At 43.7% G+C, this 143,500-nt stretch overlaps 4 protein-coding genes and 1 non-coding gene across 10 annotated transcripts; 2 read left to right on the top strand and 3 right to left on the bottom strand.

Annotated features, from left to right (window-relative positions):
* Positions 1-16,785: 16,785 nt before the first annotated feature.
* On the bottom strand, positions 16,786-37,356 carry MCEE (methylmalonyl-CoA epimerase). The gene is made up of 3 exons (XM_060095382.1): positions 37,279-37,356; positions 27,773-28,110; positions 16,786-17,201 (listed from the first exon to the last, which is right to left on the bottom strand). The coding sequence occupies exons 1-3, from the start codon at positions 37,316-37,318 to the stop codon at positions 17,049-17,051; spliced, it is 531 nt and encodes a 176-aa protein (XP_059951365.1). The 5' UTR covers positions 37,319-37,356; the 3' UTR covers positions 16,786-17,048.
* Positions 37,357-37,841: 485 nt separating this feature from the next.
* On the top strand, positions 37,842-54,542 carry MPHOSPH10 (M-phase phosphoprotein 10). Its single transcript, XM_060095381.1, has 11 exons — positions 37,842-37,989; positions 40,214-40,892; positions 41,446-41,600; positions 42,122-42,293; positions 44,382-44,523; positions 45,369-45,436; positions 46,859-46,996; positions 49,767-49,877; positions 52,608-52,715; positions 53,738-53,968; positions 54,329-54,542. The coding sequence occupies exons 1-11, from the start codon at positions 37,901-37,903 to the stop codon at positions 54,476-54,478; spliced, it is 2,043 nt and encodes a 680-aa protein (XP_059951364.1). The 5' UTR covers positions 37,842-37,900; the 3' UTR covers positions 54,479-54,542.
* A 7,728-nt stretch (positions 54,543-62,270) lies between these two features.
* Positions 62,271-62,343, bottom strand: TRNAR-UCU (transfer RNA arginine (anticodon UCU)). Its single transcript has one exon. It is a non-coding gene; the product is annotated as a tRNA-Arg (tRNA).
* A 4,610-nt stretch (positions 62,344-66,953) lies between these two features.
* Positions 66,954-96,248, top strand: FAN1 (FANCD2 and FANCI associated nuclease 1). Of its 6 annotated transcripts, none has more exons than XM_060097503.1 (14): positions 66,955-67,118; positions 67,929-69,338; positions 71,844-71,984; positions 74,662-74,863; positions 76,393-76,626; positions 81,064-81,195; positions 82,617-82,725; positions 83,845-83,964; positions 87,299-87,463; positions 87,915-88,062; positions 91,712-91,815; positions 92,351-92,545; positions 93,177-93,305; positions 96,004-96,248. In XM_060097503.1, exons 2-14 carry the CDS (start codon positions 68,081-68,083, stop codon positions 96,139-96,141), a joined length of 3,075 nt encoding a protein of 1,024 aa, XP_059953486.1. In that variant the 5' UTR covers positions 66,955-67,118; positions 67,929-68,080; the 3' UTR covers positions 96,142-96,248. The 6 variants fall into 6 exon arrangements, with proteins under 6 accessions (XP_059953490.1, XP_059953486.1, XP_059953489.1 ...); XM_060097504.1 differs by lacking the exon at positions 66,955-67,118 and adding an exon at positions 67,175-67,249; XM_060097506.1 differs by lacking the exon at positions 87,915-88,062 and having other exon boundaries at positions 96,004-96,104.
* Positions 96,249-97,506: 1,258 nt separating this feature from the next.
* MTMR10 (myotubularin related protein 10) lies at positions 97,507-143,198 on the bottom strand. Its single transcript, XM_060097501.1, has 16 exons — positions 142,961-143,198; positions 142,360-142,420; positions 131,350-131,486; positions 129,710-129,782; positions 128,758-128,900; positions 121,840-121,930; positions 115,593-115,776; positions 113,545-113,632; positions 113,375-113,463; positions 110,881-111,011; positions 109,695-109,764; positions 109,025-109,095; positions 105,173-105,342; positions 103,434-103,604; positions 102,008-102,190; positions 97,507-100,911 (listed from the first exon to the last, which is right to left on the bottom strand). Exons 1-16 carry the CDS (start codon positions 143,018-143,020, stop codon positions 100,315-100,317), a joined length of 2,319 nt encoding a protein of 772 aa, XP_059953484.1. The 5' UTR covers positions 143,021-143,198; the 3' UTR covers positions 97,507-100,314.
* Positions 143,199-143,500: the final 302 nt, after the last annotated feature.

Genomic DNA, 143,500 nt, shown 5'->3' with positions numbered 1-143,500 from the left:
GGCGGAGGGGCCTGGGGCAGCAGCCTCGCAGAAATAAGTGAAATTTCTGCTCCCAGGGAGCAGGCCTGGGGAAGGCAGACGGTGCCCCCAGCTAGGGGCCCCGGGCCCAGGACAAACTGAGCTGAGACCTGGAGGTTGACCAGAGATCCAGGAATCACAGGCACCTCAGCAGATGCCAGCAGGGAGGGCTGAGCAGGCAGGAGAGGAGACCCTCATGGTGCTGCCAGCGTGAGACAGAGGACCGCCCCGCCCAAATGACGCCAGGATGCTGCTCCCACACCGCCATCCCCACAGCAGTCTGCAGCCAGGTTTGGCTCCTGGCCTCTGAAGTCTTACTATTTAGTGGTTTCAACGGACAAAAAGCTACTGTCAAGAGAGCAGCTTGACCACGTGCTGAAATCTTTCCGTTCTATGTAACATCTGTGTAGAAAATATTGTTAAAGCAAAGTAAAGCATGGCTTTGATCCCTGGTTGGGGAACTAAGATCCCACATGCTGTGCTACCAAAAAAAATAATAAAATAAAATAAAAAAGAAAGAAAGAAAGAAAAAGAAGAACCAGACAAGCTGCCAGAGAAAACAGATACATCACAAATTACTTATACATAAATAAAAGTTAGACTACGTCGGATTTCTTGTTAGCAGCCTTTGGTACACAAAGATAATGAATAAGAGCTTTAATGTGCTGAAGGAAAATACCTGTGTAATTTGAGCACTGAATTCCATACCCAGGAAAATTATCTTTTGAGAGAGAGAATGGAACAAAGAAATTTTCAGACACACTTAGAGAATTTTCCACCTTTGCAGAAAGAATTACTAAAGGATAATATAAGAAGGAAAGTGAATCCAGGAGGAAGTAATAAAATGCCAGAAACATTAATGAACATAAGTCAATAAAACACTTTAGTAGGGACTTCCCTGGTGGTGCAGTGGTTAAGAATCCGCCTGCCAATGCAGGGAACACGGGTTTGAGCCCTAGTCTGGGAAGATCCCACATGCTGTAGAGCAACTAAGCCCACGAGCCACAACTACTGAAGCCCGCACACCTAGAGCCCGTGCTCCACAACAAGAGAAGCCACCACAGTGAGAAGCCCACACACCGCAACCAAGAGTAACTCCTGCTCACCGCAACTATAGAAAGCCCGCGCACAGGAACGAAGACCTAACGCAGCCAAAAATAAAAAATAAATAAATTTATAAAGAAAAAAATTTTGGTAAATTTAAATAAGTTTTGATTTGGTGGAGTTGGTAGAGTGTCTGTGAACAGCAAGCTGGGATTAAAATCCTCTGGAAGGGGAACAACAGAACCTCTTCTGGCTACTTGAAGTAGAAAAGGAATCTATTAAATTACATAGGATAAATCGCAGAATCTGCAGGTGGGCCAGAGGCTCGTGCTTGAGGCTATATGGCAGAAACAGTGCACAGACTACACTGCAGGACCCCACACAGGAGAATTCCTGTTATGCCTGTTGCCACCTCTATTAGTCACGGGCATGTCAGCTCTCTGTATTTCAAGCTGGATGTCTACCACTACTGCGGCTGGAAGGGGTTTCATGGTGCTTACTTCTTGAGCTCCCTTCCCCGAATAAAATCTTATGGGGTCTGACTGATCACATGCATGTGCCCTGGATGCAAGGGAGGCTGAGAATGTGAGTTTCTGGTTTCTGCCTTGGGGAGACATGAGCTCAAAAGATAAGAAGTTCCTCCAAACTTAGGAACTTAGGAAAGGTGTTAAGAAGATGCTGAGTAGCCCCCCAAAAGATGAAAATGTTCTGCTATGGGCAGGAAAATAAACTTTAAAAAGAAAAACATTTATGATTTATTCAATGATAAAATACATTTATACAACTATTATATATCTGCTAGGAAGTTGATGACCCACTCAAACTGGGTAATTTGAAAAGAGTTTATTAACACTAATTATTTGAAAGGAAAATAAACCTTTTGTAATTATGATAAGAAAGATCAACATTAGAGACAAAAAGGGATGAGAGATTATGACTATATACACAGAAGATACTTTAAAAAATAGTAATACATAGAGATGCATTGCCAGTTTTAAGAGGATGGAGTTTAGATTTATTTGCCTCCTCCTATTATAAATCACCCTGAAAAAGTAAAACATCAGGAAACAGAAATATGAAATCTATTTCAAGTAAAGGAGACTTCGCTGATCCTCAGCCACAGTATGGGAAGATACATAAACATGTGTGTGTGTATGTGTGTGTGTCTGTGTGTGTGCACACATACTTTTCCAACTGAAAATTATTTTCAAATTGGACACAAAGAAAAAAACAAATTTAGTTATATTCTGCTTATAAAAGACACATGCTCAAAATGCTCGAATATACTATATATAAAATAGGTAAACAACAAGGTCCTACTGTATAGCACAGGGAACTATATTCAATACCTTGTAATAACCTAAAATGAAAAAGAATATATATGTATATGTATAACTGAATCACTTTGCTGTATGCCTGAAACTAACATAATATTGTAAATCAACTATACTTCAATAATAAGCAAACAAAAAACCAAACTGCTTGGAAACAAAAAATTGATAGTAAAAGGACTGACCAAGCAAAGACTAACTAAATGAAAACAAGTGTAACTATATTAATATCAAATAGACTTTAATGAAAGAGTAATAGAGAGAGAGTTTATCATAATGTTAAAGGGTGAAACCACTAGTAAGAAAAAGTACTTCTAAGTTTGTTTATACCTAATAACAGCCTTAAAATACACAGAGCAAACATTAATAGAACTAAAAGGAGTAAATTAACAACTTAATTTACTTGTTGTGGGGAATTTTAATATCTCTCAGTAACTGATAAAACAGACAAAAACATCAGTAAAGAAATAGAATCTTTGAACAATCCATTTAACAAACTTGGCCTAATTGAAATATGTGGTACACACTGAACATGCAGAACACATATTCTCTTTGAGTCCACATGCAACATTTATAAAAATTAGTCATCTTACATCATTAAGCAAATAACAGCAAATTCCAAAGAGTTGTGTTTTTTTTGTTTTTTTTTTTCTTTTCCCGGTACGCGGGCCTCTCACTGCCGTGGCCTCTCCCGTTGCGGAACACAGGCTCCGGACGCGCAGGCGCAGCGGCCATGGCTCACGGGCCCAGCTGTTCCGTGGCACGTGGGATCCTCCCAGACCGGGAACGAACCCGCGTCCCCCGCATCGGCAGGCGGACTCCCAACCACTAGCGCCCCCAGGGAAGCCCCCAGGGAAGCCCCCAGGGAAGCCCCCAAAGAGTTTTAATCATACACATATTTATTTACTCACAGAAGAATTAAATGTTTGGAAATTAATCAAATCATTTTTAATAACCTATCAGTCAAATAAGAAAATGCAAGGTAAATTATAATATATTTTGAAGCGAATGATACTGAAAATACAATACGTAAGAACTTGTGAGATGCAGCGAAAGCCATTTTTACAGTGAATTTTTCCGTCTTAATTGTATATGTTAGAAAAAAATGAAAGACTGAAAATCAGATAAAAAAGAATATAGGGCTTCCCTGGTGGCACGGTGGTTGGGAGTCCGTCTGCCGATGTGGCGGACACGGGTTCATGCCCCGGTCCGGGAGGATCCCACATGCCGCGGAGTGGCTGGGCCCGTGAGCCATGGCCGCTGAGCCTGCGAGTCCGGAGCCTGTGCTCCGCAACGGGAGAGGCCACAACAGTGAGAGGCCCGCGTACCACAAAAAAAAAAAAAAAAGAATATAGAAGAATTAAAAAGAATAAATGTGAGCATATTAATTAAATTAATGGCATAGAAAACACTATGGTATGGTAAATATGGTAAACAGATTTTTTAAAAGGCGGTACACCCCCTGGAAACACCTATTTATTGAATAGACTAAGTCCATTAGGCCTGCTGCAGTAAGGGAGAAAATTATTTTCACAGAAACTTAGTAATGTCTCAAAAATGGGGAAATCAGAGAAGGATATTTATCAGGTTTTAGGGCCTGAGCTGAGTGATTTTAAGGAGGGCCTTGCAAGATGGGAGGGTGATTGGGTGGGCAAAGTTCAAGACATAATGGCTTTGGATCATTGGGCACCATGAAGGAAGGTTCTTGGAAAGCCCTGATGAGCAAGTCATGAGTCCTGATAAATAAACTGTTTTAGTTGGTTCACTTAGAGCATGTACTTCCTGAAATAAGTAGTAAGTTAATTTGCCTGGTTTCAGGAACGTTTGGTAAAGGGATAAGAAAGTATTTTTGCTTTGGCTGAGTGCAGAGGACAACTCAACCATACTGGAACAGGTCAGAAGGCTTCAGGAGAGACATCTTAAAGAAGATGAAAGTGACAGCACCCTTTGAGAAGCATCTTAAAGATGTATCTTGGAGAGGATGTGGAGAAAAGGGAACCCTCTTGCACTGTTGGTGGGAATGTGAATTGATAGAGCCACTGTGGAGAACAGTATGGAGGTTCCTTAAAAAACTAAAAGTACAATTACCATATGACCCAGCAATCCCACTACTGGGCATATACCCTGAGAAAACCATAATTCAGAAAGAGTCATGTACCAAAATGTTCATTGCAGCTCTATTTAAAATAGCCCAGAGATGGAAACAACCTAAGTGTCCATCATCGGATGAATGGGTAAAGAAGATGTGGCACATATATACAATGGAATATTACTCAGCCATAAAAAGAAATGAAATTGAGTTATTTGTAGTGAGCTGGATGGACCCAGAGTCTGTCATACAGAGTGAAGTAAGTCAGAAAGAGAAAGACAAATACCGTATGCTAACACATATATATGGAATCTAAGGAAAAAAAAAAAAAAGGTCATGAAGAACCTAGGGGCAAGATGGGAATAAAGACACAGACCTACTAGAGAATGGACTTGAGGATATGGGGAGGGGGAAGGGTAAGCTGTGACAAAGTGACAGAGTGGCATGGACATATATACACTACCAAACGTAAAATAGATAGCTAGTGGGAAGCAGCCGCATAGCACAGGGAGATCAGCTTGGTGCTTTGTGACCACCTAGAGGGGTGGGATAGGGAGGGTGGGAGGGAGGGAGACGCAAGAGAGAAGAGATATGGAGACATATGTATATGTATAACTGATTCACTTTGTTATAAAGCAGAAACTAACACATCATTGTAAAGCAATTATACTCCAATAAATGACGTTAAAAAAAAAGATGTATCTAACATCTTGAGATATTAAGACAGTTGAAAGTTTTGGGTCACAAATAAGTAAGCAAGCAGACAGACAAAAGTCAATTATTTACTCAAAGGAAAACAAAGCATTTTGCAAGGAAGTAAATCACAGTACAATGTATGACTCTGCCTGGAGTGTAATAATATAAATACCTAATATTGTTCTAACCAAAATTATTATGTTTGCATATGAGAAGAGAATTGGGTGTGTGTGTGTGCGCGAAAGCACACTGGGGGCAAGGGATATATAGAAAGATAAATTTTTATCTTCCATAGTGAGTAGTCAGTAGAAAATACCAAGAACTAAAAAATTGAAAAATAGTAATAGAAGCATGTTATTCAGTGATATGAAGGTAAATACTAAAAAAATCAGCTCAGATATTTTAAAGAGCTTGTGTCTGGGGAGGGAAAATGGGAGAATAGGGTGTTGGCATTGGAGGATTCATGTTTTCCATTGAAAAATGTTTGATTTAAACTATGTGCCTAAAAATCTGTAATAAAAAATTTTTAAATGTTTTAAAACTGTAAGACAAAAAGCTGTCATCCATAGCCTGTGACTGAGTTTGGATCAGGACTGGCTTTTGTGGTCTAATCATTTTCCACCCACTTTAACTACACCTTCTGCTACAAATTTTCTTAGACAAATTGATCTTGAGCACATGTCAAAATTTATTAACTTGCTAGCAAGGTAATCAGTAAGGGGGTGAAAGAGTGCCTAGTGCCAGGTCCGAGAGGGTATGAAAATTGTGGGGTTATATATTTGGAAAACAGAATGCTTACATAAGCAGCTAGTTTTTTAAAGTAAGCAATTAAGAATGCAGTTTTATTTCACATGGTCATAGAAACACCGTGTTTGGGGCCTTCCCTGGTGGCACAGTGGTTGAGAATCCACCTGCCAATGCAGGGGACACGGGTTCGAGCCCTGGTCCGGGAAGATCCCACATGCCGCGGAGGAACTAAGCCCGTGTGCCACAACTACTGAACCTGCGCTCTAGAGTCCACGAGCCACAACTACTGAGTCTGCATGCCACAACTACTGAAGCCTGCGCACCTAGAGCCCGTGCTCTGCAACAAGAGAAACCATCGCAATGAGAAGCCCGTGCACTGCAATGAAGAGTAGCCCCCACTTACTGCAAATAGAGAAAGTCCACGTGAAGCAGTGAAGACCCAATGCAGTCAAAAATAAATAAATAAATTTATAAAACAAACAAACAAAAAAACCCCTGGGATCCCTCCTTGATTAACCACAGGTTAAGAAAAAGTTACAGTAATGGAAATCTTAAGGAAACCTGAGTTGGGCTCTGAAATTCAAGTCGTCTTTCCTCCAAAGAGCCGTTTTCCCATGCCTTTGAAATGCCTCTTTGGATTCCTCACTTCTTTAGATTTTGATTATCAAAATTCTGCAATTAGAAACCTGAATATATGAGTATCTAGATTTGGCTAAAGCAACTTGTGTTGGTTTATACACATTGTGAAAGCCATTTTAGCTAACTAATGTATCCCTTCATTTTTGGTTCTTAGGAATCTTTAACCCAGCTGGCTTTCTCTGAAGTCTAAACGCAGAAAAGCAAGGAAGATATGGAAATTGTTTTAGTATTTCTGGAACAAGAGATTTCAAACCTCCTTTGAAAAAAATGATACAAAAGTCTGATGCCTTTATGTATTTCCCTGGAGAGTGAAGCATTCTGATAGCCATCAAGCAAGTGTCAAGTGGAATCACTTACAAGGATTTGTCTTTTCTGGGGGCCTTACTTGGTCTGCAATCAGCAACCTTCACACCCTTAGGTTGGTGTCATCACCTTCATGTAGAGCAATAAATGTGTGCATCTGTTACACTAAGATGAGGCTCAAACAGGTCAAAGATGTGATTTAGTTGCCTTTATCTGCTGTAAGGAAACTTATCAAGACTAATAAGCTGTAATTTTACATTTTATTGAACTTCTTTGTAAAATTAATTTCAATTTATTCAACAAAATTAATTTATTCAACAAAATTAATGTTCAAAATTGGTTTATTCAACAAAAATTTACTGAGTACTGACTGGGTGCAAAGTGCTGTGTAAGGCACTGAAATACAGCCATGAACAAAACAACTTATACTTTAAAATGTACCCACAGGGTCAGACATGAACTCTGTTAATTAACTTTTTAAAGTAGTTTAAAAAGATAAAACATAGTATTTCAAACCTATGTGAATAAACTTCAAGAGTCCATTAGCTTTTTTCCTCAATGAAATACATTGCTGAGTTATTCTCGACGTGAGTTATGAACACTTGGTCTTTTTTTCTGTACTTATACTAATTAAAGCTTCTTCATGTAGTAGTGAGGGGTTTTGTTTGTTTCATTTTGATGGTCAATGGTACTTTATTAGGATGCTTTTGACACTGAATAACAGGAAACTCAAACTGGCTTAAAAACTACGGATATTAATTAGCTCATATAAAAGGCAGTGCAGAGGGAGAATGATTTTAGAACTGAATAATCCAGCAGTTTAAAGTGTCATTGAAAATGGTAGATTTCCAGTTTCTGGTCCAGCATGTAAGGACCTCAGAAGTCCCTACTCCACCTTAATGAAAAGCTGAACAAACTAAAAAATCAATAACTCTTCTCAGATCTGACAGAGAAATGAGGTCACAGGGCAAACTACAGCCCCCAAAATTGGAGAGACAGGAAGGAGGACACAGACAATCTCAACTTACCAGAGGAGAAAATACTAGTACCAGGGTAGAAAATGTGAGCTGTAACTGATGCACTGCAGGAGGCTCAGTGCAGACAAGCCTGTGGGTTAAAAGGGCTCCAGTGCAGGCAGCGTAATTCTGTGAGTTTTACCTCCAGAAGTTCTACCACAGTCTCTCACTGGATATAACAGAAAAAAGTCCCCTCAGCTTTCTGGCAGAGAGAGGGGGAAAGTAACCATTTTGAAATATGCCAGAGCATTCTGTCCTTTTTAACAAGGCCCGCCCTGGAGAGAAACATTTTTTCCAGAGCCTAAGCTCTTGGTATCTTGTTAGAGCCTAGCCAGCCTGGGGGCAGGGAAATACCCAAGTCCAGTGCCCTCCAGCCATCCTGTCCCATCTAAGGGGGAAGTGGGAGGTCTGAGAGGCACCTGTGAAGGTCACAGCCCAAGGGCACAGTCACTAAAGACCTAATATAGGACTATTGAATGCTTCCCCTCCTTCCACAAATTACCACCACATCCATAATAGATGGATTTATGGGAGTTCCTTTTACTCAGTACATCATAAGTGGCTTTCAATAACAATGACATAAAGAATTACAAGGCTTACTAAAAGGTAAAAAGCAGTTTGAAGAGAATGAGCAAGCATCAGAACCAGACTTAGGCAGGGAGGTTGGACTTATCAGACTGGGAATTTAAAATAACTATGATTAACATGCTAAGAGCTCTAATGGATAGACAGCATGCAAGAACAGATGGGCAATGTGAGAAGAGAGATGGAAATTCTAAGAACCAGAAAGAAATGCTTGAGATAAAAAACACTGCTACAGAAATGAAGAGACTGGACATGGCAAAGGAAAGAATCTCTTAGCTTCAGAATATGTCAAGAAAAACTTCCAAAACTGAAAAGTAAAGAAAAAAGACTGAAAAAAAATAACAGAACATATATATATTATATGTAGATAGATAGATAAAATGGAAATAACAGAAGAAAAATAGAAAGGAATAGAAGTAATATTTGAAGCAATAATGATAAGAATTATCCCATATTAATGTCAGATACCAAACCACAGATCTAGGAAGCTCAGAGAAAAACAGGTAAAATAACCACAAAAAATTTTATAATAACCACACCAAAGCATATCATATTCAAACTACAGACAGTCAGAAATTGAGAAGAAAAAAAAATCTTGAAAGAAGCCAGAGGAAAAATCACCTTACCTATAGAGGAGCAAAGATAAGAATTACATCTGCCTTTCCCTCAGAAACAATGAAAGCAAGGAAAGAGTGGAGTGAAATATATAAAATATTGAGAAAAAAGAAAAAAAAAACCTAACAACTTAGAATCCTATATCCTGCAAAATTATCTTGCAAGAGGGAAGGAAAAATAAAGGCTTTCTCAGACAAACAAAAATTGAGGGAATTTGTAGCCAGTAGACCTGCTTGCAAGAAACATAAAAGAAATTCTCTGGAGAGAAGGAAAATGGTAAAAGTCAGAAACTTAGAGCTATATAAAGAAAGAAAGTATTAGAGAAGGAATAAGAGAAGTAAATATAAAAACTTTGATTTTTCTTATTCTTAATTGATCTAACAGGTAACAGTTTGTTTAAAATAATAATAGTAACAATGTATTTGGTGATTAATGAAATGAATGACAGCAATGTTCCAAAGGAGGGAGGAACGAGAAATATTTTGTTATTATAAGGTACCTGCACTACCTGCTACATGGAATAGTGTTCTTTGAAAGTGGACTTTGATTAGTTGTAAATGTGTATTGTAAGCTCTAGGGCAATAACTAAGAAAAAGTAAAAAAAGAAGAAAGAAAGAAAAGAAAGAAAGAAAAGAAAGAAAAGAAAAGAAAGAAAGGAAGAGAGAGGGAGAGAAGGAGGGAGGGAGGAAGGAAGGAAGAGAAAGAAAGGAAGGAAGAAAGAAAGAAGGAAGGAAGGAAAAAAGAAAGGTAATTAATGTGCTAAGAAAAGAGAAAATGGAATCATATGAAATGTTCAATGAAAACCACAAATGATAGAAAAAATGTAGAAGAGAAAAATAGATGGAATAACAAGGGCAACAAATAGAAAATAGTAACAAATGTGGTAGATATTAATCCAACCATATCAATAATCATTTTAAATGTGAATGGTCCAAATACACCTACTAAAAGAGTTTAAAAATCACAATGAATCAAAAAACAAGACCTAACTATACATTGTCTATAAGAAATCCACTTTAAATATAAAGACACATATAGATGAAAAGTAAAGTGATGAATAAAACATGCTAACACCAGTCAAAAGAAAGCTAGAGTACTTATATTAATTTCAGACAGAGCAGAGTTCAGAGCAAGGAAAATTACCAGGGATAAGAGAGGCATTACATAATGATAAAGAGGTAAATTCTCCAAGAAGATATAACAATCCCTAATGTGTAAGTGCCTAACAACAAAGCATCAAAGTACATGAGGCAAAAACTTATGAACTTCAAGGAGAAATAGACGAATCCAATCTTACAGTTGCAGACTTTAATACGCCTCTATCAGGAATGGGCAGATCCAGCAGGCAAAAAATTAGTAAGTACATAGTTGAACTCAATAGCACCATCAATCAAATGGGTATAATCGAAATGGATAGGATGCTTCATCCAACAACAGCAGAACACACATTCTTCACAAGCTCACATGGAACATACACCGAGATAGATGACATTCTGTGCCATAAAATACATCTTAACAAATTTAAAATAATAGAAACCGATATATTCTCTTTGGCCACAGTGGAATTAAACTAGAAACCAGTAACAAAAAGATAGCTGAAAAATCCCCAAATACATTCAGATTAAACAACACACTTTGGGCTTCCCTGGTGGCGCAGTGGTTGAGAGTCTGTCTGCCGATGCAGGGGACACGGGTTCGTGCCCCGGTCCGGGAGGATCCCACATGCTGCGGAGCGGCTGGGTCCGTGAGCCATGGCCGCTGCGCCTGCGCGTCCGGAGCCTGTGCTCTGCAACGGGAGAGGCCCTTGTACCGCAAAAACAAAAACAAAAACAAACAAACAAAATGCACTTCTAACTAACACATGGTTCAAAGAAGAAATCTCAGAATAAATTTTAAAATAGTCCAGACTAAGTGAAAATTAAAATATAACTTATCAAAACTTGCAGGATATAGCAAAATCAATGATTAGAAGGAAATTTATAGCAATTTATTTGAAAAGAATAAAATCAGTAATCTAAGCTCCCACTTTAGGAAACTAGCAAAAGAGCAAATTAAATCCAAAGTAAGCAGAAGAAAAGAAACAGTAAGAATCAGAGCAGAAATCAATAAAATTGAAAATAGTAAACCAATAAAGAAAATCAACAAAACCAAAAGCTGTTTCTTTGCGAAGATCAACAAAATTGATAAGCCTCTATCCAGGCTAACTAAAAAAAAGAGAGAGATGAACAAATTACTAATATCAGAAATGAATGAGCAGATATCACTACAGAACCCATGGACATTAACATGATACTAAAGGAATGCTATGAACAATTCTATGCCCACAGACTTGATAATCTAGATGAAATGGAGCAAAATTCACAAAATTATCAAAATTCACAAAAGAAATAAGTCAATCTGAATAGGCCTATATTGTAAAGAAATTGAATCAATAATTAATAACCTTCCAAAACAGAAAGCACCAGACCTAAATGAGTTCACTGGTGAATTCTACCAGACATTTAAGGACGAAGTTACATCAATTTTCTACAATCTCTTTCAGAGGATAAAGAAGAGAGAATATTTCCTAACTCATGCTATGAGGCCAATATTACCCTAATACCAAAACTAGAGAGAAACACTACAAGAAAATTACAGACCAAAATCTCTCATGTACATGGATGAAAAAATTCTCAATATATTAGCAAATCGAATCCAAAAATGTATAAAAAGAATTATATACCATGACCAAGTGGGATTTACCCCCAGGTATTCAAGGCTGGTTCACCATTCAAAAATGAATTAATGTCATCCATCAGATCAACAGGCAAAAGAAGAAAAATCACATGATCATATCAATAGATGCAGAAAAAAGCATTTGACAAAATCCAGCACCCATTATGACAGCTAACTTTATGTGTCAACTTGACTGGGCTAAGGGATGCCCCAGTTAGCTGGTAAAACATTATTTCTGAGTGTGTCTGTGAGGGTGTTTCTGGAAGAGCTTAATATTTGCATTGGTGAACTGAGGAAAGTAGATGACCCTCTCCAGTGTGGGTGGGCATTATCAAATCCTTTGAGGGCCCAAATAGAACAAAAAGGTGGAGGGAGGAAAAATTCACTCTCTCTGCTTGAGCTGAGACATCCATCTTCTCCTGCCCTCAGATATCCACACTCCTGGTTCTTGAGCTTTTACACTCAGATTGGGACTTATAACACTAGCTTCCCAATTCTCAGGCCTTTGGACTTAGGCTGAATTATACCAGTGTTTCCTGGTTCTCCACCTTGCAGACAGAATATCTTGGTACTTCTTGGCCTCCATAACCATATATATGTATATATATATGGGTTCTGGGGAACCCTGACTAATTAATTCACTCATCCATGATTAAAAAAAAAAATCTTAGCAAGCAAAGTATAAAGCATAAGTTCCTCAACTTGATAAAAAAATTTACAAAATAATTTACCACTCACATCACACTTAATGGTTAGAAACCCAAAGCTTTCCTGCTAAGATCAGGAATGAGGCAAGGATGTCCCCTCTCACCACTTCTTTTAAACATTGTATTGGAAATTCCAATTATGCAATTATACAAGAAAAGGAAATAAAAGGAATACAGATTGGGAAGGAAAAAATACAACTGTCTTTGTTCACAGATGATATAATCATCTATGTAGAAAATCCAAAAGAATTGCCAAAAAAACCCTCCTGGACTACTAAATGATTATAGCAAGGCTGCCGTACACAAGGTTAATATTCAAAAGTCAATTGCTTTACTATAGCAGCAATAAACAAGTAGAATTTGAAAATAAAAACACATTAACATTTACATTAGCACCTCCCAAAATGAAATACTTAGGTATAAATCTAGCATAATATGTACAAGATGGATATGAAGAAAACTACAAAACTCTAGTGAAAGAAATCAAAGATGACCTAAATAAACAGAGAGATATTCCGTATTCATGGATAGGAAAAAATATTGTCAAGATGTCAGTTCTTCCCAACTTAATCTATACATTCAATACAATCCCAAACAAAATTCAAGAAAGTTATTTTGTGGAAATCAACAAAGGGATTTTAAAGTTTATACACTGAGGCAAAAGACTCAGAATAGAGAACTCAATATTGAAGGAAAACAAAATCAGAGGACTGACACTACCTGACTTTTAGACTTACTATGAAACTATAGTATTCAAGACAGTGTGATATTGGTGAAAGAACAGACAAATCAATGAAACAGAATAGAAAGCCTAGAAATAGACCCATATAAAGACAGTCAACTGATTTTTGACAAAAGAGGAAAGGCAATACAATGGAACAAAGATAATCTTTTCAACAAAGGGTGCTGGAACAATTGGACATTTACATGCAAAAAAATTAATCTAGACACAGACTCTGTACCCTTCACAAAAATTAACTCAAAATAGACTATAGACCTAAATGTAAAACGTAAAACTATAAAATTCCTAGAAGAGAACACCTAGGTGACACTGGTCATGGTGGTGGTTTTTAAAGTACAACACCAAAGGCATGATCCATGGGAAAAAAAAAAAAGAACTGATAAGCTGAAGAAAGAATTGATAAGTTTGACTTTATGAAAATTAAAAACGTCTGCTCTGTGAAAGAGAATGTCAAGAAAATGAGAAGACAAGCTGCAGACTGAAATATTAGCAAAAGACAAAAAGGATAAACAAAAAGACATAAAGGATTGTTGTTCAAAATATACAAAGAACATTTAAAACTCAACAATGACAAAAACTCAATTTAAAAATGGGAAAAAGGCATGACACACACACACAGATGGGAAATTAGCATATGAAAAGATGCTCCACATCCTATGTCCTCAGGGCAATGCAGATTAAAACAGCAAGATATCACTACACACCTATTAAAATGGCCAACATCCAGAACATGGACAACATCAAATACTGGCAAGGATGTAGAGTAATAGGAACTCTCTTTCATTGCTGGTGGGAATGCAAAATGGTGCAGCCACTTTGGAAGACAGTTTGGCGATTTCTTACAAAATGAAACAAATCCTTGGTATTTACCCAACTGAGCTGAAAAATATGTCCACACAAAAAAACTGCACACTGTGTTTATAGTAGCTTTACTTATAATTGCCAAAAAGTGGAAGCAACCAAGGTGTCCTTCAGTAGGTGAATGGATAAACTGTGGTACATCCAAATGATGGAATATTACTCAGCACTAAAAAGAAATGAGCTATCAAGTGAAATGAAGCCAATCTAAGAAGGCTAAGTACTATGTAATTCCAATTATATGACATTTTGGAAAAGGCAGAACTATGGAGACAGTAGAAAGATCAGTGGTTGCTGGGAAAGGTGAATATATAGAGAACAGAGGATTTGTGGGGTAGCAAAACTATTCCGTATAATATGTAATGATGGATACATGTCATTTTACATTTGCCAAAACCCAGAGAACGTATAACACCAAGAGTGAACCCTAAGGTAAACTATGAATGTTGGATGATAATGATGTCAGTCTAAATTCATCAACTGTAACAAACGTACCATGCTTGTGTGGGTGTTGATAGTGGGGGAGGCTATATATGCATTTGTGGGGCAGGGGTTATATGGGAACTCTGTGCTTTCTGCTCAATATTGCTGTGAACTTAAAGCTGTTCTAAAAAATAATAAAGACTATTTAAAAGGAAAAAACATAAATGTTCTACACAGAAGAGTCAATTGGATATGTCAACAATTTCTAATATATAAACTCTAAATTATAATTTTGATGAAAACTTAGGCAATCATGTATTTTAAAATATTATCATACTGAAAAAAATTGAATTTTTAAGAAAAATGCAGTAATGAGGTCTTGCAGATAGATATGGCTAAGGCATTTATTAAAATATCTGAATAAGTATTGTAATAAGAGTAATTAGTTTGCTTATTTATTTTTTTTATAGCATTTTCATGTTTAATCAGTATTTTTTTTTTTTTTTTTTTTTTTTTTTGCGGTATGTGGGCCTCTCACTGTTGTGGCCTCTCACTGTTGTGTCCTCTCCCGTTGCAGAGCACACCCTCGGACGCGCAGGCTCAGCAGCCATGGCTCACGGGCCCAGCCGCTCCACGGCATGTGGGATCCTCCTGGACCGGGGCACGAACCTGCGTCCCCTGCATTGGCAGGCAGACTCTCAACCACTGCGCCACCAGGGAATCCCTTATTTTGTTTTTAATGTTTGTAAAAGCCATATAAATGTTTTAAAATTATGTAGATGTAGTGGATAAGTATTTTTAGTTTTCAGAAATAACTTTTCAGTGAAAATAGTTTTTTTCTTAACTAAAAAAAAAAACCCCACCATTATAATAGATTCAACTTGTTACTCAATAATAATTTCTTTGAAAATGTCATTGAAAAGGTTTTTTTTGTTTTTCTGTTCTGCCAACCAGAGTCACCCTGACCTAACTGTTTTTTCCATAGTTCTGGTTCCTGTTTGCTTGTTCACATCTGGACAGACTCATCTCTCATGGCTCTCACTGAAAAGTGGGAAAGAACATTCCCAGAAGCCTCTAGAAACCTTTATTCACGCTCTTTGTGCAGATACAGATCACACACTGTGAACCCATCACTGGAAGGGTGATGGAATGTAAGTCCAACTTGGGGACTTTGGACATTCTTCAAGTGGGTTATTTGGACATTCTTCAATATTCCATTCTGAATTATCTATATTTATGAGTATATCTCTTTGTTTCATATTTTCAATGGTAACTCTAGGGATTGTAATACATATATGATGTTTATTACAGTCTACTAGTATTAGCATTTATCTCTTCAGGTGGAATGTTGAAACTTAACCACCATTTAAGTCCCTTTATCCCCGTCCCCCCATGATACAGTTATCTTAAATATTACCTCTACAAGCATTGAGAATGTCAGATAATGCTATAATTTTTTATTGTTAACTTCTAAACGACAAGTATAACTAGATGTTATACCTGTCTTCCATAACCACAAGCTCAGCATGTGCACACTACTCATCACTCAACATCTAATCATCCATGAATTTAAGACCAACCACTTTCCCATACATTGTGCATTCCATACATACCTTTGTGATCCCTGAAATTCATCTGATACTTGTTTCTCTTTGGGAGTCTGACCAAAAACCTGATATGCCTCTAACTAAGCACAATCTCTGAGATCTATATTCCCTTCCCTTTCCTTTCCTTTTCAACTCATTCATGTTGTTTTATAAGTACATTTAGTTCATGAAGTAGTTTTCCCAACTGGACCATAAATTTCAGGGCAGTGGGTTTCTATTCATTTTGTATATTCCTCTAGGACCTGTTGTGGTGTCCTAGTACTTGACAGATAACTACAAATTCACTGCCCTTTCCATGTTTACTGATTAAAAAAAAATTCATCTATCTATGCATCCACTAGATCAGGCACCAAATTTTCCACAGAACTTCTTGCTCATACATCTAGCACTAGCACCCAAAATACTGGCCCATAAGGAACTTGAGCTGTTCCAGAAGAGCAAAAATTCTGAGGTAAAAACTCCTTAACCTTAAACAGTTTGCTCTAAAAAACTCTCTATAACATCCTTAGGAATCACTTTGTCCCAGATATGTAGCCATGCACAGCTGTCAGGTGTCCTCTGTGCATCCATTCTTAAACACACACACACACATACACACACACACACACACACACACAGTACTCAATTACCCCATTTTAGAACAGGAATAATTTATTTCTATGAATATGATTTTAATAATATTCCATAAGTACTTAGTAATCAAAGGTTTCTCCAAATCAGGAAAAAAATCAAAGTAATTAGCAAATATTTTATGTGTGTGTATATATATACACACACACATATAATTTTAAAAAATCTCTTTCTCTGATTAGATTTAACTTTTAAGTGATGGAAGCAGTGAAGAACTCAATGCCAAAGCACATTTTGATAAGGCTTTTTCAGGGCAATTAATTTAGTTTCTTGAGAATGTAAGTCACACTTGCTCCAATTCCACAAGGACTCCACCACAGTCTTTAGGATGGAGAAAAATCACTGGTTTTCCATGTGCTCCTATTTTGGCCTCTTCACTTAGAATACGAATCTTCTTTTCTTTCAAATCCATCACAGCTGCATTTATATTATCCACCTTGAGAAAAGGAAATAAATAAGAACACATTTGAGAACATAAAAATACCAAATTATAATATCGTAAGGCTTAGAAGAAACTGCGAGCTCTCTGCCTTTGGGCAGAACCATTCTTAAACCATCACAAAAATAAGCTTAATACTTCTAGAGAAGGAAAAGAAGTTGCTAAATTTTCCTAGGTAAGCAAGCACAATGCTTAAGAATTTTCACCATTAGTAAACGTTTCTCCTTACAACCTAAATAATGTATGCTACACTTCATAGCATGTTCGTCTAGCAGTACTATTGACAATGCTGCATAAATTGTTTTTCCTAAGAGCCTTGGGTTCTTCATTTATAAGAGGGACATGAGGCCTGCCATATAAATGGCCAAGAGATTAAAATAACAGATAAGAAGCTTTGAGCACAGTTTATAGAAGGTACTCAGCAAATATGAGTGCTTCCCTGATCTCCAAACCTCTCACCTGACAAACTGTCTGGTTATTACTTTTGAGATTAGAACTTCGTATACATGAAAATCACTATTAAACTGTCACCAAAATGTTTTTCTCCATTCTAAAAAAATCCAAACATTTATAATTTTGCAAGTCTCTTCTAAAACATTTCTATTTTCTTCATACTTATTAGCAGTCTAGGAAAGGGGCAAATCTGTTTCTAAATATCTGATGGAAGAGTAATTCTCCTCTGTCTTGGAAAATCATCCTCTTACACTTGGAACCCAGTAAGTGGATAGAAAGGGATAGTAAGAATCCCTGCATTCCTAGGCAGTCATACATCACCCTGGAGTTTAATGATCTAATAGCATTACAAACAATAATAAAAAAAATCCAGAGAGAATAACACCCATGTACCCAAATATAGATTTAACAAATGTTCATATTTATACAATCTTACTTTCAAAGAGCCCAGGATTATATACTGGATTCTAAAACTGGTCAAACCACTGATAAGGATACTAAATGTTACTATAAATAAACTACAATTTCTTCAGAGTACATTCTACTTGTACATTCCTGACAATGTTTCTTTTTAAACCTGATAGCTACTTCAAAGTCATGCCCAGACTATGATGGTCATTACATGCTATTTTGAAATAGCTGGTCTAGTCTCATCTTTCTCAGAACAGTAGGATTCCTGATAGCTTCCCTTTTTGTATCTGCATATAAAGAATTTCATTCTACTGAATTTGACTTCTTTTTCCATTTTCCCAGTTAGTCTAAATTCAGTCTTTCCATTTAAAGATAATTTTAAAATTATACAGTACATGAAAATTTAAACATACAGGTAGAGCTAAGAACCCCTTGACTACCATTAATAATACTTCCTGCTCCAGAGGTAACTACTGTCCTCAGTTTGATGTATGCTCTTCCAAATCTTAAAATATATTTATAATCCTTACATATGTATGAAGTAGTAAAGAATCTGGTTTTGTGTACGAGGGATCTGGCCTTGACTTCTGGGAGATAATTTTTGTAACCTTGATAGGAGTGTCTTTGCCCTTGACTTGTGGGAGATAACATATAACCTGATAGGAGTGTCTCTGTTTGGGTAGAAGCTGACCAATCTGGATCTTCAAGTAGAGCTGCCATCATAGTCTTAGGGTAGGGGCTGGCCATGCCAGAAACCATGTGATTTAAGGTAGGAGCTGTGGGTCACATGATATCAGCAGATCTGGAGACTGAGTTGAACCATGTGGGCAATCAATCAATCGACCATGCCTAAGTAGTAAAGCCCCAAGAAAAACTCAACATTTCAGTTTATGTGAGCTTCCCTGGTTGGCAATACTCAATGCATACTGTCACACATCAATGCCAGAATGGTCACATGTCCTGAGGAAAATGGGAGCTTTGCATTTAGAGCCCTCCCAGATGCTGCCCTCTGTGTTTCTTCCTTTGGCTGTTTTGGTCTGTATCATTTCTCTGTAATAAACCATAAGAATGAGCGTAATAGCTTTCGGGGACCTCTGTGAGCATTTCTAGGGCGTTATTGAGCATGAGGGTGGTTTTGGAAAACCCTAAATTTTCAGATGATGTCGAGTAAGGGCGGTCTTCTGGAGGACCGTGTGTCCTCTAAACTTGATAGCTGGCTCTGAACTTTGCAGTCTGACTAACTAACATGTATATCAATTAAAGTGTATACACACACACACACACACACACATACACATACATTGTGTGTGTGTGCATGTGTGTACAGGGGTACATGATGCTTTCTGTATGCATTATTTGTATTTGCTTTTTTATGTAATATATCTTAGCAATTTTTTCATGTCAGTACATATAGGTCAACAACTTTTAACCTACTACATAGTGTCCTAACTAATTACTTTATAGAAATACGAAAGGTGACCTAATCATTCCCCTACTAATAAACATTTAGGTTATAAAAAGGGAAATCTGGACTCTTCTTAATGGTTAGACAATAACTTGTCCTTCTCTAGTGTTGCCTATTGAACAAAAGAGTATGGTGACAGTTCATGGACAAGATTCCACTGGCATTTGAAGGTATATGCACATAGCAGGGACTGGGGAAGATAGATAAAAATATGTTAAAGCAATATTAAAAGATATGGAAGACAGATTCAGATATTCTAGCAAAACTGAGCTAAAGAAAGAGACCAAATGGAGTGACAACAGCAATATTTGAATAGATCACTGATAATTTTCCATAATTGAAGAAAGACTTGAGTCCTCAAACTAAAAGTGCACCTGAGAATAAAGCAGGATAAATAAAGATAAACCAATACCTATACATATAATAGAGAAACTGAATAACATCAGTGATACAGAGAATATCTTAAGAGCTCTCAGGGAAAAACAACAACTCCCTACAATTGAACTGAACAAATTCTTACTAGTAGAAACAGAGACCAGAAGATACAGGAGTAATGTCAAAGTACTGAGGTAAAATTATGTCAATCTAGAATTTTAAACTAGCTAAGTTATCATTCAAGACCCCTGCTTACACACACACACACACACACACACACACACACACACACAAAGCTAAATGACAACAAAAAGGCTCAAAGGACATATACCAACCAGCAGCAATGTGTGCCCATTATTGGGATTTTAATTCAAACACACTATAAAAAGTTATAGAAGAACAAATCTGAATACCTACTAGGTATTTCATGATATTAGAGAATTACCATTAATTTTGTTTTAGGTGCCATTATGATTTTGTATAAATACATAAAAAATGCAATAAACACATACACACAACTAAAATATTTATGGATGAAATTACATGAGGTCTAGAAATGTCTTCACATTAACATAGGAAAAGGGAAGTGTGATAATGTGATGGAGGGAGTATATATGGAATAAGATTATCCATGAATTGATAACTGTTGAAATTGGGTTTAGGTACATGAGAGTTCATTATATGACTGTCATTTTTTGTGTTTGAAGTTTTCTGTAAGTTAAAAGAACTAAGGCTAACTACTAAACAAATCGAACTAGAATTTGTAATCTCTAAAATAGCAGAGGAAGAAAGAATTAAAAAAAAAAGTTTCTCAATTCAATAGAAGGCAAAAAGGAGAAAAATAAAAACCAAAAAAAGTTAAAAAGTTCAAGTACATTAGTAGTTATTATAAATGGAGACAGGTTAAATTTATGAATTATAAGATGAGATTATACGAATATAAACATTTTAAAATGTATTTGTTGATTGAGAGAGATATACTTAAACAACAAAAAAAATTTAGCTATATGCTCCTTTTTAGAATATAAATATCTTCTAGGAATAGACCTAAAGAAAATCACAGGGCTTCCCTGGTGGCGCAGTGGTTGAGAGTCCGCCTGCCGATGCAGGGGGACGCAGGTTTGTGCCCCAGTCCGGGAGGATCCCGCATGCCGCGGGGTGGCTCGGTCCGTGGGCCATGGCCGCTGAGCCTGCGCGTCCAGAGCCTGTGCTCCACAACGGGAGAGGCCACAGCAGTGAGAGGCCCGCGTACCGCAAAAAAAAAAACAACCCATAGTCAATAATAACCCATCTAAAAAAATCTGCTTTTATAGTCCTTTGTACAATTACAATTGTGTATCATATAGCTCTGTAAGACCTTAAATGTCATTGGTGAATATCTGGGCTATTCATTTCAACTTATCAGTTTTGGGGGGTATGGTAGGGTGGGGACAGGCAGCAGGGGGTATTGTATCTGTGTCTGGGAATTTATTTTGATTTTCTCCTGTAATTTGGAAATTAAGAGTGACAGTACTCCAAATAAAAAAATGTTTGGATTGTCACAGTCAGAATTCAGAACCTTCAGGTAAATCTTATACTCTCTTTGGTCCTCAGCTGCCTCATCTGAAAATGGCAATGCAATCTTGTTTGTTGAAAGACAAGAAGTAAGACTAAATAATATCTTTTTAAAAACCTTAAGGTATGTAATTCACAGTGACCAAAATTTATGAACAAGTAATAATGTGCTACTTTTAATGGTGCATATTTTGATTAATCTTAAAAATATAGGCTTTTTATTTTATATAAAATTATAATAGTGCTTATTGATACCAATAATGAATGAATTTAATCTTCAAACTGACATAAATCCATGGAAGTTAAAATTAAAAGTCTGAATAAAATATTTCTGTTTCAACTGTCTTTTCCCAAAAAACAAAAAACTAAGTGAATTAGGCAAACCTAACACTGTTCTCACTTTGTATCGTGTTTAGAAGGTTCCTGTGTAGTCTTGGGGATTATTTCAGAAGGGCACACATTAGCTTCCATACTTGCTATGTGGTCTGGTGGTGGCTATATAGAAAGTTTCCCAAATGCTGCTCTGAAGTTTTCACCAGTTGATAATAAAACATTAAAAAAACTAAATATCTTAACTGACAGAACTCTTTTATTCCATGAGGATTTCTCCTTTTTCTTCTCCTCTGTTTTTTCTTGGTAATAAAATGCCCTTTCTTTTCCAAAATGATGTTAGCAAGAGACAGAATTTTAAAAATGTTTCCTTATTGAATAACAGAGAAAGTTAAAAAAGCTGATCAAACTGCCCACTTCTTTTCTTCTCTGGAAATGTTATCATTCTACAAAAGCCCCACGCCTGGGAACCCGTGATACACAGATCACTTGTAGAGCTTAGCAATTCCCTAGGGTTTACTGTAAAGCCAAAATGAGAATGGAGTTTTTCAAAAGTAGAATTTTCTCTCTTCTTCATTGAAGAACAGACATTTCCCAGCATGCAGGAAATGTTACCTTGCTAGTCTCTCACCTTAAAGTTTTTTTCTTTCATAATCTAACATCCTTTGTGTATTTGTACCACCATCTCCGACACTGGGGAGCTATACCCACTCACCTGATACGCCTCCCCCGTAACCAGTCCTTACCCTGCCCCTCCCTCAGCAACGCTCGCTTCACCCCACGTGTCCTCCCCTTACCCCATCTGGCTGCTTTCTCACCCCACCTAAGCTCCCATTCCCTGGGCCTGGCCCCCTGCATCAGGGCCTCCCACCCCACTCCCCGTACTCAAGTCCTCGCCACCTTGCTTGGGTCCCCCCCTCCTGCACAGAGTGGCCCCAACGTGCGTACACCTTCCTCACCCTGCTCAGGCCCTGACTGCCCAGAGCGGCCACCCCAGGCAAGGACATCCGCAAGCCCGCTTGGCTTCACCTCCCCATGAGTCATCGTCTCCCCCGGCATTGACACACTCCACACACAGCTCAGGCCCCGCCTCCCCACGCCAGGTGCCCCCTGCACGTGCGTGCACACGTTCTGCTCAGGCTCTCACACCCTATGCTCCCAACATGCTTGGGACCCCACTCCCTGCACTGGGCTGGCCCCCGGCACTGCTGCCTTTCTCACTCTGACGCCCCAAGCCTGGCGGCATCCTCTGCTCAGACCCGGACACCCTGCACGGGAGGCTCCCTACGCGTGGGTACCCTACTCGGCCTCCAGCTTTCCCACAGCAGGCAGCTCTGCTCGCGGGGGCCCCTCATCCCACGTGGCCCCGCACCCCGCTCTGGGCTCCCCCGCTCTCCCCAGCAGCGTGCACTAGTGTTTGGCTCTGCTCTACCTAAAGTCTCCAGGCACGAAGGGAAGGGGCCACGACTGTTTTTTTATTTTTAAATTTTTTTGCGGTACGCAGGCCTCTCACTGCTGTGGCCTCTTCCGTTTCGGAGCACAGGCTCCGGACGCGCAGGCTCAGCGGCCATGGCTCACGGGCCCAGCCGCTCCGCGGCATGTGGGATCTTCCCGGACCGGGGCACGAACCCGTGTCCCCTGCATCGGCAGGCGGACTCCCAACCACTGCGCCACCAGGGAAGCCCTGTTTTTAGTAGTATTTATTTTCCCTTTTGTTTTGGCAGCTAGAAGGAAATATCTGACAGAACGAGTGGGTACACTAATCTTACCTTGAGTTTTCTCTTGATTCATTTTCCTCTTTGTTCTAACTTGCACTGTTACTTAGGTTTATCCTTTGGTGTCTCATAGGCTGTATTTTGGCCAGTCACCTCTAATCCTCTGTGGGAAGTGCAGGGCACACATAAAAACGTGCAGCAGCGGGCAATGCTGAGAGGACTGGGACTTTTTTGTTTAGCTACACATCCCGGCACCTAATGCAGTGAAAGTCACAGTGACTCTGAAAATGCTTAACAACCAGGAACATAAAAGACAAAGACACCAACCAAACAGAACAGAAGGGACCTTATCTGGGGGCAGAGTCCTGGAGGACCCCCGCTGTACTGCGTAGTAAGCCTTCAGTTGCTGAATTGTGCGTGTGTGGTGGGGGGAGATGTCTGAGGGGTCTCAGAGAAGGGTCCTTCTGGAAGGAGGATGTTACTCAGAAGGTTTAGAGCAGCAGCTATTTACCGACCAGCATGGAAGCACTTGAATATTTTTAAACAGTACTAATTTGTTGAATAAGTGAATATTTTCAGTGGCCTTTAAGGTTTTCACTGTGACATACCTTGCTGTCTAAGTTATTTAGTGAAAGCAGGGGTAGTTCTATTCGATACCAGAAACTTCTCCTCAGGGAGAGGCCTGCGGAAGGTCAGAAGCACACATGCACGTCAGCACAGCTGTGCCAGACAATTGAGGCTGCTCGGTCCGCACGTCAGCAAGAAAAAGATGGAACAAGATGACCTCCAAACTTCCTCTAGGGAAAGCCAAACACACGTGTATTTATCACCTTCCACGTTTCAAGTACCCCTCTCTCGAGTCTCCTTCTATTCACAAAGGCTAGACAGGTTGCCTCCTCTTGCAGAGGGAATGCTCCTGGTTCCCATTTCTGGCTATTTGAAAATAAAATCGTTCTAGAGCTTCTAGAAGTTTCACACACATTCCTTCTGTTTAGAACACATCACTACATGGATGGCTGTAGCACTTGTAAGACACGGCCATAGCTTCTCGGCTTCTCCTCTCCCCCTGCATCTGGGCAGCCTCGAGGACTTGTTTATGACCAACAGACAGCGGAAGTGCTGCTGTGGGACTTCCGAGGCCAGGACGGAAATGCCACACAGTCCCACCTGGCCTTCTTGGACATTCACTCTGGCCAGTAAGGAGTCAGCAAGTCCATTGCCTGGTAAGAAGTCCGACTGTCCTGAGAAGTGCCCTCAGCTTGTGGAGCTGCAGGGATCACACACATGTGCTCTGCTGGGAGGCCCAGCTGCACACCCGGCGTCCAGCCAGCAGCAGACACCAGCACGCGCGTGGGACACCCGGCCCGGCGGAGCCTCACTTCCATGTTTGACCGCAGCTGCAGGACAGACCCCAAGCAAGAACTGCCCAGCAGAACCCTCCCCCAAACTCCCAACCCACAAAATCTCCAGAAACATACAATAGTTGTCATCACACCCCAAAGTGTAGGGATAATGTATTATGTGGCCACAGAAACTGGAACGACCAAAGAAATATTTTCTGACGAGTTCTATCACCTTTGTACTTCCAGTGGGAGACAATTTCAGACCTAAGTTGTATTAGCAGGAGAGACTAGGTTACACTACAGTAAAATAATTAACTCTGAAATCTCTGCAGGTTCATTCAACAAAAATGTTTTTCCTGTTCAAGAATCGGTGAGGAATTCTGCTCTCTCTGGTGAGTTAGGGAACCAAGCCCCTGCATGTGGTAACAACTTCATTTCACAGGTTTCCACAGCAGGTGACAACGATTCTCAAATGACTCCACCTTAAAGCATACCTTCATTCAGAAAAAAGTGTCATGCTATCCCTGCAATACCACTTTAAAAAATTACCAACTAGCATAAACTGGTGGCCTCCAGTACCCACTTTCCATTTCCTCCTTTGAATTATACCAGGCCCCAGGTTTTAGCAGGGCATGTAAGTGCCTGACTACAGACTACACGTGAGGTCGAGTGTGCCATGTGACCAAACCAACGACAGGAACAGGAGTGATATGTTTGGTTTCTAGATCACCCCCTGAAGATACCTGCCCTGTATTCTCTCTCTGCCTTTGGTGAGGCCTGGAGCTACCCTGTAAGTCATATGTTACTGACAGCAGAGCTATGCCGTCAGCCTGGGACAGCTCATGTTAGACTGAGAATAGAAAAATAAAATCTACCCAGTCAAGACGTTTTATTTTTTACAGAGAGACTAATAATAGGGTGTGTGGCATACTAATGCAGTAGCTAACTAACCACTCTTCACAACTTCTCCTATCACCTACCTTCATTTCATACTGACAAACATTTTCATTTCCCCCCTTTAATCTGGACTTTTGAATTCACTTTTACATTACTCAACTTCCACTATTTTTTACTTAACTGAACTTCTAACTCACAGTGGCTTCCTTTGAAGGCCTGGGTTCTCTGATGTAGAACACAGACAGTATAGTGTAGGAGAGAGATGAGTGTGTTCAAGGGCTGATGATCCTGCTTCTCATCCTGCGGAGTCTTAGACAAGCCCTCAAGTCCACTGAAATAAAGACTTGCAGCCAAAATTAACCTCCTAGAAAAGTGATAAAGGTTAAATATTGGGCCTTGTTTAGCTCCTTTGTCTACCATCTTATGGCTTCCCCACCTGAAATTTTAAACTCAGCTAATCCAATGAAGGCAATCTGGCGCCATGGCTAACACTGCAGATTCTGGAATCAGAACAAACCTGGGTTTGAACCCCACCTTTGCCATGTCCTACATATGTGACTGCAGGCAAGTTAACTATTCTAACTACTCGCCTGTCAAATGGGGTTAATATAGCCCTCAAGGGTAGCTACGAGAAATAAATAAGCCACGTCTAGTATTTCGTAGCCTGCCAGAGGACACAATGCTGGTAGTTATGATAACCCGATGCCTTTCTATGTGCTTTCCTTCTGCCTAGAATACCTTCCTCCCTTTGTCCACCTGGGGATTCCTTCACATTCACTGTAACTCATGCCCTGCAATACCTTACCACCTCCTTGGCCTGCCAGGAGCAATCAATCTTTCCTTCATTGCACAACTAAGAAGACACATTAATTCTGCTTATCCCAGTGCACTATAAGCAGCTGTCCCTCCTGACCGCAGGCACGGCCATGCCTTTCTTACTCACTGCTGAATCCAAGCCCTCAGTGGAGTACACTTGGTAGGTTCTCAAATATATTTGCAATGTAAACTGAATAAATCCTTGGGTTCATGCTGGAACCAAACCCCCCCCTCTCCTGGATTGGGAATGAGGCCTAACTATGAATTATGTCATTCCTTCTATCAAGAGACTTGTGCTACCAAAATAATTTAAATTGAAGCATAATTGGTAATGCTGATACTCCAAAAGCAGTTATCTGAACATGAACATCTACAGATAAAGGCTCTCTAATGAGAATGTTCTTGTCTAACACTTCATGTTGTTTTTCAGGAATTGTTAGCAGATGCAACTGAGAAGATCTGAGAAATCACAGTCAGTAATTGAAAATGTATTGCCTTTGTAATAAGGAACAAGTTATTAGAATTTTAAAGATAGAAAATAATTATAATACTTAGCATGTATATGGAAATTCTTACTTTATAAAGTCTTGTCACTTGTTTCTTCTAATTGCCTTGTGACAGCGAAAGCAGTGTGTTCCTATCGCATGGAAGGTTGTATGTGGTCAATAAATACTACAGCAAAGACGCAAATCTGTTTTGGCCAGCTTCAGTGGCCTTTGTATAGTTGAACCCAGACTTCAATAAAACATATTTTCATTATTATTTGCAGTTTTCTAGAGGGAAAGAGAATATATCTATAGATCCATCCTTGAAGAGAACCAATTTTACCATTTCCCTGAAAGAACTTAATGGAAGTTTCTGATGACAGCGGCAATATGTAGCCTTCAAAAGTAAAAGACATTTTAGGGCCTCCCTGGTGGCGCAAGTGGTTGAGAGTCCGCCTGCCGATGCAGGGGATACGGGTTCGTGCCCCGGTCTGGGAGGATCCCATATGCCGCGGAGCGGCTGGGCCCGTGAGCCGTGGCCGCTGGGCCTGCGCGTCCGGAGCCTGCGTGTCCGGAGCCTGTGCTCCGCAACGGGGGAGGCCACAACAGTGAGAGGCCCGCATACCGCAAAAAAAAAAAAAAAAAAAAAAAAAAAAAAAAAAAAAAGTAAAAGACATTTTAAAAGAGAAATTTACAATACCAAGGATTAAAACAATTAAAATACCTCAATGCAGATGTGATGCATTCCTCCAGCCTTGTTTTTCTGCAGAAAACCTGCAATTGGACTGTCATTTCCCAGTGGATGAAGCAGCTCCATCTTGGTATTTCCCAGGTTGACAAAAACAACGGATACTCCATGCTCAGGAAGAGGGACCGTCTCACCTACCTGGGCCCCGAGAACGTTCTTATAAAATGCCTTGGCCTTTTCCAAGTCTGGCACTGCTACTGCGACATGATTGAGTCGACCGAGGTTCCATACAGGACCAGCCACTTGATGCGAGGACAGGGACATGGAAAAAGTTCTTACTGTTGGAACTGGAGTTTGAAGTCTGGGAAAAAGCCCTGAAAAATGGAGCAGGCATTGAGATCCTTCTTCTGAGAATTGATGCCCTTCTAAAATTAATTTTTGAAAAAACAAAATATACTCATATATGTAAAAATTATTTACATGCCTTTTCTTTTTAATTACTGAAATTAAATCAGAGTACATAAATGAAAAAACTTATGTCAGAATTACTCACTCCGCTCTGAAATAACTGTCTGGAATTTAAAAAGCTAATTCTGAGCTTTCTAAATTCAGGGCAAAGGATGACATTTTTCATAATAATTTATATTTACCAATAACACTTAAAGGATAGCTGCATATCATTACGGATTATTTGCTATTCTCTGCATTTTTTAAAGGGTAAGTTTGAATGTCATAGTGAAACGACATACATTTAATGATGAGAGCAAGCAATTTTCTTCTCTACCTACAACCAATTTTTTGTCTTACGTTCTGCAGTAAGTTCATTGAAGTTAGAACTATAAATACCTTTTTTTTTTTTTTTTTTTGGCGATACGCGGGCCTCTCACTGTTGTGGCCTCTCCCGTTGCGGAGCACAGGCTCCGGACGCACAGGCTCAGCGGCCATGGCTCACAGGCCCAGCCGCTTCGCGGCATGTGGGATCTTCCCAGACTGGGACACGAACCCGTGTCCCCTGCATCGGCAGGCAGACTCTCAACCGCTGCGCCACCAGGGAAGCCCCTAAATACCTTTTAATGTGTACTTTATTTGGATGATTACCAACGAAGGAAAATATCTCATTATTGGGGGAAAAACAAGCAAAGATCAAGAGGGTACTTAAACTTACGAGAGTTTCCTCTGAGCGATTTTTTAAATGTTCTTATAATTCTGCAGGAGTAGAAGCAGAACTGCTTCTAATGGGAAGAAACCTTTCATCTGGAAACTGAAGCAGCCTGCAATGTGTTCTCCCCATGTACTACTAGTTCTTCAGTCCCCAAAATACTGGACTTTAAGAGCCAGATTCTCCCCAGAATGAAAACTATACACATGTACGAGGTCTAATATAATCCGGCAAAACTACATCACTTAATAAAAAAGTATGAAACAGCAAATTGAAGAATACATATTTTAAACAAAGGGTTATTAGCTCTTAAGGAAATAACACTTTAAATAGTACCTAGTATTACAGAGCTTCTGCTAACATAAAATTAATTCCCCTTTACTAACATTTTTGATACCAGGGAAATTAAAGTGGCACTATTTTACCTGATTTAAGACCATATACCTTGTCGGGAAGGCAGTCTCCTCAGCCGCAGGGGGCCTGGAATGCTTCCTCACCAAGAGATAAAGAGCCCACAGCCTGAGTGGCTCTTATCACCTTGTGGGGACTCTCCCTCTTTCAGAATCAATAAGTGCTCCTTTGTCTCTGCTTAAAGCATGACTGTCACAAGGCCAACTCCACTGTCACACCTGTCCTCCACAGGGAGGGGACAGGGTTCCTTGGACTGTGGCAAAGGGGAGCGTGTACAGGCAAATTGTCCTGCTCTGGCCACTGGGAGAGGCCCGCTGGCAGGGGGGGACTGACACCCAATACTGAGGTCATCCAGCTCTGTCTCTTCTCTACGCACTGTCCCACCCGGTCTTGTGTTCTCCTTGGTGACTCCGGTCCTTTGGACTCATTGTGTCATCATGAAATTCAAGTGTACTCCAAACCAGTACACACATACATAAATGTACCACTGAAATCAAATTTTATAAAAAGAATACCTAATCCTTACTAGATGTGATGTGCTCTAATATTTTCTGTTCTATTGTATTTTATTTTAGCTTTTTTAAAAATACTGGTACTACCCACTAAATATCTACCTTGCTGGTTTGTTGTGAAAATTAGATACTTGATGTAAAAAATATAATACTACAGAGCAAGACATTTGTAACAGGTGTACAGTAAATTCAGCCATCCTTATTGTTAATGACACACAGCGACTGTTTGCTGGTTGAGTGGCATGCAGGGTTCTGTGGAGACCAAGAAACCATCTGAAGGGCACAGTGCTAACAACCAACAAAACCATCAGTCAGACTGCTCTTCCCTTCCTTCCTTGCATCTCTACTATGTGTGCAATTTGCAATGCAAGTTCAATATAGAACGTATCTGTATTAAAAAAAAAAACAACTGGAGATACAGTCAACGAGCTGTAGAGTAATACATACGCTAGTGTTGTTTGCTCTGTGAAGCTTTTTTTTTTTTTTTTTTTTTGCGGTACGCGGGCCTCTCACTGCTGTGGCCTCTCCCGTTGCGGAGCGCAGGCTCCGCGGCATGTGGGATCTTCCCGGACTGGGGCGCGAACCCGTGTACCCTGCATCGGCAGGCGGACTCCCAACCACTGCACCACCAGGGAAGCTCCCTGCTCTGTGAAGCTTTAAGAGTATGTCAAACAGTGAGTCTGGGTATTTCTGAATTCTCCTTACCAGTGATAACTTTACAAGAAATGGGGCAGCGGGAGGTTCTCTGGCAGGCATTCTATCGCCAGCAATGGAACATACTGCAATGTCAAGCAGTAAATTACAATACGTCCAAGTGAAGGTGAAGCTTTATATCCTATGCCAGTTTGCTTTAGGGACATTCCAAAAACTCTGGCACTGAAAAGGAAGCCCAAGCAACTCATGCTATTAGAAGCCTCACTACAGTCTTTCTCCATAACTTCCCTATCATTTGGAAATGAGAGGAGGGAACAGTTGACAAGAATGACTGATACTTTTTCCTTTTAACAGAACACAAAATCTTCTTTGTGTGTTAGGAAAATAGAAAGATAATAACATCTTTATATAATGTAAAAATCAAGATTTTATGGCCATGTTTTAGTTGATCTTATTTCTAGAAGTGTAAACTAGTTTGTGAAAGGAAACATCACTTTATTGGTTTTATTTGGTCCCTAAAGCATATATTCTAGGAATAGGACAAAAATAAATATGGTGATACTGGTGAGAATTCAATAATTCCACTTCTTTAAAATGAAGGGTAGGGGACTTCCCTGGTGGCGCAGTGGTTAAGAATCCACCTGCCAATGCAGGGGACACGGGTTTGAGCCCTGGTCCGGGAAGACCCTACATGCCATGGAGCAACTAAGCCTGTATACCACAGCTACTGAGCCTGCGCTCTAGAGCCCGTGAGCCACAACTGCTGAAGCCCGCAGGCCTAGAGCCCGTGCTCCACAACAAGAGAAGCCACTGTGATGAGAAGCCCGCGCACCGCAACGAAGAGTAGCACCCCCCCCACCACAACTAGAGAAAGCCCGTGCGCACCAACGAAGACCCAACACAGCCAAAAATAAATAAATAAATTATAAAAAGAAGGGTAAAGGATTTAAAAATGGCCAAAAAGCACGTAAGATATTCAACATCATTCGCCATTAGTGAAAAGCAAATCAAAACAATTAGATATTACTTTACACACACAAAAAAAAGTGTTAATGAGGAGTCTATGAGTGAAATGTGAAATCCTACAGACGAAGCAAATTGGGGTAAGAGGGCTTCCCTGGTGGCGCAGTGGTTGAGAGTCCGCCTGCCGATGCAGGGGACACGGGTTCGTGCCCCGATCCCGGAAGATCCCACATGCCGCGGAGCGGCTGGGCCCGCGAGCCATGGCCGCGGAGCCTGTGTGTCCGGAGCCTGTGCTCCGCAACGGGAGAGGCCACAGCAGTGAGAGGCCCGTGTACAGCAAAAAAAAAAAAAAAAAAAAAAAAAAAAAATTGGGGTAAGAAACAGAATAAAGGGGTTACAGTGATATAGATTCTTATACTTTAAAAATTGTGTTGCTGAAGAATTTGTTGTGAACTGAACTTTAAAAATATTAGTTTCTCCTTTGACTTTTGCCAACTTTTAAAAGATATTTTTATTTCAGATTGCACCCCAACTATAGGAATCCACAGCTTTTAGTTTTAGGCTTCTCTCAGAAAGTACAATAGAACTACATTACTTTGAATTCCATAATGTGTAATTCGTGACTATTCCAAAAAGGATTACTTCCCATGAATAAACTACAATGTATACATATGTGTGAATAAAGGTATGAGATACATAAAAATTGGAGTGTTAAAAAAAACAAACAACAGGATTGTAAAGATGAACAACTGACTTTCACTCACGTCAGGAATCTGATGTACAAGAAATGGATATGTTACCAAATCTGGTATGTAGATTAACTCTAATTTCAAATTTTTAAATATTGTTTCTTGCTAAATACTTTTAGTGCCTTGACTTAAAAATAACATTGCATTTCTTTCCATTCAGATTGTTTTTATTTCAGACCAGGCTTTCTCGACATCGACTCCAAGTAAGAAAGGTTTAGCTGCAAGGGTCTATACTCAAACACATTAAGGGTACTTACTATTTAAAGAAACTATATGTTAAATTTGTAGATAAAGTGTCATAGAATGTGAATAATCATTTGAAATAAGGTTTTCTTAACAGAAATATTGAGATATTATATTGAGATATAATTTATATACTATAAAGTTTACCCATTTGAAGTGTCCAATTCTGTTTTTTGTATATTTGCAAAGTTGTACAGACTTCACATAATCTAATTTTAGAACATGTAATAAGTGTTTTTTAAAAATTAATTAATTTATTTATTTATCGCTGCGTGGGGTCTTCCTTGCTGCACGTGGGCTTCTTTAGTTGCAGCGGGCGGGGGGTGCGCGGGCTTCTCATTGCGGAGGCTTCTCTTGTTGCGGAGTATGGGCTCTAGGCGCACGGGCTTCAGTAGCTGTGGCTCACGGACTCTAGAGCGCAGGCTCAGTAGTTGTGGCGCACGGGCTTAGCTGCTCCGCGGCATGTGGGATCTTCCCAGACCAGGACTCAAACCCGCGTCCCCTACGTCTGCAGGTGGATTCTTAACCACTGCGCCACCAGGGAGGCCCCTGTAATAAGTTTTTAAGTTTGAATTTTTGCACATCTGGTTTGAGGAGACAGACATACTTAGAAAGTTGTTCATTACAAGTGCCTTCAAGTTAGTTTGGTAAGAAACCCATTCATTTTCAGCATTCAACCAGAGGCACCATACACGTATTTTCATCCTGTTTAAAACTATGATTAGGAATAATTTTTTACTCATTGCAGTTAGTAAATAGACAACAGTTCTGTTACCCTACTTCCATGTGACTCCATCATAGATCTATCCTCACAGTCATGTAACTTGGCCACTCTTGTCTTTAACAGGTTCAGCTTCCATTTTCAAAACTAGCTTTTTCACAAAGCCAATCCTTTGCAAGCCAAATTGGAATCAATTGTGTGTGTTTAACCTGATTTTGTTTTCTGAGCTTCTCTTGTTTTTCTGCTAGTTTCATGTTCCTTAAAAGTGGGGTCATACGATTTGTTGAAACAAGGTAATACTAAAAAAACTCACAGGCACCAAATAGGCTGCTTAAAATGGTCTGTTAAAGACTTTTTTTGTAATGGAGTATAACTAAGGAAAGTTTTGCACATGTGTAAGTTAAGGGGAAAAACAATGTCAACATTGGGGAGTGGACAGGATTCATTTAAGGAGTCGTGTATTGATAATTTGGGGAGGAACATTTGGTGGCATGCTGTTAAGAATCTCCTTGGGGCGTCATGTTGCAGGGATTCTCCACTGCTCTGCGACTTCCAAACCAGTTTGAGTCATACAAATGTTTTCTAAACTATTATTGTATTATTGCAATAAATCTTTTAACAGTTAAAAAAAAAAAAAAAAAAAAAAAAAAGTGGGGTCATAACATAAAATTACCATTTGACCCAGCAACCCACCTCTGGATATATACCCAAAAGAACTGAGAGCAGGAATTTGAAGAGGTATTTATATACCCATTTCCAAAGTGTATATTCACAAAAGCCAAAAGGTGGAAATAACCCGTATCCATCAACAGATGAAAAGATAACTAAAATGTGGTCTACACATACAATGGAATATTAGCCAACCTTAAAAAGGAATGAAGTTCTGACATATAACAACATGGTTGAACCTTGAAAACATTAAGCTAAGGGAAACAAGCCAGTCACAAAAGGATACACACTGTATATAAATTGTATACACATTCCACCTATAACAGGCACCTAGGGTAGTCACACTCAGAGAGAGAAAGTAGAATAGTGGTTACCAGGGGCTAGGGTTTGGGATAATGGGAGAGTTATTGTTGAATGGGTACAGAGAGGTTCAACTTGGAATGATGAAAAAGTTCTGGAGATGATGATGGTTGCACAATATGAAGGTACTTGATGCCACTGACCTGTATACCTAAATATGGTTAAAACTGTAAATTTTAAGTTAGATATATTCAACCACAATGAAATAAAAAGTGGAGTCATCTAAGGTTCAAGCCTCTAAAATAGGATAGATCAAAGCCAGCCTTTGGAATACACTATTTTCATTTTGCTTTCCCTTTATGCAAAGATGTGCATATAAGTTACAAAAGAAACATGCATCTTTATTAGTATTCAGTTCTTGCAATAAATATATGACTTGGAAGTTATATTCCCTTCCCCTTAATTTCCCCCCAACAATTACTGAATAAAAATATTTCTAAAAATACATATATAAAAATGCCTCTTCTCTAATATTCAAATTATTATTTATATGTTCACCTTCAGGTTTTGTGTGTAAGTATCATATAAGAGGTAGCACGCTTTATGGTTAAGAATGTGGGCTCTTGTGCTAGACTGCTCTGGTTCAAATCTTGACGCTACCATTGGTGCGTACCTTGGGCTAGTTACTTACCCTCTCTGTGCCTTTGTTTCTCATATAGGAAGATAATACCTACCTCATAATATTGTCATGAGACTAAAACGAATATTACATACAAAAGGTTTAGAAAAGTGCCCCGCACAAAGTACATTATAAATTCCAAGGATTATCATTACTGTCACTTTTAGAAAGGTTACATCAATAACTAGCTTATAAATGTAAGCATCTCTGACTTCTAATGCATTTTATGTTTTTAAAGGAAAAAGTTGACAGTGCACCTACCCTATACACAGTACTGCGCTTACATTCAAACTCTTATTTAATAACTAAAGATTGTTTATATTTGGAGAATGTTTCAGCACACATAGTGCTCCTGTAGTCACTGTTTCATTTCATCAATCCACAACTTACTACTTTTTATGACAAGGAGATTACTCTTCTTTCACTCTTGAAAATCTACTCGTATGGACTCTGATTTTAGAACATTGTTGACAGTATTTCAGTATTTAGTGACTACTGACATCCTCATGGAATAATGCTGCTGGAAGCTATTATAAGCATAGTATTCTTTTCACTTTTTGATACAGGAATACTGATTTACAATTTTTCCAAGTTGAAATCAGTTGCTTTAGTAACCCTCTAATTTGCCCACACTGCTCATGACTGTTGTTTCATCTTGGGAACTCTTTTTAATATCTTATAGAACCTATTAACCCCAATGCAGATATGGCCCAGTCTCTAGGCATTCTCCATACTGCTGGGAACTTTCATCGGTGTAGGACAGATCCCATGGCATAACATCTCGCTGATCTGACCTCTCCCAATAAAGACACACAGGTTTATTTTGTCATTACTTTTACGCAACAATGCTACCACACAATCTTGCCTATGCAAACTGTGATCACAAATTCTGAAGCAGGAGTGTATCATGGGGTGGCCCAGCTCTGCCTATTAGTCTCAATGGCCATAAATTACAGAGAATAGTAATAGTTCAGTGAGTACTTCAGATTTTTCCCACTTAGAGAAAAAAAATAGACCTGATTAATTTCCTTGGAGGTCATACTGAGTGGCAAAGCTGGGCCTTAAGCCTAGGTCTGTCTGACAACAAAGGTGATGTTGTGCAACCATGATATTTAATTTTCTCATCCCTCTGACATTCTTTACCATTCTTTGAAAGTTCTCAGTTTTTAATATCTTCAGTGTATGTTCTATGAGCAATGTCTATTTTCTAAGAGACAGCTTTCTAAGAGATGAGATGACTGTTTTATGAGTTCTTTTGAAAAGGGCTATTGCAACGGTATGTGAGCTCAGATGCTGCCTTGTATTTTACCAAGGAGAGGAAAGAGGGGCCAGGAGGGCATGTTATTATCAAAACTTGAGTATCACCTATTAATTAGAGATTAATTTTTAATAAGTTGTGCTCAGCCTATTGTTATATTTTTTCCTGTATACATATCACCTCTTTAAATGGATCCACAGCTGAGACAGCTACAATAATTATGGCACATTTTGTGTGGTTCTCATCACTTAGCCCCGGTGACTTGCAATGATAGATGCATAAGACATTTTGTGCCTGGTAAGAAAGACTACAGAGATCAATAAATAAAGAACTTGTTCAGTTTGAGACGGGACTTCGAAGGACGACTTGAACTGTCAGTTTGAATAGGTGGAACATACAGCATTTTCTAGGAGAGAAACCTAACATTATTGAAAGTTCATCCCCTTAAACACTTTCTTAAGGTGCTCAGCTGAAGGATTTGTCACGAACGTTGAGGAGTAACTCTGAGACGTCACCACTCGGCACTTCTTTCCTAACAGGAAACTTCAGATTAAGGGAAATGGTTGCCCCCCTGATGAAGGATGAAGAAAAGAAAAAGAGAAAGAGGAGAAAGTAGATGGGCTGGGGTGACAGAAAACTTGAGGCTTCTTTTTTTTAATGGTGGTGTAGAGAACTCTCAAGGCACCTTCCAATCAGTCTACTGCTTTCTTCCCTGATTTTATACAAAATAAGGAATATCTTAGGCCATGTGGTTAAAAACGCTCCTTCCGTATTCTTTACACAACTGACCTTCCAGAGTTCTCAGCAGGATGCTGGCGGAGCCCAGAGTTCAGCCTGCGTTTTCACAGGACTTGTCCTTCCTCTGGTTTCTCCCCCGTCTCTCACGGGGCGCGGTAAACACAACCTCACTGTCCCTCTGCCATTTACTGCATTTGCTTCTGGTCCAGCCTTGCTGCCCCTTAGCCGGGTGCCCTCGCCTCCGGGGCCACTCAGAGAAGTGGTGACTGTGACACGCAAACACACAAGGAAAACCTCACGCTAACCCAGTCGTCCCTGGAAGGCTGGCTCTCTCTGTCTAAAGGTGCTGACAGCGGCCAAGGAACGCATCTCGAGGACAGAGCGCAGCAGACCAAGGAGCGCTGGCCACGGCGCGGCCTCCTCTGGCCCTGGCGTCCCGTCCCGCACACCCCCCGCCTTGGACAGCCCCAAGCCCGGAGTATTCACCTACGGCGCTCGCAGCAGCCGCCTTCAGCACACGCGCCATCTTGGTAAGCGTTAGCTAATTCCCGACGTACACATGCGTCGGAAGGGCGAAGGCGCGGCGGGGGGCGGGACAAGAGCCCGAAGGGACGGGACAGACAAGACTAGGGGGGCGGGGCGAGATCCTGGGGGCGGGGCAGACGAGGCTAGGGGAAGTGACAAGTGGTGCTGCGTTTCCGTGGGTGTTGGGAGCGGGTCCTCTCTTTTACTACACAACGTATTGAAGTCACCGAGTGCATCTAAAGCAGAAACTTAAAAGGAGGACGCGACACCTCCTGTGGGCTCCTCAGAAATACAAAACAAAAAGTTTGGAGAAAGTTCATCGAGCTGACCAATGGCGATTTTCGGTTTCCCGCCCCGCCCCCCCGAGCCCCCCCCCAGCCCCCCCCACCAAGGCCACCCCCCGCACCCCTTGGTGAAAGTTCTCGGGCTGCCATTGGCTGTGGCTAGGGGTGGATCCGGAACCTGTTCGCCGCGGAACCTTCGGCTAGCGGCTGCAGTTGGGCGGGGGTGCGTCTTTGTGGCGTGGTTTCCGGGCGGCTCTCCTCCTTTGCATGCGGCTCTGTGTTCTGAGCGGCAGTCAGCCATGGCCCCGCGGGTGTGGCGTCGGCGGACCCTGGAGCGGTGCCTGAGGGAGGTCGGTAAAGCCACCGACAGCCCGGAATGCTTCCTCACGTAAGTGCTCGGAGTCCGGGCTCTGGTGCAGCTCAGGACTCGCATGGGCGCGGACTGCGGGCCCCCGGCAAGTGCCAGAGTAGGGGGAAGGCAAAGGGAAGGGGAGCTCCCTTTTCCTTAGATTTCAGGTAGTTTACGCTCTCCTAGCCTATCACACTTTTTTAGATGGTTAAGAGCTGTGTAGTGTGGATCTCCCAGTCGTGTGCTGTTGAAATCAAACTAACTGGGTTATTCCTGTTTCGAGGCCTCAGTTGCCGCACCCCCCCCCCCGCAAGATGCACCGGGTGGATTGCTCTTTTTTCCATGTGCTCCCAGAGCACCCAGTGCTTACTTACTCATCAGACGTAATTGAAAGTATTAACTTGTCGCTTATCTATCCACCCCACGACTTGAGCTTCTCGAGAGTTAAGGCTGTCTTTCGTCTCCCTTCCCGGCACGAGCTCGTGGTATTTTGTTCAAAGACTGTGAAAAGATCTAGGAAATTATGGCTCTCAGATTTATATTTGAAACCCGACCTTGAAGCTCACAGCAACTACAGCCATACACTCTCAGCATCTCAGATTTAGTATATCCAAAATGAACTGTTGGTTCTGTTTGCTCCCTGTCCTCTGCCCTCCCTGAGATCCTTTCCCCATGCTCACCACCTGCCTTCCCTATTACAGTGAGCAGCACCTCTGTCTTTCCAGTCCTTCAGACACGAAACTAAGCTACTTCCTTGATGTCTTCCTTTTTTCTCAATTCTACATCCAGTTATTAGCAAATCCTGTCAGTTAGTTCTCTGAACTATGCTATCCTGAATTTGATTATTTCTCACCGTATTCACAGCTGTAATCCCAGCGCAGTTCTGCATCCTTTGCCCGGATGACTGCATCAGCCTCCTGATCACCCTAATTTCATTCCTTTTCCTCAACAGGCCTTCTTTCCAAAGCATAAATTTAAATCATTTTGCGTCTCTGCTTAAAAACCTTCACTTCTAAAATGACAAACTCTTATGTCTGAGACCTTCACGATCTGTCTCCCACCCACCTCTCTAACCTTCCCTTCTGTCTCCTTCACCGCACTTCAGCCAAGCTGGGCTTTCTGCTCCTCAAACTCAACCAGTGCGTTTCTGTCTTAGGAAATTTGTTCTTGCTGTTTCCTCTGCCTGGAGTACATGTTTCCACAGCTTTGTAAGACTGTCTCCTTATAAATAGGTATCATCTCAGATGTCACATCCTCAGAGAGGTATTCTCTGACCACTCTTATTAAAGCAAGTATTGACCATGGGCTGACTGAATGGAGTGGCCTGTAATATAGCAGAGTTGAGAATTTAAGGTTAAGATTCACTCTCTATCTTTAGGCAAATAGATCTGTCACGGTTTCCCTGTCTAAAATCCAGATAGCAGATTCACAGATACTTGGTTGACACCTTTTATATACTAATGTGGTTCTTTGGCAAGATAATACACTGTTGGGGGCCAGAATCTATACATACTTAAAATTAACATTTCATGTGCAGCAACCTGGATGGACCTAGAGAATATTATGCTTGGTGAAGTCAATCAGACAGACAGAGGAAGACAAATACTGTGTTATCACTTACATGTGGGATCTAAAAAGTAATACAAATGAATGTATATAACAGAACAGAAACAGACTCACAGATATAGAAAACAAAATGGTAGTTACCAGTTGTACGGGGGAGCAAGTTAGGGGTGTTGGATTAAGAAATACCAACTACTGGGCCTCCCTGGTGGCGCAAGTGGTTGAGAGTCCGCCTGCCGATGCAGGGGGTGCGGGTTCGTGCCCCGGTCTGGGAGGATCCCGTGTGCCGCGGAGCGGCTGGGCCCGTGAGCCATGGCCGCTGGGCCTGCGCGTCCGGAGCCTGCGCGTCCGGAGCCTGTGCTCCGCAGCGGGGGAGGCCACAGCAGTGAGAGGCCCGCATACCGCAAAAAAAAAAAAAAGAAATACCAACTACTATGCATAAAATAGATAAGCAACAAGAATATACTGTATAGCAATGGAATTGTCTTGGCCATTATCTTGAAATAACTTTTAATGGAGTATAATCAGTAAAAATACTGAGTCACTGAAACTAATATAATATTGTAAATCAGCCATACTTCAGTTTTTTTTAAATTTGATTTTGCCCAAGAGTTGGGCTTTTAAAAAAAAATTCTGAGTGCTGTGAAATTGTTACCTATAATTATAAATCTAATTTAACTTCTCCCTGCCCCCTTAATAGCATTCAAGATGAACTGGCATCAAAGTTTACTTCTTTAACAAAAGTACTTTATGACTTTAATAAAATACTAGAGAATGACAGGAAACGTGGAAGTCCTTTACAAAGACTGATGATAAATAATTTTGATGATGAGCAGATTTGGCAACAACTGGAATTGCAGAATGAACCAATTTTACAGTACTTCCAGAATGCAGTTAGTGAAGCCATTAAAGATGAAGACATCAGTCTTCTCTCAGAGATTGAGGTGCAAGAGTGTGAAGAGGATGCCTCAGAGATGGAGGCCAGTGGCGAGGAGGACCTAGAACAAGATTTGGAAGAGGAGGAAGAGAAAGTGTCAGACCTGAGTGGTGATGATCCTGAAGAGGATGAGAGAGCTATAAACTCAAGCAAATTGGATCTGAGGAAAAGCCCAGATTTCAGTGATGAGGACTCTGACCTTGACTTTGATATCAGCAAATTGGAACAGCAGAGCAAGGTGCAAAACAAAGTGCCTAGGAAACCAACGGAAAAGTCCATAGTAGATGATAAATTCTTCAAACTCTCTGAAATGGAGAGCTTTTTAGAAAACATAGAAAAGGAAGAGGAACAAAAAGATGATGAAGAAGAGGAGGATATTGATTTTTTTGAAGATGTCGATTCCGATGAAGACAGAGGACTGTTTGGAAGTCAGGATCTTAAGGTAAAGTTTTGGGAGAGGACAGAGCATTCGTTTTGCCTCCTCAAATTAGATGGGGTTCTGTTTCTCCAGAAGAGGTTTAAAATACTTCAAAACTCACCAGGGCATAAGTGAAATATTTAGATCAGTTGAAAAAAAAAAGACTGGAAAAATTAAACCAAAGCCATTGTTTCCTTATCACAGAATACTTGTTTTGTAGCTTCAGAACCACAGTCACACATGTTAGAGAGGTTCAGAATTTTCCCTCAGACATGGATTTTCATCAAGCACTAGAAATAAGAGTGAAAGGAAGGCATTTGTGTACTTTATTTAGGCAGGGATATTTTGGAAATAATTGTAGTTAGAAGATTTAGAGAGAAGAATATCATGCTCTATCTAATCAGTCATAAATCAATCTATACTGCCATTCAGTTTGTTGTGGTCTAATAGTTCTTAGGGTTTTATGGTAGTGTTTTTAGTTGCCAATTTCTCCTGTACAGTATGCATACACATTTATGCATGATTTAATGTATTTTCCTATCCTTGATTTAAGGTGTTAAAAGTATTTATGTTTTAGTCAGGTAAAAGTTCCAGAAACCTGAAATACAAAGATTTCTTTGATCCAGTTGAAAGTGATGAAGACATAGCAAGTGTCCATGATGATGGTGATGAACTGGCTTCAAGTGAAGAGGAAGAAATTGCTGAAGAAGGAGAAGAAAGCTTTTCTGAGATGTGAGTATTTTGAATCCTTTACACTGTAAGCTGGAGGTACCCCATCCTATTTGTGTACTCCTGGGTGTCAGCTGTGATTGTCCTAAGAATTGGGATTCTCTAAGATCAGAGAGTAGATTCTCTAAGATCAGAGAACCTCAGGATAGCCAGAGGAAAGTCTCCAAATTTGAAGGGACGTCAGAGATGATCTAGTGCAGGTAAGCATCACTGGCACTAGCACGCAAACCCTTCTTACGAGGAGCTCTGATTTGTTTTTTTGTGTCAGTAAAAATACGCTGTTGTTACTTGGTGAGATAAGTTTGTATTATAGATAGATGAAAAATTTGTTTTCTATGTATTGGACACTTTGTTCTGTTTCACCTAAATCCTTCTGTTCCTTAGTAACTGAATGACTTTAGAAGTTCTAAATATTTAATTGCGTTAAGTCTACAAAAGAAGAACTTTAATTACTAAGTTTGTTTCTTTTTGTTTTTCTATCGGAAAGTGGTGTGTTTCCTTTCATAAGTGTTTTGGTCTTACAGGGATGAAGATAATGACCTTGAAGAAAGTGGAGACAGTAAACAACATAAAGAAACCTTGAAAAGAGTGACCTTTGCTTTGCCAGATGATGAGGAAACTGAAGATACAAATGTCTTAAATGTACAGAAAGACTCTGATGAAGTCAAATCCTCTTTTGAAATAAGACAGGAAAAGGTAATAATTAGGAATTTTAAGGGATTTTTTCATATGCTTGACATGACTGTGGAAATCACAGACTACTAACTAATCTATCCAGTTTTGTTTTTTGTGTTTTTTTGGTGGAACACTTAACTGTCCTTAAAAAAAAACCAAAACAAAAATCTTGCAGCTGCTTTCTGTAGCACACTGTATAGAGATAACCATGTGGGAAGCAACTAATTTGCAAAAATCAATGCTGCATTTCCCAACCTGTGGCTTTCAATCTGGGGCCCATCTGTAAAACTTGTTTCTTTTCTTTCTCCGTGCTGTCTTTATATCTGGGGCATGTTTTTCCTAAGTAGCTGTCCTGTGAGCCTCTCCTGGTAACTGTTTCACTTGCTCTTAAGGATACTGCCTATCTCAGATGGCTTCTGCGAGTTGCCAAGTAGCCAGAATTTTAACTAATACCATCTCAAACACATCTTCCAAAGTCGATAAAAATTATTTCCTTGTGACAATTTCAGATGAACAAAATGTTATTTGAAAACAATAGATACAGCCTGGGTCCAAATATTTGGCTTTTATCATTTAACTATCTTAAAATTAGATCACACAGTTCGAAGTGAGACTAGGCAAATAACTAAAGATACCAAGGATATCAAAAGAATCATTTTAAAAAGAGAATCTGGGGGGACTTCCGTGGTGGTTCAGCAGTTGAGACTCCACAGTTCCACTGCAGGGGTTGCGGGTTTGATCCCTGGTTGGGGAACTAAGATCCCACATGCTGCATGGTGCGGCCAAAAAGAAAGAGAATCTGAGTTAAATACATGATTGTCAGATTGTTTCCAGAAGAAAAAGTCTTAAGAAAAAAAAAAATTGAAAGAAAATATGAACTTTGTTCTTGAGTTAGTGTCCTTCCCTCCCCACACCCCTGCAAAAAAAAAAAAAAGAGAAGCAGGTTTAGTTTTACTGGGGAACTATATCAAACCTTCAAGAAGTAGATAATTTAGTTCTGTTTGATCAGTTCCTACATATAAAGAGTAAAGCTTCCAAACTTTTCTTGTGAAGCTGTTGTAACATGAATACCCAAACCTGACAAAGGTAACATTAAAACACACACAGTCTCACTTATGAATATTGATGCAAAAATCCAAAATAGCTCAATGAAAGAATAATGCTACCACAATCAGGTGGGCCTCATCCTCTTGATTCAGGATTAGGAAATCTATTAATTTAATACTTGTTATAATAGGTTAAGGAGAAAAACCATATGGTCACCTCCATATATATCAGAAATGACATTTAATAAAATTCAATATCCATTCCTAATTTTTTTTTTAACTTCTAGTGAAATATAAACACATCTAGCCAAAAGGTGCCATCATGTTTAATGGTAGAATTCTAGAAACATCCCTTTAAAATCAAGAATAAGACTATTCCCATTACCACTATTACTATTTCCACTGTTACTTAAGATTCTTATATAAGTGTTATTTAGCCAGGACAACTACAAAAGAAGATGATAAGAAGTGAGAAAAACTGAAGTGAAAGCATTAATATTTGCAGAGAATACTAGAAAAACCAAACAGATGAATTGAAAAGCTATTAGGAAAAATAATTCAGTAGGTAGCTGAAAAGGCTGGCATTTTATACACTGTGAAGCCATTATAGATGCCACGTTTTTAGAGGTAAGAGATAATTTGGATTGTGGGTGTGGAGTCAGGAGGGTCAGGCTCCATCAAATATTGATGTTCTAATAAAAAATTACTTAGTCTTGGAATGCTCTAATAATTAAAATTGATAGTGGCTTGTGAATAAATAGGTCGTTTGACTAGAACAGAGCCCAGAAATATACCCAAATGCTGCTGGGAGAAGTAAGTAAATTATAAACCTGGCATTCCAAATCAGTGGGGGAAGGAGGTTATCCACAGCTCCTCATCCCACCTCAGGGGACGGGAATAGGTCACTACTGACATCATTAAAAATGGCAAGGGCAAAACAGAATTGTGTTCAGGAACAGTACATTTCTTGCTCTCCCACTGTTAAAAATATTAGTTGCTTTTAGTCAACTATAAGTCTAGTTTTCTTCCCTAAACATGTAGTAACTCTTTTTCTGTCTCTTAGATGAATGAAAAAATTGCATCTTTGGAAAAACAGTTGTTGGAAAAGAAACCTTGGCAACTTCAAGGGGAAGTGACGGCACAGAAGCGGCCCGAGAACAGCCTCCTAGAAGAGACCCTGCACTTTGACCACGCCATCCGTATGGGTGCGTGTGGCCACCGGGCTCCTGCAACTGTTCGTGTCTGTGCCTTTTCTATGGTTCTCATAGATTTGGAGTAATATTTCTTTTCCCCAAACTTTATTTTAAAAACTTGTAAACATATAGAAAAGTTGAAAAAATAGTACAGTGGACATATGTATGCCATTCAGCTGGATTCACCAGTTGTTAAGTTTTGGCCATAATTGCTTTCTCCCCCCATTTATGTGTGTGGCTGTGTGTGTGCACTTTTTTTCCCGAGTCATTTGAAAGTAAGTAGCCAACATCATGACACTTTAGTCCTGAGTACTTTTATTTTTTTCTAAGAACTAAGACATTCCCCTGTACGGCCACAATACCGTTAATCCACCCAACAATTACTAATATACTAGTGATGCCTAATGTATAGTCCATAATCAGTCCTGCTAGTGATCTGCTTACAGTGCCTACTGTCATTGTCCAGTGATTAAATTATGATTCCAGCCAGAACCCTGATTATCTCATTGAATTCTTTCTTGTACCCGTTAAGTCAAAATGAATTTCTATTTTATTCAGTGCTAGAGAATGGAAAAGAGGGGGCAAGTCCCCAGGTGCATGGGTTAAAAGTGTTAGCATTTGCTACCGTATGTATTTTGTAGTTTTGTGGTTCTCAAATTTCAGGGAGCATCAGAAAGGCTAGTTAAAACACACAGAGGTATCCCTTTTTCTTCCTCACTTTCTGATTTAGGAGATGTGGGGTGGGCCCAAGAATTTGCATTCCCAGATGGGGGTGATGCTGAGGTTCAAGGACCACCCTTTTCATACCACTGCTTAGTTTCTATATACCTAATGAGTACATGTCCTGTTTCCTTTAGCACCTGTGATCACAGAGGAAACCACTGTTCAACTAGAAGATATCATTAAGCAGAGGATAAAAGATCAGGTCAGTAAGAATGAAATTTAACTTAATTCAAAATTCACTGAAATGTTTAGAAATATGTAAGAATATTCTGGGAGTAGGAATAACACTCTTTATTTTCATAGAGTATTTGTTCTATCAGTTCTTCATTTAAAACCCCTAAGTCTACACCAGAAGTGTCCTTGGCCTTTGTTGTGTGAGGCACTGCCGTCACACAACAAAGATGGGTGTCGTGCCTGAGGAGAGTGGGGTGACCAAAGAGTTTTTGTTTAAAACTTGATCTTATTTTGTAAACTTAGAGTAAAACTTGGGTACATGACACGTGCACCAAGAGATGGCTTTTTTTTTTTTTTAATATTTATTTATTTATTTGGCTGCGTTGGGTCTTAGTTGTGGCATGCAGGATCTAGTTCCCTACACAAGGATTGAACCCGGGCCCCCTGCATTGGGAGCAAGAAGTCTTAACCACTGGACCACGAGGGAAGTCCCGAGATGGCTTTATAACATGTTTGTTTAAAATAGGAAGGGTTTGAAGGATGGGGACTGTATGCAGAAAATCTTTAAATTTGAAATGGAGCAAACTCTTGTCTTGACTGTTGAGCAAACCACAATGAGGAATTGTGGAGTTCAAGTTGGTAACCAGGAGAGAGACGTATTTAAAACAAAAAAGGGTACTTGAGTGATGCCCTTTCTGCATAATACTTACTGTGACTTGAGTAGTCATTTCAAATGGTGAAAATGAGTTCCTTTTTGCTGCAGTTTGCTTTTGCTTACTCTGGAAAGATTATATTCCAGCAGAGGATTCTTTTTTTTTTTTTTTTAATTTATTTATTTTTGGCTGCATTGGGTCTTTGTTGCAGCGCACGGGCTTCTCACTGCGGTGGCTTCTCTTGTTGCGGAGCACGGGCTCTAGGTGTGCGGGCTTAAGTACTTGCGGTGCACGGGCTTAGTTGCTCTGTGGCATGTGGGTTCTTCCCAGACCAGGGATCGAACCCATGTCCCCTGCATTGGCAGGCGTATTCTTTTTTATTTATTTATTTATTTATTTATTTATTTATTTATTTTTAGCTGTGTTGGGTCTTCGTTGCTGCACGCGGGTTTTCTCTAGTTGCGGCGAGCTGGGGCTACTCTTCATTGCGGTGGCTTCTCTTGTTGTGGAGCACAGGCTCTAAGCCCGCGGGCTTCAGTAGTTTGGGCGCGTGGGCTCAGTAGTTGTGGCTTGCGGGCTCTAGAGTGTGGGCTCAGTAGTTGTGGCACACGGGCTTAGTTGATCTGCAGCATGTGGGATCTTCCCTGACCAGGGGTTGAACCTGTGTCCTGGCAGGCGGATTCTTAACCACTGTACCACCAGGGAAGTCCCTCCAGAGGAAGATTCTTAAGGGAGCCTAGAAAGACGTTACAGATTTTATCTGTCAATTTGTGTTCTGTGTGTCTTTCATATTTTAGGCTTGGGATGATGTCGTACGTAAAGAAAAACCTAAAGAGGATGCATATGAGTATAAAAAGCGTTTAACACTGGACCATGAGAAGAGTAAATTGAGCCTTGCTGAAATTTATGAACAGGAGTACATCAAACTCAACCAGGTAAGGACACTGCTAAGGCGAAGCCGTTGTCATTCAGGGAGGAGAGGTGGAGAACCACCTCTGCAGGTTCTACCTGCTCTTCGAAATGTGTGAAATACCGAAGTCTTGACCTTTGGGGTCACCCTGTGTAGTGTGAGAGAGCATGCTAGGAGTAGAGGGGCTGCAGTGTTCCCACTGAGTGTCGGGGGCAGAGGGGGTTTGGTTTGCAGTTACTCATTGGTCACCTGCTACTTTCACAGCTAATTATGAACTTTCCAGCAATTATGCTACAATTTAAAAACCATTTCTCATTTGTACTTTAGAAGTTGTTGATAAATTTTATAAGATTATTTGTGAATTCCTTCATGTATTTGGGTCTGGTGAGTTTTTGGTGGTTGTTTCTTTTTACTTAAGAGTGTTAAAAAGTACTTTTAGTCAAATAGGACAAAGTCATATTTCCAAAAATGTTGAATTCCCAATATAACAAATTGAATTATTCCTCACATTTGATTTGCTGGGAATGTGGTCAGTATGTGCCTGGGGATGAGGTGGCATTTTTATCCTGCAAGAGCATTTAAGATTCCATCCAGATTTTGTTAATTAATGCCACTTAGGCAGCAACAGCAGATAGGGCCCTAATGCCACTGTGAAGCTGAAGAACTGGAAGGATTTGAACTAAAATTTTTCCCGGCTGCCTTGCCACCCAAGGTGGTAGTTGAAGGGAGATGTGTACAACCTCAGTCAATGCTTAGTGAAAATCCACCTACTATGAGGCGATTCAGTAAATACAGGAAGTATCTGGTAACCATGAGAGGTAAAAATGAAATTATGTAGCTCGTATCAGGTCTTTAAGTGATAGTTTTATTTCTCTCTTGGACATCAGCAGCCAGTTCACAAGTTTCTGAGTGTGGACTCAATTTAGGCTAATCCTAGACTCATTCATTCCATTAAGAGTTAGTCTGTCAAGGATGATCTGAATTTCCTGAAGAGTGGCAGCTGCCCTGGAGGGAATAAGCAGAGTGCTGATAAACAGCGTGTGAATGAACGTTAACCCTTAGATCTGTGTGTGTCAGGAAGATGCTGGATGTCAGATGCATTGTTTCACAGATATAACCTGGGATGAGGGCAAAGGACGTGGCTAGGATTTTAAAACGTGTTAAGTTTAAGGAGTAAAAAGCAGTAGTATGTGCTTAGACATGGCTGGAAGGGGGCACTGACGGACACTGGACACACAGACCTGGGTGTGTCTCTGGCATTAGGGTAACCGGGGTAAAGAGCCAGTTGCTTCCCAGTGGTGAGTGGTAGTGGTGGTAGTGGTTTTTCATGGGTTCATCAATAAGTAACCAAACAAAAAATTTTGGCCTCTTAGAATGGCATTTTGGTCATGGGGAAAGAGAAGTGTGAAATTTACCTTTTCTTAGTGAAATGAAAACTGCTGTCAATTTTTCCAATGTGATTTAATGAGAAAAATCTTTAACAAATTACATATACGTTTGTCCCTGCAATCCAAATGAATATTTGGATAATTTTACAAAATCTTCATTAACTCCTTAGTTTTATTTTTTGCTTTGTTTCTTGTTTTTAATTGAGTTGAGATTCACATAACAAATTAACCATTTTAAAGAGAGCAGTTCAGGGGCATTCATGGTGTCGTGCAACCACTACCTGTATCTAATTCAAAAACATTTTTGTCGCCCCGAAATGAAACCCCACACCCACTAAGCAGTTACTCCCAGTTACTCAGCCACCCCTCCCCTGACAGCCACCAATCTGCATTGTATCTGTGGATTTACTTACTCTAGATATTTCATGTAAATGGAGTCATACAACCTGTGACCTTTTATGTCTGATGCCTTTTATTTAGCTTAATGTTTCAGGTTGGTGACGTGTCCGTAATTTATCCCCTTTTTTATAGCTGAATAGTATTCTGTTGTGTGTGTACCACAATTTACTGATCCAGTCACCGGTTGATGAGCATTTGGGCTGTTTCTGCCTTTTGTGAATAATGCAGCCAGGGACATGTGTGTCCATGTACTTGTTTGAGTACCTGCTTTAATTCCCTTGGGCATATACCTAAAAGTGGAATTGCTGCTCCTATGGTGATTCTCTGTTTAACTTTTGGAGGCACTGCCTGACTCGTCTCCACTGTGCCTGCACCATTTTACGTTCCCAACAACACTGCCTAAGGGTTCCGGTCCTTCCACAACCTGGCCAATACTTGTTATTTTCTGTTTTGTTTCTTTTTTTTTTTTTTTTTTTTTTCTTTGCGGTATGCGGGCCTCTCACTGTTGTGGCCTCCCCCGTTGCGGAGCACAGGCTCCGGACGCGCAGGCTCCGGACGCACAGGCTCAGCGGCCATGGCTCACGGGCCCAGCCGCTCCGCGGCATATGGGATCCTCCCAGACCGGGGCACGAACCCGTATCCCCTGCATCGGCAGGCGGACTCTCAACCACTTGCGCCACCAGGGAGGCCCTGTTTTGTTTCTTTTTAAATAGCCATCCTAGTGGGAGTAGTTTAGTTACTGACAGAAGTAGACATCAAGGGAACTAAATTGTATGTTCTAAATGTTAGTGGTGTAGTTGCGACAGCTTCTCAAGTGCACGTCATGTTTCTTCTTGGGTGGGTGCTAGCGCCGCCCTGGTATTGGTGACTTTTATCTTGCCTTGGAATGTTTCTTTGGAGCTGAAGCCTGGCAACGAGAAACTGGTGATACCCTATCAGCCTTGAGTGTTTTCTCCTGTGATGCCTGTGACTCTGCTTAGTCTGATAACGTTCAACTTATTTCCTAAGCAAAAAACAGCAGAGGAAGAAAATCCAGAGCACGTAGAAATTCAGAAGATGATGGATTCCCTCTTCTTAAAATTGGATGCCCTCTCAAACTTCCATTTCATCCCTAAGCCGGTAAGTGTGTTTACATCTCAGTGAACAGACAGAGCAGATGTGATTGTAATTCCTCTTTGAGCTTTTGTGAGACTCGTGCTTTATTTGGTTTCAGGATACAAACCTGCAGGAAGTCCCCATAAATTACAGGCAGGGCCTCCCATGAGGAAGGCTCGTGTCTGGTCCCATGACAGTTCTGGCTCCGCCCTGCTGGTCCCTGCCAGACCCTTGGCCTTAGCCACGGGGTCTCCTCAGTTCCCACCCTTCTTCCTTGTCTGGTCTCTGGTTGCTTGTGTGATGGTCTTGGGAGCATGTGTGGTGTCTGTACCTGGCATTTATTGAGCACCTGCCACCTGTCAGATTAGGTCCGTCATGTCCACTAACTCTTAACCCACAGAACCTGAGGCAAATACTACTCCTTCCACTTTGCAGGTGAGGACAGCAAGGCTTCGGGGTGGGAGGTGAGCCCTAACTCCTGGGCCCTTGCTCTCCCCACTGCGTGCTGTTCCCCCTCTGCCTCTGCGACTCCCGCCCAGACAGCTCAGTGCTCATCTGTTCTGCAGCTCCCTCCTGCTCACCAACTTCTGTGAGCCTGCAAAACATGCTGCACCAGCCTTCTGGTACTTGCTCGCCTGGTGCCCCCTGGGGTCACTTGTGTCGTCTGGAAGTGGGATGTCGAGCATCAAGGGCTAGTCCAGAGTCAGAGACCCGAGTCTGTCTGCCCCTCAGTGGCTTCGTGATGTAGGCAAATTGCCTAAGGTTCTGTCTGTACAGAGGAGGTGGTAACCTCCGAGGTCCTTTCCGATCCTTTGATGGTCGGGTAACTTTTCCTGTGTGAGTATTTGGTCATCACCTGCTTCTTTGTTTTTGTTTAATCCTGGTGTCCTTTACATGATGGTACGTTTTTGGTGGTGGGGCCCATCTTGAGAGTCTCAGAGTGCTTGGTCTGATGACCGTGTATAGTGAGCAGGTGAAGAGAGGAGAGGGATGTCTCCACCTTCTCGGCCAGCAGGTCCTGCTGTGGAAAGGTCTTACTCATGTGGAAAATGCGATCCCTTCCCTCCTTAAAAGACCCCGCGGGACGTGACTCCTTCCCATCCCTCTGGTCCTTGTGGTTTGCTCCCCGGCCACCCTGGTCTCCTTCCTTCCCTCCGGGCTCCTCCATCTGTAGGGTCTCAGGTTTGACACCTCCTCTTCCCGCGTCTGTCTCTGCCCTTCTCCCTCGTAGCCCCGTGGCACAGGTGCGCTCATTGGTGGATGGTTCATTGCTCACTACTTGTCTTCAAGCCCCACAGTTGTGTGTTTTTTTTTGTTTTTTGTTTTTCCGGTATGCGGGCCTCTCACTGTTGTGGCCTCTCCTGTTGCGGAGCACAGGCTCTGGACGCGCAGGCTCAGCGGCCATGGCTCAAGGGCCCAGCCGCTCTGCAGCACGTGGGATCCTCCCGGACCAGGGCACGAACCCGTGTCCCCTGCATCGGCAGGCGGACTCTCAACCACTGCGCCACCAGGGAAGCCCACAGTTGTGTTTTTTTTTGCGGCTGTGTTTGTCACACCAGCCTGGAGCCGGCTATGGGGAAGTCCTCAGACATCCCTTGGAATCTTGGGCCACAGTATAAGAGCCTTTCTTATTTCCTTGTCAGAAATGTCATTTCTGGTCTAGCTTCCTCTTGATATTGCTTGTTTCGTATTCAGGTTGGTATTTCACAAGTCATCTCCATGACTGTTAACCAGTCATCAGTTTCTGTTATTTTTTGGGTCGTCTCCATTTTCTCCATATTTATCTTTAAATTGTAGAATGGAACACAGTGCTCCTAATAAATAAATGAACAGTGGTCCAGGGGAAGAGATGATTTCTTTCACACTCTGACATTCTTCTCTTATTTAGAGTCCAGGACCCTCTTGTCTTCAGGGCTTGTTTTTCTTCCTTATGAAGGATCCTGGGGTGCATATCTGCCTAGTTAACTGGAACGTGGGCAGGACTGTGATAGGAAATGCGCTTGTGAGGTGGATAGCGCTGTGCTTTGGGACAGAGCCCTGTCTCCTGGGGCTCAGTCTCGTGTTCGCTCAGGACACCTACTCTTTCCCACTTTATCCTTTACTCCACTGCGGACCCCGTTGCCCCTGCATCAAGATGAACAGGACTAGTGTACAGAGCAGTAGTGTAAGTCTTCATGACCATTGTCCTTTTACTACCGTGAGTGGGATGCAACCATTGTAATTTCTGAATCCCTTGGGCAGTTCTTTCAAGAATAAAAAAAAAAAACCTAAACGACAAACAAATGGCCCTTCAGTTAGTGTTGCGTTCTTTCCTCCTGTTTTTATAATTTGTAGGTTGTGTTTATTTCAGTACTGTCTTCATTTTCCAAAACAACTTAGTATCATTTCATATTTCTCTTTGTAACATCTGTTTTTAGTTGCTGGAACATGTTGTTCCAATAAGCACCTTTCCTTGCAGCTTTTTCCATGTATTTCTTATAGTGAGCTTTTTTCCTATACCCAAAGGCAAGATAACACTTACAGACACTGTTAAACGGTGGATAGGATTGTTTGAGAATATACACCTACATGGCAGGTGGAATTTACTAACAGATGAAAGACCGTGTGTTTGAATATGGCAGACATGTCCTTCGAAAGTATAGAAATAATCTCCATGAAGTATTGTATGTATTGTACTTCAGTAGGTTCACAATTTAAATATTTTATGTGAGGACCACTTCTGACTTCCTGTTAAGTGTGTTGTCTCTTTTCTAGCCTGTTCCAGAGATTAAAGTTGTGTCGAATCTGCCAGCCGTCACCATGGAGGAGGTCGCCCCAGTGAGTGTCAGCGATGCAGCCCTCCTGGCCCCAGAGGAAGTCAAGGTGAGAAGCCAGTGTTGAAGCTTTAAATATCTGTTTATAAGTTGGTCGTTTATAGTCAGATCTCCATTTAAGCTTGTTTTCCTTGAGCTTGTAGTCTTTATTCTAACATATCTCAGCAGTTTCCAAGTATAATCAAATTAATAATATAGAATATTCAAATACGAGTCTTCTGTAATCAGGTATTATTATGAGATACAGATTGAGAAATATTATAAAAGCTAATTGTAAATATCCAACATCAGTATCTCGTTATAATTCAGTTTGAATATTAGAAGTTTGGGGTTAATTAGATGTTAGCTTAGGTGTTAGGTTTAAAACAAACTGCATATATTTAGCAATCCTTTGATATTAATCAGCATTTCCCCCTTTGTGTTGTATCCATGTAATGCTTATCAGTAATAGCATTTGGATCTTGGAAGGAGTTGGACATACCACATGCAGGCTGTTCCGGCCTCGTGAGCATGGGAGCTCTTGCCTTGCACAGTAATGGTGGCTTCTGCCGGGGCCTCGGCCTCCTGGCGCCTGGCAGCACGGCCCTCCTTTTTTGTGCTCATTTGCTTTGCTCCACCCACACTCACCCCTTCAGAGCCCCTGCCACCTCTGCTAGGCTGGGCTGGCAGCAGAAGAGAAAAGGGAGGAAATGGACCCTCACCAGCTAGGTTTCCTGCTGTCAGCCCCCCATGGCTGCCAGCAGCTCAGAGCTGGGCTGCTGCGGGCAGGTCACTGCAGGCCCCGGCTGGGGTCTCCGTGCTTCTCCAGGAGGGGCAGCCTGACGCCCCTGCTCTCCAGGATGCCTTTGTGAAGGAGTGTTGGGACTGAACAGTCGCCGTCAGAGAACGCATCCCGGGTCTTAGAGAGCTGAGTGACCAGAGCCCTTCAGGGTGTAGGCGGGGATGCTCTGCTTCTCACACTTGGCCGTCGGTGTACAGCCCATCAGCCACATTCCATGGAGCTGCTTCTCTTCTAATTTCCTGAGTTGTTAGTTTAGATTAATGTGTGTGTTTGTGGTTGTTTTTCACTAGGAGAAAAATAAAGCTGGAGATACAAAAACAGCTGCTGAGAAAACAGCTACAGACAAGAAACGAGAAAGGAGGAAAAAGAAATATCAAAAGCATTTGAAAATAAAGGAGAAAGAAAAGCGGAGAAGACTTCTTGAAAAGAGCAACCCAGACCGAGCAGGGAAATACACCAAAGCAGTAGCTTCCGAGAAGTTAAAACAGCTAACCAAGACAGGCAGAGCTTCACTGTTAAAGGTGAGGATGGGGCAGGAAAGCTGCTGGAGGGGGAAGGGGAGTGGATGGCAAGCTTTAGGTGATCTGGGTGGCGGAGTAACCGAGCCAGCCACCGCTGCACACCTGCAGAGGGGAGGGGACGGGAGAGGCCGTGGGGACTGGCCGGGTTTCTAATGCAGGGTCCTCACGGTCACCTGACATTGTGAGACCATTGTTGCAGTGTAAAATGTATATAATATCTCTGCACTAACTGATGTAAGTTTTCATAATCTTGTCTAGTTCTTTTTCATATTTATACTTTGATGCCCAGTTCTAATCCTTTGGTTTTTTTCATCTTTAAGCACATCTTACAACATGAACTTGTATTATTTTTAATTGCAGGATGAAGGTAAAGACAAAGCCTTAAAATCATCACAAGCATTCTTTTCTAAATTACAAGATCAAGTAAAAATGCAAATAAATGATGCAAAGAGAACGGAGAAGAAAAAGGAGAAAAAACAGGATATTTCTGTTCATAAATTAAAGCTGTAATGGATTTTGCATATAATGTAAATAGTAGCATGTAAGCTTATATTCTGTCATTGTTCTGTTTTGTAATAAAATTTTTGAGAACTTTTCTTTGCATGGATGGCAGATGTTTGAGAAGAGCAAGCCTTCATCTGGGTATGTGGCGGGACCTCTCTTCCCAGACCCTCCCCACAGTGTGCCCGCCCCAGGCCCAGCTGGTGAGGGGGCGGGCCTGCATGCTGGGAACCCCATCACAGCCAGCTGTCCACAGCAGAGGTCCTCACGTGTCTTCAAGAGGCCTTGATTTTCTTCTCCCACTGCCCTGTCATCCTTTCACAGAACAGTGGGATTTCCATGCGTGTGCCTTACATTCTTCCCCTTAAGAAGTGATCTCACGTCATGTGAGCAGAGGCTCGCAGAGGCTGGGGAGGCTTGTCCCCGTCAGATGCAGGAGGATGGGGGTGATTTGGCCATGAGAGGAGGTGAGCTTGCTGGGAGGACAGACTGGCGGTCCTCGGAGCCTTCCACGACCACCGGGTGCTCCCTGTCTCCACCTCCCACCCAGGGAAGACCACCTTTTGTCTGATAGGGTCTCACATTATGCTTTTTTAAAAAATTTATTTTATTTATTTATTGTTTCTGGCTGCATTGGGTCTTTGTTGCTGCACGCAGGCTTTTTCTCTGGTTGCGGCGAGCGGGGGCTACTCTTTGTTGCGGTGCACAGGCTTCTCATTGTGGCTTCTCTTGTTGTGGAGCACGGGCTCTAGGCGCGCAGGCTTCAGTAGTTGTGGCACGTGGGCTCAGTAGTTGTGGCTCATGGGCTCTGGAGTGCAGGCTCAGTAGTTGTGGTGCACGGGCTTAGTTGCTCCGCGGCATGTGGGATCTTCCCGGACCAGGGATCGAACCCGTGTCCCCTCCACTGGCAGGCGGGTTCTCAACCACTGCACCACCAGGGAAGCCCTCACATTATGCTTTTGGTAGAAATGCCTTAAGCCTTATGTGGGTAGAGGTTGAGAACAAAGCTGAAGCTGAAGCAATAGCGAAAACCCTTCTCTTTCATCATCAGCGGGACAGTCACTGTCAGGAGCCTGGAGGTTTGTGGTCTGCGGTCCTGCTGACACAGAAGCTGGCCCCTCAGGGTGCCCCAGTCAGTACTGAACTGTCATTTGTTTCAGGTCTTATTCAGGACACAGTTCTCTACCCTCCTGTGCCTTTGTCTTCTAAACAAAACAGTTGGAGTAACCACCTGGTCTCCCTCTAGCCCTAGTGAAAGTGTCAGGATTTTTAGTGGTGATTGGAGTGGCCCTAGGAGTTGCTATTTTCTTCCTAAAAACAGTTTGGGGACTTCCTGGTGGTCCAGTGGCTAAGGCTCCGCACTCCCTACAGGGGACCCGGGTTTGATCCCCAGTCAGGGAACTAGATCCCACATGCTGCAGCCAAAGATCCTGCATGCCAACGAAGATCCCGTGTGCTCACATCTAAGACCTGACGCAGCCATATAAATAAATATTTAAACAAAACAAAACACAGTTTTCCAGTTCCCACTCATGGCTAGCTTAGTTCTCTTTCCCTTGATTATTATTTTTTTAACTTATTGGAATATATTTTATTTACAGTGTTGTGGTAGTTTCAGATGTACAGCAAAGTGATTCAGTTACATATATTTGTATATATACTTTTTTTACATTCTCTTCCATTATAGGTTATTACAAAAGAGTATAGTTCCCTGTGCTATAGAGTAGGTCCTTGTTGGTTATCTATTTTATATATAGTAGTGTGTATATTTTAATCCCAAACTCATAATGATTATTTGTTTCATAATTTGTCAGGATCAGGATGTTTGATCCTGGAGCAGTGATTCATTTTTATCTGTCCAAGTTTGATACTTGCAGAGTAAAGTCACTTCACATTTTCCCCCCACATCTGGGTGAGATATATCAATCCATTTGCTTCTTTAACATCACATTTGATATAAAGATTATATTCATTCTAAATATTTGATTTGTGCCAGGCACTATTGTAGGTACCAGGGTTATAACTGAACGAAACAGATAACAATTCCTAACCTTATGAAGTGTGTATTCTGGTAGAATATTTACATACATTTCATTTTCTATATAAATTAGAAGCACAATAGAACATCTGTGAAATCACCTTTTACCTAAAAACAAAACAGTGCACTATCTGCTTCACTCATCTGTGTAAAGAGGTAAACAATGACCACAGTTCTGAATTTCACATTTATCATTCCTTTGCATTTTTTATATTTTACCATACATTCACATATCCATAGTCAATGCATTGTTTAATTTTCCTAATATGTGAATTTTATGAAAATAGAACATTATATCGATGGGTTGCTTTTTCTCTGTTGACATCCCTCAAATTTATCCATAATCCTATTCATTCGTTTTCACTGCTGCATAGTATTGTATGAACATACTACAGTTTTATTTAACCATTCTCTTGAAGACATTTGTTTCCAGTTTTACACTATTATGAATAATCCCATTTGGACATCACAGTGCTACTGTAGGCTCTAGCCTCTAAGGTACTTTAGAATTGCTGGGTAGGAAGTCCAAAAGATAACGGGGCATTGTTTCTCGAAGTCGTACAAATTTGCACTTATTCATATCTTTGTCAGCACTTGGGGGGAATTAAAATTTTTTTTTTTGCTATTCTGGTAGGTATAATATGAATCTGTGTAGTTTTAATTTATGTTTCTCTACTAATGGGATTGAGCATTTTGTTATGTGTTTATTTTCTGTATTGTTTTTAATTAGCTTTTTTCTTTTTTTAATTAATTTTTTTGGCTGCGTTGGGTCTTTGTTGCTGTGTGCGGGCTTTCTCTAGTTGCGGCAAGCAGGGGCTACTCTTCGTTGCGGTGTGCGGGCTTCTCATTGCTGTAGCTTCTCTTGTGGAGCACGGGCTCTAGGAGCGCGGGCTTCAGTAGTTGTGACACGCGGGCTCAGTAGTTGTGGCTTGTGGGCTCTAGAGCGCAGGCTCAGTACTTGTGGCGCACAGGCTTAGCTGCTCTGTAGCATGTGGGATCTTCCTGGACCTGGGCTCAAACCCATGTCCCCTGCATTGTCAGGCAGATTCTTAACCACTGCGCCGCCAGGGAAGTCCCTTAATTAGCTTTTAATTTTGATATTTTAAAGTTCCCGGAAAATTCCAATAAATTTAGCCCCACTGGCTTTATTATTCTTTCTTTTTCTGAACAATTTGAGAGTAAGTTGAAGACATCATGGACCTTTACCCCTAAATACATCATTATGTATTTCCTAAGAATAAGAATAATCACTTATGGGCTTCCCTGGTGGCGCAGTGGTTGAGAGTCCGCCTGCCGATGCAGGGGACACGGGTTCGTGCCCCGGTGTGGGAAGATCCCACATGCCGCAGAGCGGCTGGGCCCGTGAGCCATGGCCGTTGAGCCTGCGCGTCCGAAGCCTGTGCTCCGCAACGGGGAGAGGCCACAACAGTGAGAGGCCCATGTACCGCAAAAAAAAAAAAAAAAAAAAAAAAAAGAATAATCACTTATATATAACCACCAAAATCAGGAAATTTAACATTGACACAGTGCAGTTATCCAATCCACAGTCCATATTCAAATTTGTCAGTTGTCCCAATAACGTCCTTTATAGCGCTTTTCCCCAGTGCAGGGTCATTCCAAGGTCACTCGTATTTAGTTGTTACATCTCTAGCTTCTAGTAATCTGGAACAGTTTCTGAGCCTTTGTCTTTCTTAACTGTAACATTTTTCAAGTATACAGGCCAGTTATTTTTTTTTTTTTCCAAAGATATTCTCCGCTTTAATGAAAAAGATGAATCCCTCAAGGAACGCCCAATTCATTCCTTTTACACGGAGACTGACTCTCTGGAAAGCACTGGGTTAGTTTCTGGTGATAAAAAGGTGAACAAGACATGGTTTTGACCTTAAGAAACTTAAGAGTCTAGTGAGGAGACAGAATTAATTAAATAAATAATGCAAACTGCAATAAGTGTCAGATAGGAAGGTACATAGCACATAGTGCTGTTAAGAGGATCTGATAGAAAAGACTAAAACAAGATAAAATTTGGAAGTGAATGATACTTTAACAGGGTAATGAATGTTCAGCAGCTCTCTTTTTTAAGATACCAACGTTCCTACAGCATTGCTAGGATGGTACAGAAACATCCTGTTATGTCCACTCGCAAGGAGTAAGCTGCGATATTCATCCCTTAAGACCGGGAATGAACGGGGAAATTACTTTTACATTTTATATCTTTGATTTCCCCAATACAACTCTACTTTTGAAAGTTTATAATATCCTCTGTCTTCCTCCCAGGTCTTATAAGTATTAAAGAAAAGTATTGAACTGGTTTAAAAAATATTATGATACTGTCTATTCTGTTTATTTTCTTCAACTTCATATATTTAGAATTTCTAGCGCTAAAACGCTTCTTTGAAATAGGAAATATAAATAGGAAAATATACTAATAATTTGAATGTTTATAAACGAACAGCCACATAAAACGTTGACTTAAAAAAATTACCTAACAGCATGTTGTTCCAATAAATAATGCGTCACTTCTGATTCCGTCTCATTTCAGGTTCGTCAGAAACTTTCTTTAACCTGAGCAAAATATACATCGCTCATTTTGCTACGCGGCCTCGCCACCCAGTCCGGTCAGGTCGCATCACTAAACTGTAGATAAGAGCTACCAGCCGGAAAGCTACGTTAGATTGATCTGTGTCCCTTCCCTCCTCAGTTAACTTTAACTTTCCATCTGGTACAGGCCGCTCCTACATGCTTTCCCATAAACGGGCTTAAGTCAGCCACATTCATCACTTCTTAGGAGAACGTGAAGCTCCGCAGACAGAACAGCTTGAGCTTTCTCCGGGTCCTCTCAAAAACGCGGTGGCAGCCGCCGGCTCCCGGAGCTTCTGACGGCTCAGAGGAGGAGCTCCACTCTCCAGTCACCGCCCAACGCGGTGGGACTCGACGCCGACCCAGCTCCTCCGCAGGGGGCGTGAGGGGAACCACCCAGGCCAGTTATTTTATAGAATGTCCCTCAAAATTGGATTTGTCTGTTTTCTGATGATTAGATTCAGGTTAGCATTTTTGGCAAGAAAACCATAGCAGTGATGTGTCTTTAGTATCTCATCAACAGAGGTTTGATATCCATTTGTCCCAGTGAAGCTGGTGAGGAAAATGATTAGTTTGTTAAAGTGACGTCAGGTTTTCCCACTATAAAGTTATCTTTTCTTTTTAATAATTAGTAGTTTATGACGGAGATACTTTGATACTGTAAATACCCTGCTCCTCACCAAACTTTCACAAATTTGAGTGTCCACTGATGATTTTCTAACTCCCATCATTTCTTCTGTATCTATTGACATTCTACTGCAAGGAAGAGCTTTCCCTTCTCATTTATTTATATCAGTATAGACTCAGGTTTCTATATTATTTAATGTTTATAATCCTTTCTTATCACTTTCGATGTTCCAGTTGTCCCTGACTTTACAGTGGAAGGCCTTCAAGGTGATTCCTGAGTCATGATAGGTCCCCATCATTCTTTGAGCACTTCCTTACTTTGTGGTGCTACAAAACATCCCAGGCTTTATCCTGTATTTTTACTGGATTTGGCCATTTTTCCAAGGAACCCTGGCTCCTCTTAGTGGAGAATGGTATTTTGAAACAAAAGGTCTAGGTGCTAGGTATGCTCACTGCTACTGTTGCTACTAGGTCCAATCAAAAGACAGAGCTGGGAAACTGTGTGTGTGATATATTTCATGCATGGGTTCATATCAATACCTCCAATTCTAATCCAGTACCACAGCACATTATATTCTAGTTTCATTCTTTCCGTACTTGTAACACCTCTTCCAACAGTAAGAAATCTTACTCCCATTGTCTTCAGTATATTTATTCATTTGCTTCTAGATGATATAAGTAGCAGTTTCAGAATTATTAAACCTATACCACTGGGAAAAGGAAAAAAAAATGTGCTCTACAGGTACGCATAGAGCTCTGTATTTCAATTAGTCCAGAGCTTTGATAGTTCTGTTCAGTTATTCTATATCCTTACTTACTTTTGGGGGGGAAGGGGGGTCTAACTCTACCAATTAGAGAAAGATATTAAAATCTCTATGATTGTGCATGTCTGTTCCTTTGATGTGTCAGTTTTTGCTTCATGTATTTTGAAGGCCTGTTATTAGAAACATAATGATTTATGATTTTTATGTCTTCCTCATGACTGACCCTTTTAACTTTATAAAATGACCTCTTTCTCTGGTAATACTCCCTGTCTTTTCTTTTCCCCCGAGGACATGGCTTCTTCAGCAGCTTTTTCAAATGGTGGCAGTTTTCTGTTTTGTTTTTCCCCCAGTCTTCACTTGGCCTGGAGGTGGAGGGATTAGATGCCCTTGCTTCTCATTGCCCCTTCCAGACCATTCTCTCTCTCTGCCTCCCTACACCCCTCCACTCCTGTCTTTGGTATTCTCTTTTCCTTTCTTCTATTCTATTTTATTTTTTTTATTGAAGTATAGTTGATTTCCAATGCTGTGCCAATCTCTGCTGTACAGCAAAGTGACGCAGTTATACACATACAGACTTTTTTTTTTTTTTTTTTTGCAGTACGCGGGCCTCTCACTGTTGCGGCCTCTCCCGTTGCGGAGCACAGGCTCCGGACGCGCAGGCTCAGTGGCCATGGCTCACGGGCCCAGCCACTCCGCGGCATGTAGGATCTTCCCGGACTGGGGCATGGACCCGTGTCCCCTGCATTGGCAGGCAGACTCTCAACCACTGCGCCACCAGGGAAGCCCTAGACATTCTTTTTTTATATTCTTTTCTATTATGGTTTATCACAGGATATTGATTATAGTTCCCTGTGCTATAGAGTAGGAACTTGCTATTTATCCATCCTATATATAGTAGTTTGTATCTGCTAATCGCACACTCCCAGTCCTTCCCTCCCCCACCCATATCGCACTAGGCAACCACAAGTCTGTTCCCTATATCTGTGAGTCTGTTTCTGTTTCTTAGATAAGTTCATTTGTGCCACATTTTAGATTCTACATATAAGTGATTTCATACAGTATTTGTCTTTCTGACTTACTTCACTTAGTATGATAATCTTTAGACTCATCCATGTTGCTGCAAATGGCATTATTTCATTCTTTTTTTATGGCTGAGTAGTATTCCATTGTATATATGTACCACATCTTCCATTCATCCATCCATGGACTGTTAGGTTGTTTCCATATCTTGGCTGTTGTGAACGTTGGGGTGCATGTATCTTTTCAAATTATGGTTTTCTTTGGATATACCCCTAGGAGTGGGATTGCTGGATCATATGGTAATTCTAGTTTTTTTTAATAAATTTATTTATTTATTTATTTTTGGCTGCATTGGGTCCTCGTTGCTGCGCACGGGCTTTCTTTAGTTGCGTCGAGTGGGGGCTACTCTTTGTTGTGGTGCATGGGCTTCTCATTGCGGTGGCATCTCTTGTTGCAGAACATGGGCTAGGCACGTGGGCTTCAGTAGCTGTGGCACGTGAGCTCAGTAGTTGTGGCTCGCAGGCTCTAGAGCTCAGGCTCAGTAGTTGTGGCACACAGGCTTAGTTGCTCTGTGGCATGTGAGATCTTCCTGGACCAGGGCTCGAACCCGTGTCCCCTGCATTGGCAGGCAGATTCTTAACCACTGTGCCACCAGGGAAGTTCCAATATTTAGTTTGTTTTTTGTTTTTTGGGGTTTGTTTTTGTGGTTTTTTTTTGGCTGCCCCATGCAGCTTATGGGATTTTTGACCATGCTGCAGGGCATGCAGGATCTTAGTTCCCAGACCAGGGATCAAACCCGGGCCCCCTGCAGTAGAAATGCGGAGTCCTAACCACTGGACCACCAAGGAATTCCCATAACTCTAGTTTTTTAAGGAACCTCCACACTGTTTTCCATAATGGTTGCACCAACTTACATTCCCACCAACAGTGTAGGAGGGTTCCCTTCTCTCCACACCCTTTCCAGAATTTGTTAAATAACAGCACTCTTAACCCCCGCTTCCCCCTTTAGTTCTGCCCTACCTGTCTGTTCTCCTTCACTGCTAAACCTCTTGAAAGAGTCATCTATACTTTCCGTCGTTGGAGAGGAAAAACTTTTCCTCTACCCTCTTAGGTTGAGTCCCCAGGGGCCTGTGAATTAAACTGACAAAAGACAGATTAACAGGAGAAATTATTCATATACGTATTGTAGTTTACAAAAGAAGCAGCTAGGTAAGTGGTTAAAGTTAGAGATTTATACACCTAATTTAGCAGGGAAAAGAAAGGGGGTAGAAATGTCTGTTAGGGAAAAGCAAATGGGTTTCTAGAAGAGCAAATGGGAGATAAGAAAGTCTGTGATGGGCTTCCCTGGTGGCACTGTGGTTGAGAGTCCGCCTGCTGATGCAGGCAACACGGGTTTGTGCCCCGGTCCGGGAAGATCCCACATGCCGCGGAGCGGCTAGGCCTGTGGGCCATGGCCGCTGAGCCTGCGCGTCCGGAGCCTGTGCTCCGCAACGGGAGAGGCCACAACGGTGAGAGGCCTGCGTACCGCAAAAAAAAAAAAAAAAAAAAAACAAAGAAAGTCTGTGATAATGATTGCAAATTCAGGCGCAAGGGGTCTTTCCATCTTCTTGGCCATAAAATTCCCCCAGAGAGGGAATTTACTCTTGGTTTCCTTCCTGGTAATAAAAGCCACCCTGAAGAGGGAATTCACAGCAGCCTCATTTCCCAGAAGTCTCTGCTTTCCATCAGGAAAGAGAAGCTCTTAGAAGGCTTCTCTCTGCCTCTGTTGAATCCCAATGTCTTCAGCTTAAAATGATCTTCACACAAACTCCAGGGTACTGAATGGGTCCCCACATTGTCTCCAATTCCTGTCTCCCCATTCTTTCTTGAATCTTCTGCAATCACCATTCCACAGCTTTGGCTTCTGTCAGGTAACAGTGCCATCTACACTGCTGGATCTATGGCTGCTTGCAGACCTCACCTCACTTTCCTTCTAGCTGCATCCGACACCCCCTGATCCTCAGCACATACCACACACCTGTTTTCTGGATGCAGCTCTGACTCCTTTGCTGCCTCATCCTCACCTTCCCTCCTTTTCTTATCAGAGTGTTCAGCCTTCTGACCTTTCAATTCTCTATCCACAGTCATTCCTTGGTGCCATATATTAATACCATATAGACCCTGATGACTCCCCAATTTATATTTCCTGGCCTGATTTAGTTAATAAATTTAAGTATCTTTTAGCCACAAGAATGTCTAACTGGCATTTCAAACTTACATGTGGCTGTGGTCTGAATGTTTGTGTTCTCCCCTTCCCCAAATTTATATGTTGAAATCCTACTGCCCATTGGGATTGTGTGAGGAGATGGAGCTTTTGGGAGCTGCTTAGGCCATGAGGCTGGGGCCCTCATGAATGGGATTAGTGTCCTTAGACCCCCCCCCACCCCCACCAGAGCTCCCTAGCTCCTTCCACTACACCATGTCAGGACATGGTGAAAAGTCTGGATCCAGAAGAGGGCCTTTACCCAACCATTGCTGATACCATGTCTCAGACTTCTAGCCTCCAGAACTGTGGCACATAAAATTCCATTGTTTATAAGCCACTCAATCTGTGGTATTTTGTCATAGCAGCCTGAATGGACAAAGACACACATCTAAAACTGAACTCTAAACCTTTCCCCTTCATCCTCCCAGGTGATAGGCCAAAGACCTAAGAGCAGTCCTTGAATTTTCTCATACCTTACACTGTCTACCATGAGCAAATTCTGTTGGTTATACCTTCTAAATGTATCCAGAATCTGACTGCTTCTTTTTTTTTAATTTTTTATTGAAGTATAGTTGATATACAATGTTAGTTTCAGGTGAACAGCAAAGTGATTCAGTTATACATATATATATATTTTTCAGATTCTTTTCCCTTATAGATTATTACAAAATATTGAATATAGTTACCTGTGCTATACAGTAGGTCCTTGTTGGTTATCTATTTTGTATACAGTAGTGTGTATCTGCTAATCCCAAACTCCTAATTTATTCCTCTCCCTCTTTCCCCTTTGGTAGCCATAAGTTTGTTTTCTTTGTCTGTGAGTCTGTTCTGTTTTATATATAAGTTCATTTATATAATTTTTTTTAGATTCGACATACAAGTGATATCCTGTGATATTTGTCTTTGTCTGGCTTAGTTCACTTAGTATGATCATCTCTAGGTCCACCCATGTTGCTGCAAATGTCATTAATTCATTCTTCTTCATGGCTGAGTAATACTCCTAACTACTTTTTATGAGCTAACCCCAGGCACCACCGTCCTTGGATTACTCCATTCGCCTTTTGTTTTCCCTGCCTCTCCTACCCCAACCATATGTTGCTGAACACACGCAAAGCAGATGCTAAAATCCATATAATGATGCACAAGGCCTTATATCAGGTGTCAGCAAACTACAGCCAGAGACCAAATCTGGTCAGCTGACTCTATTTGTAAATAAAGTTTTATTGGCACACAGCCACACTATTTTGTTACATACTATTTATGGCTGCTTTCACACTGCACACTGCAGACTTTGACCAGAGACCCTATGGCTGGCAGAGCCTAAAATATTGACTACCTGGCCCTTTACAGAAAAAAAGTTCACTACCATTGCCCTACAAGACCTGTCCTCTGCTATCTCTCTTCCTTCACTTCTGCTCCAGTCTTCCTGGCCTTCTGGGTGTCCTTAGACTTGCTAGGCAAGCTTCTACCTTGGGGCACCCTCTCTGTTACACTCCCTGAGGTTGTTTCTTCTGACTACAACTCTCTTCTCTGGAACATCCACTGCCTTCCCTCCTTCAAGTCTGCTTAGATGGTACTTTCTCAGTGAGGCCTTTCCTTACCGCTCTTTCAAACTATAACGCCCCTCCCTTCCCCCACCATGATGTTTCTGCTTGATTTCTCTTCAAAGCACCATTGACAAAAAAATTAATCAGTCGATCTAAAAAAGAAATAGAAAATTTTATCCGAGCCAAATTGAGGATTATAACCCGGGAATAGCCTCTCAGAAAGCTCCGAGAACTGTTCTGCCTGTTAGAGGTCAAGGCACAGTTATATAAGTTTTTGAGACACAGGTCTGTACCTTAAATGACGTATTACTGACAATGTACACAATCCAGATCTATACAGATTGAGTAGTGGTCATGGGTCATTGTGGCCCCTTACAAGATTAAGAAGGAAAGTTATCTCCTAAGGAGTTGTGACCCTTGATGAGATTAAAAAGGAATGTTATCTCCTAAGGAGGTCTGATTAATGCAGATGCAGAATACACAATATTAATGCAGAGGCCCAAACGGGCAAAGGAAACATTTATGTTTAAATTTTTCTCATCTTGCCATAAAATTGGAATTTTATTTAATCAGTACTTGCCTTTTAAACTCTCTACATAATTTACGTATATTTTGTTTTTTCTCTACCTTCCTCCATCAGAATGTATTCTCCATGAAGGCAGGATTTCCCCCCCATTCCTCATTCTGTTCACGGCCATATTTTCGGAGCCAAGGACATTACCTGGCACGAGGGAGGCACTCAATACATATTTGTCGATGAATTCCCTGTTCACGTCCATTTTCTCTTTGGTTTGCTCATTTATTCATGCATTCATTTGACACATATTTATGGAGTAATCACACAGTGCTGGCCGCTGCTGCAGGCGGTGGGAAAGGACTATAGACAGGCGCCCCGCGTTCAGGAAGCTTCCATCCGGGTCACGGTCAGGGGGTGCTGGAACCAGCTGGCATCAGCACTCAAGCGCTGACTGATAAACTTTCAGTAAATTTGCCGTTGTTAAACATAGCCCTTGTTTAATTTAATTTAATTTAATTTAATTTAATTTATTTTTGCGGTACGCGGGCCTCTCACTGCTGTGGCCTCTCCCGTTGCGGAGCACAGGCTCCAGACGCACAGGCTCAGCGGCCATGGCTCATGGGCCCAGCCGCTCCGCGGTATGTGGGATCTTCCCGGACCGGGGCACGAACCCGTGTCCCCTGCATCGGCAGGCGGACTCTCAACCACTGTGCCACCAGGGAAGCCCCATAGCCCTTATTCTAAATTATGTAACCTGGCTATATTAAATTAAACTATATTAACCCAAAGAAAACAAACTATATTAAAACAAACTAAACTACATTTTAATGTAAGCAATATCCAAACTCACCACTCCCTAATTACCTGACTACATTTTATCATTCTTTTATTTTTATTTTTTAATTGAAGTATGGTTGATTTACAATTTTTCAGGTGTACAGCAAAGTGATTATATATATATATATATATTATATATATAATATAAGTATGTATAAAGGTATATATACTTTTTCAGATTCTTTCCCATTATAGGTTATTTCAAGATATTTAATATAGTTCCCTCTGCTACACAGTAGGTCCTTGTTCTTGTACTATTTCTTTGCTCTTGAGGTTATGGGCATCTATTGCATCAGGCGGCGAACGGCATCTCCTCCGGGAACCCCAGCACGCGCTTGCTGGCTAAGTCGAGTCCACGCCTGTGTCTCCTCCCAGGAGGCCGGTTTCCTCGGACACCAAATGCTCCCCGACCAGCAACCTGCCCACCTTCCCGGCGGCCCGCCTCCCCCAGGCAGAGTCTTGGTTGACCTCCTCTGGGTAAGCCTCCCTGGACCCGGGATGCCTTTAAGGTGGGAGGGAGGGGCGATCGATCGCTCGAGCCTCCTCTGACTGAGCCTGTGGAGGTCGAGCCGCGGGGATCGGCTGGGAATGCCTGGCGCGAGGAGCAGGTTGGAAGCCTGGGGCGGCCGGGCTGGGGTCGCGGGCGCTGGGCGGGAAGGGGGAGAGCTGGTGGCTCGGGGCGGTGAGGCCGGGAGCGGGTGGAGGCGGGGACAGAAAGGGGGGCAAGGAGGGAGGAAGGGAGGGAGGGAGGGGGTGGGAGGAGGGCAGCCGAACCGGCGGCGGAGGCCCAGGTGCGCATCCCAGGTGTGCGGTCACGGCCCCGCGGGGAGGGCGGGCGTGGCTGAGTCCGAGCCTTAGGTTCGGCGGCCAGAGCTGCGGTGGGCACGGCGGGGGCGGTGGGCATCCAAGCATGTGGACAGATGCCCGAGACTTTGGGCGATTCTCTCTGCAGGCCTGTGAGGGCGGGATAGGCATTCTCTCTCCCGGAAAAAGTTAATGATTCAGTGCTTTTAAAAAAGGACCTGGCATAGTCAGGTGTTCCCTTTTTAAAACGGCTGATTTTCGATCTTAAAGAGAAGTCTTAGAACTTAGCCCCATGTCATTTCTCGGCTAAGGGACACACTGAGGTCGCGTGGACAGCTGAGAGTAGGCCTTGGTCTTATGTTTCAAGCGCAGGGTTTTTCTCATCCCATGAGATACTGCCATTGGACGTTTTAGAGCTTACTTACCCCCTCTGTTGTGGAATTCATAAAAATGCTATTAATCCACATGCGTTTTATTTTGTAGGGAGAAGAAACTGACTAAATGAATAACATGAAGTCCAATAGAATCCCACTTTTTATTATTTCAATTCAGGAGAGTAAAAGTAAACCATTGCTATCTTTCCCTGGTGATTTCTTGAGTTTTACTACTTGAAACACCCAGCTTTTCTAATACTCATGATGTCTGTAGGGAAATCCTCAAAAAAAAGACCTCGTAGAAGTTTATCAAGCAGCAAAACTAAAAAAAATGAATCTAACTCTATTATTGCGTTTTTTAACAACGTACCGCCTGTTAAACTTGCCTGCCCCATTTGTAGTAAAATGGTGCCAAGATACGACCTAAACCGTCACCTTGATGAAATGTGTGCTAACAACGGTAACATCACTCCAGCTGACCCTGGGCAAGTTGGCTTAAGTTCAAATGTGTCCACAGTAGATTTGACCAATATTGCCTTAGAAGATGTAACGCCAGAGAAGTCGTCACCATCAAAGATCAATTTAACCCCTGGCCAAAGTGATTCAGCAAAAATGGGCATAGAACAGCAGACCAGCCCCTATTTTAAGAGTAATAATGACGCAGTGTGCAGAAATCAAGATGGGCTGAGACATCATAACATGAAAGTCATCCCTCTGGGAAGCCTGTCATCTAAATTGTCCAGAAGATACATAAAGGCTAAAAGATCAATAGATAAGAATGAGAGATTCGCCAATCAGAGTCCGCAGAGTTCCTCGTCCACAGGGGTTAGGAGCCTCGTTGATCAGTGTTCAGAGATGGAAGGCCAGGATCAGCTTTTGGAGAATAGTTCTCAAAAGGAAAACATGTTTGCCTGTAATTCTCTGGAGGACACAAGCACTCCCGAACATATTGTGGGAGGCTCTAAAATAATGGAAGCTGAAGGCGAAACGGCTGCCCAGGAATGTGGGAGATCAACTCTCACCCCCACCTTCTCAGATAATGCTCCCGTGTTACTTTCACCAGATTTAACTCTTGGGCATAAATTAAAGTCTGCTTCAGAGGACCATCTTGCGAAGCAGGAGAGTATCAAAGGAACAGGTGATAAAGGTGTTGAAAACTGTGAAGCAGGTGGTTGTGAAGAGGTAAAAATGACTTTTGTTTCACAAGCTCCAACCCAGTCATCACATTGGGAGGCAAAATCTCATAATTCTACACATGATGCTTCTATATGGAGTGACAGCCAAGCACTTCCTCCAGAAGGTGACAGTGGCTTAAAGAATGAAATCACTGACCGAATTCCTTTGGAGCAGGAGTCAAGCTGTGATGTTTCCCATGTAACAAGTCCAGCGCCACCGGACCATCCTTACTACCTTCGGAGCTTCCTCGTGGTGCTGAAAGCTGTGTTTGAGAATGAAGAAGACAGGATGCTCTTTGATGAACACGAGAAGGGCATTATAACTAAATTTCATCAATTATCAGGTATCTTGAACCTGTTTGCTTTCGAGGCTTTGTTTCCCCTTTGCTGCCCTGATTTGGTCTGAGATGTGATGGGCAGAACTCTGATGACCACAAGCAGTCAGTGTGGTTTTGGGAGTCCCCCTGGGAGTACTCATGGGAATCACAGCCAATGAGAGTTCATCTAGAGAAATATACGCCTGTAAAAGAGACAAGATTTTGGGGCCTGGTGACGTCTGCTTCTGCAGTATCATCCTTACAAGCTGTACTTTGGTTGTATTGGAAGCAGTTGTTTGTCCTATTTCTGTATATTTGATGGTTGTAAAACAACCTTTCCCAGATTAGAAAAAAAAAATACAGTGTGATTTAGGAAAGTGTACTTTGCATTTCGGGCATGTAATCAAGCTGACTGTTAGGTTTTGTTGTTTTTGCAGGCCATTTCCTCAAAAATGAAAATAAAATACAGGAAAAAACAAACCAAGATATACTCAGGCATATTTTTTTCCTCCAACAATATTTTAGTTGCCTGGACTCTGCCTTTGAAAGTCAGGGTGTGCAGGAAGTGGAAACTTTCAAGCTAAATTGGTACATTAAAAACTTTTTTGGTCTTTGTTTTTTTTTTCTTTTTATATTTTGTAAATTCGTACGTTTAAAAACACGCCTCAGTTCCTTGGCAGCCGGCGGTGGCTCTGAGCCAATAGTGCAGGTTTGGAGCAAGAGCCCCCCCGCTTGATGGCTGCTTATCCAAAGGGCCTTGATGGCTCTGTGCAACTGAGTCCCTCCCGAGTAGGAAAGCTTACTTGGGGGCCAAGCTGACCTCTAGTAATAGTAGCAGGTCTGAGTCCCAGTAGAGTAAAAAAAAGAAATCTTGAGTGTTACCAATAATGGTTAAGAGAAAGGCTTCGGTTTTACATTCACACAAGGAAACTATGGCTCTGCTTGTGTTACTTTTTAACACGTGGGTCATACTTCTCTGCACAGCTCTATTTTTTTTAACATTAAAAATTTTTTTTTCTTTTTTATAAATTTATTTTTGGTTGCATTGGGTCTTCGTTGCTTTGCGTGGGCTTTCTCTAGTTGCGGCGAACGGGGATTACTCTTCATTGCAGTGTGCGGGCTTCTCATTGCGGTGGCTTCTCTTGCTGCGGAGCACGGGCTCCAGGCGCGCGGGCTTCAGCAGTTGTGGCGCACGAGCTTAGTTGCTCCGCGGCATGTGGGATCCTCCCGGACCAGGGCTTGAACCCATGTCCCCTGCGTTAGCAGGTGGATCCTTAAGCACTGTGCCACCAGGGATGCCCTTTGCACAGTTTTATAAAGTGTCCACACAGCTTCCATCTCTACTTGCACTGGCCTCCCCCGACGTGGGTGTGAATGACCCCCACTGACTGTCATATCCGGGGTGGTCACAGATCTTTGGTTGGGTGCTGCTTGCATTTATGTGAGCATTTGTTTGAATAGCTGGTGGCCCGTGGCTTCAGTATGACTGAGAAGTAGGAGCAGTTTCCTAGTGTAAGTTCTGCAGATTCTTGTGGCTTGCTCTCCACAGAGAATCATCTACAGTGTCTCTGTTGTAAAAATAACTACTGCAAGTCGATTTTGCCTCTTTAAAGAAAAAAGGGAAATAAATGTTGAAGATGTAACAAATACAGTCACACCATTTTATTTTATTTTTAAAAATTTTCAGCTGCGCCATGCAGCATACAGGATCTTAGTTCCCCGACCAGGGATCGAACCCATGCCCCCTGCAATGGAAGTGTGGAGTCTTAACCACTGGACCGCCAGGGAAGTCCCCATACCATTTTAGAGTTAGAAATTTAAAGATAATTTGGGTAATAGGAAAACTTGAGACCAGATTAATTAAATAGCTTGGTGGAGATCACTGCCTTAGAGATGGCCACCCCACCAAAGCTAGACTTTTTTTGGAAAATTCTTTTCAGATGATTTTCAGCCAAAAATAGAATAATGCATATTAAACCGAAAGGAGAGAACAAAATAATGGGAACTCTGGGGAGTTTCTCTTGAGGGAGTAGAAATGTTCGCTAGAAAGTGGGGAACCCGGGTCTTACGTTTTTAAATGGCCAATAATCATTACCAACTTTGGAACTTTTTTTATGGTTTATACACTAATTATTGAATACCTCATCGAGCTTAATCTTTTCACCAACTTTGGGAAGATGGTGTTACTGCCCACCCCCCCCCCCTTCCTTTTTATAATAGAAGAGAAAAGGGAGTCTCAGTTCTAAAGACTTGCACAACTCGGGGGGCAGGGCTGGCTTTGCGTCCTCATGCTTCTCCTGTCCTGCGGTGACAGGCATACAGGCCAAGGAGGCATCCCCACGGGACTCTGTATTTGAAATAAGTTACGTCTTCCTAAGGAAGAAAATGATTTTCTTGGAAGATCCGTTGAGCCAGCCTCTGTGTATTTCTAACAGCCTGTTTTACTCACCTCAGTTTACAAAAGTAAATTATAGTATATGTTTAAGAGAAGAAATAGAAGGTTTTTCACTATTTTTCTTAACTTTGTTGCAGCTAGCGGTCAGAAGTTATATGTCAGACTTTTTCAACGTAAATTCGGCTGGATTAAGATGAACAAACTGGAATATGAAGAGATCTCCGCTGACTTAACCCCGGTGGTTAGGGAGTTGACGCATGCAGGCTTCCTGCAGACGGGTACGGTTTGTCCAGGGGAACCAAAGTGAAAATCCGACGCAGGGAATCCAGTTTCTGCAAAATGAGGGTGATGTTAGTTTGGTGTCATCTCCTGACTGGTGCCTGATAAATAGTAATTGTGTATGTCTTTTTAAATTGAGTTTTGAATCTTCTTAGGACAACAAATTATTCATGTGTTTTTAAAGCCATCCTCAGCCTGAGTTAAGACTCCTAGGATAACAAAAGATTGCCTGCTGCTGCGTTCTGATGGTCCCAGGCTTAGTCCCGTAAAGTCACCTAGGGATAGGTGGGTGGCTGGGTCCACAGGGTAAACTCATCCCTCCTGGCTCTCCTTCCAGCAAGAGCTTGACTCATCTTACCCAGTTTTCTCGTCTTTATGATGGAACAAAGCTGGTTTGTTTGAAGCTAGTATCGCCTCTAAAACCTTAATTTGCCCCCCATGCACATACAGACAGCTCTTATAATTTGTAGGTTGATTGTCTCAGGAATTGTTTCACTGATTTAAGCCCATGTGAGTGAATATGAGGTAACCTTGGTTGTCTCATCAGTAGCTTTCATTAGGTACCTACATGTGTTGAGTACAATATTGTACTGGAAACGTGGGTATAAGGAGCATGAAAGATGTGAGTCCTGGGTTCAAGTTGTTCACAGTTTAGACTGAAATAGGGGAATCAAGCCAAAGCCAGACGGTTTCTGTGCGGCAGAGTTTGTAGTGCAGAGCAGTAAGTAAGTGCAGTTAGGGTGACGTGGTGGGCCTGGCTGGGGGGCGTGGGAGCCTTGGGGGAGAGGCCTGGAGGCTCCGTGGATGTGAGGGCTTGTGAGAGATCAGGCAGCGGCACCCCGGGTTCCCTCACATCAGGCCATCAGGGGCACTGGAGAGCTTGTGTCCCCACCTGACCCGGAAGATTAGGTGCAGGTTCCAGAAATCTACAGGTGTAACAGGCAAGCCAGCTGAGCCTTGACTTACCTTTATTTATTTTTTAATAAATTTATTTATTTATTTACTTCTGGCCGCATTGGGTCTTCGTTGCTGCATGTGGGCTTTCTCTAGTTGCGGCGAGCGGGGTCTACTCTTTGTTGGCTCGTGGGCTCTGGAGCACAGACTCAGTAGTTGTGGCTCGTGGGCTTAGTTGCTCCACGGCATGTGGGATCTTCCCGGACCAGGGCTCGAACCCGTGTTCCCTGCATGGGCAGGTGGATTCTTAACCACTGCGCCACCAGGGAAGCCCTGAGCCTTGACTTACCTTTAAATGACAGTTAAGCAACAAAAGCAGAACCCCAGTGGCCTAACGCTGCCCTCAGTCCCGCCCAGGTCCCACCGGGTCTGCACAGCCCCGTGGGGTGTAGCCCTGGCCATCCCCTCACTCTGCTCCCTGATGGCTCTGGCTGAGTGCACCCCTCTTTCAGAGCCTGTGCCTGCTCCCTCTTGGCTCACCCCCTCATGTCATCCAGCTCTACTCTGTGTCACCTTGTCAGGGACTTGCATGACCACCTAGTGTCAGATACGGCCACCTCCCACCAGTCCAGTTTGCCTTGCCCAGCTTTGCTTTTCTTTCTTCTTTTTTCCTAGTTCATTCTTCCTCCTTTTATTTATTTAAAAAAATTTTATTGAAGTATAGTTGATTTACAGTGTTGTGTTAATTTCTGCTGTACAGCAAAGTGATTGTTATACATATATGTATTCTTTTTATATTCTTCTCCTTATGGTTTATCACAGGATATGGAATATAGTTCCCTGTGCTATACAGTAGGACCTTGTTATTTATCCATTATATATAATAGTTTGCATCTGCTAATCCCAGACTCCCAATCCATCCCTCCCACCCGCCTCCCCCTTGGCAACCACAAATCTGTTCTCTATGTCTGTGATTCTGTTTCTGTTTCATAGATATGTTCATTTGTGTCATATTTTAGATTCCACATATAAGTGATAGATGGTAATCGTCTTTCTCTTTCTGACTTACTTCGCTTAATATGATCATCTCTAGGTCCATCCATGTTGCTGCCAGCTTTGTTTTTCTTTGTAGCAGTTGTCACCCCTGACATATTTATTATGCTAGGAGATAAGCTCCCTGTGGGCACAGATGCAGTTTGTTCACTGTATGCCCTGGGCAGGTGCTACCTGGCAGGCAGTGTACACCCAGTGAGGACTTGCTGACTGGAGGAAGATGGCCCTGCCCTAAGCTGTGGATGCTGTGAAGGCAGAGACCAGCCAGCTCTGATTCAGCTGCATCCCGGGGGTCAAGCTTGCTGTCTGGGTCCCCTAATAGTGTAATGTACACATGTGTGCCGAGCAAGTGACCCCATGAAAGTCTTCTCAGCCCCAGGCCTGTGTGGAGAGAGGACAACTGATGAACAGTTGACTCTGACCTGCTCTGGAGAGGCCCAGCTGTAGGTTTTGTTGTGAGCGATATACCAGTGGCTATCCATGTGGGTCTTTATTTTATTCAGATTTTCTTTTACTTCTTAGTGAGAAGTTCTGTTGTTTTATAACCTTTGTGAAATATCTGTTTTCCATAATTTTTAACAATCAGTTTGGCAAACTAAAATTTCTACAGTAGCATTTCTACAGTGAACCATTTTATTTGCATGTGAGTTTTCTTCTTAAAGTAAATAAAGCTAGAAAACAGTAAGCTTATTTAAAACTACTTTAAAATTTTTTTTTTAAATGTTTCAGAATCTGAGTTGCAAGAACTGTCTGAGGTGCTTGAGCTCCTTTCTGCTCCGGAACTGAAAGCCCTGGCAAAGACCTTCCACTTGGCGAATCCCAATGGGCAGAAGCAGCAGCTGGTGGATGCGTTTCTCAAATTGGCCAAACAGCCTTCAGTCTGTACTTGGCGCAAGAATCAGCCTGGCATTGGTGCAGTGATTTTGAAAAGGTTTTGTGGCTATTGTTATAGTAAAAACATTTGAAATGTTGATAGCACGTATTTAATTTATTTTTATTAATTTATTTTTAGGCTGCTTTGGGTCTTTGTTGCTGCGCATGGGCTTTCTTTAGTTGTGGAGAGCGGGGACTGCACTTTGTTGTGGTGCGCGGGCTTCAGTAGTTGTGGCATGAGGGCTCAGCAGTTGTGGCTCATGGGCTCTGGAGTGCAGGCTCAGTAGTTATGGCGCACGGGCTTAGCTGCTCCACGGCATGTGGGATCTTCCTGGACCAGGGCTTGAACCCATGTCCCCTGCATTGGCAGGTGGATTCTTAACCACCGTGCCACCAGGAAAGTCCCGATAGCACATATTAACTCTTATGATAGGTGGTACGTGTTTTCAGATTGTAATTGTTTTTTTCAATTGCAGTTAGGTTGAGAAGGCAGTGAACCATTATAAAGACTGGATTCTTTCTTGGTTTATTATTCCTAATTCTTAAGATACCACACTGATTTCTAGGACCAAGAAAAATCAGGAGGCAAGAGATTAGAGGCACTAGGCCCTTGGCAATTCTAATATTTTGTTATTCAAGAAAAATGCAGTTTTAACTAGTATTCTTAAAGGAGTTTGGAATGTCGGTCCACTGGACCTCCTTGGGACTCTGCATGGAGATGGAGGAGGAGGGTGTTTTCTGGCAGTCTCTGTAGGTGAATGGTCCTCAAGTAAATGGTGGTGTGATGGGAATCCCACCCCTGTGTCCTCTTGGCTCTGGTGGTGGCACTGATCTCTGCACACCCCAGGGGTGCAATTCTGCTTTTGGCTTAATAGCTTTTGGGCTGGTAGGAAAGTGTGAGGTCCTCCACTAGACCAGTGGCTCTCAACTGGGGGCGACTGTGCCCTCCAGGGGACACCTGGCTGCGTCCAGGTGGAGGCGTTTTCATTGTCATGACTAAGGTGGGTAGTGGGTGCTACTGGCATTTAGTGAACGGAGGCCAGGGATGCAGCTGAGCATCCTCTAATTCACAGCCTGGGCATCCCACCCCCAGGAAGGAGTTACACGGCCTGGATGTCAATAGCGAAACCCTGCCGTGTGTGGTGTTGCAGTTGTTGGAGCCGGAGGGCCCTGGACTTAACATGCCGCCTTAGCAAGAGCCTTTGGTAGTGACGTTTTACATAAATACCTATTATTTCATCTCAAGTGTCACTGGAGTCAAGATTTGAGAATTGCTAATGTCAAATAGATAACACTTTTATGAGTTTTCCTGGTATTTCACGTGTTCAACCCTATCCTGCTCTTTTATTGAGGCAAACAGTGCGTGAAATCGTTTGCAGATACAGTTTCATCTAATCCTCACTGTGTTCCTAGGTGGGGCTCTGAGCCCCAGAGAAGTTAAGAAATGCTTTAAGTCACGCAGTTGGAGGTGGGAGATTTGCTTCAGGCTTAGAATAATGCATGCTGTTTAGCTTGAAATAATTTGTGAAATCTGACATCCAAATGCTTAAAAGCCAGAAAGTTATTTCCACATCGTGTATTTTTCAGAGCTAAAGACTGGGCGGGACAGTCTCTGAGAGTGTGTAGAGACCCCCGGGCAGTGTTCTCCCGGGTCCTGCTGCTGTTTTCACTGACCCACGAGGTGGAAGAGGAGGAGGCGGCCTGTGGTGGGCAGGGCCAGCTTTCTACCGTGCTGCTGGTCAACCTTGGCCGCATGGAGTTTCCTAGGTATACCGTCAGTCGGAAAACCCAGATCTTCCAGGATAGAGAGGATCTCATCAGGTAAGGGCGTGTTTGCTCTCTATGAAATCTGTGTATTTTAAAATTTATGTAGAAGGCTTTGTTATTATTTTTTGCCATCCACAACAGAAACATGAGTTCATAGCCAAAATGGGTTTTTTAAAAATTTATTTATTTTTTAATTTTTGGCTGTGTTGGGTCTTTGTTGCTGTGCGTGGGCTTTCTCTAGTTGCGGCGAGCGGGGGCTACTGTTCGTTGTGGTGCGTGGGCTTCTCATTGCGGTGGCTTCTCTTGTTGCAGAGCACAGGCTCTAGGCGCACGGGCTTCAGTAATTGTGGCTCACGGGCTCTAGAGCGCAGGCTCAGTAGTTGTGGTGCACGGGCTTTGTTGCTCTGCGGCATGTGGGAATCTTCCTGGACCAGGGCTCGAACCTGTGTCCCCTGCATTGGCAGGCAGATTCTTAAGCACTGTGCCACCAGGGAAGTCCTCACTTTTGATTCTTGATTTAAGGTTTATGACTCAAATTTAGCAGAAATTGATTCTGATATTTGATTTTAGGAAAGTTGTTTAAGTGTTGTCTAGTATGTGCTTTAAAAAATAAACTATTGAGATTATTATATCAAAACAGGGTCAGTATAAACTGATTTTAGCCCATTTTGCCATAGTTATCAGGAAGTTCAATATCCTATTTGTGTTCAGTTAGAATAACTTTTTTAGTCAAATCTTCTACTAAGAATATTTCTTCTGACTGTGTTTTCTTTTGTCTCACGTCCTTTTACGTCTTTGTTTTTAGTGACTTGGTGCTGTTCTCTTTGGTGAGAACTCTGAAGCCAGGTTCCAGTCTCTCTAAGGAACCATGAATCTACTCTGTGCCTCAGTTTCCTCATCTGCAAAATGGGGAGATAATAGTACATTCCCACAGATCTCTGCTGATATGTGTAGCGTGCTTAGAGCCTGGCCTGTGGGGATTGCTCAGTGCGTCTTAGTGGTATAATTGTCATCATTACTGCATATCTAAGGGAGGTTGCTTTTCAGTTCTATGGTTGACAAAACCATGGTTGACAAGTTCAAAAGTGGGGAGGCTAGGGAGAAAAAATAAACCATCACGTCTTTTTTTTAGAAAGTAGTTATCCTATAAATGTTAAAAATAAGTCAAAATTCTTTTGTTATGCAGAGGGCTATAGCACGTAAATGAAATCTGGCTGAAGTGAGTTCAGGAAGGGTGATTATACAACACCAGTAGCGTGACACCTGGCCTGAGGAACCTTTCCCACCACCTTGGTACTTGAAATAATTGATCGTTTCTTTTCTTTTCTCATTTATTCAGTGCCCATGTGTTGAGTGTTGAGTACCTATTACGTGCCAGGTGGTGGAGTTGCAGTGTGAACAGATAGGGTCTTTGCCGCCATAGGGTTATGTTTTACTGGGGAAGACGGGAAAGAAAACAGAATAATACGATAACTGCAGGGCAGGCTGGAGAAGTCCTGTGTAGATAGTGTGAGGCAGAGAGTGTCCCCGAAAGGTTGGGATTGAGGCTTGAGAATGAGGAGGACCCGGTCCTGCAGGGGTCTGGGTGCCCGCGTCCAGGCTCCGTGGGCAGGAGAGAGCTTGCTGACCTCTGGCCGGAACCTCAGGGGCCGTGTGAAGGGGAGGTTGGGCAGGACCGCAGGTCAGGGGACGCTGGGCCTCAGAGCCCTGGTGAGCCGACTGGGTCATATCCGCTGGATGGAGAGCTGGGGAAGGGGTTTAGGCAGGCGAGGGATCTGATGCACGTTTTACAAAAGCGTCCCGTGGAGTGGCAGCTGGGGGGCGGCAGGAGACTAATTGAGCCTTGGTGGTCCGGATGGAGGTCTTGGCTGGGCTGGCAGTGGCGGGCATTGTAGAGAAGTGAACGTGTGAGATGTTTTGGGGCAGAAAAGACGAGACTTGATTCTGATTACATTGTGATTGTGATAGTGATTAGATTTGTGGGGAGGAAAGGAGTGAGTCAGGGATGACTCTGGAGTTTTGGCGTGGGTGGTGGTGCCATCAGATGAGATGGGGGACTTGGAGGGAGGGCTGGGATGCCGGGTGGGGATGCCCCCAGCCCCATGACTGAAGCTGCCCCGTGTGGTACTGGGTGTGCCGTCAGGAGCCCAGGAAGGAGCTCGGCCTGGAGAGGAATTGGAGTCACCAGCACGCGGCCGGGGATGAGGGCCCCGAGAGAGAAGAGGAGGAAGGAGCTTGGCAGCCATCGCCGAGGGGTTGGGCAGCACGGAGGAGCCGCCGGGAGGGCGGCAGGGAACCAGGGGTGTGTGTGGTGGGCGGACCCGGAGAAGAAGGTGTGTCAGGATGGGGCTCGATTGAACGCCAGAGGAAGGGCAGTGAGGTCGAGTGGGATGGCCCGTGGGGGTGGGCGGTGGACGGCAGGAAGGGGAAGGTCGGTTCCAATGGGCTTCGGAGAAGCAGCCCCTGCTGTGGCAGCCTGCAATGGCAGGGCAGTCTAGTTCCCTGGTGTCTTAAGGGTGGGAGATACTCGGGTGTGTGTGTGTGTGTTTGTGCACGTGCACGTGCAGATAAACCCATAGAAAGGGAGAGGCAGACGGTGGAGGAGGAGGAGGGGACCCCCGGCCCCCGGAGTACCTGCGGGAGGACCGGGGTGTGGGCAGGGCTGAGGCTGCCGTGGTGGAGGCTGGGGACCCCTCGAGCAGGGCTGGGCCGAGGTGTGTGAGCACGTGCCGAAACCAGCCGGCCTGGCTCTGCGATTGTCTTCAGCATGATTCGGGGAGTTGGTGCAGGCCCAGAGGAGTGAGCGGCCAGGGCACCCCGACCAGGGTGGGGCTGTGGCCGGTGTGTGTTCTTCCCCGGGTGGGGGGCCGCTTGCCCGGGCGTGGTCCGTGGGCCTGCAGGATGGGAGGTGCTATGGCTGGGACAGGGGCCGTGCTGGAGGTGGGGCCTTGGTGAAGGTGGGGAGTTGCTGTCAGCAGTGAACGAGCTGGAAGGATTGGGGACGGGGACCAGTGGAGGAGATGCTCGAAGTCAGCATCTTGAGGGTGACTTGGTCCATCGGGGACAGAAGGTCTCAGTGGCCACGGGCACGTGGGTGGCTGAGAAGAGGTTGGAGAATCGTGTTATCGGGGAGGAAGGAGGTGGAGAATTCCGAAGTCGTGGCCATCGTGGCGGGAGACCCAGGGAGACCAAGGCAGAGGGGACGGGGACAGGGGTGGGGGGTGCTGGCAGGTGCCCGCAATGAGGAGGCGTGGGCTTCGGAGGTGGGGGCTTTCAAGGAGGGAAGGAGGATTTGGAGGCGGAGGTGGGAGGGAGGAGGATGCTTCCATCCGTCTGGGCCCTGAGTGAGGAGAGCCGTCCCTGCTTGAGGACGGCTTCCCCTGCGGGGAAGCCGTGCTCTCAGCCAGGTGTAGGGAGGGCAGGAGACAGAGATCGGGGTGCAGAAGGGATGCTGTTCTCAGCAGCGCGGGGGTAGGGGGGAGGTTTGGGAGACGAGCGGGAGGGCTGGTGACCGTGCAGGTGGCGATGGCGGCACTGTGGGGCTGGCGCTGGGCTGGATGGGCTAGTGAAGAGGGGGCTTGGCTCAGGTGGGCGGGAGGGCACTCCTGCCGGGCGGGCCAACCTCCGGGCACCCTCTCCCTGTTTCTCTTTCCTTATCGACCTTAGAATTGTCCCGTTGCACCTTATAAGAGAGTTAGATCGAAGAGTTCATGAGCAAATTTTTATATTTAGAGGCCATTTCTTTTACTCTTTTTTAAAAAAAATTTATTTTATTCAAGTATAGTTGATTTACAATGTTAATTTTTGCTGTACAGCAAAGTGATTCAGTTCTACATGTATCTTTTACTCTTATGTGATAGTATTTGCACATATTGCTCGTGCATGCTTTTTCTTTTAAGTGTGAGTCAACACAATGACTGTGCCGTCGAAGTGTTAGAGAACTGATTGGGCAAATGTCTCAGGTGCACTGAGAAGTTGTCTTTCTTCACTTAAGTGTGTTCATAACACTTCAGCATTGCCGTCTCCCAAAGACTGTCCCTGAAGTTATTTTTGAAAATCCCAAATAGTTCTCTTAGTTCGGGCAGCATCCCTCTGGCTACCTCTGGCTCAATGATTAAATTACCAAATCTATGCTTGTGTGTAATTCTGAAGTCAGTTACCTGTTTACAAGGTTGCTAGATTGCTGAATGAATGAATGAATGGATGAGCATCAAAAGTCAGAAAGGAAGCACGGATCAGTATTACATGCATATAATGGGATGTGTCATGTAATAGTGCGGTGTGAATGTTTTCATCTTTCTGGCTGGGTAGCCTGTCTGAGTTGTTCTAGGCCACTCCCGTGGGGTAATAAGTCAGATTATTACTGAGGTAAAACGTAACGCTCGTATTTTCAAAAGCAGAGTTAGATGTGGTGGGCAGGATGTGGAATTTTGTGTGTCAGTGCTCGTTCACCCCTGAAGCTTGGATGGCCTGGTCCCCCCCACCCTGCAGGTACGCAGCAGCCGCGCACATGCTGAATGACATCTCCACTGCGATGGCCAGCGGGGCCTGGGAGGAAGCCAGGGAGCTCGCTCGGTGTGCAAAGCAGGATTGGGACGGACTGAAAGACCACCCGTCCCTGAGGTAAAGTGGTTCTCGGGTCCCTGTCAAAGTTTACTGACTAGCCGAGTTGTTCGAACTGCTTAAGGTCTTTCTTTTCATGAAGAGCACACTCCTTTCGTTCTGTGGTGAAACCAACATGTGCAGTTGAATTTCCTCCTTGCTTTGCATGGAGTCAAAGTGCTGGGTGAATAGGAGGGCATGTCTGGAGGTTTGGATTGAACTTAAACACTTGGTCCCTTTGTGGCAGACAGTAGCTTGCCGCCTTTGGGTGGGCTGGCCTCTCTGGGGGTTGGTTAGCTGAATTTAACCATGGGGGAAGCCCAGCCGCAGGACAGAAGCTGTGGGAACTGTGCCAGGTGTCTTCTTTCTGAAGGAAATTCCAGCAGCTGTAAAATTCTGAAAAATAAAATGAACATTTACTTCGAAAGTTCAAGTACACAGCACGTGATCCTTCATTTTGTTTGGTTTAATAAATGTTAAACATATTCCATATGGTTAAGAGATTTTTTCCTTTCTTTGTTACATAGTGATGAGGAAAATTAGTATTATTAAATATCTTTTTCAAAAAAACATTTGGAACTGAAGTCTGTGCAGAAATAATATGGACTTAAAAACCATAGCCAGGAAAATGGCGTTTACTGTTAAGAAAAAATAACTGAATATTTTGTCCATATTTTGTTTGGGAGTAACTCAGACAAAACTGAGCCATTTACTTAAAGGCCTTTCTAGAAAGGAGATGACCAATCGACTTCTTACCCAGTGATGTGCTCGTACATTGGAGGATTTTCTTAAGATAATTCAGGAAAATTGTTAACATTTCTCAGACCAAACAGAAGAAAAATGTTTAAAACAAGTTAAGAGGTGATTTTCTTTGTTTAAAAAAAAGAAAAGACCTCGTGGCCAGGAAGTTGGGTTCCCGTCGGACAGAGGTTGGTAGCCTCTTCCGTGGAGGGCCAGCTGGGCAGTGGTCAGGCTCTGCCAGCCACATGCTCACTGGCCTCTGCTGTCCTGCTGTGAATGCCCCCCCCACCCCAGCGAGTGGGCGGGGCTGTCCCAATGCAGGTGTGTTTGCAGACATCGAAATGTGAGTTTCATGTAATTTTCACAGGCCACAGACTATTTTTCTCCTTTCGACTTATTTTAACCATTTAGAAACGTGGAAATCACGCTGGGTTTGTATAAAATCAGGTGGGGGCCCTGTGTCTGGCCCGAGGGCAGGTGTTTGCTGACCTCCAGCTCTCATTTCACGCTGCTGTCTGGGGGACCTTGGAAGGGTGGCCGTGAGAGCGTAGATTTGTGGTGTAGAAAACTGCACATGACAGGCAGTGTTCCGAATATATCTTCTTAAAAGGTAGGAATTCAGTCTGCTTTGTCACTTCTTGTGATTGTCTTACAGTACATAAACTAAAGCACTAAACTGCTGGTGTATATCTTTGCTCTAGATACCACGAGAAATTACCACTCTTTCTCCGGTGTTTTACCGTTGGTTGGGTTTATACAAGGATTTTGTCCCGAACCGTTGAAATACTGCAGAGACTTCACATGTACAAGGTGAGTGCACAAGCCCCCGCCCCCGGCTCTTACTGAGGGGGGCCTGCCTGGCTCTTGACTTCTTCCAAGTACTTGGTCAGCACATGGCGATGCGACGAGGGCCTGCTTCCTGTGGGCACCTGCCATCTCCTGGTCAGTAGGAAGACGGCCAAGGGCGGCCTGCTGTTCCGCCAGCTGTGAGCTGATGCCTGTGTGCCAGGATGGCCAGGTGATGGTCAGAGCCCCGCGGGGAGCCACTGATGGTCTCTGCAGCCGGAGCGTAGCCGCCGTCAGAACCCGCTGTGTGACAGGGAGGGTCTCCCCAAACCCCTGAGGCAGAAACCTCACCTCTGCTTGTGTTTCCCTGGTAGCAGTAGTGGATGGTCTGGAAATAATTTATAATCACAAATGAGAAGTTCGGTCGTATCCCTCCTCGTATTAAACATTGTGAGATTGCTGGAGTTAGCTTCTGTTGTATTGACACTTGTGTAATTGAAACATGGTGTTTTACAAAGAGAATGTGCTAGGGCTGGGCCAGTGGGTCCCCCAAGAGGAGTCTGTGGACCTGCCCCAGAGGCTCTGTGGGGTTGGCTTTGGGGAATCTGCGAGTGTGTCTATGGGGTTTGTGCCTTTTTCTCAGGAGATGCGTTAGATCCTTCAAAGAGATCCGGGAACCACCAAAGATGAACATGAAGCGTGACCAGTAAACCTAGACCAGAAAGTCCCCCTGTTGAGGTGGGGTGTTTGGGTGAAGACCCCCTCATTCCTGTCCTGCCCCCTGCCCGTCACAACCTCGGCCCTGTGACCGGCTGGGTTCCCAGAAGCACGTGGGCCTGCAGCCCAGCCACTGCTCCTGCCCAGAGTCTGACCACATCCGGCCCGTGCTGCCGACCTGGTTTGCAGAGAGTGCCGAGCTGCACAAGGTGGCGGGGGGCCTGCTGAGAAGCAGGGGGCGCCTCCGGAGCTCAGGCCACTCCCGAGGGACGTCCCAGGGCCCCTCTTGGCAATCTGGGTCCTGAGCCTTACTTTAGAATGGAGAGGGATGCTGTATAGATATACTTTGACAATTTTCCTGACTAAGTATAATGGCAGACTCTTGGTGTGTAGGTGTCTAATGCGTGTCCCTTGTTGTTGCCACAGGAAGCCGTCAAGGAACTTGAAAACCTTTTGTCCCAGAAAGTGTACTGTCCTGACAGCAGAGGCCGGTGGTGGGACCGGCTGGCTCTCAACTTGCACCAGCACCTGAAGCGCCTGGAGCCGGTACTCAGCCGCGGGAGCCGCCCAGCCTTTGTTCAGTTTGGCATACATTTAAAAATATAGCAAACTGTTAATACCTTAAAAATCTAAATGTAATTAGAATGTTGATTTCTTTTTTTTTAACTTTTATTTTATATTGGACTATGGTTGATTTAGAACATTGGTTTCTTTTTTTAAATTAATTAATTAATTTTAAAATTTTGGGCTGTGTTGGGTCTTCGTTGCTATGCGTGGGCTTTCTCTAGTTACGGTGAGCGGGGGCTACTCTTCCTTGCGGTGCGTGGGCTTCTCATTGCAGTGGCTTCTCTTGTTGCAGAGCACAGGCTCTAGGCGCGCGGGCTTAGTAGCTGTGGCTTGTGAGCTCTAGAGCGCAGGCTCAGTAGTTGTGGCGCACGGGCTTAGTTGCTCCGCGGCCTGAGGGATCTTCCCAGACCAGGGCTCGAACCTGTGTCCCCTGCATTGGCAGGTGGATTCCTTTTTTTTTTAGATGAGAGTGAGTTTATTGAGAACGAAGAGCAGAGCTAGTGAGGGGCGCTGCAAATGCAGCCGGCCGACGTCCTGATAGACCAGGGAGAACCGACCAGCAGGCGGATTCTTAACCACTGTGCCACCAGGGAAGCCCCTGGTTTCTTTTTTTTTTTAATTTTTATTTTATATTGGACTATGGTTGATTTAGAACAGTGATTTCTTAAACATCCTTCTTTGTCCGTGTTCTTCCAACCCCAGAAGAAGTAGCAGGGGTGCGAACATGGGGGCGACAGTGGGGTTGGTTGGTGTGTTGGTAGCGGGATCGTGTCGGGATTCAGGGATGAGGTTCTAGGGGTGGAGGGAGCTGGAGGGTTAGATGTGTCCGCCTTCACACAGTTTTGGAAATGGTGGTTTTGGAAACGGTGGTTGTGTTCACTCGTTGCCCGGGGCCTCCTGGGAGAAAGATGGATGGAAGGCGTTCCTCCCACTGTGAGACATGGTGTCTGACTCAGCAGGGCGGGCGCCTTGCCTTCCAGTCACTGCCTTCTCTGTGGCGGGGACCTTGTGAGTCCGGGGACACCGTTGGGTGCCAGCTGCTGCAGCCAGCAGGGCGGGGCCTCCCGAGGCGGCGACAGTGGCCCTCTGTGTGGCCACCTGCGGTCCCCTGTCCCTACCAACCTCGTGTTTGCATTGAACAGAGGGCACTACGGCTCTGGGAGCTTTAGTTTTTCCAGGGGCAGGTCAAGTGAATCAGGATGATGGAGGGCTGGAAAATTTGAACACGGGGGTGGACCATGACATACTATTTTTACTGCCTTAACCTGAAAAGGTGCCTTGTTACCTCAAGTGCTTCCAGCCGGGAGAGCTGTTTCCTCTCCCGGAGGCGGGTGTGGTGCCCCCGCCTGGCGCTGATTCGGGCTGACAGGGCAGGAGAGGCCTCTGGTGGCCCCTCACCCGGCGTGGACAGAGGGTGTTTGCGCGCTGCCTGTCTCTTTCATTGAAATAAAGGTTCCAAAGAGTTGATAGACTTTCCCCTTGCTCAGATCTGCTGATAGGAGCGTTCACTCCTACTCCGAGGTTATCTTTGAGACAGATGGAAAACCCTGGTTCCTGTTCACCTTTTCCCAAGAATCTTCCCGGCCACGCTCATAACCCCTGTTATTTTGTCACCGTTCCTTCCCTTCTCTACTTCAGTCTCCAGGGAGGGCACCTGCCAGCCCAGCAGAGGCTCATGCCTGCAGGTGCCCAGCAGCCGGCCAGGCTGAGCCCGAGGCCGCCCCTCCCTGCGGCCAGCCCGGCTCCCACGGGGCTACAGAGCTGGCGGCAGGGCCTCATTCTCTGCTTGATTCCTCTGGACCACCCCACTCTGATGGCCTGATGATCTTCACTGATTTTCAGGGCTTTTTAAAAACTTTTTATTCTTTTATTGTAGTAAATATATATAACAAAGAAAACTTGCAGTTTAACCATTTCTAGGTATATGGTTCAGTGGCGTTAATTATACAGCTGATCCTTCAACAACTCGGGGATTGGGGCGCCGATCCCCTCTGCCCCCGCACAGTCAGGAATCCACGGATAACTTTGTAGTTGGCCCTCCATTTCTGAGGTCCTGTGTCTGCACATCCAACCAACGGTGGACCGTGCAGTGCTGTAGTCTTTATTGGAAGAAATCTGTGCATATGTGGACCTGAGCAGTTCAAAACCGTGTGGTTCAAACATCATCACTGTCTGTTCCCAAAATTTTTCATCTGACAAACAGAAACTCTGCTCCTGTGAAACAGTTACTCCTGTTCCCTCCTGCCCCGGTTCCTGGTTACCTCTAATCTGCTTCTGTCTCTAGGAATCAATCTGCCTGTTCTGGGTATTTCCATGAAATACCCAGAAGTGGAATCATGGAATCTTTGTCCTTTTGTGCCTGGCTTATTTCAGTCAGCATAATGTCCTCAAGGCTCATCCATGTTGTAGCAGGTGTCAGAATGTCCTTCCCTTTCAAGGCTGAATAATACTCCATTGTGTAAACGGACCACGTTGTGTTGATCCATCCATCTGTAGATGGACACTTGGGTTGTTCCCACTTTTTGGCTGTTGTGAATAGCACTACTGTGTACAAATATCTGTTTGAAACTCTGCTTTCAGTTGTGGTGGGCGTGTACCTGGACGTGAGGTTGCTGGGTCACGTGGTAATTCCATGTATGACTTTGTGAGGAACTGCCCAGCTGTTTTTCACAGTATTTGGATCATTTTTCCATTGTTGCCAGCAAAGCACGAGGGCTCCAATTTCTCCCACATCCCCGCCGACACTTTTTATTGTCCATTTTTCTGAGTACAGTCATCCTAGTGGGTGTGAAGTGGTATCCCATGTAGTTTTCAGTATTTTTGTTTATTTGTCCAGCCCTGAATAACCTTAGAAAATGCATAACTCCTTCAAACCTAAGATTCTTCTCCCTATAAATGAGTCTCCCTGGGACTGGGAGGTGGTCAGAGGCCGGGCTTCTGCCCTAGAGGCGCCTGCTCTGCATTCCGAGCCCCTGGGTGGTGCCCCGAGCGCGCCCCGGACCAGGTCCCTCTCCCCAGCCTCCTCTGTCTCCCGAGGGTGTGGCAGCTGAGATCTGCTGTGTCCACACGTGTGACCAGGACATAGTGTCGGGGGCATGGCTGCTTGTGCCCCAGACATTTGCATTAGGGTCTGTGCTTCTTCTGTGCTCGGCATGGGACCTAAGGGAATGTCCTTGTCTCTGGAAGGGCTGCTTTGCCCACCACTAATTAGCAAAATGAATGATTAATTAACAGTGGGGTTTCCCGTCACATGAAACGAGGGGATGCTGCACGGGGACTTCAGGACCCTGACAGGCACTGTGCTCTTTTCTAGGCCATCAAGTGCATCACAGCAGGGCTGGCGGATCCGGACGTGCGGACAGGCCACCGCCTCTCGCTGTATCAGAGGGCCGTGCGCCTGCGGGCCTCTCCCAGCTGCCAGAAGTACGCGCACCTCTTCCGTCAGCTCCCAGAAGTCACTGTGGACGACGTCAAACATGTAAGTAAATATTCTTGGGGCGCTTGGGATGAATTTTTGTTTTTATTCCTGAACACAGCTTTAGAGAGGTTTTTAGTGTGTGTTCCTTATCGACTCCAAAGACCCTCTGGCTTGCTGTGGGCAGCGACCTGGCCTCGCCACCATCCTCACCTGGGCATTGGGAGGCTGGGCCGGCAGGGGCTGTGACTCTGTAAACTCCTGAGTCAGCAGCTCACAGCCTTTCCAGGTCCCCCTGCCCAGTCAGGGCCCCAGAGAGCAGGGGGCCGGGCGGTGACCTGCGTCCTCATGGGCGCCAAGGTGCGGGTCACATGGCCTGGCACTGTGCTGAGGATGGGTGGCCTTTCGGGGGCGGAGGACAGTGTGTCCTTGGGGTAGCAGATCCAGGTGTGCAGGGCTGGAGCAGGAGGAAAGCTAATGACGGTCCTCCCCTCGCCCCCCACCCCCGCCGCAGGTGACCGTCACGGGCCGGCTCTGCCCCCAGCCTGGGCTTGGCAAGTCTGTCTTCATGCTGGAGGCCGGGGGGACCGCCCCTGCCACCATCCTGTGCTCCGTGGAGGAGCTGGCGCTGGCCCATTACAGACGCTGTGGCTTCGACCAGGGTAACGCCGGGACTGTGTGGCCACAGTGGGTTGTGTCCCGCCCCACAGCCAGTGTCTGCACCTGCCACCCGTGAGGGCAGCGCCTTCTGGGGGGACGTGAGGAGCAAGGGAGGCCGGGTTGCCCTCAGAGCTCGTGTCAGGCAGGGGGACAGGACGGGGCAGAGGACCACGAGATGCTGCCAATAGCCAGCTGGTCAGAGGAGGGCAGCCGGGGCCAGGCTGCTTCCAAGAGGGACCGGCAGTCTGGGGGTGTGGGTGGCGTGAAGGGGATGGAGGGCCGAGCCCTGACAGGACGTCACACCTGGGACCAGAGACATGGTTGGGAGGGTTGTGGGTCAAATTCCTTGTAAAATGAGCTCTCCAGCCCATGTGAGGGAGGAGAGCAAATGTCAGTAAGAATTGGAGCTTTTCCCATCTTCCTTCCCAAGAAACGTGCGCGATCACCCGCCCCTCCAGCCGCGCCCACTCTGCTGTGTCTCCTGGGAGCTGAGGCCTCACAGTGAAATGACGGACATGACCTCGCAAGAGAGAAACACCACTGGTTCCCGCTGAACCGGCTGCTCTGTGTGTGTGTGTGTGTGTGTGTGTGTGTGTGCACGGGCGTGTACAGCTGCAGGGCAGGTGGTCTGCGGCCCCTCAGGAGTGAGTGAGACTTTGCTCTTTGAGCCGTTGATGAGATGCTCTCTGTGTCTCAGGCCAGATGTGCAGAGGGACCAGGACCAGGTGCCCCTGGTTCTCTTCTTTCTGGGCTGCTTGGCATCCTCTTTGTTCAGACTTTGTAGGTTTCACTCAGAAGCCGTTTTCTGAACCATGTAGAGCCCAGGTGGGAATTAATTCTGCCTGGCTCCAGGAACTGGGAGCCAAGGACTCCCATCAGCCATCGCGGGGAGGGGAGGAGGGCTGGGGAGGGCACCCAGCATCTCTGCTGCTCGGGGGTGAAGGTGCCAGAGGGAGAGACCCCGCGGCTGGCTGATGCACTGGAACCTCAGGGAGGTGATAAGCATCCCTGGCCGGGGAGGGGATGCGGCAGGCCAGCCAGGATGGGCCCGGACCTGGATCCTGTCCCTTGCTTCCTCCCAAGCCTGTGTGTCCTTTGTCCCCTCTGAGTGCTGGGAGCAGCCCCCAGCCCCTCTCCCAGCCCCCGGGCCATCCTGGGGACGTCCCTGGCATGCGGGTCTCAGCCAGGAGACGCCGAGGGCAAGGGGTCCACGTTTGGGAGTTGGGCCTGGCCATTTGAGAAACACCTGAGTAAGACGTGGTGACTCGTGTGCGACAGCCTGTGTGCTGTCAGCAGCCCAGGCACCGGTGTCCAGACACAGTGGAGGGGTCGTGCCCATCTGCCCACGCGTGCGGGGCCTGCGCCGGGTTCTGAGGGTTGTCACCTGTGGGCCTGCTCACCTGAGAGCAGCACCGAGCTGTGTTAAGATCGTCTGCTTGTCCCTCCTGTCCACTGGAGGTGGCTCGGCTTGTGTGTGTCCCTGTCAGCCCTCTTCCCTTCTTTCTTCGATTTTGGCCTCAGAGAAGGAGCTGCAAATTCAGTGCTTTGTCTAAGGCCAGACTGAAGATAAGACCATGAGAATTTGCCTTATAATTGGTAAAAGGAACCGGTCAGTCTCTGTCCTTAGTGAATGTACTGAATAGAAAAGTAAGATAAAAACCGTGAGGGAACTGCAGAGGAAGCTGCAGCTGCCCGTCAGGACAACGACGACGGCTGGGCAGTTACCTTGGAGGGACTGGGGCGGGGGGGCTTTAGCCTTTTTAAAAAAATAACTTGTTATTAATGTCATGGAAGCTGCAGAACATGCCTTTATGGGAAAGCAGAGAGGTGTGTGGAGCTCCCCGCGCCCCCTGCTTCACCCAGCCCTCCTCCATCCGCCGTCCCCCCTAATGTTGGAAGCAGACCCCAGACCTTGGCTCCTGTGGTCACTCCCAGGGGGCCCACGGGTTCGGTCCACATGTCCAGGCCAGACCCCCCATGTCTGTGCTGAAGGGTCACTAGGTTGAAGAACACTCAGGTATCTTCACGTATGTGAAAATCAGGACATCATTTCACTGGCGTGTGATGTGATCGTTCAGATGAGTGAGGACACAAGCGACCCCGCAGGAGGGGACCTCGTAACACACGGCCTCTCTCTGCTGCGTGTCCAAGGTGATGGTTAAGATGAACCTGTGTGACGTCTGTATCACTTACCGGGAAGGTGATGCTACTGAGGACGGAGTGCACGCGCCAGTCAGGACAGAGATGCGGGAGACCCGGAGGGTCAGGAATAAAAGAACAGAATGCAGGATCGGTCCCCGCGGCGGTGGCGGGAGCCCTGTAACCCGGCGTCAAGGGAGGAGCAGCAGGCCCTGGGCAGGCGGCTGCCGGCTGTGAGCCGCACGCAGCGAATATGCTTTCAGTTTAGCCATGAGCTTGAAAGACAGACGGACAGTTCCGATTCTGGAATGTCAATTTTTTTATAAAATATTTTTTTCCTTTATTAAAATTGATGCAGTGAACCTGAGCAGAACCCTGCTGTGGGTCTTTCCTCTGGAGGAGGTTTGGTGTGAGGGCGACCTCAGACCCTCTGGGGAAGTTTCTTTCAGAGTTCCTCAGAAGGATCTCCCCAAATGATTGGACTTAACGGCACCAACGCACGCCGACGGCTCGGGGTCCAGGGATGCTGCTGTCCAGGGTGGAGGGCCAGGCTTGCCTCCCTTGGGCCCGGCAGGCGTGCAGGGCTCCAGGGCGAGGCTTCAGCTGGCGCCCGAGCGGATAGCAGAGGATGGCCTGCGGGGCAGGGGCCAGCTGAGGGGGCGCCCAGCGCAGCCTGGACAGGGAGGTGGGCCAAGGGCTGCCTCCAGTGGGCCTTGATAGGGACCTGTGCTGCCGCTGACCTCGTGTGCGATGCCTGGGGCCCACTGGCCGGAGAGATGCCGCAGCCTGTTCAGGGGGCGCAGGCGTCAGGTGCGCCGAGGGGCCAGGTGGGGCTCGGCTTGTTCCAGGAGGCCCCGGCCCTGCGGACCCTGCTCTGCCGTTCACATGGCCTGGGGCTGGGCCTGGCCTCTGAGGTCACCGCCCCATTGTGTGGTCTGGATGTGGGGTGAAGGGGGCGTCTGGACTAGGTGGTCTCTGACGCGGAAGCTTTCTGTAAAACCCCGAGTCTTAGAAACCCTGGGCACGGTGTCCAGGCCGAGGCAGAGGAGTACTTGGTGGAGGAGGCAAATGGGGTCAGAGGGCACAGGCTCCCAGGGCGCCCAGACTCCTTCCCAGAGGGCTTTTCCAAGTGAGGCCGAGGGACCCCATGCCCCAGAGCCCCTCAGGGGATACCCCCGCCTCCGAACCCACCGAATTGAACCCCCAGAGCCCGAGGAGGGAATCTGCTTTTATTTATTTTTAGACGTGTTCTTTAGGTTTTTCCACTCTAGCTCCAAAACGTGCATTTGAATTTTCTCATGATTACTAAGATTTTTTGCCTTTAAACAAGGCTTCTGAATATAAGCAATATAATGTAAAAAAATGACCTAGGAATGGAACAGAAACAGCATTTGCATTTGAATGTAAAATGTTTGCTATTTCCTTCAAATTGAGTAGGCAGTAGGATATGGTGGTGGTTTTTAAAAAACAGAAGAAATGGATTTTTCTTGTGTGTGTGTGACTTTGTCTCAGGGATTCATGGGGAAGGGTCCACCTTCAGCACGCTGTACGGCCTCCTCCTATGGGATGTCATCTTCATGGACGGGATACCAGATGCCTTCAGAAATGCCTACCAGGTAATCATGGCACGTTTTCAGGCAGCAGAGACTCCTGCACGCGCGTGAGTCACTCCCGCCTGGGTGCCCCGCCTCTGCAGCCATCAGAAACTTGCCCCTCTTTTGGATCCTGGTGCTAATTCCACCATAAGAATAGCTTTTAATTTTAAAATGTGATTCATACAATTTAAAATGTAAGTATGTTAAGGTTTAAACTTTAAGCCTACTTTACTGGAATCATTCCGTTTGAAACTTTTAGTGTAAGTTCCTTCAGCTTCACCCTGGTGGGCCCAGGTGCTCTCACATGCTTTGTCACATGTGCCTGCTAAGAGTTCCACCAGTTTAACCTAAAAGCTCCTTTTGCAAATTATTACTCTAAAAAACCCAGTGTAATAAGTTGCTTTTGTATCAGATTACTTAGGTAATTTTTACATGTCTTTTGAGAAAAAGAACGTGTCAACTTCATCAGATTGGCCAGTTTCCAAATTTGATCTTCACTCTTCTCATGACTCCGGCCTCCCCAGGCACAGTGTGAGCTTATTTTCCCTGCACACAGGCGGCCCCTCTGGACCTCTGCACAGACAGCTTCTTCGCCAGCAGAGCACCGGCCATCGAGGCCCGGCTGCGGCAGATTCACGGTGCCCCCGCGGAGAGCCTGCGGGCCTGGGTGGCAGCCGCGTGGCAGGCCCAGGAAGGCAGGGTGGCCTCCCTTGTCAGCTGGGATCGCTTTGCTTCTCTTCAGCAAGCCCAGGTGATGGTCTGCAGGCAGGATTCCGTGATGCGGGGTGTCCTTTTGGCAACTGTAACAAAACACACACACGTATGCGACGTGCACATGTATGTGTGGGTATATATGCACACACACACGTAGGGGTGTGTGTGTGTGTGTGTGTGTGTGTGTGTGTGTGTGTGTGGTACCCCAGCCCACAGGCCTTTGTTACTGAAGGAACAATCACAAGCATGAACAAGCCTCAGTTATGCCTTCTGCCCATTTGGTTGGCAGCTTCCCTTGGCCTGGCCTGTGGCCCCTGGAGGGTGGACACCGTCCCTGTCCTGTGACTGCTGGCCTCTGAGGGTCATCACTGTCACATTCCTGAGTGCTTACCCCAAATTCCCTCTTCCTTAGCTGCTCCCTGGATGTTCCCGACCGGGCAGAAGCTTGGTAACTGACCCAAGGAGAAGTGGTCCCCAGAGCTTGCCGGGGGCATTTTAGCCCCTGGCTCTGGAGCCCCAGCACAAGCAGCAGAAGGGCACTTGGTGTTCCTGGACACATCTCTGCTGAATGACACATGGAGTCCCTGCCCCATCTCACAGTCACTGGGGTGGGGCTTCAGGGTCTCCGTCCCAGGGGAGGGCTGACTGTCCCTGTGTTTCGTGTCCAGGATCTTGTGTCCTGCCTGGGGGGCCCCATCCTCAGTGGTGTGTGCCGGCGCCTGGCCATGGACTTCCGACACTGCCGAGGGGGCCTCCCTGACCTGGTGGTGTGGAGCTCCCAAAGTCACCACGTTAAGGTCAGTTGAGCCAGAATGGAAAGTCATGTTGGTAACTTTAATGATCAACTTAATCAAAGGCCACAATCTAGGCATTTCTAGCATGGTTGTTGACAAGGCTGAATCCCTTGAAGGCTGCTGGACTGAGGGCTGGGGTTGTTTGGAGGCTGGTTGGCAGAGGTGCCCTCGGTGCTGGCATGTGGGCCTCTCTGCAGGCAGCTCCCCCGATGGCAGCGTATTTCATCTGAGCAGGTGAGTGAGAAGGGCCAGGGTGTGAGCAAGACGGAAGTCAGTCTCTTAGCAGCTGATCTTGGCAATGAAGTTCCATTGCTTTTGCTGTGTCCACTGTTAGCAGCAAGTCCATGCTCAAGGTTGGAGATTTTGCAGGTGTGAGCACCAGGAGGCCAGGACGGTTGGGAGCTGTTTTCTAAGCTCCAGGAGTGAGCACTTCCTCACGTGTTGTAGGCTGGATGCCTCCCTTGCCTCACCCTGCTGCCCATCACAGGCTGGTGGCTTCCTTATTATTGAGTTTTGAGATGAAAAAAACCTCTGGTACAAGTCCTTTTTGACAAAGTCACAAACTAATCTGTTCTTTAATGAATCATGCTTCCAGTGTCATATGACGTCTCTGACTGTAATTGTGGATTTGGTTCTTTCTCCCTTGCAGTTATATCAATGTTTGCTTCATGTATTATTCGATGTATAAACCTAGGGTTGTCATGTCTTCTTGATGAATTTAACTCTTTATCATTATGAAATGACCTTCCTTTATTCCTGGGTTCTTTGCTCTGAAGTTGAACTGATACATAGCCACTCCAGCTTTCTTTTGGTTAGTGTTAATGTGATACTTTTTCTATTCTCTTACATTTAACATATTTTTTCTTTATATTTGAGTTTCTTATATATCCTTGTAGGCAGCATTTACCTGGGTCTTACTTTTTAATCTAATTTGACAACCTCTGCCTTTTAATTGGGTATTTGGAACATTTACATTTAATGTTATTCATGTTTGGCTTTAAACCTGTCATCTATTTTTGTTTTTTTTAAAGGATGCACTTATAAATTAATTTGTTTGTTTATTTTTGGCTGCGTTAGGTTTTCATTGCTGCGTGTGGGCTTTCTCTAGTTGTGGCAAGTGGGGGCTACTCTTTGTTGCAGTGTACAGGCTTCTTATTGTGGTGGCTTCTCTTGTTGTGGAGCATGGGCTCTAGGTGTGAGGGCTTCAGTAGTTGCAGCACTCGGGCTCAGTAGTTGTGGCTCGCAGGCTCTAGAGCACAGGCTCAGTAGTTGTAGCGAACTGGCTTAGTTGCTCCGTGGCACATTGGATCTTCATTTATCATGCACATAACAACAGTATATTTTTATGCACATAACAACAGTGTATTTTTATATCTCCTCTCCCAGCCTTTGTGCTATGTTCATACATTATACCTCGACACGTTATAAACCCTGTGGCACATTATTTTTGCTTTCTACAGTTGACTGAGTCTTTATATTTACTCATGTAGATACAAATTCTGATGTTTGTTATTCCCTTATATAGATCCAGATTTCCATGTACTATCATTCTCTTCTTGACTGAAGAACTTCTTTTAACATTTCTGGAAATGGAGGTCTGCTAGTAATGAATTATTTAGGTTTCATATATTGATATTTTAAGACTTTTAAGTCTTTGTTTTTGAAAGATATTTTTTTCTGGGCAAAGAATTCTGTTGACAGTTTTCAATACCTTAAAATATTGGTCCACTGTTGTCTAGCTTGTATTGTTTTCAACGAGAAATCAGTAGTCTTTCCCCTCTGGCTTTTAAAAATTCTGGTTGCTTTTAAGAGATTCATTTTTTCACTGATTATGCAGTTTAGTTATGATGTTTCTTAGTGTCGTGTTCTTTATGGTTCTGTGCTTGGGGTTCACTGAGCTTCTTGGATCTTTGGGTTTAGTTTCCATCAGATTTGAAAAATTTTTGGCATTATTTCTTCAAATATTTTTCTCTGTCTTCTTCCCTTTGGGGACTCTAATTAAACTAGTCTTAGGTTGCTGAAATGCTCTCATTAAAAATTTTTTTTCTATACTTCATTTTGGATAGTTTTTATTGCTGTGTTTTGAATTTTGGTGATCTGCAGTGGACAAAACTGACACAGTTATGCTTTCATGGAGCTGATGTGTAATGAGCAGTTTTATCTTGTGATAAACACCAGGAAGAAGTGCATAGGAAGGACCCTTCTTAGAGATGAATTTAAGCTGAGCATGGAAGGAGAAGACGTCAGACATGTGAAGAACAGGGAGACATGTCCTAGGCAGTGGGAACAGCAAGCATGATGAATGTCTACCCTTTGGTTGGGCAGATACTGTCTGTCTCGGGAACTGAGAGGAAGCCTTTGGTGTGGTTGGCGGGCGCCAGATTACAGTTTTGTAGGTCATGGCAAGAAGTTTGGGTTTAATTGCAGACCTGACAAAAAGTGATTGAGGGGTGTTAAGCAAGAGAGTAACAGTGCAGTGTGTGCTTTAAAACTATTTTTCAACTGCTGTATTACGAATCGATTTCCTAATTCTCTGTGAACTGTCTGGTTTCTACAGAAAAGGAAACTTTCTCATTGAATTTCATATGTGTATGTTTAGTTGCTATACATATGTAAGTACAGCAGCATAGAGGATAAGCCATCTAAATAGTTGTCAGTGGAAACTACCGTAGTTTACCTGAATGACCCTTCTGTCTCCCAGCTGGTGGAAGTGAAGGGCCCCAGTGACCGTCTTTCGCAAAAGCAGATGATCTGGCTGGATGAGCTGCACCGGCTGGGGGCAGACGTGGAGGTCTGCCACGTGACTGCTGTCGGAGCCAAGAGCAGGGGCCCCATCTGAGAGCTGTGGGCTTGGGAGCATCTGAGAGCATCAGAGGCGTCAAATGTCACTACATCTTATTTAATTTTGATTTTGTTGTTGTTGTAATAAACCTGGCAGTGTAAGGACTCATCACTGTACAGTGTCTGTGTATCACAAACCTTGGTATTGGCTTCAGCACACTCACTGATTCCACACAGCAGGTAATGAACTTTTAAAAAGGTCAAAACCTTGGTGGCCATTTCAGGAGCTAGATGCATGTGACTTATAGGAAAGCTGGAAACCGCCCCCCCCCCCAAAAGGAGATGATTCACAGCTTTGGGTCTTCTATAAAAGGAGCATACACAATGTTTCTTTCCAAAAAGTATATTGGAAATGGAGATTCCTTAATTTATCTATGTTTTTCTATACTGCCCTTACACATTTGGCTGCTAAAATTCTTGTTTTATGATTATCCAAGAAGGGCATAAACAGATGAAACTCTGATTTCTTTAGGAATTAAGAAACAAATTCTCATTAACTTCCTTATTATTTCTGTCAGTGCTTGCTCTCATTGGGCCTGTGTCACCAAAGGGAGGGACAGTTGTTATCAAAGGCAGTTGTCCCTTTTCGTCCTTCTCCTTGGGAACATCCCTAGTGACTAGAGGCAATTTCCTGTATACGTACAGATCTCATTTTAGTGTGCTTTGCAGATACTGCGTTTGTATAAGTCGAAGGTCTGGGGCAGCCCTGTGTCACGCGAGTCTATCAGCCCATTTTTCCAGCAGTATTTGCTCACTTCAGGTCTATGGGTCACATTTGGGTAATTCTCACAATATTTTAAACTTCTTCATCATCATTATATTTGTTATGGTGTGACTTGCTGAAGGCTCAGATGATGGTTAGTATATTTTAGCAGGACAGTATTTTAAAATACTTCAAGGTAAGAACACTTTTTTTAGACATAATGCTACTGCACACTTAAAAGACTACAGTATAGTGGAAATATAACTTTTATATGCACTGGAAAGCCAGCAAATTCACGTGACTTGCCTTATCGAGATACTCACTTTATTGTGGGGCTCTGGAACTGACCTGCAGTATCTCCAAGGTGTGCAGGTACAGGGCTGCCCGTCACTGTCGGAAGAGCCTTGGGCTGGGGAAGGTGGATGCAGGAAGGGGTTTATCAGAACGGTATGCCCAGGCGTGGCGGGCCAGGCTCCTGCTCCCAGAGACTAGTTCCAAGACCTTCTTAAGGCAATGGTACTCCCCAGCTTTTTAATTTGTTAAATGGAAGGACGAGTTAGAGACTGGTCCATGAACCCACATGGCCGTGACAACAGCCAGCTGTGAACTGAGGTTAGAAATGTTACCCATCTCTGCCTTGCTTTACAGCAGGCAGAGCGTCGGGTGGACGATACATAAGCACGGCTGAAGAAAACACCCTTGCTTCTTGATGCTCTGTGTTCTTGCAGGGGATTCGTATTGACAACGAAGGCAACGATTCCTGTGGAAATTTTATTAGCACTCAACACTTCCTTCACATTCACCACTGCTGAAAAGCAGGGTCTCTCACCTTTCTGCATATCCTACTTTAACCCAAGTCATAGTCAATTTTAGGCACAAAGGTTTTCATTTTCTCTCAAAATCAAGTTTTAACTGCTTGAGGTTACTGCTACAGCAAGCAGATTTTGTTGAAGGACGCGTTGAATAGTTTTCATCCTCTGTTAGCACAGATTAATATACTTTCTTAAATAAAGTTAGAAATTTTTGGTTTTAAAATTGGTTTCCATCACAAAACAACAGTAAGACGTGGTACACCTTTAAGTCCGATCCTAGCGAGTCCGGAGCTGCCTGACGCCTGTGTGGCCCTCTGTCAGCACAGGCTCTGTGTCCGCGTCCAGAACCACATTCGGACTCTGTCCCCACACGTCCTCCGTGCCAGGAGCGGTGCCAGGCAGCTCTGCAGGGGCCAGGACTCAAGGCTGTAATAGTTGTTTTTCATATTATGCACGATAAAGCTGTGGCACAATAATCATTATATAACAACTGTTCAGCAAAAATAAAACAAAAAACTATATTTTACTACATTTGATTATCGTACAAAAATATGCACATTTTCTATTTTAAAACAGTATTAATAGTACCTAATCATTTTTAAACTTGCAAGTTAACCCAAAAAAATTACTAAAAGGGTTAAAATAAATGTGAGAGGGAAGAAAGATATAAAGAAGTAAATGCTCAACCCAAAAAAACAATAACAAATTTAGATCAATTTGTAATAATAAAAAAGCAGCCTAACGAAAAAGGAGGAAGAATTATTACACTTCCAGTGGCAGGATATGCTGTGGGGTTTTCAGGGCACCGGAGCTGGTTTCCAATCAAGGACTTTAAAACGTTTAATGGCAACAGTGCTATTTATATAAACTAAGCCCTTACTTTCTAGACAAGTTGGCAAAACACTGGGTTTATCCACATGATGGATTTCTTAAGACTGCATAGGAACTTCTGTCCCTGTAAGTTCAGAGACATTATCCAACCATTTTTAAAAGGCAAATAATTCAAATAGAAACATCTATTTGTTACATATAAAGGTAAAACACACTGTTTTGAAAAAACTTGTTTTAGAAAAGGACATAAGCTAACTAGATACTCTACTATAAACGTTTTTTAAAAAGCTTAAGATGGCAGTTTAAGAAACTCTAAATAACAGCTACATTGAAGACACCCATCTTTTACACAGAAGTGAGGGGTGTCAGGGGGGGCTGTGACTGGCATGGCCACAGTAAGCTCCAGCTCTGGCCCACAGCTTTGGCTCGGTTCTTGTGACACAACCCGAAAACGGGAATTTGAGACGAGAGCACACCTGTCTGCGCCTCTGAACACCTGTCATAGGTTGGGTGGGGCGGGGTGCTCTCACCATTTGGTACAGTGGCAGTATTTTTTTTTTTTTTTTTTTTTTTTTTGCGGTACGTGGGCCTCTCACCGTTGTGGCCTCTCCCGTTGCGGAGCACAGGCTCTGGCCGCTCAGGCTGAGCGGCCATGGCTCACGGGCCCAGCCGTTCCGTGGCACGTGGGATCTTCCCGGACCGGGGCACGAACCCGTGTCCCCTGCATCGGCAGGCAGAGTCTCAACCACTGCGCCACCAGGGAAGCCCCTCAGTGGCAGTATTTTGAGAGAAGTCTGTTGTTACTCTCCTGTCCTCCCTTCCTAAGCACTAAGCACTCAGGTGACCTGACTCAAGACCTCATCACTGATTTCCACGGGAAAGTGCCCCAGGAGTGCTCCCCACTGGACTCTGACGGGGCCTCTACTTTGAGTGGGTGTCAGTGATGCTGCCGCACGACCCGGACCCTGCCTCACACCCACTGTGTTCGGTGACTTTCAGAGGGATGTGTGCCTCTGGGGACCCCTGGCTGTCGGTACTATGCTGAGGGTGACCAGCCTCTTTCCAATGTGCAGGGGGACTTTGACACCCTAATTTAAAAAACAAATTCTGTTTTACTCTGTGTTCTTCATATCTTAATATTAATGTCAAAGGCACTTCTAAATTTAATTAATTATCTATAGCAAATGCTTTTAAAGTCAACAGTGCATATCATTTTAAAGTTAGTCCTAAGGAAACTCATGATTTTAAAACAGTGATCTACGGTCCCAAAGTGATCTAAAATAAATTACAGTGTGAGAACACACAACTCTCAGGTGAGCTCAACTAGAGATAATAGAAAGTGACCAGATAAATACACAAATACCTACTAACGCCCACTGGGGGTTTACTGGATGCTTCTTGAAAATATACTAAACACTAATTTCTTAACCCTCCTGATGTCTGCTTCTCTGGGCTGCTAATCCAGCTGAGGATCAGGGAACCTTTAGAAGGTGGCTGGAAAAATGGATGTGGACAAAATAAATGTCGCAGACAAAACCTGTTTAGTTTGACCACAGTAATAAGGTCGTGGGAATGTCTGCCTGCAAATGATCTAAAAATGAGCCAGACCTAGAATGATAGAAAGAGGACATAAATAACAAAAGTTATGCCTATCTTTTAAAAATATTGTGAAGGAAGCATAATTCAACATGTTTTAAAGTATTAGTGCAAATTTCAACTGTTATTCTTACGTATAGAACGATTAGAGCTTCAAACGCCTCGGCCAGCAGTTTTACTTCAGAGAAGTTCTCTCGCTCCCTCAGGACGTTCAGAAAGCCACTCCGCCTCAGTCTTCATTTGCTAGTGTCTCAGTAGATAACCATATTTTGGCCCCACTTAAAAACTTGCCTAGCGGTGTCCCTGAAATGCTCCGTCTGCACAGATTGCCCACTGGGGAAAAGGGGAACGAGGACGAGAGGAAGTCCGGTGTCCCCGGGGCGTCGTGCGGGCCGCCAGCGCGGAAGTACAGCCTGCTCTGGACCAGCTCGGGGCAGGGGGCTTCCAGGGGGCTGCCCTGGGGCTGCCGCAGCGCCCTGCTCAGCACGTCCACCTCGTCCGCCAGCAGGGAGACCTTGTGGAAGGCCGTGATGAAGCCCCCGCGCTGGATCTGGGCCTCGGGGACCCAGCGGAAGTAGCAGAGTTTCCACAGTTTGATGTGCATTCCGGACAGAAGCGGCAGAATCACCCCGTGCAGGTCGGCCGGCTTGGAGAACCACTCTCGGAAGTACTGCTCCGCACCCCTGTCCTGGCTGTCGCTCTGCTCAGGGGGGTCCGGCTTTACTTTTAATATTAATGAATTTCTCCTGGGAAGTAACTCTTGGTCACTGATGATTCCATTCTTTAAGGAAGCTGGCATTCCTCTTAGTGTGGAGCTGTAGCTTTTCTGTACAGAAGAGAGATTTTAGCATTATTTTCCTGGAGCTTCCCTTTTTAGAAAGACAGTAGAAGTGTAATGGTAAATATAGACTCAGTATTAGGAAAAACTGGTAGAATTTCAACCTTAAAGGCTATTTTGTTCCTTCCCTGGTAATACTTATTCCAATCCTCCTCCACTGGAGTTTAACACTTTTAGGCCTTGATTCTGCCTAGGCTGTAGCCTGCATGGGGGTGGGGGGAGATATATCCTATCCATTATAGGCAGACCTCAGAGATACAGTGGGTTCGGTTCCAGATACCGGAGTAAAGCGAGTATTGCAATAAAGCAAGTCACACGAAGTTTTTGGTTTCCCAGTGCATACGTAAGTTACGTTTCCAATATACTGTGATCTATTAAGTGTGCAATAGCATTATGTCTAAAAAAAACTATGTACATACCTTAATTTAAGCACTTTATTGCTAAAAAATACAAACCATCATCTGAGCCCTCAGCGAGTTGTAATCTTTTTTCAATAGCAATTTTAAAGATCATTGATCACAGATCACCATCACTAATATAATAATTATGAAAAAACTTGAAATATTGTGAGAATTACCAAAATGTGGCACAGAGACACAAAGTGAACAAATACTGCTGGAAAGATGGCACCGACGGACGAACTCAACGCAGGGTTTGCACAAACCTTCAATTTGTAAAAAATGCAGTATCTGCAAAGTGCAATAAAGCAAGTGCAGTAAAACGAGGTCTGCCTATAATTTTCTAAGTGTGAATTTCTAAGATTTCTGGTCAGAAAAAAGCTAGACCTGCTGATTCTAGAACAGGCTGAGCTGACGGGCTTTAGGAGCAGGGCCCTGCCTGGGTACAGGGCTGCAACTGCTGACTCTTGAGATGACGACCAGCGCTGTGTGGGCCTCAGACAGCAAGATGAAAAGTCGGGGTGGGGTCATCTGAGTGAGAAAGTGAATGACCCCTCCAAACCTGCACTGGCAATGCTGTCATGGGAAATGACTGGACTTTTAATACTCTGTTCTGAAAAAGATGTTTTTGGTTATGTGTGAGCAAATACCAGGTTTTTTACTGTTAGTGCATTTCTGTAACTTACCTTTGTCCGTTTAAAAGACTTCACAGAACCGTTTTGTACACAAGGCGTGCTCTTTCCAATGTAAAAGGGGTTGTGGAAAAGGGTGCGATCCTTTGCTGTAAACTGAAGAGACCAGTCCCAAACTGAGGGGAATTTTAAACCCTTTTCATCACCCAATTGGATATTTTTGCTTATAGCAAATTCCTGCAGAATAAAATATTTGAACATTTGTGAAAAGATGCCAAACTAAGATTTTCTCATAGTAAATTGATTTCTGACGATCATTCATCATCATACAAATGAACTTTTCTGAACGAGAGCGACTCCAATCCCACTGGAGCAGCATGCTCCGCTTCCCGAGAACAGACATTCCTGGCGCCTCGCACGGAGGAGCGTGTGGACCCCTGAACCGCGAGGGGAGCTGGGCCCCTGGGCAATGAGTGTGTTGGTGAGTATGACTCGTGAATGGAGTTCTCCCTGGTGCCACGGCCTGAATAAATCCATCTCCTTATACATCCACACCCCCAATCCTGAACAACGCATTTCTTCAGGATGCTCTGCATGATGCTTCAGCTCACAGAATGTCTGCTCTACTGTTGATTTGATGAAGCAGTTTCATGGATGAGGAATCCAGGCTCAGCACCTTCCCAGACCCGGGCCTGAGGATCCCACAGCTCACTGTGAGGGCAGCCCCGCTTCCACCAAAGTCTTCCTGAAGGCCCACGAGAGCTGTCCTTTCTGTCTCTCTCAGTGGTCACTGCAGCATTTGTTGTCTACACCCATTGCTCCAGATGTGGGTGAGACAGAACTTGTGGTTCCGGAAGGTTCCACCAGGGGCAACCAGAAGCTATAGGTAGTTTCAAGTTTGGCTTGAGGCTCTCCTTACTCATGGTTCTTCCTCTCAGTCAAGGAATTGGGACTAGAAACCAATGGTCCTAACGTAAAAGTGACTGCCACACGGCATGAGGGTCTGAGCACATCCAGTAAGCAGCGCCCAGAGAGAACCGCAGTCTCACGTCACGCCTACATTTCCTCTCTCAAATTCTTCTCCACAGGACTCTTGAAGAAAAATAATTTGCTTTGTACAACTTTTATTCTACTGACCTAGGAAACAAATGTCCTCAAACAGCATCTTATCCATTACCCATTCAGACAGCCCCAATGTGAAAATATAAATACAAAAGCACGACATTTATGGCAGTTAAAATGATTTACGTCTTTCAATTGGCTTATTATGAACAATAAACATCAGAGAGAAATACATAAAATGCTCACTGATAAAAATGAAACAAGTTCAAGTTCCTGGATTTTTAACCATCTATAAATAATTCCTTCAGAAATGACCGCTTAAAATGGTAGCTAAGACAGTTTATAAACACACAGCTGATTGTACTTCGACGCTACCTCAATAAAGCAGTTCGCCCTGGCCACGGCGGGCGCCACTCACCGAGCTCTGCTGCACGCGCTGGTGCGGGGAGTTGAAGAGGAAGGTGCCGAACAGGGCCACACGGGTGCTGTCGTGCAGCACCGCCAGGTAGGTCTCGGAGAACTCGAAAGCTGCTGGGCACTGCTCCTGCAGCTGCCACGTGGCGTCCAGGAACAGCAGGAACACGGGAGCCTGGCGGACACACGTGGAAACGGGATTACTCAATGCTGCCCTTCAGTGTCCACATCTATTTCCAAACCTCTTGCTGATATGAAGGAAGAGATTAATAAGGAAACAGCGAGGCCTGAGCACTTGGCTCCAAAGCTGAGTGAAGGGTACGTGAGCACATTAGACGGCCATGTCTAACCTAAGAACTAGGCTGGCCTGGGACGCATCACAGCCCTCCTCTGCCTGCCAAGTCCACCAAGCTGAAGTGGCAAAGTCAACAGACGCGCAGGGTGTGGCCATGTGAATGGAGGACAGTGAAATACGTGTTTCACGTGTTCCAGCTGATCCTGGAAGCAATTCTTTAGAACGTTTAAAACAAAACAAAAAACCAAAAAACCCCAAGGCCAAGAAACAACTCTTCGGTGGACCCCGCAGACTCAGCATCTGGAAACCTTCTCGGAGTTTCAGAAAACAGCTGGTCACGTGGTGCACCCCCAAGTACAGCAGCTTACGACAGCTACTGTGACAGCTACTGCATCCTGCCCAGTGCTCCCCCGAGTCCTAGCGTTTCAGAAGTGAAGCATTCACTGTTGAGGTTTCCTCAGATGACAGAGACTGTTTTACACGAGACAGCACAAGTCAAAGTGTGCTCTTGGGAGCCACCCTGACCACAAGACACCTGCAGGGCCTGTCACAGCTCCACTAGGACCCCATGCAGCCACCAACCCCACAGCTCTTACAAAGATGCCCCCTCAACTTGCCATTCTTTTTTTTTTTTTTTTTTTTTTTTTGCGGTATGCGGGCCTCTCACTGTTGTGGTCTCCCCCGTTGCGGAGCACAGGCTCCGGACGCGCAGGCTCCGGACGCGCAGGCTCAGCGGCCATGGCTCACGGGCCCAGCCGCTCCGCGGCATATGGGATCCTCCCAGACCGGGGCACGAACCCGTATCCCCTGCATCGGCAGGCGGACTCTCAACCACTTGCGCCACCAGGGAGGCCCTCAACTTGCCATTCTTAACGTACGTGCCCCATTTTAAGAAACTATGATATTCCAAAGCTGATTTTTCAAAATATCTAACATGCTTGTTGTCTGCTTGCAAAAGTGTTAATGCAACATTTCTTAAAGCAGTTTTCAACTTAGAGAAATTCAACAGGCAACTTTTTTTTTTTTTTTTGTGGTACGCGGGCCTCTCACTGTTGTGGCCTCTCCCGTTGCGGAGCACAGGCTCCGGACGCACAGGCTCAGCGGCCACGGCTCACGGGCCCAGCCGCTCCGCGGCATGTGGGATCCTCCTGGACCGGGCATGAACCCGTGTCCCCTGCATCGGCAGGCGGACTCTCAACCACTGCACCACCAGGGAAGCCCAACGGGCAACTTTTTAAGAGTTTTATCTATATAGTTATGAGAATCTTCATAAGTACCTCAACTTGGACTCTAATCCATGAGTCAGTCTTGGCCCAAGAAGCTAAGATGTACTGAAGGCAATATTTAAAAAGTCTCATCTCTTTATGGATGGAGCATCTCTTCATATAACAAAAGGTTTTATCCTGTGTACACGGAAGGACTGATAATAGGCATGAAGGTTTTGTTACCTCTTTCTCCGATCTCTTTAAGTGGTTGCATCTGTCCAGGAATGGATATCCTGCCATGACCCACTCTTTCTGTATCAGACTCTGAAATCCAGTGATTGTCCTAAAATAGGGATCCAGCATCACTTGAACAAGAGAAGCTACAATACAGCTCAAGTCTCTTCCCTCCTCCTCTGTCAATAAGATGGAAAGAAAATGATTAGTACATAGAAAAATGCTAAGAGAGAAAGGAAGGAAAGGCAAAGTATATACTTCAGTGTTCTGTGCCTGGGCGGCCTTCAAAATCACCCATGTTAGGAAATTTTATTCAGGCCCAGCCACTCTAAAACATTATAAACTTTTAGATCAACTAAAGTAATGTTTAATGAGGAGGTGGCTTTTTATATATGAATGTTTTCTAGATAATTAGAAGCATATCTCTCATACTTTTTACATTTACATGATTTGTGGTAGAAATCTTTCCAGAGTCTATTCTATTTCTGTGCCAAGGATATTAAATATCATGCAATCTTTCTACTGACAGCTTCATATGGTGACTCAGAGGTGAATGAGAGAAATGGAATTGTCCACCATCATCCAAAATGGTGGCAAATATTTCCCTCGCATCTTTTGTAGCTAGTGTCCTTTTTAATGAGGCCAGTAATTCTCTGATATCAAAGCCAGTCAGAGAAATGAGAAGAAAACTATCAAATAATATCCCTTATGATTAGATGTAAAAGTCATCAAATTATCTCAGGAATGTAAGAATTTATCCTAAGAATGCAACGTTGGTTTAACATCTGACAAAGTAACACACTGTAATAAAAAAATAAAGGACAAAAATAACACAATCATCACATTAGATGAATAAAAAGCATCTGTGTGATGAAAATCCAACATTCATTCTGGATAAAAAATCTTACCAAACTAGGAATAGAAGGGAATATCAACCCCATAAGAGGAATCTACAAAAACCTACAACTAACATCATTCTTATTAGTGAAAGCCTGGATGCTTTCCTCCTAAGATGGGCAACAAGACAAGGACGTTTGCTCTTGTCACTTCTAGTGCACATTGTCCTGGAAGCTTACACAGGGAAGTTAGGCAGGAAGAAGAAATCAAAGGCATCCAGACTTGAGAGGAAAAAGCAGTAACTGTGTCTGCAGACAACACGTGTGTGTATGTAAAAAAAACCCTAAGGAATCCACAAATGACTACTAGAACTAATGAATGAGTTTAGTTAAGGTTGCAGGAATTCTATACACAATCACAAGGAGTACACAAAAAACTTGAAAATGAAATTAAGAAAACAACTGTATTCACAATAGCATCAAAAAGAAAATACTTACAGGGAGATTTAACAAAATAAGTGCCAGAGTTGTACACTAAAAACTTATAAAACATTGCTGACATGACATGAAAGAAAACCTAAATAAATGGAGAGATATTCATTTCATGGATTGGCAGATTGAATATTGTTAAGATGGCATTCTTCCCAATCTACAGGTTCAACATATTCCTATCAAAATCCCAACAGGATTTCTTGCTGATCCTAGAAGTTATACAGAAATGCAAAGGACCTAGAATTAGCAAAACAATTTGAAAACAAAGTTGGAGGACTTATATGTCCTAATTTGAAAACATACTCTAAAGCTACAGCACTCAAGATAATGTGGTACTGGCATACGGACAGACATAAAGATTAATGGAATAAAACTGAGAGTCCAAAAATAAAGAGCCAATCAGCAGACCTTTGCCAAGGCATGTCAACAGAGAAAGAACAGTCTTTTCAATAAATGGTGCTGGGACAATTCAATAAACACACATGCAAAAAAAATGAATATAGACCTTTACCTCACATCATACACAAAAATTCATTCAAAGTGAATCATAGGCCTAAATGTAAGAGCTACAACTATAACATGTTTACAGAATAAAACATGGGAGAAAGTCTTCATAACCTTGAATTAGGCAAACAGTTCTTACATATAGCACCAAAGAAGTGATTCATAAAAGAAAAAATGGATAAGTTGGACTTCATCAAAATTTCAAAATTTGTGCTTCAAAAGTCATCAAGAAAGTGAAAAGACAAACCACAGACTAGGAGAAAATATTTGAAAATCTTATAAAGATACAAAGAACCTGTATCTAGAATTGTAAAGAATTCTTTGAACTCAATGATAAAACCACCTAACTGAAGAATAGACAAACGATTTGGTATTTCACCAAAGTCAATACACGAACGGCCAATCAGCACATGATATGCATTAGGGAAATGCACATAAAAATTGCAATGAACTCCCACTTCACACTTACTAGAATGACTGCACTCCTAACAGCAGACGATGAGGTGCAGAAACAAACCCTCACACAGTGCTGAGGGGAAGGGGAATAGGGTACAGTCACTTTAGAACACACTCTGGCAGTTTCTTACAAAGCTGAACATAAATGTACCATAAAACTCAACAATTCTACTTCTAGGTATCTACCCAAAATAAAGAAAAACATATGTCCCCACAAAGACTTTTATGTGACTGTTAAAAGCAGCATAATTCATAACAGCCAGAAAGTGGAAGCAATCCAAATGTCCACCAACAAGTAAATGGATAAATAAAATGTGGTACTTACAACAATGGTACACTATTCAGAAATAAAAAGGAGCAAACTGCTGAGACATGCTACATGAACGAACTTCAAAAACATGTATGTGAAATGAAAGAAGCCAGAGGCAAAAGACCACATACTACATGATTCCATTTTTATGAAACATCCAGAAAAAGCAAATCTAGAGAGACAGAAAGCAGATTAGTGGTTGCCTGGGGTTGGGACACAAGGAATCTTTTCGGGGTGATGGAAAATTTCTAAAACTGGACTCCGTTTACTAAAAATTATTGAATTGCACATTCAGAACAGGTACATTTTATAGTATGTACACTATACCTCAAACTGTTTAGAAAACACATTCTGAAATAAAGTGTTAGTAAAATGCAGGCTCAGTATCTCTTCTGAGGCATTCTACATGGCAACAAATGCATGAAGAAGTGTGCTAAGTAGCGTCCTGGAACAGGATGAGAACACCACTGTCTGCGAGAGGTGCGGGTTCTCAATGGCTGGCTCTCCATGCGTCTGTGAATTACATACGCGCTGCCGGCGTGAGCTAAGGATTACTGGAAACAGTGACTTACTCTTCTTCTTTTCCCCCTAAGGCTTGTCACTTTACTTTGTTAAAGTCAGTTGAATTTGACAGTTGGTAAAAATACTTCTGTAAGCTTCAGCACAGCATATTCATGAACTATGCATGAATATATTATAAAATCAGGTAGCTTGTGGTTTATTAAACTTTATCCGTAAGCTTAAAAATGCTATTAGCTGTAAAGGTATTTAATATACAATTATTCTTTGCTTAACTGATTTTTTTTTTATTGCCATCTATTCCTACCAAACACTAGACAAAATTCACGTTGCTGGCTACTCAGTTCAGTCCATTTCTTGATACCAAATTGTTTCTTTAAAGTCACAATCTAGCATGAGCCAGAGGCATTTCAACTAAAATTTGTATGAATCAGAAAGATAGCAAGATTAGAGAGAAAGGATGCTCTGCCGAGATTAATACTCTGTCTGAATCCAGTGAGGGCTGTGACCCACCCTCGCCATAATACAGGAAGGCAGATTTAACACAGGGCAGAAAGTCTGACTCCTTTATGTTCTTCTGTCTGAGGTCTTTGTGCCACCGTTTAACAATGTGCGGGATCTGTAGTGTATCTATCTGGTGGCATGCAGTAAGTAGGAGATGGCTAAGATGCACGTCATTACTTGGGTGTGGATCTCCAGTCAAGATGGCTGGCCGGGGGACCAGTGTTGTCAGTAATGAATTACCTTGTAAGACTACAGACAGACGCTTGCTTTCCAGCATATACACAAGTTCTGCTGAATGTTTAAGGAATGCCCTGGAAAGAGAAACGGAAAAATACTGTTAAAAACCAAATTTCCACTACGAATATATTTTTTAAAGTACATGAAGTCAAGCAAATCTGATCTTTCACGATACATGTTTATATTCTCTATAACCTTTTGGAATTTCTTCAGTATTTATACGATTCATCAACAGATTACAGTTTGATTTTTATATCAGGGAAATTCATTAACCTTTGTTGATTTACATGACATTCTTGACATCACCGAACTATAGAGACGGGGAAGAGATCAGTGCTTCCCAGGGGATGGGGATGGAGATGCTGGGGCTGGGGGTGGGAGCCTTGGTGACGGAGCAGCTCTGCATCCTGCCTGTGCTGGTGGTCACGGGAATCTACACACGGTAAAACTGCACAGAAACACACATGAGAGCACATAGAGACTGGGGAGACTGGGTAAGAACTGTAGTTTGTACTACTGTCGGTTTCCCGGTTTGATAACCATAGTCTAGTTATGTGAGCCATTGCCACTGGGGGGCTGGTGAGGAGTGCATGGCTCTGTAATATTTTTGCACCTCCTGTGACTCGATAATTATTTCAAAATAATAAGAGAAAAGGAAAGCAGTTGTACAAACCTTACATAGTCTAACCACCGTGTATTTTCCAGTGAAGACAGCCATTTCTCTTCAGTTTCTTCAAATGGTTCTGTAATTAATATAATTATACATATATAATTAAACACACACACATATATATAGGCATATAACACTTTTAGGCTTCTTAAGCTTACTTTTCATGATCAAATTGAGAGCTAGGTGATACATCAGTTTTTAACATTTAAAAGCTGGCTTTAAGAAAGTGTTACACATTTGCATTTAGTCATAAAAACATTTAAGAAGGCACGTCACAATTCTATAAGAAACAAAACAAAGCGTTCCCCAGGCTTCCATCTCCTTCCCTGTGGCTCTCCCAAGGAAATCTTGGAGAGTCTGCCCTCCTCCGCCCCCTAAGCAAGCGCTACAGACCCTGGCCCCCTCCTCAGCTTCCTCACCGCAGGCCTGCCCCTCCCTCCCTCCCTGCTGCCAGTGCCCGGTTCTCATGGCCTTGGAGGCTGACCCCTGCAGGAAACGGGGCAGCTTCCTGGTGGGGCCTGTCCTGGCCTGTCTTGAGGTGCCCCTCGCCTCACGCTTCAGCCACATGCTGCTCACGGAACGGCTGAAAGACACAGTCACTGTGTTTCTTAAGCACACCCCCTCCCAGCTCTCCTTCCAAGCCGGCGCCAGTCCTGCCGCCCGGTGACAAGGGGCTCTCTCTGTGCACACTTCACACCAAAGGTGCTTTCAAGTGAGTCATCCCTCCAGGGTACATCGAAAGCACCCCATAAGCATCTGCTCTAACAGACATGGGAACTCTGAGGCTGCACAGATTATAACTTGGCTCTGTTTGAAATTCATGTCAAGTCACATATCTCAAAATATAACTGAATACATTAAGGTCTTCGTAAGTTTGTCTGTGAGGTAGTAAGCTGTTCTACTGAGCAGACACTTTTACAGAAGTAGCCTACCAGACCTTTCATGATCGGAAAGTGATTTAATTGGTACACTTTTCCTACAAAACTAAAAGCAGCTTAAACTTCATTTTCTAAGAGCTTCTGACATTCTCATACAATAATTTGTACAAATATTTCAACGAGCCTCTACTTAAATATATACCTATTTCTAAATTTTTAAGTAATGTCACTTTTCCTGACATGCCTCATACAATGCCTCATATAATCACCCATTCATTATGTACATATATATAAAATAGAAGTGAAGTTACCATTAACACACAGTTGCTTAAGTTTTACAAAAGCCGCCTGTATTTCTTGGATATTGGGCAAGGTCTTATCCAAATCTGATTTGTAGACATCACTTCTCTGTGGATGACTTTTAGTTATGGCATTACAAATCCTAATAAAGACAAAATCCTTGAGTCACTACTCATTCATGTATTCAACACATATTTTTTGAGTGCTTGCTGTGAGCCCAGGCACTGCTCTGAGGGCTGGAGACAGAGAGAGGGACATGCAGTCTGTGCTCTTGGTGGGGGGGAGGGGGATAGAGGAGAGGTGACAGGCCGTGGTGAACGCTGAGGGTGATGGAACAGAGTGGATGCAGGCTAGCTCAGGTCACGTGGTGAGAGAACGCTCCTCCGTGACGATGATACCGGAGCTGAAGCCCAAATGGCCAGGAGCTGTGCAAAGACGGGGGACAGTGTTCCAGGCAGAGGAGCTGCTAGTGCAAAGGTCCTGTGGTAGAACAGAAGCCTGGCTGTTGGAGAAACCTAGAGAGGGCCAGTGGGGCAATGATGACGTGTCTGAGGGAAAAAGGGTGGAGGTAAGGTTGGACAACAAAGAGAATCTGTCCTAGTTATGAAGAACAGAATAGCTGAAAAAACAAAGGGAATTAAAGTAATTCTTCGCTTGATAAGTTAAATAATTAAAACTGCCACTGGTTCTAAGGTTTTCTAGTTAACAGTGTTGCAGCCTTGCCTTGCATAGCAACACTCCTGACGGAGCACTTAACAGCGACATGTCCACAAGGCAGGACAAGGTAGGACAGAATGGACATTAATCACTAACGTGGTTAAAGTGAAATCTAAATCCACAAGAGAATACGGACCTGTGGGACTGCAGTCACCCTCTCCAGAAAACTGAAGGGTCATTTGAGGGTCACTTGATAGTTATTTGCTTCGGCAAATGTGGCTGTCAGTTATGGCACTGTGGAAAAAACGGACGACCTGGCTGTCCCAATAACAGACTGTGATACACAGTTTCTGAGGCTCTCTGAGCCAGTTTTCTCAGATCTTTTCCTTTGTTCCTCATTTACTGGACAAGTATTGAATAAATATTCAATTGCAGGTATTTCCTGGGTGCTGAACATAGCTGAACAATGGTGTGCAAAACACAGTTCTGCCACCTCACGGTCTCGTAAGGACAGGCAGTAATCAAACTGTAACACACACGCACAATGAGAAACCAAAATAAGTGTTAAGAAGAAAATTATAGTGATATAGCGAATGTGTAACTTGAGGCCAGATCTAATTTGGGAGGCAGGGGAAGGCTTATCTTAAGGAAGTGATGTCTGAATGCAGGTGCAGAAAACAAGCGAGTACCAAGTGATGGGTGTGTGTGTGTGTGCGTGTGGCAGGGTGTGTGTGTGTGGTTGTGCGTGTGCGGACTGCTCATGGACCAGCGTGAAGAAGGTGGCCCAGGAGGAGGGGGCAGCACAGCCCAAAGTCAGGAGATACTAAAGACCAGCAAAACCCCCGGGCGGCCGGAGCCCAGGAGGGACAGGGCGTGGCCCTGGATGAGACACGGGAGGCAGGACGAGGCCCCTCCAGCACACTGGCAGAGGTGGAGCTGGCGTGGAAGGAGAGGGGCAAGGTTTCTGAAAAGTGAAGGACACAATCTGACAACGGACTGGACGTGAAGGGACGTGAAAGATAGGCATCGGGATGACTCCTTGGTTCCTGAGAGCAGGCTGGGGGTGGGGTGGGGGCAGGGGGCGCGTGGTGCCCATATACTTGAGTTTGGTTTTGAACATGAATTTAAAGGGCCTTTGAGACCTCCATGTGGAAAGTGTCAATTTAGGTTGGAGATATAAATCTGACAGTCACTAAAGCCACTGACACAGATGAACGTCTTTCAGAATGGAATATGGAATGGGAAGGGGAGGTGTCCTGAGACAAGCTCTAAGTCGTGCCTGGAGACAGGAGGATGGGCTGGCAGGGGCATGGAGTGCAGCGGGGACAAGGAGCTTCAGGAGGTGGAGGGGGGCAGAAGCCGGGGCCCGGGGAGAGCCTGGCCAATAGCAGTGCCCACTGCGTGAGGACGCCTGAGAAAGGCCTCCTGCTTCACCAACACAGAGGTCACTGGGGACTTCGGCAGATGACAGCAAACTTGCTCACAGTAGCCAATTACACCACTTTTAGTTATCGTGACTTGGCAGACCTAGGACACATTGAACTACAAGAAAAATCTGATGTGTCCTCAAGTGTCTCAACTGGAAATCACTGCACTTTGAAAGTTCGTTAGAAGCAACATTACAGAAAAGTGTCAGCAATGTAAGATCTTCAAGTGTCTTATAAGCCAAAGTATTAAATTACACTTAATATAACTTAAATGTTAATTTTAATATATTCAATTTTCTCCACAGTAATTCTTGTATGGAACACACGGTGCTTCCCAGCTATCTTCAGCTAGTCAGGAGGTTACTGTACTTCTCTATGACAATGAAAGATGCCCAAGTACCAAGGACTGTCTCCTGCTCACCTCTGGTCGATCTTCCTCTGCTGCAGCACGTCTTTTATGAGGGCCGTGCGCACAAGAGCACTGCCGTTCGAGTGGCTCCAGCACCAGAACTAGGAGAGAAGCAGAGCCTTTACTCAACTGGGTGGAAAAATGGACAATAGTATTAATGAAATCCAACAGATATCACTTACTGGCATCCTTCTTCCAACAAAAGAATGGGAGAAGATCTTTAGATCTTGGTCTGCTAAAGAACTTGGCACTACAAAGTACTCTGGAAGGCTGGAGAGGAAAACACGAATTGTAATGTAAGAGCCTGTGCTTCAGGCAGGATAAGCGTGCTCTGCAGACCCCACATTTAATTAACGTGCACCCTACTCAGTGGCCGTGCAGTGGGCACCGTGGGTGCCACTAATGAGCCTAGACATCTCAGTCTAAAATGCGTGTGATGTGCTCAATTATCACGGTCATTATACTTATAGTGGGGAAACAATCCAAAGGAAGCATCTGAAATATTTTCCAGAATGACTATTAATCAAACATATGCAATTTCTGAAAAACATGTCCACCATCATTCTCTCGACAGGCTACGGGTAGGAGATACCAGGCACACCAGACCAAACCAAACCAAGCCCACAAATCTCCCGAGAAGCTTCCACCCCCTTCTCATCTTCCCCCTTCTCTGCTTCCCATCTCCCAAAGGCAGGTGGACTCTGGGACGTGGGTTAGAGAGCAGTTACTACCAGGCAAGCTCACTGCACCTGAAGACATCTCTTTTCCTTCCTCTGCTCACATGGCCAGGTAGGGCACAGAGGCAGGCCCTGTCACAGGCTTCTCAACACATAATGCACGCTGGCCACAAAGTTCAAATTCAAGGGGACGCAAAGGAAGCCTCAAGCCGCGTGCTCCCAAGCCCCTTCCTCAGCACTGCACTCCTAGAAGGTCCTCGTACTTTGTTCCCAACACTGCTTATCTGAAAAAACTAAGGAGGACTTGAATGACATTAAAACAAAACATCCCCCAAATCCGAATACTAAATAATATTAAACAAGTAAAAAATTAAAAAACAATTTTCTGGTCACTTTTGGAGGATTCTAGGAAACAGCTCCTTCTGAAAACTGGTTAAGTAAAGGGGAAAAAGTAAACATTGATACTGCCTTCCTCATACAAACTGTATTTCAGGTACTAAAGAGTTGCTGAGAGAAGAGTTCGGTAGAACTGGAATATGACCAGTAGCAATCCTCAATAAATAATGGATCTGGGCAATGATCCTCACTACTAATGAATAACCATTTTTGGCAGCTAAACCCATTCTATAAAAGGGGAACTTAGCACTGGGTGAGCAGGCTGACTGCTGTGGGGCCCACAGGTCAGTCGGCGTCACAGTGATGCCTGGAGCCCCCGTGATGCCACAGGGGGTGCCCAGTCCACCTGAGGAAGCGTTCTTGCCCCAAACCTGGAACTGAATCTAATTACAGCTGACCCCTGAACAACACTGGGGTTAGGTGTGCAGACCCTCTGCGCAGCCGAAAATCTGCATATAGCTTATAGTTGGCCCTCCCTATGTGTGCTTCTTCCACACCCATGGTTCCGCACCTGCAGATTCAACCAATGGGGATCCTGCAGTACAGCAGTATTTACCGTTAAAAAAAAAAATCTGCATGGAAGTGGACCCACGCTGTTCAAATCCGTGTTGTTCAAAGGTCAGCTGTAATTATTTAAGCCGCTAGAGCTAGCTAATATTTCAGATACAGTAGACAGAGGAACACATTAAAGGACACCACAGTGATAAACCCAGCAATATCTAGAAAGGGAAAAAGTCCACAGAACATTTGACCTAGTTTTGTTAACAACAAAAAAAAAGGCAAGTAAAAAAAAGGGATGGAAGGAGACTGTCATAGATTAAAAAGCCTGAGACAAGACAGATCATGCAAGTTCAATGTGACCCTGATCTGAACAAACCAGCCATAAAAGACACTTACAAGATACGAATGCAAATAAACACTGACTGGATGACTGACAATACTACTGGAATTATTATCAATTTCTTTCAATGGATATTGACATTGCGATTATGTTTAAAAAAAAAAGTCCTTATCTTTAAAACAAAATATTCATTAAAGCATTATTAAAAATAAATATTCCATTAGCCATAAGTTGAAAGTTATCAATGACAGCAGAGTTTGATGATTACTCCTAAGAAGTCACTCCCAGCCATGAACACTGTCAAAGCTGGACTTACCAGGTAGATATCATGTAGCCCTCGTTAATGGAACAAACTCTCCACCCGGAGGCACCTGTCCTCTTGACTTCTCTGTCCCAGTCTGAGTACGTTTCAAACAGCGGAGTTTTCTGGCTGCTGCCACCCCCAGCTCCAATGCCACCGCCGCCTCCACCTCCTGAGGGTATTCCATTAGCTCTGCTGGCTGTAAAAAAAAAGCAATAGTATTAATTCTGCTTCAAATTCCCTCTCCTCTCTCCGTGCCTCCTGTCACAAACACACTGCAGTGTGGCACCTCTTCCCTGTTTGTCTCCAGTCTCTCCAAGGCCCCCGTACCCGTTCCGGCCGTCCTGGGGAAGGGGCTGCCCCCCCGCAGAACAGCCCACTGTGCCCCGTCCTTGTCCAGCTCGTCCCCACCCTGCAGCACCTTCGATACCCTGTCCTTCCGCTGGCTCTGCCTTCAACGCCTTCACTCACAAACGGGCAAACTTGGCTTTGAAAGGGCTTTCACGTGACCACACTGGACCACTCTCGCTACTACGCTACACAGTCCCCCTCCCTTTTACTGGCCACCTTCTGAAAGGGTGACCGATGCCTGCTGCTCACGTTTCCTCCTTAACTTCCAACTGTCTTCTATCCCTACCGGTTTACGGACACCATTCACAAGCCTCCCTCAACTCCCTACCCCCAGCTATGCCGTAAATCCAAGTCACTATTAGTTTTCTCCCCACATTTTGCCTGGAAAAATGAATGCATCCAACAATCAACTCGGTTCTCGAGCTGTCCGAATCTTTCATCTTTCCAGTGTTTACTTTTTAACCCTTCTCTATGTATGACTCGCTATGACATTCTTGGTCTCCTATCTCTACATGATTTTTCTTTGATAAGTTGACATAGATTCCTTAGCCTCCACCAGAGTGCCAGTCCACTGGAGACTCAGCAGAGGGCCTAGACTTGACCTTCCTTAGCAAGGAGCCTTCTCCACTTGAGAGGCAAGGCCACCTGCTGGGAGCATGCGCACAGCCTCAGGAGGGCCTCAGAGTGACCACAGAGAAAGAAGGTGTCCCCACAGGCAGCCTGATCTGGGTGACAGAGGTCATCCCTCTCCTGGCCCAGGGTCTCCCTGTGGAGGCTGCAACCACGGCCAGTCTCTCAGCTGACAGCCCGACCGATGTTCTGCTGCACTCAGACCAGCCTGCAGTTGCCACAGGACACACTTCCTGAAATCAAGCTTTCAGGACGCTACCCTTGCCCCCAACTGTGCAATCATACTCATTTCCAACTGAATCCAGCAAACCTAAACAGCTTCTCTTAAAGAGCCCTCACAGACCTGCCCTGACCGTTACTGCCCGTTATTGCCGAACTCCCATCCCCCTGCAGCCGTGAAAACCCTTCTTTGTCCCCTCAACATGCCACGCCCGTTCCCGTGGACTATTTACTAAACCTGGTGCAAAAGAGGTATTTTCTGAGACCCTACCACGTGCTAAGGCCTGAAAACTGACAAGCGAGCTAAGATTTCACCCCTACTTTGAGGCGCTGGTGACAGCGCGTCGGGTGGACGAGAGCGATGCGGGCGGAGGGGGAAGCCCACTGCGGCTGGGGCTGCAGGCTGGGATGGGAAGGTCTCCGACCCGAGCAGCTCTGAGCAGAGTCCTGAGGAACCAGCCAATCCAAACGCTCGCAGGTGGCTGGTGAGGAGGAGACGGGCGGCTGGGCAGAGCGGGACGTAAGACATGCGGAAGGACGGCACAGCGCCGAGTAATGAACTACAGCGAGCGCAGTAAGGGTGCCAGAGGTGGCGGAAGGGAGGCTGGGAAACGCGACGGGGCCTAGCCTCTCAACCCGTGCTGCACCAGACAGGAACCACCAGCCACACGTGCTGCTTCAATTTCAACTGAAATTTAAATTAAACAAAGATTTTAAAATCAGTTCCTCACTTGCACCAGGCACATTCAAGTGCTCCACGGCCACATGTGGCCAGTGGCTTCTCCACTGGACGATGCAGGTGACAGAACATTCCCATTACTGGATGGCGCTACTCTAGATTATAAAGGGTCTCAGGTGCCGGGCTAGCACTTTTGCATTTTATCCTTTAAGGGGCATCAGAATTATAATTATGATGATTCTGATTTTAACAGAGCTTGTTAAAAATTCAAATGCTACTTCTAAGCCCGTATCCTGGTGGGCCACTCTGTCTCAGTGCCTGCTCTGGAGTAACAGCCACCAGAAGACGTGCTGGGGAACTTGGGACTTGTGATCTCTCCAGAACACGGAACCTGCGTGGAACTTCCAGGCAATTCCCATTTCACACGCTATGTAGCAGAGCACCAAACACCACAGCCAGCTAGCCAATACGAGAGAACCTGAGGAAGTCGTCACATGACCAAATTAAAGGGGAAAAAACCCTCGCAAGCGCAGAAAAACATTTGATAGAGTCCAACACGTGCTCATGATATAAAATACAGAAAAGTTTAGCAAATTGGGAATAAAAGGGAATTTCCTTCACTTGATAAAGGGTACTTATCAGAAACACGCAGCACACATCCTCATTAGAACCAGGAACAGAAACACTACCTGCTCCCATCATTACTATTCAACACTGCACAGAGGTCCCCGCCATGCAATGACCACCACCACCAAAACACAATGGAACTTTGTAAAGAGCTATGTAAATACTTGGCAGCTCAGCCCTAGCTGGGAGTCCAGACCTGCATACTTTTCAGTGTTCTGAGGTTACAGACTTAGGAAGCTAGGCTGAGAACATGCTCACTGTTTATAAGATTGGTCCTCTGGCAAAACATATAAAGTCTCAAGATCTAACTAAGAATAGGTGAATTTTTCTGAACACAAAGTGAGAGCAACTACAAGATCTTGTACTGTTTGCTATTTCACAGGTTTTACTTGTTCAGAACCTGTCCATTTCTCAGCAACCAGGACCAGATTTCTGATATACTCAACATCTTCAGCGAGAGATTATGGAATGTGCAGCAGGTACCCAATCTACCATTAGAAAGTCTGGAAATTTTAATGCTTTTCAGAAAGTCCCAGAGGCCCGATGCCTGTGGCCTGCTCTACTAGTGGATTACCCCTCCTCAGCCAACTGAAAATGAAACAAGGTCAGCCCTCCTGACCGTCACTATCTTCTGTGACACAGTTCACAAGTCTAATCCTAGACCGAGTTGAAATGATCTTAGAGTTTCCACTTAACTGCCCCCTCCATATTTAGAATGGCCTCAAGCAACAGTAAAGACAATAAAAGTTGTCAACAAATGAAAAGAAAGCCTATCGCTTTGATGACACTGCAGAAATGAGAAGTCACAAAGAAAGGGCGAAGAAGGGACAAACAGAACTGCGATCATTAAGAGAGCGGAGTCAACAAGTGGTTCAGACAGGAGATTCGGACTTTATGGGCCTGGGGTGGGGCCGGCATGGCTGTCTTTCTAAAGGCTCCCCCAGGGATTCCGGTGCACAAGGCTGGGGTACTCCTATTCCCGAGGCACGAGGACCAATCACAACCAATTACAGCTACACTGAGAATATTAAAAAAACTGACAAGCAACAAACTTTAAAAATTTCTACACTATTTCAAATGGATTTTGTCCTCTGTAAGTGGTTTCCAAGTAAGCATCTAAAGGAAAACCTAGTACTAAGACCCATGTTTTAAAAAAAAGATAAAATTACAAAGTAAAATAACGTCACCGAAAATGTCCATCTTCTGCTGTGAGCCTACACTGCACCTTGAGATTATGTCACCGCGTCTGCAAGCAGGTGTCTGTCATGCAGTGGAGCTGCCAACACTGAGGCTACAGGTAACCTGAGGTTTTCAATTCTTTAGTCCAGAAGTATAATCTGACATCTTGTCAATTTTATAACAAAGATGGATCTGTATTTTTGGGACGTTATTTGTCCAATAATAAGCTAACTGGTGAAAACAGCGTCCTCGTGGTTTCTTTCAAGTTAAAAGAGCAAAAATAGAACCATTGTTCCTGTCTGTGCCAGTGCCGCTTGTGGTGTCAGCGTGTGGAGTGTCCCGAAGCCTGCGGGTGCTGGGCATCTCCCATACTTCAGGACCCTCACAAAGTACCTGGATGACTGGCTTTTCACTCAAGTGATGCCGAACATGAAAGAAAACCTCAGAAGGCCTAAGGCCAGCTAAAAGATTCTTAGACAATTGCAGGGGACATCCTCTAGCTTCACATCTTATTTGTGGAAACAGCTTTGTCACCTACCTGCCTGCAAAAAGGACTTCTTTAATCCAGCCAATGAATCAAGGTGTCATCCAGAAGTTCAAGAGTGGATTATTGGGCCTCTTTCACTCACAAATTAATGAATTCTGACTGCAGTGTGTGGAAATTTCAGGCTTCTTTTGCTCTTAAAGGTGCAGTTTATGCTTCTGCAACAGCATGGAAGGATATGAAAGGATGTTACCCTATGAGGAATCTTAACAAAACTTTGGCCAAGTGTTAATGTTTATGAAGTGACTGTCAAGGAGGAGGAGTCTGAAGGATGCAATATAAAAAGTGTTCCTGAATATTTTAAGTGTTACTTATCAATCGTTATTTTCTCCACAAGCTACTTATGAGAAGATACAGAGAAGTGACTGACGGGAATAAGGAAACCAGCAGTAGGAAAGCTATGGACTGAATAAACTGTTATCAACCCAGAGATGCCCACGAGGAACGGATGAAGACAACCGTGAGAAGTAACTGAAGCAGGCATCACATCACCAAACGCATAATGAAGTTCGCTGTACTTGCTGAACACTGTGCAGAACTCATGGGTCTGTACCCTGGACTGAATCGTTTCTACTAGGAAAAAGGTATCATCCAGAATTGGTCTTGATCATCAACAAATGCAAGTGGGAATCAAAGGCTCTCCTATGACTCTTGTGCCCCTTGAAGCTTTCATCTCAGTTACTCTCTCACAACTCTGGGTGAGAGTCCTGTTGAGGATAACCCTGATGATCACGGTCTGCAGCCTGAAGATGCGCCAAAGGAACGTTTGCCTAGCTACTAGTGCGGATCTACAATACTTTATTTTTGGACAATAAGTGAATTTTCTTTATGTTAAGAAATAAACTTTAAAAATTAGTTGTATTGTTCAAGCCTAGGTTACAATTAGTTGCACTGTGATAAGAAAAATTAAAGTATTTCGTTATCCCATTTCTGTTAGTACCATAAGATAAAAGCTATGACCTTTGCATATCATCTCTATGGTGTTTACAAGTGTACTTATACCATATGCATCTGCAGACACTGTGTATTGTTCTTACATTTTAATGAATTTACAATACAGTGATACTGGAATATACTTTTATTATACAGATTATTTAAATTACTATATATGTTCTGAGGTAACAAAATGTAAAGGACCAGTAAAATTAGTAATTTATAGGCTGCCCGTCCAGATCATGCTGGCTGGGGTGAATGGCCCTTTCACTATAAACGTGTAGCTGAGTCATCTCTCTCCCTTAAGGACTGGGAGAGCACATGATCCAGCAGGCAAATGGACATGTGGTCACTAACCTACGAGGGGCTAATGTCAGACATGACCTCATTGTTTTTTCTCTAGCCTTTTATGAGGTTAAAAAAAAAGAAAATTGGTTGATCAAAATTACAATTATTTGTATATAAAAAGAATGCACAGAATTACACGATCACTTGGAATATTCCTTGGTGATGTCATCACTGACATATATGTGTACAGAACTATTCACTTTTATAAAAACCGTTTAAAATACACTTGTCCTTTGGATGAATGCTCATCTTCCTTTCATGAATCTTATTCAGAAATATAAAATCAATATTTTGACAATCTTAATGAAGTCCACTAAAAAGTTTAGCCGTTTCAGCTTCTGCATGAAATCACACCTTGCCAAAAAAGATCATGAGTTTCAAATATCTTTTAATTTACTGCCAGTTTTCTTAAAAGATAAGATTACTTTAACTCAAGTTACCAACTAACAGGCGGGAGGGAGAGGTATCTTCGTTCATCATAAAATACAAGCCAGTGACTATAGGCAAAATACTTGACATGATTCTCATAAGCCTATGTTTACAGTTGCCTATAGGTTCTTCCCAGTTACTTTTTAAATGTTATCTGACAAATGTTATCTCTTTTAGTATATAGTGCTTACTTCTCTAACAGTTATGAAGCTAATAATTCTACAATCATTAAAGCTCATGTACTTGGAGGCTTCTCATAAAACATAAGAATAAAATTTAGACAATGTAAAGTTAGTCACAATAGTTAATATTTTCATATTTACCTGAATTGTGGTATTTTTTCCCAACATATTCAAATGCAAAGAGTAGCTGGAGGTCTGTTGGCTGGGAATAATGAGCTATTGCAAGGCATACCTAGGAAAAATTCTACATTTAGAATTGATTTCAACACACTTAGTTAAATGAAATGTACAATAAGGCCTTGAGTGTGGGAGCGTCATCTGGGGCAGGGATTATAGACTTATTTCCATGTTTTCCTGTTGACCTACAGTGTGAAAGAGCTCCTTAATGCCAGGGATTTCATTCATTGTTGTGCCCCGTGACACTGTTTAATCTTTAGTGACTACATGCTAAGTATTCAGTAAGTGTTTGCTGAGTTGAATTTTAACAGGAATGTACTTTTATTCAGATAAACAAAACTTGAAAACTAATGAAGCATTCTCCAAAAAGGCAGTGACATATCCACTCCTAAAAAAAAGAAAAAGAGAAGTTTCATTTTTTATGGACTATAATGATTTAATACCATCAATTTGGAAGGCTTACTGTTAGGTATGAACTTTGAACGTTCTTACCTCATGCATTAAAAATCTAAACTTAATAGAAAAGCTACAATTTTTTCTTACAAAAAATAAAAATTAGTAAGAAATCCAGAGGTAAATGGGCGGCTCAAAGAGGTACATCAAAAAAACTGTGTTTGGGCCTCCCTGGTGGCGCAGTGATTGAGAGTCCACCTGCCGATGCTGGGGATACGGGTTCGTGCCCCGGTCTGGGAAGATCCCACATGCCTCGGAGCGGCGGGGCCCATAAGCCATGGCCGCTGAGCCTGCGCGTCCGGAGCCTGTGCTCCGCAACGGGAGAGGCCACAGCAGTGAAAGGCCCGCGTACTGCAAAAACAACAACAACAACAACAACAACAACAAAAAACTGTGTTTAAATAAAATGGTTTGAGACTATGCCTATGGTGGAAAAAGTGTGGGCTTTGGAATCCAACAGATCAGGGCTTGAATCCCAGCTCTACCAAGCACCTGACATGTAACCTGTGTGAAGTCAACTCATCTCACGGAGCCTCGATCTGCGCACCTGTACAATGAAGATAATACGTAGGCTGCGGTGAGGATGAATAACCTTAGCATACACCTGGCCTTGGGAGGAGGGCCGCGTGTGGAAACATGGCTGCGATCACCCTCTACTGCTGTTGGAAAGAATGAAAGATAGTGCTCTGTGCCCATAAAGCCCTGGACTAGACCATGGGAGAAAACACTCTTAAGTGAGCAAAGAAGACAGAAGAAACTGAAGACATATGCAAGGAGAGAATAATAGATGTTCTTACTTCAAAAGGTTAAGCATCATTTAGAAGAAAAAGCATTAAGCCAGAATGATATACTTTTAACAGTGAGCAAGCAAGAAGTTTAGTTAATTGTTAGTCCATGTCAAATTAGCGGTGTCTGGGGTGAGTTGATGCAAATTCTATTGACTGGTAAGTCTGTGTCAGCTGCTTGTTTAAAATATATTTTAAGAGTCTTCTATAGAATAAATGTTTCCTGTCTTACTAAATTAAAACATACATCTAAGTGAACAGAGTTATCATTAGTTTTAGTTTTGACTAAAAACAACAACAACAACAACAAAGAAAGCTCCTTGAAACTTATGTAATACCCTGTTTTTCTTAATGCCTGTGGGAGAGCTTTCTATGAGAGTCCCACCGAGGAAATTTAGGAGACAGTGACCTACATTCCCATCCCCTACCTGCTCAACAGTCTTTAAAGCACTTCTTCCAGCAGCAAACTACTGAAATCTACACCTTGAAAAAGTCCTCATCACTTCCTGTTCCTCTGGGCACCATATTTATTTTAGCACTTTCCTCAAGATGCTTTTTCATTTTTGTCCCATTTTTCTACACCATCAGAGTCACAACCTCAAGCCATACTCGCCTTACAGCATCTCTGTGGGTTTCCCTACATTCTTAAAAAAAAAACAAAAAAAAACAAAAAAAAACAAACAAAAAAAACCAACAACACTTAAGGGTTCTCTTCCAAAGATCAAATTTTGACCAACAACTTTGTTCTCTGGATAATCTGCTGTGGTTCCCAGATACCTGCATACTAAATTAAACCTTCTTATTCTAGATTCTTCACCAAGCCAGCTCTCCTCTACCAGCCATCCCGTGCCCTCCCCGCCACCCCTCTGCCATCCCTGGTCTAGAAGCACATATCGTGTCGGACTCAGTCCTAGCCATCCCCTCGGCCACACTCTGCTCGAGAAACCCTTCCCCGCTGCTTAGCCAACCACGCTGTCTCTGTCCTCACCAGCCTTCCCAGACCAAGCCAACTGCACAGTGTTGACTGTGGAAACCCTCCCGTTCTCTCTGAGTAACAATCGTTCCAACTGAAAGCATCTCTTCAGGTAACTGTGCTTATGGAGCAGTACTTTCCAGGTCTTCACCCAATAGTCATGAGAGTGGATAAAAAGGACGACATAGGGTTCTTTGTTTTACTTCCACCACAAAGTTCAATTCCTCAAGGGCAGGCACCACGTCTCCTTCCTTCAACAGGTATTTACAGAGCCGCCACCATGTCCTAAGCCCTAGGGATGCGGGAGTGAACAAACAGACACGAACCCTGTTCTCATTAAGCTTACATTCTAGTGGGGAAGACAGACACTAAACCAGAGAAAAAGGAAAGACTACAGTAAACTAGACAATGATAAGTGCCAAAGGGGAAAATAAATCCAGCAGGGAAGAGGATGTACAGTGTCACAGTGAGGGAAGAAGAGAGCAGGTTAATAATTTAGAGAAGGAGACCAGGAGAGGTCTCTCTGCACAGATCTGAGGAAGCCCTGAAGACCCCTGCATTTCTGCCATCTCATCAGTAGCTTTCTGGAGGGGCTTTGTGCTTAATAGCTGCTGCACTAAAAATACTAGTTCACTAAATAAGTTACTAATATAGTCAGGAAAATGCTCCAATTCAATAATACTAGATATCACTTTCTCTGAGACATTCAGATAGCAGTCATGGGCCTTGTTTACACAAAAGAAATCCACCCATCACTGATGATGGAATATGTTTTTTATGGCCACAAAGCCTATCTGCTAGGCAAAACCCAACGTAGCCCATTTCTAAAAAGCCCTTAAAATAGCACAACCTCACATTTATAAAGGTTAGGAAACAAATGAGTTTATTTAATGGCATCCACATTTAAAGAAGACTATAAATACTGTAATAATGTGAAACCAACTCAGTTTAATCACTTGCACAATGGTTGATTTTGGGGGGGAAGGGGACACAGCCTGAACTATAGCTGTTGTTTAGCAGTGTAGCCACAAGTGCGTAGGACTTAGCTCAGGTAACCTCAGTACGGGGTACCTCTAGGAACCCTGACAAAGGTACACAAAACTTGTGTCATCCGGGTTACATTCCTGTTGTCACTGCAGGACACTCTGAGAAGATCAAGAAAGCCAGGAGTCCTCTTCCTTGAGCTTTTTCCCAGAAGTCCTCTTGAGCTTTTTCGTACACACTATTTAAAAAGTCTACACCCACATTCCTAGATTCCATCACTAAGAGTTTGACTTAAAAAAGTAGGTCTCGGGCCTCCCTGGTGGCGCAAGTGGTTGAGAGTCCGCCTGCCGATGCAGGGGATACGGGTTCGTGCCCCGGTCTGGGAGGATCCCATATGCCGCGGAGCGGCTGGGCCCGTGGGCCATGGCCGCTGAGCCTGCGCATCCGGAGTCTGCGCATCCGGAGCCTGTGCTCCGCAACGGGGGAGGCCACAACAGTGAGAGGCCCGCATACCGCAAAAAAAAAAAAAAAAAAAAAAAAAAAAAAAAAGTAGGTCTCATTTTCATGTAAAATTATCTAATTTTGCAATGTACTCCCTAAGTGTTAAAAAATTTCAGAAAAACTCTCTCTACATCTTTAAAAACTGCCTCTGAAATAGTTCATTTGGCCTGGCTATCAGAGAAAAAGAAGAAAATCTTTATTAAAGACATTAAATTATGGTAAATATTTAATTGGAGGAAAAAAAGTAAACTTTTGAGGTGACTTTTGGACCAAGGCTCATATTCTTGTCTGGACAGAAGCCAGAAGTACCCACGGTTGGTGGTTTCTCCTCCCAGACCAGCTGGGGGCACAGCACTGGAGAAGATTAACACACAGCCCGTGCTGGCACGTGGGCAAACAAAACTGGTTTCCTGTATTTCTGTGGTCTGAAAGCCACCGAGGAGTAGTCTCAGATTAAAGGCAAAAATGGCAATTCAGGAAAGGCCAACTTGTTCTTTAAATAGATGAGTTGAATTTTTATTTCTAGAAAGTATGCCTGAACAAGTGGTTCAGAGCCAACTAATTTGAGAATAAAGTGGAGACAAATGGCATATATTTCACTTACCATCTTTTATATATATATATTCTTTTATGTAAGTGATAAATCATTAAAAACAATCTTTTGCCCCTCAGCAAAGGTTCTTCAAAAGGAAATGGTGGCTCCAAGTTGCTTTGTGGCCAGATGTCCAATTCTAGATATCCAAATTCCTTTTTTCTTTACATAGACCTTTCCCCAAAATCCTTATTTACAATCCAAGAATAATGAGGATGAATGTCATCTAATTTTGTCATAATACTACTCAGGAAATACCAGCTAGATTACCAGAAGGCTTTAGAGCAATATTTAACAAAATGTGAACCAATTTAGCATTCTGAGATTTCATAATTCAAATAGGAATATAACTGTTTTCAGTATTTCCAAAAATAATCAATGGTTTACCCACCAGAGAACTCTGAACACACATCTGGTCATTTTAAAACAATTCACAAAAATCAAAGCATTTCCAGAGAAAATTTAGCATTCAAAGTTTCCAGGAGGTAGAATCAAGCTGTAATTCCCCAATTGTTACCTAATTTTAGATGAAAACTTTCACTTGAAATAACATGGTGTGCTAGAATTTTTGTTTTTAACTCATGAAGCCATTAAGCTTTGGCAGCCATACATGACTTAACCCTTTGTGTTTGAAAACATGTAAATCAGGGAAAAATTTCTCCATTTATATTCTTAATGCCAATGTTTCTTTTCTGTATTTCCCCCCTTATGATTGTACAAAGACAAAAAGAGTATTTCTTTTGGGTCTGAGGTAACTGCTTTTTATATTTTACAACAGTGGGGAAAGATTTTTTGCCAGAAACCTGGCCTTGGGAAAGGGCATAAAAAATTGGACCAGCCTAGCCTGTTTTGAGTAGACGGTTCAATGAGGCCCCCTAGAGCACTTACCAGCAGCAACAACAGGGAAGGGATATTCTCAATTTCCACAGCACTTTTTATCTGTTTCATTCATTTGGAAGCTAATCATTTATGTGGAAACATCTTTTATGCTGCTACTTTGTACTGTTGTTTTCATTTGTTCATGCTTTATCTCCTCAACTAAACTTAGGGCACTGCCTCACACATCAAACATGACCAACAAGTACTCTAGATGGTGCAAGAATGAGCCAGATAACTATGCCTTGCAATGACTGAAATACTGTCATCTGAAAAATAGAGGAGAAAATGGGAGAGATATCAACTTTCTAAAAGAGTATTGGGCCACTGTATCAATTTCTTATTTTAAAAATACCATGTCCTAACACCATCTCCTAAGTTCCATGGTGTCCCTATTCTTGAAATGATACTCATCCTGAAGGTAACGTTTTCACAAGCAGGTTCCTGATGCTCTGATTAAATTACAACTATATCTGAGTTCAAGAAAGTAACTTGGCTAAACTATTTTATATGCAGTCTACTACCTAATTAATTCTAAAGTCTTTCTACATAAGAATAGGCATCTCAAATTAGTAAAATGCCAAAATCACAAACTGCAGAATTGAATGGCTAAAAGTAGCCTTAAAAGTTATCTAGCTGAATTTCCCATCCTGCAGCATGAAGAAAGTAGTTATACACACTCCACCTGAAAATGTTTAGCCATAGATCCCACCACCATTCTGCTACATAACCTAGCTGCAATGGTCAGACATTTTCAGACATTCATTTCGTGTTTGCCCTCCTATAAAGAAACTGTTGACTCTGGTTCTAAAAATAAATCTATCACTTCCTCACCAAACCATAAGAAGACAGCTGCCTTAAGATCTTTCTGACAGCCACATTTTGGTATCAACAGAAAATTTACTGCAGTAAGTCTACTGACCATGGAAAACAAATGCACCCCTTTTTGGTGGCACAAAAGCTCCCTCATCGTTCCTCTATTCCCGATACATGAGAGCAGGCTTCTCCTGGAGATTCTGCTACTATTCTCTGCATTTGCTGAACCACAGACTGGCCCGGGGGGCTTTAGGACCACCAGCTTCACTCCTCTGCTAAACCCAAAATCTGGAATCAAAGAAGGAGGAATTTCTGCCCTTGAATCTTACTCCACGAGTTTGCAATAAACACTCCCCGGAAGGCAGGGGAAAAACAACCCAATTAAAAAGTCCCTAGCTTTTAGCCGCCTGTGTGGAATATCAAATTAATTCATTAAAATTTCTCTAAAGCACTAATATTTATTAGACCCCTCCTATAACTGCACATTTACCTAACCCTTATGTAACCTAAGTCTAGCTTTTAGTTTGCTGATAAAGCTCTGAGGTACTGAATTAAAAGTCTTACAAACCTCAATTACAATACATCACCATCTTTTCAATCTTTTTAACCAAGAAAAAAAATGGCTGGTAATGGTCTTAATGTAAAAGATATGCATGACAGCTTTTCATATTTTAGGAGCTGATTAAAAAACTACATATAATACTTTAAAGCAGCCATAAACTAGTCCAAGGAAACAGTTCTATTAACATTCCTGGCTTTGACTTTACATAAGGAGATATCAAATAACTTCCCCTAAAAAAAACAAAAACAAAAAACTGAGCAACTGAGAAATGAGAACTTCCATACAGAACTGCAACTGGTAAATATAGTGCAAAACCCATGATAAAACTTAACAGGATTACCTTTTTGGCACTTTCAGGACCTGATTCATCAAAGCGAAATCTCACAATTCTGAAATCTTTACAGTAAATAATTAACTCTGTTGGATTAAATTTCAGCTTCTGGTTTGGGCCCAGGACTTTCTGCTTCCTTTTGTGGTCATTTACTAAAAAATAAAAAAATAAAAAAATTTCTTTCTTGATATTCACTCTTTAGTACACTGTAACAAATTCTTACTGAAAACAATTGGAAGGTCACCCACCACTTAGTACTGCTTCTCTAGAATCTTTCATATTTGTGTATAATTTCTGGAACTTTGGGGGATCAGTTTTAACTTTGCTTTTGACGATATTAAAGATATTTCTTTGCACAAAACCACCACATCTATATTTAATGATTAAAATTTTAATTAAAAAGAGGACAAATACTACAAAATACAAAAAGCCATATATTTTGGGACTTCCCTGGTGGCGCAGTGGTTAAGAATCCGCCTTCCAATGCAGAGAACACAGGTTCGATCCCTGGTCTGGGAAGATTCCACATGTCATGGAGCAACTAAGCCCACGTGCCACAACTACTGAAGCCCGTGCACCTAGAGCCTGTGCTCTGCAACAAGAGAAGCCACTGCAATGAGAAGCCTGCACACTGCAACAAAGAGTAGCTAGCCCCCGCTCGCCACAACTAGAGAAAGCCTGCATGCAGCAACAAAGACCCAATGCAGCCATAAATAAATAAATAAATAAATAAATAAATAAATAAATATTTTTAAAAAGCCATATATTTTATATCTCCATTTAAAAATAATTTATTGATTTCTTTTCCATTAATTTTCCTGGGACTCAAAAAAAAGGGGGGGGGAAGCAAAAAACCTACAGAAATAAAACTCCGGCCCAAGTGTTTGAGAGGTGTAACTCTTCAAGCAACAATTCCCGAGTAGAACCAGCTTTTAGGGGCTGAGTGAAGAATAATACATACCTGTGACTATTTGCTCAATACATGTTAAAGGGACATCATGTTCACCAAGAAGAAGGTTTCTATAATGGAATTTCTGAAATAAAAAAATACATTCATGTTAATTATTTTCCCAACGACTTCACGATGGTAATATGAGCCTTACTTTTAGGTGTGATGAGAAATTGCGACGACCATCTCTCTAAGAAGAACAAAAGCTTTTGCTTGTGCAGCTATGACAATTCTAAGGCTGTAGTTATCACAGAACACACTTCAGTAGGAAAGTAAGGGGAGGAAGAGAGAAACACATACTGTGTTCACATTCTCTCCACCATTCTCCCCACACTTTAAACAATAAAATTAGGTCAAGTTATATACTACAATGTCATTATAACATACAGGATATGTAATATTATACTGTCAATCACTTCACAGGCAAACACTTGCATATCTAGTTCTGGTTAAACTGCCACTAAAATAATAAAAAAAAAAGGGGGGCTCCAAAGTCATCAGATTTTAATGGGTAAAATCATGGCTTGATTTTCACAATAGAGATTTTAGAGCAGAAAATAACTTTTTACAGCAGAAAGTCTACTCAAAATAAAAATCTTTAGTCAAACTACAGCTTTTTTAAACCCATTTTTTATACACACTTTCAGACTAAGGACATTGTTGATGCTATTAACCTTCTGTTGGTAGGACACTGGCTTATTTTTCCTATTAGTGGTATCGGATTTAAGCTATTCCAGGTACATGGGTCTCATTTATAGTGAAATCTGGGGCCAAAGATTGAAATAAAGCCAAAAATAAAAGGAAAAACCCAAGTTTACAGCCAAATAAGCTAGTATCTCTACATACTGGGTATCTGTAAATGCCTTAAATTTAGTCTAAATATACCTACAGATTGCAATAGATTGGAATACACTTATTCATAGTTACGTGCTTCAGTCAAAAGTTTAGAGTTAACATACAAATATTACTATTACAAATAAAGGTCTAGGGAGTAAAAGTGTATATATAACACTTTACAAATCAAAACAGAAAATAGGAGTTGAGGAAAAGTCCAGGATTTTTAAGTTAGGCAAATGAATGACTGACTTTTTGAAAACTCAAATTATATGGAACTGTTGTTTTCCAGTAAGAAAATAAAATAGCAAGAGGGTTATTAAAGAAAAACTTTATCAATATTTTTCTTCATTCTAACTACTAGAAATTTGAAATGAGAATTTGACTTTTTTGGAAAAATACTAGTTAAAGATACTATAAAATATGTAAAATGTGCAGCATCTATGAAATTATTTGCTATATAATTTTTTCTCTTTATGAGTAGTAAAAAAGGATATCTTTGTTTTTATAGATAGGTTAAAAGATTTAGAAGGAAATAATAACTCCTTTTTTGAAAAGGATATATAAGCAAAGATCACAGAGGATAAACACAGCAATGTGACTTAAAACCATCTCACTAATTATACTCCTCAAGTCTCAACAGTCTCCTTAAACTTTATTTTGAATTTTAATATAATACATTCCCAACCTTATATTAATCACTTATTAATAATTTTATTATAATTTTCCCATATCTGTGCTTTATATAATATTGATCATACGTACTGCTTAGAGTCAAAAGCCCTGATATGATTAAACAGCATACAAATCAAACACACCTGTAATGGCACTGGATTATCCGTAATAAAGGAAATTTTGAAGTTACTGCATATCAGTTTTCCCCACAAATCGTATTGACTTGTGTCCGATGCGATGCATTTTCTCACAAAATTGACTTCATTTACGACAATTTCTCCTTGACAAAAAGAAACATATCATTGTGTGAGCTACAACCACACCATAAAATGTCAACAGTCGCTGTGTGACCTAGAAGGAAGATTTCATGATGATGATAAGAAGAAACACTGAACCAGGACCTCACGTCGGTAACAGTCACAATGGGGCATCGTGCTCCATTTGTAAGATACAGAAACTGAGGCACAAAGAGCTTAAGGGTCTGAGATGGTTCAACCAGAAGGGCTGAGCTGGAGTCTGCATTCTTTACTATGCCATGCTGCCTCTCATTATTTATTTACCGAAAGGCACCCTGGAGAAGAAATAAGCTGCACTGTCTCCTTCAGAGTATTACTTGACGGGATATTTGTATTTTATTAACATGTGACTTGATCTCCCAAACCGATATCTCCGATTCCTTCCTAAGACAGTTCAGTATGAGAAACAGTGCAGTATTAACCTCAAAATTAATAATGCAATCTATTTATTTTAAAATACATTCCATAAAGACAAATTGAATTTCCCTCTGCACTCACATTATAACTTAGTTGGCAATAAAACTTTAAAATATAGCTTTAGAGTTAAAAGGGAAGACTAAATAAATAAATATAAGAAACTAAAACAAAAGTTTTAATGTTCTTTGAAGAGAATAATTTTCTGCAATTGATTTAAAGCTTGGTCATCATTAGTCCTTAATTTCAAGTTCTAAAATGCAACCAGACCCAGGGACATTTTTAAGTAATCATCCTCTAGGGTCCATGGTAGTTAGGGTACTGAGCTACTTTGGCCTATTTCTGTCAGTACAAACACCTCTAACAGAGATGGACAGAACCGTTGCTGACAAGCCCCAAACACCCACCAATTCACAGAGAGCAACTAGAGTCTCAAAACAATCCTCTCTCTTAAATAAAATGTTATAATAAATGTGAACTGCAAAAATAACTTTTATTCAAAGTTCTTAAATGCACGAGTTTTAAGAACAGAACCCTAACATTTACTTGAGGATTCAATTCAAACGTGCTCATGTCAAATTCTCGGCTCAGACCAATGGAGTAATTGTCTCTTCTGCAGACAAGCCTCCTCCACATGGCTGTCCGCCCTCCTCCCCACCCCCCGCACCCTGAGCCCCACCGCTGTCCTCATTCTCCCTCTCCAGCCACACTGGCCTTTTAGTCCCTCTCAGGGGCCGGACTGCAAAGACCCAGGGTCTTCACACATGCTGTGCCCATTGCCTGGAATATGCTCTCCTGCCTCAGCCCAATCGCTTTCTCAGGAATGCCTTAAAAACTCTCCGTGCCTAGATTAACTCCCTCAGTCACAGCATCATTTACCTGTAATTCCCAGCACTTACCACAGCTGCAATTATGCATACTCTACATATTTCAAAACCATTGCCTGTCTCACCCTCAGGATCACATGCCCCATGAGGGTAGAAAACGGACTGGTTTTTCTCTGATGCTGACATTTTAGTTGCAAGGCAAAGGCTCAGCATGGGGCAGGGGCCTGGTCAATGAGTGCTGAACACCCGAGTGAATGAACCACTTCACTGCTCCGGGTTCACCAGACCAGCACCACCAATGGAGCAGGAGCGGTTCCAGACAGACAGAAACCAGTGACGTAACACAGCCACGCGCCAAGAGGGTCAGGAGATAAGTGCTGGCGGGTAAATGCACATGAAGTCAGAAAACTGTCCCAGAGCCACCCCTGCTCGCCTACCACACGCACAGAGAATTGCAAAATCTACCAGTGGAAAGGAAGAGATGGAGGACTTGTGGGACAGGACACACGGCCACACTAGTGCCGTCAGCCACCCGTGTTTATGATGCACGTTCTTGGGCAGCACTTCTCCACCAACCCGACTCTCTTACCAAGGGCACAAATGTAACACATCCAGTCCACAAAGGCAGCGAGAATGCGACAAAGATAAAAGGAGGAGAAGGCATTTAATGGGTCCAGGGCTTGGCCAACCCAGATGCAGCCCCCTGGTTTTTGTAAATACAGCTTTACTGAAACCTATCCATGCTTATTCATTTGTGTACCGTCTATGACTGCTTCCACGGGACAAAGGCAGAGCTAAGTACTTGCAACAGAGACCTCACGGCCTGAAATGTCTCAAACATTTACTGTCTGGGACTTCACAGGAAAAGCTTGCCCAGCTCTGTGCTAGAGATGGTCACTGAAGTGACAACTCTTAACATTATGTGAAACAAGCCTTGGAAGAAGCACTCAGGCACATCCTCTCAGAGGAAAGGCACTTTCCACCTGCAATGGTACGGTGCCCTCAGAGCTCGGGAGGCCTGCTCAGCAGCACTGAGGACCCACAACCTTCCCCCGGAATGTGTCTGCCACAGTCAGGTCCAAAGATTCCTTTCTCACCAGTGAGCCACAGCCCTCAGCAGAAGTGAAGCTGAAATCCAGGCCTAACTGCTCTGCTTCCCATCCTCCATCATAAAACAGCACAATGAAGCACAAATCTGTGAATGAACTCTGTGGGGCTAGATTAGAATCTGAGACATTGGTATAAACTCAGGTATATCTTAATATATACAAAGAGAGAGAGGTAAAGAAACAAAGGGAGGTGTGTGTATACATGGCTTAGTGTGCACGTGTTTATTTTCTACTCTGTCTCCTGAAAACGCCTCCAGTAACAAACCACATTTAAATACCATTTTCCAATAAAAGGAACCAGGACTCACTGGAGAAATGTTTGACTCCAGGGCTGGGGCAGAGGAAAGACATACTGAATCTGGAGCTTCTGATAGTTCCAGAATGCCAGAAAGTAGGGAAGGGAAAAAGAGAGGGGGAATGGGGGTGGGAGAGAGAGAGAGAGAGACAGAAAGAGAGAGAGAGAGAGACAGAGAGAGAGACTCTGAGAGGAGAACATTTCAAAAGGATAGAGGAGCCAAGATGAAAGAATTCATCAGCCATCAGTAAAGATGGAGAAACTGTCACAGGCTGGAGACTAGGGAGACATGGTGTCCTGGCAGGGGCGCTAAAATAATGGCCATTAGTGAAAAAACTAGGGAAATGTCAATAAAACTTGCAGATTAGTTAATAGTACTGTTAGTTTCTTAGTTCAGCTAAATTTATCGAGGTTATAAGATATTAACATTAGGGGAAGCTGGGTGAAGAGTATGTGTTAACTATCTGTACCCTTTTACAAATCCAAGTTTATTTAAAAATAAAACTACTAAAGAAAAGAAGATGGACAAGAAATATACGAAACAACAGCAACAACAGTAAAATAGGGACCCACTGGGCTATGGTCTTTGAAGGAAAACTGTTACGTAGCTTTCTAAGTGGAGAGTGGAAATGGGCCTGTGGGATAGAAAGAAGTAGGGTGGGATGGAGGGAAAGAAGAAAAGGAGGGCACTTCCGGGGAGATGCTGAACTGGGACTTCTTATTATCATAAGCATGTAATAAAATAAGCGCCAAGTTAACCTGACTTGAGTTTTAGTTGATGACACTAAATTTTGTTCACATGGAAGCACTCTCTAAGATACATGGATCGGGCTTCCCTGGTGGCACAGTGGTTGGGAGTCCGCCTGCCGATGCAGGGGACACGGGTTCGTGCCCCGGTCCGGGAGGATCCCACATGCCATGGAACGGCTGGGCCCGTGAGCCATGGCCGCTGAGCCTGCGCGTCCGGAGCCTGTGCTCCGCAACGGGAGAGGCCACAGCAGTGAGAGGCCCGCGTACTGCAAAAATAAATAAATAAATAAATAAAAAATAAAATAAAATACATGGATCATGCAGCACGGCTCTCTGCTCACACTTTATAAAAAAAGCGGGAACCCTGGGTAGGAACTGTCCTCAGCTACTGCCAGGCATGAACTGCAGTCCTGTGGGCCAGGAAACCAGCTCACAGGCGGGAGAGAAACAGGGGATTCACAGTGCCTCTTCCCAGAGGGGACAGATGCAGAAACAGAAGAGCAACCAGACGGTTCTTGCTACATTTTAAATTAGTGACCTTGAGGAGGAAACTTGGAACTGAAGCTTCAAAGCTCCCAGAGACCGTCCTCCTGGGCTTTTCCGGCAGGAGGGCGGTGTGCTGCCAGCCATGTGGGAGGACCCTCAGCACCAGGCACTTGCCAGCACACCACGGGCAGGAAGCAACGGGGGCCGCACGAAAGAAAAAGCAGGAAGCGAGCTTCAGTGCAGGGTATGCAAAAAGCACCAAAGAAAAAACTGTCTAAACTAGAAGATGATGGGCCAAGATGTTCTACTATAACCTGGGAAGGAATCAACAAATCATCAAAGTTTGTTTTCTCGAGACCCTTTCATCTGTAAAGATAAATAAGAAAGGAAATATAATTAAAATTAATAAGTCTCCAAATGGTATAGGTAGGGAAGTTTTTTACTCCCTGAGAACTAAAAACTATGTCACATTATCTTTCATAATACCTTACACATTTAGAAAGTCAATACATGTTTGATGAATTAAAATAATTTTTCCCATAAATTTTAGCTTGAAAAATAGTTTAAGACAAAGCCTCACTGTACACAGTAACTAATTAACCTATGGAATGTGCACAGGCCCAAGGCATAGCTCAGTCTGTGGCTTTACATTCAGTGAGTGACCATCCCAGACAGCCTGGGACTGGGGATTCCTGGCGTGCAGGACTTCCAACATTAAAGCCACGGTAGTCCAAGTGCCACCTGAGCTGCAGTGAACTTCAGGAATTAAAGTGGCCTAACAGTTACTAAGGGAAGCTGAAACTCTGTACAAGATGAGCACAAGACATCGGAGGCCACTCCTGGTACTCACAGGGTCACGCACGATACAAAAAAGCACGGAATCAAGTACCACGTCCAGTAAGAGCTACCCACGATGGGGGCTGGAGGAAGGTCAGCAGTGCAGACCTCAGGAAGAGACCAGAGGAAAATCTTGAAGGCAGATGAGGGTTAAGACAGAGAGAACACATGATCACAAAAACAAAGGCCTGAATAAGGAAAAAGGCATCTGGGTCTGAGTGAAGCAGATATCAACATTGGGAAACAGCGCAGAGGTCAGCAAGGTGAGTGTCAGCAAACTACAGAGGTTACAGACTTTGGATTTTATTTTTGGTTTAAGCAGGATTTTCCTTAAGGGGGTTCACGAAGAGTTTCTGAGCAGGAGCTGCAAGGTCAGGAGTAAGGAGGTGACCGGAGGTCCTGTAACAGGCACTGGAGGAATGAACGGCTCCAAACCCTCAGAAGAAGGTTGTCCAGGTGAGGCACAGACCCAATGCTAAGACACCGCAGTTGGTTAAACCATTCACGGTTCCAAGGAGCAGTTACAAGGCCTTCTGTCTTTCAAAAGCAGGATATCTAAGAATTAAAATACTATGAAATTCAGTCTACAAGGATCTCTAAAGCCTATCTACAAAAAACCAAATCAAAACAAAAAACACCTGAAAGAGACAGTCTGCTTTAAGGGATTCACAATCTAGTTGAGGAAATAAGATGTACAGTGAGGTAGAGGACAGTAGTACATAAATGGTCCAAACAGTGAACATGTAAAAAAAAAAAAAAAAAAAAAAAAAGCAATAAACAAGACAGCTGCCCAACAATGGCTATTTTCATTTTCTGGATGGCCCTAGGTCGTATCCTTTTCTGATCTGATTACAAAAGACTCGGACAATCAGCGCATTCATTATCGATCTACTAGCTAATCTCCTAATGGAAGTGCTGCTGGCACTGCAGATGGAAGAGGGAGGGCCGAGCCGACCCCCGCCTGTGCACAGAGGCTGAGTCTTAGCGGGCACCACTGGGCAGAGCACGAGTCCTCTCCCGACAGCCAGGCCCTCCCCAAATGCGGCTCAGGTGCCCTTCCTCCGAGCCTGCACAACCTCAGCTCTCCTCCACTGAAGCACTTGCCAGTGAACTGAGACTCAGGGCAGGAGCCCTCTTCTTCGGCTGCTCCCCCTCTACCAAGCAGTACGGAATGAGCAGTCAGTACCCACTCAACCATCAACTCAGGCCGTGGCCACAGCACTTCAGGCCGTCCCCCTCCCACCCCACAGATCTCTAAAAAGATCACGTCCCTGGGACCTCCCTGGTGGTCCACTGGGTAAGACTCCACGCTCCCAATGCAGGGGACCCGGGTTCAGTCCCTGGTCGGTGAACTAGATCCCGTGTACATGTCGCAATGAAGATACTGTGTGCTGCAACTGAGACCCGGTGCAGCCAAAATAAATAAATAAATATTTTTAAAAAAAATCATGTCCCAGAGAGAGAGAGAGGAGAGAGAAAGCCCACCGAGCCCCACTCGCTGCAAATCTCATCCCCTTACGACAAAGCCGTTGGCATTCCACCAGCCTCTGCTCAGCTCGGCCAGAGACAGGAAGTCCACTGACTCCTGAGACATTCCATTTTCTGGCAGCTGAAATCGTTTGAAAGTTGCCTGTCAAGCTGGGTCAGATCTGTCTGCTGTGGAAAGGGCAGAGCCGGGGACAGAGCACGCCCTCTAGGACGACATCCAACCCACCCGCTATCCAATCCCACAGCATCAATCTGGACCCTGGTGTCAGCAGAGTCAGGCGGGCCCTGCTGCTCAGTGGTTAAAGGCACAGCCTGGGAGTCAGGCTCCTAATCCTGGCTCTGCCCTTGCTGGCTGGGCAACACTGGGCAAGTTACTTAACCTCTGACTTGTATAGTTTTCTCAACTGGTACCTTCCTGACAGGGCTGTCATGAGGAGTGACCTGTAAGCTATATCATATATTAGTTAAGGATCTTAGTTGAAAGTGTCAGAAACATGCCCGGAACTAGCTTGGCAAAAAGAAAAATTCTGTGGCTCTGGTGTCAGCTGGACTTCAAGGAAAATGGGACCATCAGAACTCTCCCTCGGGGTTCTGCCTCTGCCGCTCTCAACACGTGACATCATTCTTTTGGACAAGTTTGCTGGTGCTTCAGCCACGGATGGCGCTATAGAAAAGGATCTCTTTCCTCAGTACCAATCTGAAAACATCCAGAGGCAAACCTGTGCTCACGCTAGCAGTCTGGGGGTGGGTTATCATCTTTGCTGGCCACACGAGAACCCCGGGCTGGGTGGAGAAGGGGAAGGAGAATTTGTCAGAAGAGAGAGGGTGCATTTTTCAGAAGATGGTGGAAAGACTCCAGGCAGATAAAACAACTGATGTTCTCTGTGTGAGTGTTCATTAAATTGTACCTATAATGTTACAATAATTTCACGGAGTGACTTCCAGTTCAGATTCCACAAATCAGGTATACTACAAAAATAATTCGGGGAACCTACACAAGGGCTAACTTAAAAACTTTTTTAAAGTCACAGCTACAAAAAGAAGAACATATCTACACCAAAGAAGCTGGAAGGACATAATCTCGGAATTTAAAGCAAATCAATTTAGCTTTATGGAAAAAAGCTGCATTTTTCTTATTTTCTCAATTTGACCAAGGGCTGATAAAAACTTCATCCAGATCTGATGCCAGCCAGGCCATGACTAGAATCTGGGAACCACTGGTCCAGGTCACAGTCTTCTGCCTTGTCCACAGGCAGCATGGAGCTTGCCCCAGCCCTGCTGCGATTCAAGCCCACTCCTCCTCCAGCACCTTCCAGCTAGCATGAAGCCAGGAACCCAGGAGGTACTCACAGGCTCAGTGAATGGATCCACCAGCCCAGCAGCTACCCAAACAGACACAAGCTTAGTGTGGCAACACCTGCTCTCACAAATATATGCTGGAACACACACACACACATACACAGGTTAAAATTCATACTCTCCCTCTTTTCAAAAGGATTGGGGTGATTTTACACACACAACACAATAGTTAAAGAATGAGATTCAGGTAATGACGGGAAGGTGAAGAGAAAGCCTAGGCAAAGGCCAGGTGCTTTGACAGAGCGCTGTATTTCAGTTCTAGGCTCAGGAACAATTTTCTTGAGAAGTGTGGCTTTGGGAGAGAGCAAGACACAGGGCATAAAGTAAGAGTCTCCCCCTTCCTCCTAAACCTGAGAGTTGGTCTGTTTGTCTGTGTATGTGCACACGCACGCATGGCTACGGGAACAATTTAAGCAGGTGGTCTGGGCTTCCCTGGTGGCGCAGTGGTTGAGAGTCCGCCTGCCGATGCAGGGGACACGGGTTCGTGCCCCGGTCCGGGAAGATCCCACATGCTGCGGAGCGGCTGGGCCCGTGAGCCATGGCCGCTGAGCCTGCGCGTCCGAAGCCTGTGCTCCGCCACGGGAGAGGCCACAACAGTGAGAGGCCCGCGTACCGCAAAAAAAAATAATAATAATAAATAAAATTAAAAGTAAGCAAGTGGTCTGAGGGGTCCTTTCACTGTCATTCACTCAACCAGCATCTCGATGCACTATGCTGGACACTGGGTACCACAAAACTAAATTAGATACAATCTCCATCTCAAGGAGTTTCATGAACCAGGCAAGCTGAATATTACTAACATAAACCACAATCTAAATTAAATTCCTAGTCAATTTCTTCTGTTTTCTTTGTTTAATAAAAGCTGAAGATCATTTTAAATTCAGCCTCGTTAAGTTCAACAGAGCACTTGGTAACTGCAAATAAACAATTGATTTTGTTTCAATTTTCATCTGCTTATTGAATTAAAAGTTCAAACTTTGGGCAACTGAAGTAGGATATCCTTGAACCCAAGGCATTTTGCCAAAGCATAACGTCCAACACTATACCTCTGAACAATTACTTCCTTGTTTCGCGTGTCTGTGCAAAGCCGCAGGTGACTTGGCCAAGTTTTCTCTTGGTTTCTGACTATAATGAAGGCCAGAACTATAATATGAAGCCCTCTTAGGCAAAGCCCTAGCGCAGCCCAGGTCTTATAGATCACCAATGCTTCAGTTACTCTCCACTTGTCTTCCAGATTTCACAGGCTGAAAAGGGAGCAACAGAGGTTCTAGCAGGAGTTGGTGAGGTTAGAGGTGAAGCAGGGCACAGAGACCATGATGGGGGGGTCAGACAGAAAGAACGGGAAGAGCGTGGGAAGACCAGGATGGGAAGGTAAGAACAGAAGGGGTGGGGAAGGAGGGCAAAGACACACTAATTTAGCATTGACTAAATGTTCTGTGAGGAATAGGTTAGGTGCAAGCAGAATGCTGGGTGCCAAAGCCATCACGTATGCACACACGGAGCCGGTGAAGAAAAGCTACCACGGGTCAGGGGATCCAGACTTAGCTATGATTTCTAAGACAAGTAAACCACTGACAGTCAGGAAATGGGTTTACAACTTCCCCAGAAAACGCTGACTTTTTAACAGAAAGGTAAGTTTTTAGTTAATTCTATAGAACAGATAATCCCTCAATGTAAAGTTCTTTGAGCTTACTGATATTTAGTAACAATTTCACAAGCAAAGCTTAAATATAGAAATTAACTAAAGAAAACCAAGCACTATCATTTGTAGCTAAGACCATGTGGTTTATTAGTGTCAAATCAAATCAAATATCAGAAGGGGGGAATCAAAGAACAGGGCCTGCTCAGGGTAAAAGGACCCAAAGTTCAATAGCTCACAGGCACTCATTCAGGAAGAGCACTGTTTGCCACAGGGTTGTTTAAATGCCTGGAGTGACTAAGACCAAAACAGAGCAGGCACAGGGAGCAAAGGTTACTTATTAATTCTATTGTTCACTTTGAGGACAAGTACAAAGGATTATTTAGTACACACTGTTTGGCTAAAAAGCATTTGGCTAAAAATAAAGGGAAAATATTTATAACTAACTCCCAAATACAGTTTAAAACAATTTTAAGAGTTAACATCTATAATAGGGAACCATAGGTTTATGTTTTAAATTTGTTTGTTCCTACTTAATATTTAAAATTTTAAAGCACAAAATTTTAAGTTACCCTATTTGTTCAATTACTACCTATAGAGTTCTAATCATTTTATCAGATTTAGCATTAAGTAACAACTGAGATTTTAAAATGTTGATAGTAGCCACACAAACTGGTATTTGATTATATTTCATGTTTACAAGAGGCTTTCCTGGCTACTTTCCCCAATAATCAGATTAAACAACTGACTTCCTAGCTGTTATATAATTATTATACACCTCAAAATACCAATCAAATAAATGCATTATATGCTTTAAAACTAATCTCCGATTTACCATCAATTCTTACCTGTACCTCTAAGGTCTTCGAATGTCAATTTTGTTCTAAACCAGTGCTTCTCCACAGGGGGAAAATTTTGCCCCTAGGGTTCCCCCCACCCCCTAACAAAAGGGTTTGGCAATGTCTGGAGACATTCTGGTTCCCACAAGTAGGCGGTAGAGGAGGTGATGCTCCTGGCATCTAGGGGGTAGAGGCCAGGGATGCTGCTAAACATCCTGCAATGCACAGGACAACCCTACAACAAAGAATTATCAGGCCCAAAATGTCTATAGTGTCTCTGTCGGGAAACCCTATTCTAAATTGAAACAAGATTTGCAAACACAGCTGACACCTTCAAAAAACAATTGCCGAGTAAGTAATTCAAAGTTCACTAAGCTTTGTTATTGGTATAGAGACCCAGACATAATAAAAGTTGCTTTGTATACTACTGAAATGTGATTTGATTATTAACCATGAATGCATGAAATTGCAGATGGACAAGAAGGGCAAAAAGTCCTTTCACCACCTAAGCAATTCATGATCGCTTTAAAAAAGAACATTTCAGGAGACGAAAAGGAAATAAGGTAGTGGTATTCTTGACAGTTTTCTACGATGCTTCAGTTTTCAAGGACAAACACCAATTAATCATTACTTTTTGTTGCTGTCCTTTAGTTCTAACCAATCCGTTTTTTTTTTTTTCCATCCTCAGTCGTTAGATTTTTAAGTGGCTAAAGTTTAAAGTAAATGAGGAAAGTTAACCACATGGTACTAGCTGGTAGAATAATCTTAGGCCAAAACACATTACTAAAGTATCTGTTAGAACACTCATGTTTACCTGGCAAAAGAACGGGCTCCAGTTTTTTAATCTTCGGTTCTGAATTAATATTATCGTCAGTCTGAAATACATTAGCACAACAAATCAAAATCAAAACTTTTTTCCCGGCTGAGCGATGAAAGCAAATTTTATCTTCTAGGTGATGACACAGGCAACAGACACGTATCCCCCCACTTAAATTCTTACACATTTTTACCGAACTCTTGTAAGGATCTGCTCGTGATGGAATTGAGAGTCTGGCCATAAAAATACTACAACCGCCAGTGCCGCTTCCAGATGTTCACATTTACGACAGGTAGGTAACCCCTTCCACTAGGTGCCCACAGGCGATGCGATCCTGCCGGCGGTCACGGCGGGGACCGTCGCCAGGCGAAGGGCTAAATAAATCCCAACTCCGATCGCTCCCTGGAGTCCCGTCTCGGAGCCGAGAACGGCTGCGGCGGAGTTTTGCAAGTTTCCACCGAGCCAGCGGGGCTCCCGGGAAGGCGGCTTCCCCGCGCCGGGGTCCGGGGGACGGGGGACGGGGCAGTCTCCTGGGCCTGCCCGCATTCGGCTCCCCGGAAACGCGAGGAGAGGGCGCCGCGGGGAGACGGCTGTTTACCTGGGGCGGCGGCAGGAGGTAGGACCTGAACGTGGGTCTGGGCGGCTTGAGCGAGAACATGGTGCCGCCGCCTGCTCGGCTCGGCCCGTCCCGGTCGGGGCCCGGGATCCGCCTCTCGACGCCCGCTGGCTGAGAGTTCCCCGTGCGGCCGCCCGGGCTCGGTCTGCGGCCAGCCGGGCCGGTCGGGCTGACGGGCGTGGACACGGCTGAGCGCCCGCCCGAGCGGGGAGGAGCCCGGGCCCATCCCCGGAAGGGGCCCGGCGTGCCGCCCCGCCCCGAGAGACGGCGCGCGCAGGCCGGCGGCCGGCCGCTGCTGGCCTCTAGGCCGCGCGGGAGTCGGAACGCGAGGCTGGCGCCTTGCGCCGCTGCTCGGCCCTCAGCGAGAGCGCCGGGGGGGAGCGGGGCGCGGGAGCCATCTTGAAAGGCCGGTCCGGGCGGGGGTGGGAGCACTGCTATGGCGGCCGGCACGGTCCACAGCGGCCCGCGGGGACGTACGGCGGCCCGCGGGGGTCACAGGAGCCGCGGAGGGCGGCCCGAGGG

Source organism: Mesoplodon densirostris, chromosome 4, assembly GCF_025265405.1.
Source record: "Mesoplodon densirostris isolate mMesDen1 chromosome 4, mMesDen1 primary haplotype, whole genome shotgun sequence".
NCBI lineage: Eukaryota > Metazoa > Chordata > Mammalia > Artiodactyla > Ziphiidae > Mesoplodon > Mesoplodon densirostris.
The sequence above is the reverse complement of the archived record's forward strand: the minus strand, read 5'-3'. Positions and strand labels throughout refer to the sequence as shown.

What these genes read in the sequence shown, in the direction of transcription:
- MCEE (XM_060095382.1), bottom strand. Translation starts at nt 37,318, where the DNA reads ATGGCGCGTGTGCTGAAGGCGGCTGCTGCGAGCGCCGTAG. An exon ending in GGCTGCTGCGAGCGCCGTAG is followed by an intron (nt 28,111 to 37,278) that starts GTGAATACTCCG and finishes TCCATTTTTCAG; the next exon opens with GGCTTTTTCCCAGACTTCAA. An exon ending in TGCATCACATCTGCATTGAG is followed by an intron (nt 17,202 to 27,772) that starts GTATTTTAATTG and finishes CCTTTTCTCAAG; the next exon opens with GTGGATAATATAAATGCAGC.
- MPHOSPH10 (XM_060095381.1), top strand. Translation starts at nt 37,901, where the DNA reads ATGGCCCCGCGGGTGTGGCGTCGGCGGACCCTGGAGCGGTGCCTGAGG. An exon ending in AGCCCGGAATGCTTCCTCAC is followed by an intron (nt 37,990 to 40,213) that starts GTAAGTGCTCGG and finishes CCCCCTTAATAG; the next exon opens with CATTCAAGATGAACTGGCAT. An exon ending in TGGCCCCAGAGGAAGTCAAG is followed by an intron (nt 52,716 to 53,737) that starts GTGAGAAGCCAG and finishes GTTTTTCACTAG; the next exon opens with GAGAAAAATAAAGCTGGAGA.
- FAN1 (XM_060097503.1), top strand. Translation starts at nt 68,081, where the DNA reads ATGATGTCTGTAGGGAAATCCTCAAAAAAAAGACCTCGTAGAAGTTTA. An exon ending in TAAATTTCATCAATTATCAG is followed by an intron (nt 69,339 to 71,843) that starts GTATCTTGAACC and finishes ACTTTGTTGCAG; the next exon opens with CTAGCGGTCAGAAGTTATAT. An exon ending in AAAGACCACCCGTCCCTGAG is followed by an intron (nt 81,196 to 82,616) that starts GTAAAGTGGTTC and finishes TCTTTGCTCTAG; the next exon opens with ATACCACGAGAAATTACCAC.
- MTMR10 (XM_060097501.1), bottom strand. Translation starts at nt 143,020, where the DNA reads ATGTTCTCGCTCAAGCCGCCCAGACCCACGTTCAGGTCCTACCTCCTG. An exon ending in TAAAGAGATCGGAGAAAGAG is followed by an intron (nt 103,605 to 105,172) that starts GTAACAAAACCT and finishes TGTGTCCGCCAG; the next exon opens with GCTCCCGTGTTCCTGCTGTT. An exon ending in AGTCTTTTAAACGGACAAAG is followed by an intron (nt 100,912 to 102,007) that starts GTAAGTTACAGA and finishes TCTTCTGTACAG; the next exon opens with AAAAGCTACAGCTCCACACT.